Below are 129665 nucleotides of genomic sequence, written 5' to 3'. Positions count from 1 at the left end.
CTAGGGGGTTTGGTGAGCTCCAAAAGTATAGTAAAGGGGAAGATTGTAGTGGAGCCAATTTGGCCAGGAAAGGCCAGTTTGGCCCAGGAAGGCTATACCCAGTGTTGGGTGATGAGCTGCCCACTAGGAAGTCCAAGACTAGAGTGAACACGGACTAACAAGCGGGGTAGCTTGGTGAAGTGTTCAAGAGCTGGCTCTAGTTCCCCCGGGAGATCGACTGGCCGATGCTCCCAGTCCATGTGTGGGTGGCACTACCTACTTGGATACCTGGTGTGGCTCAACAGAACCTTGCTCTAAGCCCACGGCTAGAGTACCCAAAGGTGGAAGGCAGGGAGAGTACCCACAAGGCTTGCATAAGGCCACGATGTTTCGAAATGTTGCCCCAAGTGTAGCGCACCTGAATTTGGAGCTGAACTTCAAGCCCGTTGCGCTACGAAACGAGGGTTCGGTACAATCCCACAAGCACCAGCTCCCCGTATCCAGCACCTGCACGCAAAATGGTGTCAGAAAGAGTCTGGCACAATTTTGGCATACCGGTGGCCTAACACGAGAAGGAGGGTACTCCACCGACTAGAGCAGCATGGAGCTTGGGCTTAGACCCAAGCCAGACGCAGAACAAGGAGCGACACAGCCCAACGGAAGCCAAACTAATGTCTCAGGTGGTCGGACATGCATTTCAACCACTATCCCTACTATACATTTGGAACCTCCCATACCCCCCCCCCCCCCCCTTGAGGAACACACGCTTTGGGCTTTCACCCCAAGCCTCCCTTAGTACCAGGAGTTAGTCTCTAGTACAAGCTCGAAACTTACAAAATATGGAATGTCCTTAGATTGTCAATTTGGACATGGGACGAACACCATTGTGTTCAGGCTGATCTCTACATTCCATAGATATGCCAAATGAGCTCATCTAGACACTTTCCATAAATAGCATTTGGGACCGAAATAAGACCAACACAAAGGGCGTGATAACGAGGGTGTTTGGCAGACACGGTAAGCTATCATTCGGCGATATTAAGGGATTAGTCTCAATACGCGAGGGTTCTTGCCAAGCCAATGCAAGACAGAGCAAAAGAGAACTAACAAGCCAGGCCAAGTATGTTTGGCTAAATAGACACTTAGGAATTCCTTTCTTATGCTCATCCGGCCAAGTACAGATGCTAAGTCCAGTTTATTAACACTTGGACAAGAGGGGCCAATAAAGGGAACCAGCAGTACCGACCTCCTGCCATCATGGCAGTAAGGAAAGAGTGCCCATAAGGACTTATCGACAAGTATCTTTCGATACCTAAAGTCACATTTGCGACACTCTCCCCCCCTTGGGGAAGATCGACGTCCTCGTCGATGTATACCCGAGTCTAGCAAACCGTCAAGGAAACAACTCCGAAAGTTAACGGAAAGCACACTATGTGGGAAACACACCGACTTAAATGAGTTATGGAACAACCTCTCCTCTACGTCCAAAGACGTTAAGACTCAGACACCCTCCGGCCGTCACCAACAAGGAAATGACTAATAGAGTTAGCCACCCTTGCTGCTCCGAGTACCACTCGGCTTACAAAGGAATGATACATCCCTGCCCGCATAGGGAGAAGGCCAGAGGCCCAACTGCCCTTGAGCAAGAAATCAACCCCGTCGGGAAGATTTAGACAACTATTACAAACTGGCAGATTAAGTTGTTTACACGACCACGCCCCTTTTCAAAAATGAGTCATTGAGAGAGAGGCGGGGACTTGTGATCAGTCTATAATAGTTATCCCCATGGTTATGGATTGGACCCATGCACCAAAGTGCTGAAGTCAGCCTGCCAAAACTGACCCAAGTACGAATGAACGAGAGAAACGACATTTTGATTTATAGAAATATATTACTTTATTAATTTGCAAGATTGATTACAAGATTTACAAAAGCTAATCTTTATTACGATTCTTATACTCCGTGACAAGCTCACGAGCATGTGTAAGATTACTAAGAGGCTCCCAAGTTGATTCACAAGATGGGTAACCTTTCCACTTAACTAGATACTCTCGACGTTTGGCACGCTTAAGCCAGCGTGTACCCAAAATAGCTTTTACTTCATATTCAGGTTCACCATCCACAACTTCTGGTGGTGGACGAATCTCCGCTTGATGTGCATCATCCATAGTGTATGGAGCCAAGAGATTGGCATGAAATACATTATGAATACTGGACATCTCCACAGGAAGATCCAACAGATAGGATACATTACCAATGCGCCGCAACACCCGATAGGGTCCAACATATCTCGGCAAAAGCTTCCGAGACAAAGAAGTTCAAGTTCAAGTTCCGGGAAGACAGCCACACTTGATCTCCCACTTGATAGGATACATCCCGACGATGTTGATCCTTATCACGTCGATACCTACCCTGAGCTTTGCTCATCGCCTCAGTAGCTCTAGACCAACCTTGGCGTAGCTGCTCCGCATAAGTCTCAACGGCTGGGACCAACACTTCGGTCATTGGTTTCGGTACAACGATCTGTTGAGGAACCCCACGAGCCTTCCCTTGCAGCATCTCCCATGGAGAACAGCCTATAGCGCTGTGAAATGTGTTGTTATAACATATTTCTGCTGTATCCAAATGCTCAACCCAGTCGTGTTGGTCCGCCGCAACATAGTACCGCAGATAATCCTCAACTTGAGCATTCACGCGTTTGGTCTGCCCATCAGTTTGAGGATGATAAGCTGTACTAAACTTCAACTTGGTACTGAAAAACTGGAATAGTGTGCCCCAAAACTTCCCCGTAAACCTCGAATCTCTATCCGAGATCATCTCTTCAGGAAGACCACGAACTCGCACTACTTCATGGAAAAAGAGCTTTGCTGCTTGTTTCACATTCACTGTTCCCACAGTTGGAATGAAGTGTGCAATCTTCGATAACCGATCCACAACCACCATCAAAGTATCATAGCCCTTAGACTTCGGCAAGCAAGTGACGAAATCAAGTGTCACACTTTGAAATGGCCATGCCGGTGCTGGAATGCACTCTAACTTTCCAGCCTGCTTCTCAGCTTTGCGCTTACATTGCTGGCATATAGGGCAGGAACGGACATAGTCCGCTAGATCACCTTCCATACCAGACCAGAAAAATCCCTTTTTCAAAGAAGCCAGACTCTTTCGCTGTCCACCATGTCCCGCTGCTGGAACATCATGATGTTCCCGCAGAAATAACTGTTGAAGATCCTTAGAGGGAAGATACAACCTTCCTTGCTTATAGAATATAAGCCCATCCCGGACTGAGAAATGAAGCTTTGCATTAGTGCGACTAGCAACTTTTGCTGCTTCGCTACCAGGGCTTTGTTTCAACAACCCCGCACGGCATAAAATTGCCTTCGCCAATGGATCACTTCCATACGAAGCTCGAACGTCCTCCAACCAGTCTGAATTTATTGCCGATATTGCCCGGAGTTGAGCTTGACGACTCAACGCATCCGGAACAATATTGTCTTTACCAGGTGTAAGCGACTAAATTTTCCATTCTACTTTAGTCACTTAACCACACCTTTGACCACTTGGAGGAGTCTCATTCACAACCTCCATAAGTCCAATTCAGGACTTGGGGCTTGCTAGCCCCAGGAATGGCATCCATGCCACTCAACACTGGCACCTGGTCCAAGTGCTCTACGTGTCCGATCCCATGACCGACACTCAAAGGTACCACCGATATGGCAGCCCGTTACGCTAAGGCCATGCCCAATCACCTTTGCCACACTGTAGTCCAATACCACTTGCATCACAGTCTTGGCTCTCCAAGACTGGGCCAACCATCCGTGAGTGGTCATCTCAGATCCACTCCTTAGCATCCTTAGGATGCCCACCGACACGGGGAACAACCTTCCCCAATGTCCCTCTGTTAGTCCCCCCTAAGTCCCTTTCTGCCTCTGGCCGTGTTTGCCAACACTGCCACTGGATCGAGGCCCACAGGCCCGACCACTAAGTCCCACGGTCCTCTAGAACTTCCTCACCACACGACTGTGTCCTTGGTCACTACCCCAGAGGACTACTCCTCTTCCTTTCCACAGTCTGGGCCTTTGGGACAACATTTCGGAACACCGTGGCCTTACGCGAGCCACCTGGGTACTCTCCCCGCCTTCTACCCTTGGGTGCTCTAGCCATGGGCTTAGAGCGAGGTTCCGTTGAGCCACGCCTGGTATCCAAGTAGGTAGTGCCACCCACACTTGGACTGGGAGCATCGGCCAGTCGATCTCCCGGGGGAACTAGAGCCGGCTCTTGAACACTTCACCAAGCTACCCCGCTTGTCGGTCCGTGTTCACTCTAGTCTTGGACTTCCCAGTGGGCAGCTCATCACCCAACACTGGGTCCGGCCTTCCTGGGCCAAACTGGCCTTTCCTGGCCAAACTGGCTCCACTGCAGTCCTCCCCCTACTATACTTTTGGAGCTCACCAAACCCCCCAGGGTCTGGGAGACGAACGCTTTGGGCTTTCACCCTCTCAGGCTCCGGACTCGGACTCGGACTCGGACTCGGACTCGGATTCGGATTTGGACTCGGACTCGGGCTCGGGCTCGGTCTCGGCCTCGGCCTCGGTCTCAGTCTCGGTCCCGATCTCGGTCTCGGTCTCGGTCCCGGTCTCGGTCTCGACTTCGGACTCCATCTCGGACTCCATCTCGGACTCCATCTCGGACTCCATCTCGGGTCCATCTCGGGTCCATCTCGGGTCCATCTCGGACTCCATCTCGGACTCCATCTCGGGTCCATCTCGGACTCCATCTCGGACTCCATTTCGGGTCCATCTCGGACTCCATCTCGGACTCCATTTCGGGTCCATCTCGGGTCCATCTCGGACTCCATCTCGGACTCCATCTCGGGTCCATCTCGGACTCCATCTCGGACTCCATCTCGGGTCCATCTCGGGTCCATCTCGGACTCCATCTTGGACTCCATTTCGGGTCCATCTCGGGTCCATCTCGGACTCCACTTCGGACTCCAACTCGGGTCCACCTCGGACTCCACTTCGGACTCCATCTCGGACACTCCCACGTGTCATGTGTTGGTCCTTTTGGGTCCTTTTTTGGAGCCTCGCCGTTTGCCCGCTTCATGCTCGTTCCTCGAGCACTTCGTTGGGAGTTCCACTCCTGCTCTTGACTTTTCAAGTCGGAGCTTTTGGTCCAAACGTGTTACGCTCGTTTGGCTCTCGCTTCGGCCACTACCATGTGGCGCCCTTCCGGCTCCACTTTGGGGCCTAGGGATTTTGTGTCTCACAACTCCACCACCCATAGACGAAGTTCGATGTCCTCATCGAACGGTGAACCATTTTATAAAGTAACACCCGCATGTGTTACCATTTCCATCCTTGGCGCGTAGCCAATATTTGTCAATGGTGTGACATTGAAGGCTCACCATGCCTTCTCCATATTCGTCAATGGTTGGACATTGAAGGCTCACCATGCCTTTTGCATATCCTCTAAGGAGGGTAGTCTCTCCAACTTAGAGACTGATTGGACCACATATAGTGGTTCTCTCCTTTTATTGGTTTAGTTCTCGCTAAACCTCTTAGAGACCCTTCTCTAAGTCAATCCCACTACTCCTTCTCGAGTAGTTTCAATTTCCATCGATATAACCTTTGCACTTTGGAATTTTGAATTTTGACTTCTTGGAGTTAATTTCCTAGGTGTCTCCGACACCTTGCCTTGCACCTTTTGTGCAACTCCACTTCCCATCCTAGGAAGTTCTTTACTCGAGGGCACCATCATCCTCTCTTCTATTTCGTGCCAAAGTTCTAGTTATCATACTTTGTGCTAGGGCTGTTCATGGCCCTATCATTTGGCTACCTTACCGCTCCCTCCCTTGGAGCTTCCACTTTCGCCAAACCGGAGCATTTCGGAATCCCTCCTTGGAAACACACTTCCTTTCCCGCAACTTGTTAGCGTCCAACACATTAGTGTTCCTCGCCTAACTTTGTCACTTGGATTCCCCCCAAGGGATTCCACGGCCCTATCTTGGCCACTCATCTTTTGCTCCTATCCATTGTTTGTTGCACCAAGCAACATCGAATCTCTACCTCCCTCCTTGAGGTATTGTTTCGGTTCCATAGCAAAGACTCTTCTTTGCCAAGTCCGGAGGATGTTCACCCCTAGTACGTCTCTTTAGCATCTTCTGCTATGGGCTCTATCCACGGCCCAACTTCGTGACCCTCCCATGGGTCCTTTATAGAGACTACTTTCCTCGGACTCACTATGCCATCTCACGGACATAGTTTATTTCCCTTAGGTGCTCTTCCCACTTAGTCATCACGACCAAGCCACACCACCTTAAACAGTTCAATTTCAACATTTTGAACCAGGAACTTCATTCCTTAGCCAACCAAGGACCTTGTCCTTATCTGGCCATAAGATCACCTAGTGATCTCACCTTGGCACCTTAACAGAGTTGCCAAGAGGTATTTGGTCTTCTAGACCTCCAAGTTGTTGACTATAACCCTGGGGGCATCCCCCACACTTGGTGGTGCACCCAAGCCAGCCCTTACGGCCAAGGGTTCATAGCAACTGAGATTAGGTGTCCCTATCTCACTCACCACGACCTTGGTGCCACTTGCACCAAAGCGTTCAAGTTAGATATGCTGAGCTTTCACACTAAACAATCTAACCGTGCATCACGACTCCGAGGCATCCCTCGCTTGGCGGTGTGCCCAAACCAGTCTCCCCACTGAGAGTCCATGACCACCGAAATATGAGTGTCCTCATATTCCAAACCATCACCACGCCCTAGTGATTTGGGACTCGAACCCAAGCACTAGAGGGTCGGGACTCGAACCCAACCTCCGTATATGCATCTACGGACGGCATCACACAAGATGCCTGGCATGACTCCCCACGCCGGTGCACCAACTTATTTTTAAAGCGCGCTACAGATCACAGCTTAGGAACCTAGTTCCTCCACACTGCCAAGTCCTCTCACTTGACATGTCTGTGATCATGCATGGACTCCTCCATGCTCAACCCCATGGCCCACCCTTTTTGAAGTTATCACCTTCAACTAGGGTATTTGTTCCCCCGACGTGCCAATCTCGCTTGGCAAGTCCTCCGACCACTATAACATGGTTCCTGCATAAGCGTGAAAGTCCTTGACCATCGACTTTCATTCAAAGCCCTCTCTTTGAACACTCGGGAACTACTTCCCTAACCTTGATAGCCTTGCCTCATGGCAAGCTTCAAAACCACGCTTCTGCTGCGCCACTCTGATTTCGCGCGTTCCATGAACCATTTACACTTGGCCTTTCTAGGTACTAAGCTACCTAGAATCGTCTTTGGGAACCTTGAAGGAACTCTGTCCCTCAGCTTGCTAAGGCCTCCCTTTTTGCAAGCCTTCCAAATGCCACATAGTCTAACATGGACAATTCCATATTTTAGACTCTCCATGGCATCACGGTTGCTAGCAGCAACACCCTCGAGCCCCCACTTGATTCTCCACTCCCAGCTGGCATAACCAACCTTGGTTATGCCCTTTGATTTCTATGGTTCAGTTCCATCCCAATACTACTTGCCTTTTAGCCCCATATGTTTCCTTTGGTTATTCTCCTCCAGACCAGGAGGATAGCTTTGCACTTTCTATCATGCCTTAGCAAGTATTCTTAAGGATGAACCTACCCAATAGCCCAGGGAGTGGTTCCTCAATCCAGGTATGCTCACCTTATAATCCCACACACTGGGATTACATTGTTGCTTATGGGCCTTTACATGCCCATCACTAACCTTGCCAAAATTCCATTCTTGGCTTTGTCCAACTCGGGTAGACAGTCCTCTCCTATCTCCGCAACCTTGGACATTTGGATAGCACCTTCTATCCATCATTCGCTAGGGACTTAATCCCTTGGGCTTTATCCATTGCCCTCGCAACATCAAACACCACCTTCTGGTGTTCTAGAGTGTCCAGGTGTCCCAATGATGGCTTTCTTGACAATGAGTATTTCCTTTTATGACATTGACTTACTATATCGCAACACAAGCAACTTATCCCCCGTAAGGGTATATCCAACTTCCCTATGCTATTAAGAAGTCTTGGGTAGCTACCTTCTACCCGTTTAACCAGTTATATTGCACCTCTTGCTTAGTTGCCTCATAGTTGTCAAGTCCTACAACTCATTGTTTGGTGCTTTCACACCTCCATCATTATCTGGGTCACCACACTCCAATTGCATGCTCTGCAGCTTAGGCTATGCTATTCCCATTTCCATTGGGATTCCTTTGGCAAGGGGTTCTCATGAACCCACCAACATAGCCTCAAGGTATCACACCTTGGCACATTTGGTGTCTCCACACCATCGGCTCCACGAGCCTACCTCTATGACATTTCCCCTTCGTGTCTAAGTCTTTTGCCAAGACTAACACCGCTCTTTCTCATGCCAACCATCTGTTAGCACTGCACCATAGAGGTCACACACAACTTCATGTCAAAGTTATTTTCTTCTGGGAACACCTTTCTCATAACTTTAGCATGGCATATTTTGCCATCGATGAGATACCCTCTGTTCTCATCCTTGGATCTTATGATCCCCCCCCCCCCCATCCTTTGTGGGGTACAACACACCTCAGTCCAAATGCTTCCATCAGTCCTTTTAGGACCATCCGTTGACTCTACTTGAGTCATCCAGCAGTTTTGGACTTGGTTAATCCACAGACCCGTAAGGTCCTACTTGTGAGGCACTAGCTCACTGGAATACACTTCTTGCATTCCTATCCTACTCAAAAGGACTATTTTCACAAGTGTTACTCCGACACTTGATTTTGTTCTCTGGGGGCAACCTTTGCCCCTTAGGACTACTTGTCCATGTGATGAGAACACCAACTCATCCACTTAATACACCCCCCAACTCTTGGGGTTGTTCCAGCATTTATTAGAGGTAGCCCCGACTACCTTTTCAAGGACTTGAGTCCTCTTCCGTATTTGACCTCCCACGGTCATTACTTCTGGTCTCACATTCATGAGCACCAACCTCAACTATATGAGGAAAATCTTGTGACTCCTTTATTACTTTGGAGTCTTTATCTTTCCCGTGATCCCAACTGTAGTTGTTTACCACAACTACATTAGCCAGTTTACTAAGTCAAACGCTCATCTGGATCACATCCTCAACTCTTTGAAGAAAACCATATACAGTTCCCAAGATCCCAAAGTCGTTCCATTATTGGCCTTTTTCTATCCACCACCTCGTCTACAAGTTCACACATGAACTATAATGGAGAGCAATGTCTTCCCGACTTGCTACTCCTCAAGGATAGGCCCACTCCTCGGACCTTCCGATGCCAACACTAGTGGTGATATACTTGAGCACCAATAAAAGTCGGACTAAGGAACAGCTCCGATACCAAGTTGTAAGCGACTAAATTTTCCATTCTACTTTAGTCACTTAACCACACCTTTGACCACTTGGAGGAGTCTCATTCACAACCTCCATAAGTCCAATTCAGGACTTGGGGCTTGCTAGCCCCAGGAATGGCATCCATGCCACTCAACACTGGCACCTGGTCCAAGTGCTCTACGTGTCCGATCCCATGACCGACACTCAAAGGTACCACCGATATGGCAGCCCGTTACGCTAAGGCCATGCCCAATCACCTTTGCCACACTGTAGTCCAATACCACTTGCATCACAGTCTTGGCTCTCCAAGACTGGGCCAACCATCCGTGAGTGGTCATCTCAGATCCACTCCTTAGCATCCTTAGGATGCCCACCGACACGGGGAACAGCCTTCCCCAATGTCCCTCTGTCAATCCCCCCTAAGTCCCTTTCTGCCTCTGGCCGTGTTTGCCAACACTGCCACTGGATCGAGGCCCACAGGCCCGACCACTAAGTCCCACGGTCCTCTAGAACTTCCTCACCACACGACTGTGTCCTTGGTCACTACCCCAGAGGACTACTCCTCTTCCTTTCCACAGTCTGGGCCTTTGGGACAACATTTCGGAACACCGTGGCCTTACGCGAGCCACCTGGGTACTCTCCCCGCCTTCTGCCCTTGGGTGCTCTAGCCATGGGCTTAGAGCGAGGTTCCGTTGAGCCACGCCTGGTATCCAAGTAGGTAGTGCCACCCACACTTGGACTGGGAGCATCGGCCAGTCGATCTCCCGGGGGAACTAGAGCCGGCTCTTGAACACTTCACCAAGCTACCCCGCTTGTCGGTCCGTGTTCACTCTAGTCTTGGACTTCCCAGTGGGCAACTCATCACCCAACACTGGGTCTGGCCTTCCTGGGCCAAACTGGCCTTTCCTGGCCAAACTGGCTCCACTGCAGTCCTCCTCCTACTATACTTTTGGAGCTCACCAAACCCCCCAGGGTCTGGGAGACGAACGCTTTGGGCTTTCACCCTCTCAGGCTCCGGACTCGGACTCGGACTCGGACTCGGACTCGGATTCGGATTCGGACTCGGACTCGGGCTCGGGCTCGGTCTCGGCCTCGGCCTCGGTCTCAGTCTCGGTCCCGATCTCGGTCTCGGTCTCGGTCTCGGTCCCGGTCTCGGTCTCGACTTCGGACTCCATCTCGGACTCCATCTCGGACTCCATCTCGGACTCCATCTCGGGTCCATCTCGGGTCCATCTCGGACTCCATCTCGGACTCCATCTCGGGTCCATCTCGGACTCCATCTCGGACTCCATTTCGGGTCCATCTCGGACTCCATCTCGGACTCCATTTCGGGTCCATCTCGGGTCCATCTCGGACTCCATCTCGGACTCCATCTCGGGTCCATCTCGGACTCCATCTTGGACTCCATCTCGGACTCCATCTCGGGTCCATCTCGGGTCCATCTCGGACTCCATCTTGGACTCCATTTCGGGTCCATCTCGGGTCCATCTCGGACTCCACTTCGGACTCCAACTCGGGTCCACCTCGGACTCCACTTCGGACTCCATCTCGGACACTCCCACGTGTCATGTGTTGGTCCTTTTGGGTCCTTTTTTGGAGCCTCGCCGTTTGCTCGCTTCATGCTCGTTCCTCGAGCACTTCGTTGGGAGTTCCACTCCCGCTCTTGACTTTTCAAGTCGGAGCTTTTGGTCCAAACGTGTTACGCTCGTTTGGCTCTCGCTTCGGCCACTACCATGTGGCGCCCTTCCGGCTCCACTTTGGGGCCTAGGGATTTTGTGTCTCACACCAGGTTTATATATGATTTCAATATCATATCTAGCAAGCTTCTCTTGCCAATGAGCTTGCTTCGGCGTAAGCTTAGGCTGTGTAGCAAAGTAGCTTAGTGTGTTACTATCCGTAAAAACCTTGGTATGTCCACCCAAGTAGTGTCTCCAGTGTTCCAGGGCCGACACTATAGCAAACATCTCTTTCTCATGCGTTGGCCATCTTCGTTGGGTCTCATCCAATTTCTTGGAATAGAATGCAATGGGACAACCATGTCGCCTTAGTGTAACACCAACCGCTTTGTCACAATCTTGCTGCAACACGGCACCAATAGCATAGCCAGACGCATCACAATGCACTTCGAAGGGTTTATCAAGATCTGGGATCCTGAGAACAGGAACCGTAGTCAAGATCTCCTTCAACTGTACAAAAGCACACTGACAAGCTGGTGTCCAATGAAACGGAATACTACTCTTCGTCAACTCAGTCAACGGAAGAGCAATTCTTGCAAAATTGCAGACAAACTTGCGATAGTATCCCGCCAAACCGAGAAAAGAACAAACATCTGATACAGTGGTCGGGACTTCCCAGGACTTCACCGCTTCCACCTTCTTTGGATTGACTTCAATCACGCCACCACCAACTATATGTCCAAGAAAGTTTACATGCAATTGACCAAAAGCGCATTTACTTTCCTTAGCATACAGTTTGTGTTCGCGCAACTTCTGAAACACCAGATCCAAGTGTTTCAAATGATCCTCCAACGTTTTGCTGAAGACTAGAATATCGTCGATATATAGGACAACAAATGTGTCCAGATAATCTCCAAATATTCTATCCATCATAGTGCTGAACGTTGCCGGAGCATTGCATAACCCGAACGGCATGACAAGGAACTCATAAGATCCGTACCGAGTCTTAAAGGCTGTCTTCTCCACATCCTGATCCGCCACCCGTATCTGATGATACCCGGACCGCAAATCAAGTCGCGTAAAATACTTAGCCTTTAAGAGTTGGTCAAACAAGTCATCAATGCGAGGCAAAGGATAACTGTTTTTCACCGTGATCTTGTTGAGTGTCCGATAGTCAATACACATCCTCATGGTTCCATCCTTTTTCATAATGAAAAGGACTGGCGCTTCATAAGGTGACTTGCTTGGTTGGATATGACCTTTGTCAAGAAGCTCTGTGAGTTGCTTCTTGAGTTCAGCCATCTCCTTGATGTTCAACCGATATGGAGCTTTCGTAGGTGGTTTAGAACCCGGAATAACCTCAATCTGATGATCAACCTCACGGCTAGGTGGTAACCTTGGCGGTAAATCCTTCGAAAAGATATCTTGATTCCATGCCAACAACTCCAATATCTTCTTTAGTACAGGATCAACCCCGTCGCCAATTCGAACTGAGTCACCAATACCCTCAGCTTCCATCACTTGAACCCAAAAGGTCCGACATCCCTTCTTAGCTGCTTTTTGAGCGGCCCTCGCAGTCAAAAACTTAGCATCCCAATCCTTTGAGGAGTGCTTTTGCAACTAGAAGGATACATCAAGACGTCCTTCTGACTTCAATGTGATTTGACTTTGTCTAGCACCATAAATCCCTTTTATATACTTGTTGAAGAAATCCATACCAAACACCATATGAAAATCTGGTATCTTCAACACTACCAAGTCCACTCTTTCTTTCCACTTGGATATCTTTATTGGAACATCATTCACAAACTTTCTGGCTACTTGCCCACCTTCCGCAAACCAGAAGTGCATAGGCGACATTTGCTCAGCATTCAATCCTAACAACTTAACTAAGTCTTCGGATATCACGCTGTGCGTAGCCCCGTGTCAATCATCACTCGGATTCGGTGTCCACGGACAAAGCCTACCAGATACATCAACAGATCAGCTTGAGGAAAGCAACGATAGTTACTCACCTCTTCTTCCTCATAGTCTGCATTGACCAACTCGTCAACCCCTTCAGCTTCACCACCACCGTCTTCCCTCATGACATTAACTCGAGACCTTGTCTTATGCTTGTTGGGACATTCCGAGGACCTATATCCCGACTCTCCACAATGGAAGCAATGACCCACACTACTCGTTCCGCTAGGAGCAGGTTTTGCCAGTTGCTACTGCTTGTACCCACCAAGAGGAGGAACAGAGGGCCTTGGACCAGAAGAAGCTGGTGGTGGTCTCCAACCACCACCACCTTTGTTAACCGTTGCTTGTGAGCCTCCAGGGCAGAACCTACTTTCCACCCTCTGTTTCCGATCACCTTGTTTATTCCCAGAATTTTTATTCTTATCCGAGTTACCAGCATACGGTTGCTGATATTGTTCCATGAGCGAGTGACTAAAGGCAACTTGCTGCGCCGCCTCCTTACACTCCAGGTACGTCTTTGGCTTAAACTTCAAAATCTCATTACGAGAAAGTGAACTTAAACCCTCCAGGAAATAACTCCAAGCATCTTCGTCACTCATATTTGCAATCATAATGCACTTCTGAGAAAACCCATTAACGTAATGCATGAGATCCCCTTGCTGCTTTAACCGCCGCAACTCTGCACAAAGTCTCAGACCAAGATCATCCGGCAAGTATTCCTTACGGATGCGAGACCGCATCTTGGTCCAACTTCTAGTCTGCCCTTTTTCTACGGTTGCTAATATTGTTCCATGAGCGAGTGACTAAAGGCAACTTGCTGTGCCGCCTCCTTACACTTCAGGTACGTCTTTGGCTTAAACTTCAAAATCTCATTACGAGAAAGTGAACTTAAACCCTCCAGGAAATAACTCCGAGCATCTTCGTCACTCATATTTGCAATCATAATGCGCTTCTGAGCAAACGCATTAACGTAATGCATGAGATCCCCTCGCTGCTTTAACCGCCGCAGCTCCGCGCGAAGTCTCAGACCAAGATCATCCGGCAAGTATTCCTTATGGATACGAGACTGCATCTTGGTCCAACTTCTAGTTTGCCCTTTTTCAGCACACACCTGGCGCCACCAAGTTTTGGCATGATCAGTGAGAAAGGATTGCGCACACGCAACTTTCGTACGATCATCTACGTCTGCCGCTATGAAATAGTTTTCCATATCGTAGACCCAGTCCTCCAAAACCTGATAGTCCCGCATGCCTCTGAAGTTGAGTGGTTTCGGGGGCTTGAACTTTGAAACTCGTGCAACCGGGGGCGGCTGCAGAACTTCATCGTCCTCAGAACTCGAAGAGGAGTCTAGTTGCTTAGGCTTAGCTGGTTTAGCTGCCTCAGTCTCTTTCTTCCTCTTCTTGTTCTCCTTCTTCAATTTGCAAATCTCCTTTCGCAAATTCTCGATCTCAACTTCCTGAGCTGTTCGCTGCAGCGCTGCAGCATCCGGCTCTTCCTCTTCTGACTCAGCCTCAGCCTCTTCCGCAGCATCTCTAGCAGGAGTTTCCTCCTCTCGATCTGGCACAATTTTGGCATACCGGTGGCCTAACGCGAGAAGGAGGGTACTCCACTGACTAGAGCAGCATGGAGCTTGGGCTTAGACCCAAGCCGGATGCAGAACAAGGAGCGACACAGCCTAACGGAAGCCAAACTAATGTCTCAGGTGGTCGGACATGCATTCAAACCACTATCCCTACTATACATTTGGAACCCCCCATAGCCACCCCCCCACCCCCCCTTGAGGAACACACGCTTTGGGCTTTCACCCCAAGCCTCCCTTAGTACCAGGAGTTAGTCTCTGGGACAAGCTCGAAACTTATTAAATATGGAATGTCCTTAGATTGCGAATTTGGACATGGGACGAACACCATTGTGTTCAGGCCGATCTCTACATTCCGTAGATATGCCAAATGAGCTAATCTAGACACTTTCCATAAATAGCATTTGAGACCGAAATGAGACCAACACAAAGGGCGTGATAGCGAGGGTGTTTGGCAGACACGGTAAACTATCATCTGGCGATATTGAGGGACTAGTCTCAATACGTGAGGGTTCTTGCCAAACCAGTGCAAGACAGAGCAAAAAAAAAACTAACAAGCCGGGCCAAATATGCTTGGCTAAATAGACACTTAGGAATTCCTTCCTTATGCTCATCCGGCCAAGTACAGATGCTAAGTCCAGTTTACTAACACTTGGACAAGAGGGGCCAATAAAGGGAACTAGCAGTACCGACCTCCTGCCATCATGGCAATAAGGAAAGAGTGCCCGTAAGGACTGGTCGACAAGTATCTTTCGATACCCGAAGTCACATTTGCGACACCAAGGTCCCAGACTGTGAAAAGGAATAGGAGCCATCCTATAGTGTAGAGACCAAGGATACAGTCATGTGAGGAGGAAATCCCAGAGGACTGTGAGACTTAGTGGTCAGACCTGTGGGCCTTGATCAGAAAAGGACTTGGTGGGGACCAGAAAGGGGATATTGGGGAAGGCTATTCCCTATATCTATGGGCGTCCTAAGGATGCTAAGGAGTGGATCTGGGATGATCACTCATGGACGGATGGCCCAGTCTTTGAGAGATAGAACTGTGATGTAGGTGGTGTCAGACCACCGATGTGACCAAGGTGAATGGGCATGGCCTTAGTGTAATGGGCTGATATGTCAGTGGTACTTTGGGGTGTTGGTTATGGGATCGGACACGTGGAGCACTTGGACCAAGTGCAAAGGTTAAGTGGCAGGGATGCCATTCTCGGGGCTAGCAAGCCCAAGTCCAAAATAAGACTTATGGAGGTTGTGAGTGAGACTCCTTCAAGTGGTCAGAGGTGTGGTTAAGTGACTACAGTAGAATGGAAAAATTAGTCGCTTACACTCAGGTCCATCTCAGACTCCATCTCGGACTCCTCTCGGATCCATCTCGGACTCCATCTCGGACTCCATCTTGGACTCCATCTCGACTCCATCTCGGACTCCATCTCGGGTCTATCTCAGACTCCAACTTGGGTCCATCTCAGACTCCATCTCAGACTCTATATCGGGTCATCTCAGGTCTATCTTGGACTCCATCTCGGGTCCATCTTGGACTCTATCTCAGATCCATCTCGGACTCCATCTTGGACTTTATCTCGGGTCCGTTTCGGACTCCATCTCAGGTCCATCTCGAGTCCATCTTGGACTCCTCCACGTGTCATGTGTTAGTCCTCTTATGTCCTTTTTCTAGAGACTCACTTATTGCTTACTTTATGCTTGTTCCTCGAGCAATTCGTTAGGAGTTCCACTCCTGCTCTCGACCTTTTAAATTGGAGCTTTTAATCCAAATGTGTTACGCTCGTTTGGCTTTTGCTTCGGCCACTACCACATGGCACCCTTTTGGCTCCACTTTGGGGCCTAGGGATTTTGTGTCTCACAACTCCACCACCCATAGAGGAAGTTTAATGTCCTCATCGAATGATAAACTATTTTATAAAGTAATACCAACATGTATTACCCTTTCCATTCTTGACACTTCACCAATATTCGTCAATGGTTTGATACCAAAGGCTCACCATGCCTTGCCTATCCTCTAAGGAGGATAGTTTCTTCAACTTAAAGACTAATTAGACCACTTGTGGTGGTTTTCTCCTTTTATTGGTTTAGTTCTCGTTAAACTTGTTAGAGACACCGTCTCTATCTCAATCTCCTCAAATAGTCTCAGTTTCCATCAATATAACCTTTACACTTTGGAATTTTTACTTTTGACTTCTTGAAGTCAATTTTCTAAATGTTTCCGACACCTTGCATTGCACATATTGTGCAACTTTACTTCCCCATCCTAAGAAGTTCTCTATTTGAGAGCACTGTCATCCTCTCTTCTATTTCGTGCCACTTCGGGCACTAAGTTCCAGTTATCATAATTTGTGCTAAGGCTGTCTATGGCCTTATCATTTGGCTACCTTATCACACCTTCTCTTAGAGCTTTCACTTTCGCTAAATTGGAGCAATTAGGAATCTATCATTGGAAACACATTGTCTTTCCCACAATTCGTTAGCACCCAACACATTAGTGTTCTTGGCCTAACTTTGCCTTTTGGATTCTTTCCCATGATTCCCATGGCTCTTTTCTTAGCCACTAGTCTTTTGCTCCTATCTTTGATTGTTGCACCCAACAACATTAGATTGCTACCTCCATTCTTGAGGTATCCTTTCGGTTCCATAGCAAAGACTTTAGCTTTGCCAACGTCTCTTTAACATTTTCTACTATGGGCTCTATCCCTAGCCCAACTTTGTGACCCTCTTATGGGTCTATTATAGAGACTACTTTCTTTGGACTCACTATGCCATCGCATTGTCACAGATCATTTCCCTTAGGTGTTCTTCCCACTTGGTCACCTTAACCAAGCCACACCATCATCAATAGTTCAAATTAACACTTTGAACTAGAAACCCTATCCCTTAACCTCACAAGGACCTTGTTCTTGTTTTAGCTATAAGATCACCTAGTGATCTAACCTTGGCATCTTAACAAGTTTGCTAATAGGTACTAAATCCTCCAGATCTCTAAGTTGTTCACCATGACCCTGGGGGCATCCCCCACACTTGGCGGTGCACCCAACCCAGCCTTTCTAGCTAAGGGTCCATAGCAACTGAGACTGGGTGTCCTCATCTCATTCCCCATACCCTTAGTGCCACTCACACCAAAGTGTTCAAGTTAGATATACCGAGCCACACTAAGCAATCTAACCCTGCATCACAACTCTGGGGCATCCCCCGCTTGGCGGTGTACCCAAGCCAGTCTCCTTCCTGAGAGTCCATGACTACCGAAAAATGAGTGTCCTCATATTTCAAACTATCATTGTGTCCTAGTGAATTGGGACTCAAACCCAAGCACTAGAGGGTCGGGACTCGAACCTAACCTCCATATATGCATCTACAGAAAGCATCACCCAAGATGCCTGACCTGACTCCCCATGCCAATGCACCAACTTATAGTTAAAGCACGCTACAAATCACAGCTTAGGAACTTAGTTCCTCAACACTGCCAAGTCCTTTCACTTAACAAGTCTATGATCATGCATGAACTCCTCCATGCTTGGCCTCATGAGCCACCCTTTTTGAAGTAGCTGGTGGAGTACCCATATCTTTGCGTTATGCCACTAGTATGCTGAAATAACACTAAACTCCATTTTGCATGCTAGCCCTAGCATTGGGATGCTCGATACTTTAGAACTGTTCAAAGTCGTTCCGTGCTCCTATCCCTTTGCTCCTTGGGCTATATGCTCGAGAGTCATTCTATGCTCTAGTGCCATTGCTCCTTGGCTCCATACTTGAGAGTTTAGCTCTATTTCTTCGTTTAGTGCCCCAAGGCTTTGAAATTTGGGTTCTACACCACTATCCTGTAAACATGTGGCATGTGGCACGTGGCATATAACACATAGCACATGGAGGGTTTAGGTTTCACTTCCGTGGTTATCCTATGGTAAATCACTATAGGATAAAAGGTAAAAACCATGTATGCTACATTGACATGCCTTAGACAAGTTTGTTAATTTGTTGAGCTCGTAGGACATTGTGTAAGACAAGGAGAGTTTGAAATTCAGCTCCACAAGCTTCTTAATAGCATACTTTGCTAACTCCTCCTTAATAGTTTAATTTGCTAACTTACTTTATTTATTTGACCACCACTACTTTAACGTTAGTTAAATTCCCTTACCAAGATTTTTGTTTATTGTACCAGCTCTTGGTTGGTCTTATTTAGTTTCAACTATTCACTACACAAATAATAAAGTGTTACCCATCCATTCATAAATTCTTAAATTTTCTTTTAATCCCCTTCCTTGAGTTAGAATGGACTTAAGGAGTTAAACCTTGGCTACACTCTGTGCAGGCATAAACAGCCAAACATACCAAGCTTTCAGATTCCTAACATCCTTTGGTTGTTTTTATCATTGAACTACTACAATTGATTATAGTATTGCCAGGCTAAAAGAAAAGTTAGTCCCACAATGGCAAGGGTATAGCCTTGTTGATTTGGCAAAGGCTTAAGTTACTTCTCCTCTATTGAACAGGACAGCATAAAGCTTGCCCCATCACACTCATCAAAACAATGTTGACACCTTCATTTTTTTGGGCAGCTCACACAATCATAAGCTGAAAAATCCAAGTTTGAGCCTCCATGAGCCATCTAACAAGCCTCATTCACTACATCTTAGACCACCAACAAGCCTTACAAATTTACATAGGAAGAGAAACCATGTGGGAACGAAGTGAGAAGATTATGCCCATCCAATGGTGCTGATTGGCTAAATCTGGCTTTTACAAAGTTTGGCAACAGCTCCTTGGATGGATGATGCCATTCTTAAACTCTTGAAGAGACACATATAAGCTTCCCCAATAATAAGTATAAAATTTTGGCCTAGGGACGTCAAACTTTGATTTTATAAGGTTTTCTTTCCATATAAATCTGTTTCAGATCAAGGTATGGCTAAAGTAGGAAGGAATGCAACAGTACTCCCTTGATCAAAATTTTCTCATCTGACAAGTGCCGATCCTTGTAGAGCAGGATGTGTTGGTACTTCGTCAAGAAGAACCTCCAACTCGATGGGCTTTTGTCCACCCGCAACACAAACCTGTCCCTGTGTTACATGGAGACGATCCACAAAAGTACAGTGGAGTTGAGATCTGACGACAAGGACGAGCTCCCCAAGCATGTCTTGGAATCATAATCCATAGCATGCTGGTCATCAAACTTGAGAATTACATGGTAATGCCCTGACCTTTTCACTCTAATGATTGGTCGTACATTGAGCATTGATATCAATCCTGGGAAGAATTTTCCATACATTCGTGAGTGGATTTCCAACAGCTAGAGTAGTCGCCTCGCTGCCAGCCTCCTCCAGATCCTCCAGCCTCCCACACACAAGCCCCAGCGAGCATGCCAGGAGTCCCGCGGACCCACCCAAAAGGACTGATGAAGAAGCTTGCTCCGATTGTTGAGGAGAGCTTCCAGTGAAGGATACCAGCGCAAGCGGTGGCCAAATTGGAGCACAACCCATGGCTCCGAATCTCCAAACCATGGATCTCCGGCAGTTCTGCTAGCCACAGCTTCTCTCAGCTCCTGCGAGCGTGACAGGCGATGCCATTGCTAGCAGACGCCCCCGGCTTTGACGATAATATCTGCTGGCTTGAGGCGAGACAAGATGTCGAGCACCAGATCAGCGCCCAGATCATCAAACGCCCCCATGCTCTCGGAACAACAGACTCGCTGCCTCTTGGCTCCTTCCTCTTGTTCCAAGTATCTCTTCATTCACAGAGTGCCAATGGTGCGGAAAAAGGACCTGTCAACTGTGGGTATATTCGGAGACCTATTTCCGGTCCATTGGTATAGCTTGAACTATATGCTGGGTAAAAGTGTGCGAGAGGAGCGATCCAACCGGCCATAGCGAAATTAAAGAGCTTTTGGCTGCTTGATCGATCGAGAAGATTCGACTTAAAAAACCTCTTTGACCGTACGCCTGCTGGAGCAACCGCGTACGGACACTAAGTTTGGAAGAATCCCTGGGATAGAGGGGTTGCGTCGAATGCTCCCCAGTGGAATGTGGTGTCTCTCACAGCACTGGTAGCGGCTTACGGCCAAAACGGGCACCTAGATCTCCCGCGAGAGAAGCTAGCATCGAGTTCCAGGTGATGATGTTCCTCTCGGGCATCCAGCCTTTGGCGAGATGGAAGCCATCGTCTGGAAGAAGTGTTTTCGCTCATGCCCTCCTGGGACCTGGCATCGTATAACTCTCTCGTCCAGGCACACGCGGAGCGAGGTGATCTTCGACACAATGTCCAAGCGCGATTGGATGGCTTTCTCTAGAGCAGGAAAGGTTGACGAGGCTCGGAAACTCTTCGACGCTTCACCGGAGCCGCGGAACGCTGCCCTGTGGCACGATCATCGCCGTCCAAGTCACGCCGTCTCGAGTTTCCATGCCGTCGAAGATGCCCCTGGCCTCGCTAATCATCCTGCTGCTCGCGAAGGCTTCGATCATCACGTTCAGCACGACTGTGTCCCACTAAGGCATAGCGTGGAAGAAGAACTCCTGAGCGTCTGCGATGCGACAGCAGCGAGCGTAGGCCGAGACAAGGATCGTGAAGGCTGCTAAGTTTGGCTGTGCCATCGAGTCGAAGCTCCTCTTTACCTCGTCGAGATTTCCAGATTGACCATAACCTTCGAGCATGAGCGTGAACACGACCAAGCTCCGTTGTGGGATTTTCTGGAACAAGGAGATCCTTAGTACGTACTTGGAATAATATGGTACACGAAGTTCTAGAGAGTAGTTTAAGAAAGTCACAAATTCTATTTGTCAAAATTCTTGCGGTGGTTGAATCATCTCATTTATGTCAGCTCTTTTGCCCTCTCAGGGGAAGAGAAAATCTCTCAGGTTCACGCGTTTCTTCGCGATTTCACGAGCCGCTACGCATTTGGGCGCAAACGAGTTCTAGAGTTCGCTGATCCGGTGAGTGTCCTTTTTCTTTAGATTTCTGGCGATTTGTCGGTGATGAAGCCACACAAATCTCATCAGTCTCCGGCCGCAGGATGGCTGACAAAAGGAAAAAAATGCTGCCTGTGGAGGAAGTTCTACAAGGATCTGTCGTCTACACACGATCCAACCTTGAAGGTTTTGTACAAAAAATCTTTTTTTGGGTGGTTTTCTAGTCTCAAAGCTATGCTTCCAGGCCCAAGGCTCACTGGGTTTCCCTTAAAATTGTCCGTGTGGCTCATGGAGAGTAGGCTCTTTGGTGGGATTCTATACAAGCACTTGCTCAAGACCAATGGGGTGTCAAAGGTATCTTACAAATATATATTTCTTTTCCTTTATTTTTTTTCTTTCTTGGTTTCGTTTGGCAGGTATTTGATGGCATAGATATTCCAGATGGGCCAATGTTCCTTCCAGAGTACCCAGCTCCTGGTAAAAGCTAGCTGGAGTTTTTTCAGTTTGTCTCTAGCTTTATAACTTTCATTTTTGCAGCCGAGGAACCGTATACACAGACTTGTGAAAGTGATGATCCTCTGCTTCGTGTGGAACAAGCTTGGAAATGTGTCCCGGATCATACCAACACGGACTATGCGTTTAGATTTTGGAGCATAAGAGATTATGCCGAGGCTTATAGATCCAAGAAACTAACGCCAACTCAGGTGAGCTTTCATGGTTATAGCTCTTGACATTCTTTTACCATCTTCGGGATTGCTCCAGGTTGCCGAGAGGTTCATCAAAGCTGTGGATGACTCGCAACGTAGAAATCCACCAATGGCTTACTTCGTGTCAATGGACAAACAGGACTTACTCAAGCAAGCCGCTGCTTCCACGGAGAGGTTTGCAAATGGTGCGACTCGGTTTTCTTCTTTTCAACCAGTGTAGTAACTCCATCGTTTGGTGCAGGGAATCCCATCTCTATACTGGATGGAATTTTTATAGCGATCAAAGACGACATCGACTGCCTTCCTTACGAAACCAATGGTAACTCATTCTTCTCTACTGGAGACTTTAGTTTTCATCTAAAGAGCAACCACGCAGGAGCGTCGGTGTGGGTGAAAAAGATCCGAAAGACCAAGGATGATTCAGTCTGCGTTTCACGGCTGAGAAAATGCGGAGCCATCTTTCCTGGAAAAGCCAACATGCACGAGGCCGGCATGGGAACCACGGGAAACAATCCATTTTTCGGGTAAGCGGTTCGCAAGAGCTTTCTAGAATCCCCAAGCGTGGAAATTCCACCGTGTTGTTACTCTCAAGATTCGATCCATTTTTCACAGGACAGTGAGGAATCCATACGACGTTAAACGCTACACCGGAGGATCTTCGTCGGGAAGCAGCGCTCTCGTCGCTTCAGGGCTGTGTCCAGCAGCTCTTGGAACCGACGTCGGAGGTTTCGCAAACAATTTTCGTTCATAAAACTTCCATCGATGCGTTTTGTATTTTGTATTTTTTTTTTCCTTCTTGAAGGTTCTATCAGAATTCCTTCTTCCTTGTGTGGAATCGTCGGGCTCAAAACCACCACTGGTCGCACGACATGCCGCGGGTATGTCTTGATCTCTTTTCTACTGCTCTTCCTAAAGCTTTCATCTTGCTGGTTTTCCAGAGGATTAAAGGGGGGATGGAGCATGCTGTGCGTCGGTCCAATCGCGGCAAACATTGAGGATTTGATGATCGTGTAAGGAGCTTTTGCTTTTACAAAGATTGCGTATCACTGTATTGAATCTCATTGATGCAGCTATGCAGCTGTTCTTGGCAGTCATGAAAGCGATGTCCTCTACTCAAAACCTGTAAAACTCCTTAACACTTTGAATTTATTTTTCCTTACAGTGTATTCCTTTTGTGCAGCCGCCTCCCTGCTTTCCATTGCTTGAGAAAAATTCCATCCTAGGCAATCTAAAGTTTGGAAAATACTCCAAGGTACTTTACAGCACTTGAGATTTGGGAGTTCTGATCGAGAAGTCATGCCAGTGGTATTACGACGTGTTGGATCAAGAAATAACCAAGGCTTGCGACAGAACACTCGACGCGCTTAAAAGCGAGTTTGGCACTGAGGCAAGAACAAAAGAATTTCCTCTTCGTCTTTCTCAACTAGTTCTCGTCTATGCTCAAACTTCCACGCTGCAGACTGTCGAGATCGTGATTCCGGAGCTTGAGGAACTTCGCGCTGCGCACTTGGTAACTTGCGGATCAGAGATCATGACCTCCCTCAACCACGACTACAACTACGTGTAAGTTTTAAACTTCCCCTTCGAAGCTAACAAGGAAAGGTTCTTCAACGCTCTTTCTTGTGTCTCGGCAGTAGAAAGGATATAAGTTACGAGGTGAGAGGGACACTGGCGATTTTTAAGCATTTCAATGCGAGCTACTACATTGGTTCTCAATGTCTAAGGTGTTCTTTGTCTTGGCATTTCTTGCTAATCTCGATAGAAATCTCGACAGGCGGCGCAACATGTACTATTATATGGAGGCATTTAAAAAAGTCGACATTATCGTTGTACCAACGACACCGTAAGTGTAGAAAAACAAAGAAAAAACTTTTTTTTTTCAAATTAAATCTCATTTTTTTGTTTTCTTTACTTTTTAGATGTACAGCTCCAGTGATACCACAGGACTCGTTAAGCATAGGTGAATCAGACTTCGTAAAAGCTGGTAAGAACTTTTATTCCGGCTCTAAGTAAAAGAAGTATAAACTCTCTTGTCACAGGGACTTTGATGAGATTCATCGCGACTGGCAACTTGCTCGGCCTTCCCTGTCTTAGCGTCCCGGTCGGTACCAAAATCGATTTCATCTATTCTCTCGTCCAAATCTTTGACGAGCTTTTCCTTCGCAGGTTGGCTATGACGACCAAGGACTGCCAATTGGCCTTCAGCTCATCGGCCGTCCATGGCAAGAAGCAACGCTCCTCAGAGTAGGATTTGCAATCCAGGTAACGAATTCATCACCGTTTCTTTTCTTTCAATGCATTATCTCTCTCTGAGCTCGCGTTCTATCAACAACAGGAGCTTCACGCGGCTGCAAGGAAGGCCCCCAAAGTAATTTACGATCTTCTAGAGCCGACCATAGAAATGATTTAAGAAGAGATCGTACCATTTGATTCATTTCTTAAGACACTGTTCTGTTTGGGCCGAAGATTCGCAATCACCAGTTTGAATGAGATCCTGCAGCTCGTCTAACACTGCCGCATAGATAAAGTGGTACTGTGCCTGCAACGTCAAAACTAAGCTTAGTACATAATGATCTCGAATTCTTTTATAATTTCATTACCTTTGTCTGTACCATTCCATATCTGTGATCCCTCAAACGCATAACTGTATCTTGGAGATTGACAGCAGTCAAGTCACCTTTCAGTATCCTTCGCAAAGTTTGGTCGATTCCAATATATGCCCCACTCCGTCCAATCCCAGCACTAGATAGAATACGGCGCAGTTTAAAGAAAAGCCGTGATGGACATGGCGGAGTTTACCTGCAGTGGACGACAATGGGACCGGCATCGTCCGGTATCGTGCTTATGCATCGATAGAGCTCCCGAATTGGTCTTGTATACGCTGGAACTCCGTGGTCTGGCCAGTGAAGGTACTCCAAATGCAAAACGCACAAAGGAGGTTCTTGAGTGAGCTACGCAAGAGACACCTGCTAGTTTTTCAGAATCACAGATAAATCCAGGACCAACATACCTCGACAGGCTGGACTTCAAATACTCTCTTCGTAATCGAGTGACTACTGTGGCCAAGACCTTTGTTTGTCACTCTCAGACGACCATAAACTTGTTGCTCATTAGCTGCTGGTGGAAAATACGGTGCGCATTTATCCTGTTGTAGAAAGCGTGAGTAGAAGAAGCATGGAAGCATGGGATGGGATTTACCAGGCTACCATGCACCAAACTCGTCAGCATGATAATGGCGGGACACCTCTGCTGCATCACCATCTCCCAAAAATCCGCTATAGTTGTTTTCAAGGGCCCCTGTGTCGCAATAAACGAATGACCAAACGCGGGAGACTGTTGCAACACACAAAGTAAGCATCTCGTGAAGCCGCGTAGAATGCAAGTAAAGTAACCTCTACGAAATTCGCGTTGATGTAGTCAGAGTCGGATTCTTTAGTTTTTCGTAGTATCACACGCGTCTCATCAACTAGCAGCGAGAAAAAAAATCAAGGATCTACAGCCAACTTGGAAGAGAATGAAGGGACAGAAAAAAGGATACAAGGCAGCACGTCGCTGTATCTGTCTTTGTTGTAACATGCATTTGACGCGGCCGCTTTGAATTTCCCAATAAGTTCTCGTTTCGGTAACGAGCTAAGCTGCGAGAGATCGAAACAATTGAGTTTGTAGATAGCAATGAAGTGCACTGTAGAACAAGCAATCACAACTTTCCAGACCAAGATAAAGAAGAAAGACCAAAAGACAATCTATATGAAGAACACGAAGCAATCAAGCAAGAAAAAGAAAAATTCTAAAACAATACGAACCCTGAGGGAGGAGAATTCCCTGTAAATGCTCTCCGGCGTCTCCAGCTTCCAGTTAATCGCATCAAACGCCTCCTTGCAAGCAGCGATCTCCGCGGGAGTGAGCTCGGGCTTCCAGAAGCAATCGCTGTCCCCAGCTACCACTGCGCTGCTGGAAGTCAAGGAGAAATCCTTCCCCGCCGAAGAGCAAGGGATTCTTGGCATGGCTGAGACGCGCTGCGGGAGCGTAGGCGTGGCAGGAGAATTGGAAGTCATTCTCGGCCCGGAAAACGACCAGCACCAGGAGCTCAGATTACCCCGAAATCCCAGTGGCATCTATCTCCTACTCCCGAGATCTTGGAGAAGATCGAAAAGAAAATCAAACCTAGGAGCCGCGCCGCGCCGCGCCATGGATCGCAAGATCAAACATTCCGAGAAGGGAAAAACAAGCCGTTGGATCGCTGCATTACGATCCGGAAGTACTGCGCAATGATAGCCGTTAGAAGTATTACGTTGGGGAGATGCCAGCCGTTGGATCTAGACCCGATTTAACCTGTTGACTGGCTAGGCTTTATATATAAGCTTTTTTATTTACCGCATCCATTAACCGCGCCCTTTCCCACCGTGACTTTTACTTTTTATCCTGGGCTGTATACCCTGTTCCTTGTATGAGAGAAAGGCCTTTGACACTTCACATGGAAGTGGCTTCTCTGTGAATCGCTTAGAGAAGACCCTAGGTATTTCATTTGGGAGAGGAGTTCTTGAGCGATGCGCGTGTGAGGCGGGAGGGAGGGAGATTGTGAGAGAGAGATGGAGGCGGAGGAGGCAGCGGCCGGAGGAGGAGGGGGGGAGGATTTGGCGAGATCGAGCTTCGGCGAGGAGGAGGCGGCGGCGACAGCGGCGCCAGCGAACGGGGTCGCTGCTTCTCCAGGTTAGGTCTTTGCTCGCATTGCTGTGAGGGAATTTGCAAGATTTGAGGCTGGATCTGGCGCCCTGAGGCGAAATTTTTCTTGTCGGATCGATCGCAATGCGCCAGCCGAATGTAGATTTTGCCAGCTTCCTGGAGCTGCGCAAGAGAGAGTGATGCATTGCCTGCTAGATAGGTGGAGTCTCGACCCTAGAAGTCACAAGGAGAGAAAGAGAGAGAGGCGAGTGAGGTGGAGTTCTAGAGGCATAATTTTGCTCCAAATTGGACTTCTAGGACGGAGGATCTCATGGAATTTCTTTTTGCAGAAAACAATGCTGGTGAAACTACGACGAACTTGAGATTCCTGGTGACCAACACGGCTGCCGGATCAGTGATTGGCAAGGGAGGTTCCACCATTAGCGACTTTCAAGCTCAATCTGGAGCTCGAATTCAGTTGTCCCGGAACCATGAATACTTCCCCGGTACCTCAGATCGCGTCGCTGTATTGAGTGGGTCCCTAGCAGACGTCTTGACTGCGTTTCAGCTCATCATCTCAAAGATTATCAAAGATGTAAGGTCGGATCTCTATCCTTGAGTTTCAGCCCTGTCTTCTAGTTTCTTATTCGGGCCTGTTTGTGTTTTGTCTTTTTTTTTTTTTTCTCTCTTGGCAGGACAACCAAGATGATACAAAATCCATTCAGGTGAAGCTTTTGGTTCCCAAGACTGTCTGCGGGGCAATCATTGGAAAGGGAGGCTCCAACATCAAGTAAGCAAGTAGAGACTTATTTTTTTCTTTCTGCTTCCCAGCCAGCTTATGGCCGTTTCTGTTAGAAAATTCGTTGAGGACTCGCAAGCCAGTATCAAACTCTCATCGCAAGATCAGCTTCTCCCCGGCGTGATTGATCGCATCGTCACCATCGGAGGAAATGTCGACCAGATTATAAAAGCGGTCACGCTAATTCTTACAAAGCTGACGGAAGAATCGAGCTACACCGAGACCACAAGCACACCCCTCGTCTACCCAGGTACAAGGCCGACTTCTTTCATTGTCAGGTGTGTTTATCATGCGTCTCCAGGACTGCAAAATCTAAGAAGAAACGGCCCTGGCCCCCCAATGCCAGTTGCGTATGGTGCTCCAAGCATTTTGTCTGCGCGGGTAAGTTTCTAAAACTTCCAAAACTTGTACTCGTCTCTCAATTTCTTTTCTCGTCTCGCAGGGTATGATGGCGCCGGTGATCGCGTTGCAACCCCCTTATCAGATGGCACTACCAGTCGTTGAAGTGGGGGCACTCACATCTTCAGTTACAATTGGTATACCTGACGAGCACATCGGATTCATTCTAGGCCGGGCGGGCAAGACGCTTCAAGAACTCCAGCAGGTAACTCTTCCCTTCTTCCCATCTTTACGTTACAAATCAAACCAAAAAACCTCTGCAGTCTAGCGGCGCGAAGATCAAAGTTTCTGACCGAGGAGATTTTGTTACGGGCACAGAGTATAGGTAACTTGGCCAAGCTTCCCATCTAGTATTCATCTTTGCTTGCTTTCGTTTCAGGAAAGTAACCATGATAGGCAGCGGAGAAGCCATCCAAGCGGCTCAATTTTTGCTGACACAGAAGGTCCAACAGAGCTTGGCATCGGATTATGAGCGAGACAACACCAAGCAGCCCAACAACAACAGCCTCCAAAATCATCAAAACCAACAGCCATAGCCAAACCAAAAACAAAAATTTACACAGGAAAAACTAAGATACCGGATCAAGATCAAAGGTCACAATGTAAGCGTTGGAGAGAGAACCCTTGGGTGCTGTTTTTTCCTTTTTTTTTTCCTTCCACTATTCTTTGATTGATTCGTAACAGGTACATATTTATACACAAACACTCGTGTTAGTAAAGCTTTAGAGCGACGGCTAGGATAAGTTTTGCGTGGCGCGCATCCGACGGCTGTAGCAAGTTTGGCACCGACGGTGGGGATGGGCCCAACAAAAAGCAATTTTTATTTGTTTTTTCTTCCCTCTTTTTGCTGGGTTGGGCTTTGGCGCAGCAGGCGGGAAAGCGGCATCGAGGGTTTCCTCCACGCGCGCTTCTGGGGAGCGTCGCCGCCGGAGCCATGGGATTCATGTCCTTCGCCGGCCGCGTCTTCTTCTCCGCGATCTTCATCCTCTCCGCCTGGCAAAAGTGAGCGATTCCTCTCTCCTCTTGCCTCTTCTTTCGCGATTCCCATCGAAGTCTTTGCTGCTTTGCGGTTTCGTCGAGATCCCCTTGCAGATCTATTCGCTGTGCTCACGTGAGTGGGATTTTCTTTCCAGGATCAGCGAGTTTGGGTCCGATGGAGGACTGTCGCTCAAGACGCTGGAGCCGAAGTTCGCACTGTTCAAGCAGCATGTGTCATCCACGTTGCATTTCGAGATCCCAGGCGTGAATGTAAGAAAGAGCGGAGAGCTTCTTTCTTCTCTTTTACTTTTCTTTCTCCCCTTAAGTTTTAGTTTCGCAGCTCAAGTACTTGCTCATGGCTGCTATAGCGGCCGAAGGATTGGGGGCGATTCTCTTCACTTGTGGAAGCACCATAGGCGCTTATCTTCTGGTCTGTTTACTGTTTCCAAAAGTCTTGCTTGCGTTTGTATGAATGCTATATGAATGCTACTTGGGCTTTTCTATTCCTTCCTCTTGAATGCTCAAAGCTTGTCTTGGCAGATGATATTTATCGCCACCGTCACGCCGATTATGCACGACTTTTACAACTACGAGCTCTCCAATCCGGCGTATGTCCGAGAGTTCATGCAATTCCTCAAGGTACCTTCACTGTGTTGATGGAACTATGTTAAAACTTCTCTGTCTTTGCAGAACCTGTCCATCTTTGGAGCTCTCCTCTTCTACTTGGGCATGGTGAACTCGCAGAGGCTGAAGAAGAAGAGCATCAAATCCAAGACCAACTGAGGTAGAAGTCCATGATCATGCTTCAATTTTGTTTAGAGACTCCTCCTTAAGCATTTGTAGATTTTGTCCATTGATACGATCAAGTTGAATCTCAAGCTCAATCATCCATGAATGTTTTATATCTAAAGAATCGAGGGAACCTCCCATATGAACAACGAATCCTGGAGCGGAAAGAATGAACACAACGCCCTCTACACGACCGGCGGATCAATCACGCTCGTCTCCTTGTACTTGTAGCCTCTCGCGCAGCGCACATACCACAGCACGTTCACCACCGCTATCCCGGCCATGGTCGCGAAGTAGTAATCCAAGTGACCACGATTCAAGTTGTTTGAAATCCACCCGGGGCTGGAGCCGCTGCGCGTGATCTTGGTCACCACCGAGATCATCAGGCTGTTGGTGTAGTATCCCAGTCCGTAAGTCGTGAGCGCCAGGGCGGTCCCCAAGCTCCTCATGGAGTCCGGTGCCTGCTCGTAGAAGAACTCGAGCTGCCCGACGAACGTGAAAGTCTCGGCCATCCCGATGAGCGAGTACTGCGGCACTTGCCAGAAGATGGTCATTGGAACCGGGTTCACTGCGTCGTCTACCATCCCCAGCGTCGCGGCCATCTCCAAGCGCTTCCTCTCCACTAAACAGGCCGACACCATCGGGAAGATGGAGAGGAAGAGGCCGATTCCCATGCGCTGGAGGAGAGTGAAGCCGTGGTGGCGTCCCGAGTATCTCCTCACGAGCTTCACGATGACGCGGTCGTAGAGTGGAACCATGAGGAGCACCGTCCCCACCTCGAAGAGGGACATGCACGCTGGCGGGACGTAGAAGCCCCGGGCGAGGCGCCGCTCCATTCTCGTGCCTTGCTCCACGAAGAGGCTGTACATCTGCGCGAAGACGGTCGAGAAGAAGATGTTGCTGGCCCAGATCGGCATGATGCTCACGACTTGCTTCACGTCCTCCACCTCCGACACGGTGCATAAGTTCCACGGGCTTGGAGGCTGCTCCAGCATTCGATCGCGAGTAGTCACAGTGGCAGCCTTGTCGAGAAATCTAACGAAAGTTGTCGAGAGTTTTCTCTAGAAGAAAAAGAAACATGCAAGGCTTACTTGAATTCTTCCGTGTGCTCGATCTTCCTGCTTCCTTCGATGGCAGAGTTCTTGTCGTGGAAGCCATATAGAAAGGTTTCGTCGGAGGGGACTTCGACCATCCACTTGCGGCACGCCGCGACCAAAACCTGTGCAACTCTGGTGAGCGCGCTGCCAGCGGGCCTCTTGTGCCTGTAGTATCTCCCACCCGCGAGATAGCACGAGATGGCCAGGACCATTGCCAAGGCCGGGATGGCGTAACCGAGTGACCAGCTAATGTTGTCCTGGACGTAAACCAGCACGGTGCTAGCGATGAGCGCGCCCAGGTTTATGGACAAGTAGAACCAGTTGAAGAAGTGGCTCTTCTTCTTCTTCTCCGACTTGTGCTCGTCGTCGAACTGGTCCGCTCCAAACGCTGAGACGCACGGCTTTATGCCTCCCATTCCCAAGGCCACCAAGTAGAGCGCGGTGTAGAAAACACTTAGCTGCCCGAGCGATGCCTTTGGGCATTTATGGACGTCTGGTGGACAGTCGGGAGGCGTGAGCGATGGTAAAGACGACGACAAAGTCAGCAAAACCAGCCCCTGAAGTAAAAAACAAAAAAGAAACGTAAGAACAGGAGCTATGGCGAAAAAGCTATAGAGACGATAGAACTTACAACAACGTAGAGTGTCGAGAAGGCAGCAATAGTTTTGAATCGTCCCAGGAAAGAATCGGCGATGAAAGCGCCGATCAAAGGCGTGAGGTAGCCAGTGCCGGCCCAGACAGCCACATTCTTGGCAGCAGTAGCGTTGCCTTGGTGGAGCTCCTTGGTGAGATACATGACGAGGTTGGCATTGATCCCATAGAACGCCAGCCTCTCGCAGCACTCGGTTCCTTGGAACAAGAAAAGAAAGATCGTCTCCTTTGCTTCAGTGAGAAAAGAGCTTACCAAGAATAAAAGCTGAGGTTCTCCATCCCCCGGTCTTGGATCGCAGCGCAGGCTGCCCAAACAAGTCGATCGATCCGTCCTGCGTGTAATCCAAAGCATCGCTGATGCTGCTGCTACTGCTTCCAGGCTTGAGCGAAGAGAAATCAGACAAAAAGCCCTACTCACGCGAACCAACTCACCCGCGATTCCTCCTCGCCGAGCAAGCGCGCACCGAGATCGCTGCTGGAATGCGACGCCATCGGCACAGCACGATTGAAGCGCTGGATTCGATTGATCGATTGGCCGGGGAGGCACCACCATGGATCGCGCTCCCTCCCTCCCTAGTTTTCTAGAGACAACCGAACATAAAGACTGTCCGACGTGGCAGACGAGCATCTGACGTTGGCAGGACACGTCACTAAACGTCAAACCGATAAAACCTTAAAATTCGGCGGCGTTACTTTTTCCGTATAAAACCAAGAAAGCCTTTGAATTCTTGTGGATGGAAACCGATGACAAATGCATTGTTTCGCTCATCCTGTCAACTGGAAATTAGATCCAAAGTAAACTGGCAAAACTGTACAGCCCACCTGAAGACTGGCAAGCTCCAAAAAACAATTTTTTTGCGGATCCTAGTGTAGCAAATCAAACCTCTTCAAGAACTGCAACACTCCTGAAAGTTGGAGGTCAGTTGTGCAAAAAGGCGAAAAACTTCAATGGATCAGTAGCAGCAGGCACCTGAAACCGGACGGAGAATCAGATTCTGCCACTGCTCTCTCAGAGCACTGATTCTTTCCTCGTGTTTGGACCTCGTCTCTGTCCACGTTTGCATTTTCTCCCGTTCCTCCCACGCAACGCTAGCCTTCTCCCAGTCCCACACTTGTTTCCACTGCGTGCCACTGATGCCAAACTTCGAGTCGGCCACACTAGTGGGAGGAGTATCCTAACAACGAGCACTTGGATCTTAGAAAAACTCAAGAGGCGAAAAAGCAACCAGCCGAACATACCCGGAAAGCCAGCAGCCTTTGCGGTCGACGTGATCTCTTCTCAAAATCGCGAGAACCTTGGTTGCCGTATCTATCTCGTCCATAGTCATGGAATCTTTGGATTGGAAGGCCCTGGATTCAGTCGCACAAACTCTTGAGAAATCTCATGTCTGAACTGGTGAACTACCTCGTGAGCGAGAATCATAAAATGCTTCCAAAGTGGAGCCGCGTGTGAATAACCTGTGACTGTCACAAAAACGAAGGGATCAAACTTTGACAGCCTAGAAAACAAAGCCTTTACTTGGATGCATTCCACCAACAGGAGTGTTGTCGTCATATCCAATCCAGACCTGTCATCGCAACTCAAAGACGTGGATATCCTCAATATGAACCGGTTCCCTTACCACACAAGAAAGCTCGGGCGTAAAGCCAGCAAACCACGCGTCTCTGTAGCCATCAGAAGTTCCGGTTTTCCCAGCGCAAGGCCTTCCTATTCTTGCAGATTGTCCAGTTCCTTTCTCTACAACGGCCTGCCAAAACTAGGAGTTTAAAGAGCGCAGCGTTAAGATTTTATCTAGAAAACCTGCAGTAGCCTCCTGAGCTCAGACACTGCATACTCGTCCACAACTGCCTCTTCACTTGGTGCCGGCTGAGGAAAAGCACGACACCACTTCAGCTTTTAACAAAAAGATTGACATCACCACGTACCTGTTCCTGTAAAACTTCGCCTTGGGAATCCCGCACACAGGAAATCATGTATGGCTTTCGGTAGATTCCTCCGGAGGCAATAGTTGCATACACAGTAGCAAGTTGCAGTGGAGTCACCTGAACGAGTACACAGGTAGATCGTAAGCAGTGGCAATACAAATATTTACCTCACAGCCGCCAAGGGACAGAGACAGTTCGTAAGGAAGAAATGTATCAATGCCAAGCGCCGCTCCCATGGCACATACCTACATATACAGCTTATAGATAGAAACACAATGGTCTGTCAAAAACCTTGTCGACTCCGACTTCTGCACACAGTTTTACAGTTGGAACGTTCAGAGATCTCAGCAACGATTCTTCCACTGTAACCTGTTTCAAAACAGAAAGTTAAGTCCCATGAAGCTGGATAGCTTACTCTTCCTCTATATTTGCGGTCGTAGTTCTCCGGAGTAAAGCCACCAATCGTGTAAGGAGCGTCCACGATCGTACGGCTTGGATCACTAGCACAGACATAGCCTTAAAGAAGAGCATGAACATATGAAAAAAGCCCTGCACGATGTTCCTTACATTCCTTCGGCTAGAGCTGTAAGGTACACAACCGGTTTGAATGTCGAACCAGGTGATCGAAATGCCTGCGTACAAAACTTTCAATATTACAGAGTTGAAGCAAGATTCTCGAACCTGCGTGCATCGATTAAAACTGCTTTCATAGTAGTCCCTGCCACCGACAAGTACACGAACCGCACCACTTAAAGGATCGATACCAATCACTGCTCCTTCCATCCTATCGGCAACTATAAGGTGACTTGAAAAACACAATATCACACTTACTTTGCTACAGCTGCCTTCTTGCTTTCATCTTCATATTTTGCAAGAGATGCTTCTAATCTCTTTTCCCTGCATGTCCCAGTGGGAGCTGAAAATGTCAGGTGGAAGACAAATTCTACATACATCCAGTCGAATCGCAAACAAACAGCTGCTTTGGCTTTCTCCGCAGCAAGAGAAATGGCTTTATCTGTTTCCTCTCTGCAGTAAGACTTATGTAATTGCGATACACAACCTGGAAACCTGTACCTGAGCTTACTGACGTCCTTCATTTTTCGACGACGCTTCTTCGCATCCTTTTGGATCCTTCACAAAGTATGCTTCCTTAGCCAGAGGTTGTCAAAGTAAAAATATGAGTGAGATACCTTAACGTAACCGCGTTTACGGCTTTCAAAATTTCCTCGGCCCGAGTTTTTCCTAATTTTTGAATTTTCTCGCGGATCTTCCCGATCTCCTTATCCGCAAGAACCAACCTTTCATTATCAAATTCGGACAAAGCTTCCGTGATGGTCTTTTCAGCTATATCTTGTATGGACAAGTCCAGTGTAGTACGTATCTATGAAACACAATATGTTTCACCAAAGCTGTACACATTTCATATGAATACCTGTAATCCGCCGCGAAGAATGTGGTCTCTTCCATAAGTTTGCGTCAGCTCATACAGCACCTGAAGGGCCAATCTCAAGTCAGCCAAACATCTCCATAAAGACAAACCTCGCTGACAAAGTAAGGAGCACGCCATGGACCACAGGTTCCTTCCTGATACTCCAAAGAAAGAGAGAGAGGTTCATTAACCGCAGCAGCAGCACTGTCGGCATCCAGAAATCCAACCTCGACCATGCGCCGGAGTGTTCTAGCCTGAGGCTTTTTCCCTCTAATCGAGTGGTGTTAGTAAACAAGTCAGCCTCGTCTTTCATACCTGCTAGGATCTCTATATGGTGACAGAAGTTCGGGTGCAGGAATAATGCCTGCTAGCATTGCGCATTCTGCTAGCGTCAACAGTGATGGATGCTTTCCAAAGTAAAACGCTGCGGCGGCTTTCAAACCGTAGACACCGTGGCCCCAATAAATCTGCCAGAAAGTGGTCAGTCCAAAGCATTGCACAGCCAAAACGTCGAACACAATCACCTTGTCAAGGTAAAGACGTAAGATATCCCACTTGGACATACGTTTCTCCAAAAGAAGTGCTAGAATGATCTCCACAGCCTTGCGAGACCATTTTCGTTCGTTTGTTAGAAATAAGTTCTTCACCAGCTGCGCGAAAGAACAAAACAAACTTGATCCAGTGCAAGAAAAAGAAACAGGAAAACCCAAAGTACCTGTTGCGTGATCGTGCTTCCACCACCGCTAGAAGAAAGCGTAAGCACCGCACGAGAAATCCCTCTCGGATCAATTCCATGGTGCTCAAAGAAACGCCGATCCTCGGAAGCTACCACCGCCTGCCACATCGCCGAAGGAATGTCGCTCGGACGGAGAGGACCGGTCGAGGCCGAAGTTTTCAAAGGATCTCGCTTGCCAATGTATCCTCCAGGAACAAGAGTGGCAATCACCTCGCCGTGACAGTCATAAATCACAGTCTCGGGCTCTTCTCCTTGTCCAAACTTTGGATCAGCTCTCGGCTGCTCGCCCTCGAGTTTCCTCCATCTGTCTATGAAATCCGGAGGCAGAGCCGAGAGCAAGATCTTCACAACGCTGGCCACCCCGCTGAAAGCTAAAACTATCCCAAGAGCGCCAAGCACGGACTTGACCCATTTCTTCCTGCTTCCTGGCTGTTTACTTCCACTGCCAGAAAATCTCCACCCCGTCTTCTTCGCCCTGGAGGACACGCATTGCGCGCTGTTGAGCGCCCGAAACAGTTCTAGCTCTATCCTCGTCTTCCAATCGGCAAGTAGAGCCTCGCAATCTGGCTGGGAGCTGGAGATACCTATCGCCTCTCTCGTTGCTGCCGCTGCTATGGCCTCGGAATCGCACGCTCCTGGACAAAGCGATTGCTGCTTGCAAAATGCCAGACCTGGAGGGTGTCCTAGCAGCGCCATCCCCTCCCTGGAATGCATAAACCCTAATCCATTGTTTGATCAAAAGAATAAATCTTCCCGGGCTTTCAATTCATCTTTAGCTGCTAGCTCCCTCTTTTGCTTAAAAAAAAAAAAACAAACTTCTGTCATCCCGGAAATGAGGAGTCGGAGTTTCTCAACTAAAGAGTAAAGATGGAGAAAAAGCAAGATTTTTGTTGGGATGGCCGCGCTTCGTTCTTGCTCATGCTGTATTTGCTGCTGGCACCGCTGCTGTGAAATCCTCGTCATCAGTCTCATATTCCTGATCAGAGCAGTCTGTCTCGGTCTCATCAGCAGCCGCATCGACCACTCCATTTCGAATGGTCTCACGTAGTCGTCCATCTCTGTCCAGCACCTCTCGTTCGATTAAATGTGGGAAAGCTTGTGAATCTGGTCCCTTGACAATCCATTGCGGGAGAATTTGTGTACATACTTCTGTGTGTCAAAGCACCTCTCCGCAGCTGCATCGCGTAGAACAAAGAAAGAAAACGATGTTAGAGGAGCATTACGTTCAAAAAGTCAAAAAGCGATTTAAAAAAAAAAAATAAAATACTCACCACTGCTTGAAGAGGTTTGTATTCACTGCCATCTTCTTTAGCAATGCTGCACCCTCCCCCGGCCTCGTCCGAATTTGATGAGGAGCCACATTCTTGTCAAGAAAATACCTCAGTTCCTCGGACTCCGCCCCGCGGTCACAGTAGTCGACCATCTCCAACAAGCATGTCGTGTAGGATTCTCTATCGGGATAGAACTTGTGAGCCACCTTCTTGAAAGACCTTACCAATTCTGGCCGCTTCCATAAGAATTGCGTTTTTCGGGGGAAGAAAATGCGCTGCTACGTGGAAATCTCAAACATATTCCTGGTGTCAGATATTGAAATGCTGAAACAACTCAGCAATATTTGCCTTCGTGAGACAATTCTGGATTCGTTATCATGCTACAACCTAGAACTTGAGGACTGTAGTTAAAGTAGTTTACTTACCTTCCAAGACTTTCCCACCCCAGTCCAGCAGTGCAATCGAGGGTCTTGATACCATACCAGACCAGTTTCAAAATGGGAAGCATATCATCGATCATCTCCCAAAGTTCATCATTGTTGATGGCATTGCAGAACCTGACAGCCTTTGCGAGGTGGCACTGGTTGCTAAGGATCGCTCCCACCGTCCAAACTCCTCGCTGCTGACAACCTCTCTCAATACCTCACGGAATTCTTTTAGCGTCGCCCTGAATATACTAGCCAACATGGTTTCTGCTGGTTTCACTAGCTTACGTTTCAGCAAGTTTTGCTGCGAACAAGCGTTGGTGTGGTGGTGATAACCCGCACCATAAACTTGGTGTCAGCTACAATGTTGCTGAACCAAATGCATTTTCGTTTCCAGGCCGTCACCACCAAGTTCAGAGGGTGAGGTTGGAACCTCAACGACCATAGCCGGGAAAACCTCTCTTCAAAGAGCTTCCCTCCGAGCACGCAATTATCCATAATAATAACTGCAATTATGGCCTCGGGGACGATCTCTCGAAGAACTTCCTCAAGCTATCCAGCAATGGCCTCACCTCAGAAAACAGACACTGTAATAGAAAATGTTACGTACCTGTGATTCCCAATTCACGAACTTGAATGGTGTGGTCGTAAGTCTCGATGCGCACAGATATGAGCATGACGTTGTTTTTGTGTCCAGGGAGAGAATTCGCTGCGTGATTTTCCATCACCCTTGCCACCTTGCTCTTGCCATAAGCACGATCCAGCAGGATAGTGCGTAGAGCGTCTTCGGATGGTAACTCGAACCCTGGGCCAGCTCGTGCGATAGTGTCACCTGCCTCCTTCCAAGCTGGATGGGGTAGCGTATGCAAAGCCATAGGTGTTTGACACACGGCCCTACGATTTCCAAGAACAAATATGAAAAAGAAATGAAAAGGCAAAACTCTTAATTTACTGCAGTTTCGGTTGTGACCATGTCTTCAGTGTATCGTCGTGGATGCAGGCTCGCCACTAGTTGTTCGCTAGGTCGCGAGTAGCAGTAGCAGCATCAATTCAAAGGGGTCGAGGAGAACAAATAAAAACAATCAAATCCAACACACAAAAAAAACCATAGATAGTTCTAACCTGAAGGCATGCTCGCAGCAAATGGCCATGTTTGGCTTTGATCTTGATACCTCCTTTCAGGAGCCTCGCTGTCGTTGAACCTCCATTCTTCCTTCTTTTGCTTTTTCCTGCTGTTCTCCTGCTGTTGGCGCTGGGGTCAAGGCGGCCGCGCCGGCGGAGCAGCAGCACTTGCGGAGGGAGCCGCTGGCGCTTGTGGCAATGCCGATGCTGCTGGAGCTGGCCGCGTTGCTGGGTGGCGCGGAAGAGGACTGACGAGCATGTCATATAATTAATTTTTATAAATAAGCTTTCAAAATCTATACCACATTATTGTGTTTCTGCCCTAGGCCAATAATTTTCCTCCTACACTTATTTTTAGCCTCACTCTCTTGTCTTTAAGAATGAGTCTTCAATTGTTCCTTTGCTAGAAGAAGAGGAGACAAACACAATAGGAATTCTAAGTTGATGTTATTCACTTTTCTTGGCAATTGTGTCATTTATAACATTGCTCCCTTGCCAGAACTACTTGTTTTTCTAGGTAAATGACAATCACCTTTCTCGGTAATTGTATCATCTACCAAATCTGGTATAATAGGAATAATTTCATAATCTAACTTAAGACAGCCTTCTTTGCCTTCTACTTTGCCTATCCTTTTGCTAGTCCTTTTCTTATCAATCTGGCTGTGGCATCAACTGGAACACCATTGGCCAAGTGTTTGAGCTTAGGCTGAGAATGATTGATTGCTTTTTACTTCTATTGTAAGTGGGGCTCACAGCAAGTTAAATGATATGGTTTTAATTCATTGATAGTGTAGCTGAAATCATGCTATCTCACAGTTTTTATTAAAAAGATTAACCTTAAAACTTGACTACAATTTGACAAAAGCTTAAGACCAAAAAATCACAGTATTATATTATGCTTAGATATTCTTGGAGAGTCTATTACAATTGCAGCTTGTGATTATTTTGATTAAAATCTCAATATATAAAAATTACTTCAATGCCCACCAAACTGTATTAAGTGCATTTAACTTGTAAGATACTAAATTACAGTCATTTTGTAATATTATATATGTAAAAATAAAACAACGTTTTATTGAACAATATTTTTCTATGGACCATAAAAATTTTTGAAAATTACCACCATATAAAACTAAGTTACCATCATTTTGATTTATTAAAATACAGTTACCCTTATCATAAAAACTAGATGTTTCAAATATTATATTTAATTAGATTGTAAAAATAGCAAATTCTTTTTATTTTGTGATATTAAAAAATTACCTTTATATAATATTTGATAAATTGGAAAACTACTGTCAAGTGTAGTTAATGAAATATGACAATCTTTAAGTGAAGAAATGATAGTATTGAATTTACTTCTAGATAAATATGTACTTTTATTTTTCCAAATTATTACAGCATACTGTATTTCATATAAACGTGCAGTTATTTGTGCTGCATCTGCGCCTTGTATAATCATTAATTGGTGATGATTTTCAGTTAGCTCATTTATTTGGCGGCTTATAGTTGATCCTTTAATAGTTATATTTAAAAATTCTTCATCACAAAATCCCCCTAATCTTCTTATTGCCACACAAACTATACCTTGAGAAACTGTAATTAATTTAAAATCAACATATTTTGGTGAATATTTTTCAGTAAGAATTAATTTTCTAGTAAGTTCATAAATTCCTTTATTAATAATATCATTGATATCTTGTTCATTTAACTTACCTGTATTTCCCCATGTATATGAAACTTGATAACATGGTTGAATCAAGAAAAAGAAAATCATAGCTAACATATTTTAGTATTTTAAATTACTTTAATAAAGTATCATGAAAATTCTCATATAAATTTTAAAGATATTTCAATACTATAAAAAATAAATAAATAAATACTTTTGATAAAACTATTTCTGAATACTTTTATCTTCTAATGTGATATAATATTATTAGCTAGCTTCTTTTAGCAACAATATAGTGAACCTTCTTTAATGTTCCTTTAATGTTCCTATATCATATTTTTGATATATTTTTAAACATAAATTTACCTTCATACAACTGGCAATATTAAAAAATTTACTTATAAAATGTTTTTTTAATGTTTTTAGCTGACAAGTTTGCTAGAATTTGTTTTTTAATATTTAAATAAAATTATTTAAAATTGGCTGATATTATAATATGCTTTACCTATAATACATTTTTAATAAAACTAAAAGTTAATATATTATTAAATTTTATTTGATAGAATTCATATATATATATATATATATATATATATATATATATATATATATATATATTCACTATTCTTAAAATATAAAATAATTGTGAGTGCATGGAACATAGAAATGTGTATATTTGATTAGCCTAAAAATAGTAGCTTACATACAAGAGTGAGTAATCCAGATTGCAACAAATATAACAACTATCAAAATTCTATTATAATAATAATAGCATATAGCATCATAGACAAACATCCCTCTCAAATAGATAGAAAGCAATTAAAGTTTTTTTTCCTTTTGTTAATTGAAGGATGGAAGGTTGTTATGGTTTTTTCTCAGGATCTAGAGGAATATTAAGAGTCATTGAAGGATTTATAGGTAGTGTAATTTGTCCTTGATCTCTTTGTACATAACACTTTATAGCTACTCAATATATATATTTATGGAAGATTGATTTGTTGAATGTCATGTCAAAACTCATAAACTTGTAGTACCATAACATTTAATATAGTCCTTTTCACTCAGCCTCTTAGACAATTTACATATTATAGTATTGGAAAATGAAGTAATACTAAATCATACACTTTGTATTCCATTAGTGGATGATGATGAGAGTTATAATATTGTTGTTATTCACTTTTATGTAACTTAATTATTTAGTAAATTTTACTTGAATTAATGAAAGAATGTTTATCAAATATTAATCCTAGTACCTAATATCAGTAGCTTATGGCAAATGTGAATGTAAACTCAACTTCAATTAAGATTATGACAAAAGAAAAGCTTATTTAATAAAGCACTAATAGAATTTTACATCCTCACGATATATAAATATAGAAGTGTTGGAGTCAAAGTTATTAAGTGATTTCTATGTTGATATTTTTCTTTTAGCACCATTGAGAGTTAGAGATAATTTCTACTTCATCATCACTCTCTTCATCTTGGCTTTTAGATTTAGCCCTTCTTTGTTGTGCTCTAGTCATAATACAAATATTAAGTGGCTCTTCTGTATCTAACCATTTTACCTCAACGTATTTAACTATAGGTTGTATATCTTTAAGAGGCTTATCATTCTTGCTTGATGACTCAACTTGATTGTATGGCTTAAGATAGTGAATAGAAGTTTTAGCTTGATCATACTCTTTTGGCCTTTTATATTCTCTAAGCCTATTGTAACCTTTAGGCTCATTGTATTCTTTAAACTGATTATAGTCTTTATTCCTATTTTCTTCATAACTAGGTGGATAATTTTGAAAATTACCCCTAAGTGAATAATCCCAATAGTCATTTTGCCTTTCAATGCATGGGTATTCATATTTGCCACTTTGATTATAACTATAATCATAGTTTTGCCTATGTGTTATTTTATCAACTCGGGTTGCTTGTTTGCCTTTTAGTTGTTTAAATCAAGTTTTACATTCCTTAGTTGAATGCCCTTCTTTTTCACAAACTTAGCACTTGATCAGTTGAAATTTACATTCTTCTTTGCTATAGTCTTCATTTTTGCATTTGGTACACTAAATCCTTTGTTTGAGATTAGTTTGTAATTTGAGGATTTTTAGATAATTGGTTTATTTACCTATAGGAATCATCTTTTTGTTTAATTTTACTATATCTACCATGTCATATTGTTTGATGAGATTTTGGTAGGCAATCATGGCTTAAAATCTGTATGAGCTCTCTTTATCGCATGTTTGTAATAAATTTTCTTGAGGCCATGTATGTATAAGTGTAAGCACATTTTGTCTGACATTAAGTCTTTACAATATTTATTACACTTGTTGAATCAAGTTGTATATTCTTCGATTATCTCAAATTTTCTTTGATAAAGCTTTTACAACTCATTATAGTTTTTTTTATGGGATTGTTTCTATGGAGAAAGCTTTAAGAAAAAACTTTATTTACTCATCAAATGTGCTAAACTTTTTTATATAATTGTCATAGTACCAATCTTTAGCTTTGTTTTTAGTATATAAGGGAAAAGATTTTTTTCTTACCTAATTGAGCTTAATTACTTCTATGTATTGCTCAATATGTACTTGTGAGTCCTCTCCTTTAATTCTAGAAAAGGATGAATATGTGATGACAGTGTTTTTTTTCTTACAATTGCCATCATATTCATTGCAATTTGATAAAAAATTCTCTATTTTGCAACTAGTATAAACAAAATAGATGTTGGGTTTGTAAAGGAATCAAGATCACTATTAAAGGGTAAGGGTTGTAAATTTTGCTCTTCTTCCTTTTATGAAGAATCACTTCAATTGTTTTGTATTCCACTACTCTGAGTTAAAGCAAAGGCATTTTTTATGTACCAATACTATCAAGGAGAAGTATTCTAGATGACTATCAAAGTTATATTGGGATTTATGATTTTCTTTTCATTGAGGTGTACTTAATATACTTTCAACTCACTCTCTTTCAAACTTTTCTCTAACTTGATTGAGTAATGGTTTAGTCTACTTTGAAGGGAGGTTAAAATTGCAAATATCACGAACAAGTGCTTTGTAATCTCATTCTAGATCTTGTGAATATTTATTTTCAGATTGTCTTCCGCTCATCAGATTATGAAGGAAATGTTGTATATTTATTAGTTTATTTGGTATAAATAATGACACTTTTATGTATAAAGACTATATCCTCTAAAGCTTTATAGATAAGATCAATTGTTAGTCTATACTTATATATTTCAACTAATTTGAAAGGGGCATGAAAACCTTTTTAAAATTGTCCTGTGGAATCAATACAAGGATTAAATTGTTTAGCGTATGATACCCTATTCTAGATTAATTTGCTTGTGGAATGATGTTAAATAATTTTTCAAACATGTAATAGCTAATTTGTGGAAAATTTTTCTTTAGATCTAAACAAAAATTTCTTTTCAAGATAAATTTCTTTCTAGCCTCTTCACTAACGGGCGGTAATAGTCAATACAAGTCTTTGTTCAAGCTTATATGACAAATTTTTGAGCTTTAATTAATTTTTTAAAATGTACTAACTGTAAAGTGGTTTAAACGATTAGAGCAGTTTATAATAAGTATTTCTGAATTTTTGACTTATAAGTCTTATTAGAATCTTATAGGTTCTTGCAATATGCATAAGAGACTTAAACTCGAGACAAGTTTACTCTTAAATTGTGTCTAAGTAGTTGTTCAAGCTAAAAGATTTTGGATCTAAGCCTTGAGATAGTACAATATTTTAATTGTGATTTTACCTCTATTAAAGCTTTATAATATTTAGGTGAATAATTCCCCAATTTGCTATTCACTAAAGCTGAATTTAGCTCTCTTTAATCTGGAGTTGAAGACAAAAGTTATAAATGCTCAATTTTCTTGCTTGTGTATGTTTAAAAAAATTGTGACACGTTGCTGAAAAATATATCTTGTAAAAACCCAAGTAAGAACTTGCTTAGAAGGAAAAGATTGTAAAGTAGTTAATTATGTTTTATACATCAAACAAACTCCATTCCTTCTTCTTTTAGATTTTTCTCAAGAAATTACTAGTGAAATAATTTAAACTTGAGTTTCTTGGCAATGTATGCAAAATTCCAATTTTAAACTTATCTCATACTTTATGGATTATATAACAATTGTAAAACTATCTTTCTTACGTTGTTTAGACGCTAAGCCATTGCAATTGCAAAAAGAGCTCCTTCGTTTAATTTTATTTGGGCTAAAGGCCTCTATAATCATTAAAACATTTATCTATTTGTGATTCTTAATACTAGGCAAATTTGGAATTCACAAGCAATTTTTTCCCAGCTGGTTTTCATGCTAATAAGTGATGGCTTATCCCACCGTGGTCACCAAAAATGAATAAAACTTCTTCTACCTATACTTGTATTTTTGCCCCTACTTGCAAAATAGTGACAAACAAACAAAGACAAGAAGGTAGAAAAGAGTAGAAGAAGAATGAGAAAATAACTCAACCTCAAACCCTAAAGGCTTAAGTAAGGATAAACATATGTCACTCTTTCAATTCTACTTTGCACAAACAAGTATAAGCAGGAGAAAAGATGATTAATTAATATAAATGCATACAACAATAAGTGGGGGTTGTTTTCCAACATGTCTAAGTGCTACTTATATACTACATAATTTTATAACTATTCATAACTATTTCACACTTGTTTATAGCGAGTATTGCATAGATCAAATTTTTCTTCTTTAGATGCTTAAGCTTAGGTGTAACTCTATTTTGCATAAACTTTCTTTTTTTGCTCAGCTTGGGATGATACATAAGATAAAACATTTACCTCTTCATTAGACTAGCACACAAAATGGAGTTAAATGGAGTTTGGCACTATTTTAACATACTAGTGGCCTAATGTGATAATATGGGTACTCTACTAGCTAGCATGGTGCGGAATTTAGGCTTAGACCCAAGTTAGATGCAAAATAAAGATAGGCATGCAAGTGAGAGTTGAACTATGCCTTAGATTGGTCGGCCATATCTGACCTACCCACTATCCCTACTATACATTTAGGGGTGAGCTCTCTAACTAGGAAGATGCTAAATCACTCAAGCGTGTTAATGGCAATTGACATTGCCAAATCACAAGTCAATATAACGAGATTTGGGGTCTCATATAAGCTGCCCTAGACGAGATTCTAGAGAGGATTGTGGGGCCCCAATAACAACACTACCAGCCATCACTACCACTATATAAACTTTTAAGTTTAAACTTCCTAGAAGGTCACCTAGCTCAATATTATTCAAAGCCAAAGATGTTTACCCTCAAGTATCCCAAGACCTTTAACCAATTGGAAAAAAGGGTGCACGTTTTTTCATAGGCCATTTCCTTCTATATTTAAACCTTTATAGATCATCTTTTGAATCATTCCCTTTGGTTGTTTACATGCCACAAGGAAGAGAGGGTATAGTGTAAAAGAGGATTATATATCTCATGCATATGTTTTGGCATTGGGTAAGGTCATGATCTCCATGCACTCAAGAGCCTCGCCTTGAATAGTACTGAGTTGAATGACTTCTCAAGAAGTCCAAACTCATAAGTTTATACGGTAGTGGCAGTGGCTAGTAGTAGTGTTGCTAAGGCACCACAATCCTCTCCAAAATCTCATCTAGGGTAGCTTGTAGGAGACTTTAAACCTCACAGACAAGTTCCAAACAAAGTGGGGGTGATATTAGGAATTGAGTCTAGAGACACTTTCTAATTTAAGGTGGAAATGGCTTTGGTTAGCTTTCATTTGAAATACCATTTATCCATCCTAGACCTTTTGTTATATGTATTATTGTTTTGACGCATCAAGCAAACTACATTGATCCTTTCAAGCCTATACTAGACCAAGGAAAACAAGGTATATCTCCTTTTTAAATTGATCTTAGTGCTTTAATTTCATGGTCTTGCTTTAGCTAGAAAAGGCTAGGAAAGAGAATAGAACTCTTCTAAACTCCATACTCTCTAGCACAAGAGGAGTTTGAGTGAGCTTGAGCATTGTCGATGATCTTAAATATCGGGAATATGAGCAAATGTTTGTTTGTGCTTTTGAAGCTCTTGGTCCACAACATCCTATTCATGTTGTGGTTAAGAGAAAGTTGGTTACAAGACCATCTACATTTACTTGGAGCTCTCTAGTGTTGCTGCAATATATGTTCACTATAGGAGTATAATGCATTTCTTACTTAAAAGGTAATAAAATTGCTCATATTTCAATTGATTAACTAATTTACTCCATGAGAAGTGAAACTTTGTAAGTGTATCAAACCCTATTTCTCTCCCCTTAAGCCAACTAAAAAAGGGGCAATTGCTTGATGAGAAAGCCCTTAGTGGCTATTTTATCCCCATTTATCCTTTAAGGTTCTAAGGATCCATGGTGACAGTATATTTAAATCTTATCCCATGATTACATGCACTACACTCACTCCCCCTTTAGAGATGTCAATGTCCTTATTGACTATTGACTAATAACCCCTACTAAGCCAAGAGGAACCAGCACTAAATTTACCAATCCTTTTATTGTGTAGACATTGCACTTCTATGCGCTACAATAAGCATCCACAATTTAGCTTTGTTCATTAATATGAAGCCATACTATTTGTTGCAACATAAAAAACTACTTCAATTGCAATCTCGCTAACATTAACAATTTCCTCACTACTCACTAAGATCACTTTAAAGAACACTTTTAAACAGTGTTAAACACTTTAAAAAAGGGATGAGGCTTAACTTACTTCTCTTCCCACTAATTTCTTTTAGATTTTTGCTGTCTTTTAACACAAATTCTTCTCCCATGACTCCTAAAGGATATCTATGCATCTCTATATCACACCCTAGGTGCCACGTCAATCAAACACAATTATGATTGTTTGTAAGATAGTTGTACCACTCAGCATCTTAAGTGGTGGCAAGGATAACACAATAACTTTGTGCTATCCAAATAAATTTTTCCACCTTTATATTAAGTTTTTTCTTTATAAGAAGCATAATGGAGAGAAGAAATTAATAGAAGGGCACAAACCTTTAGATGATATAAAGATACATTTAAAAAAGTAGTGGCTTAGTATATGGTGCTTGGTGAAAAAATCAACAAAGAAACATGATGATACCTATATTAGAAAGAAGTAAGAAATTAAATGAATTTCTTCACAACATAAATAGGGTAGTAAGAGAGGACCATTTCTTATAGAGGAGAGCAGAATAAAAGTAGGTGTGAAGAAGGATGAGACTAGAATGTCTTTTGAAAGGAACCACCTTTTATGATTATTTGAGGGTTTTTTAGTAGCTTTTAAAGAGGTCCTTGATATTACCCTAAAACTTCCTAGCAATTTAGCTCCTGGTGTGATTACTATTGGTGATGTTGTTAAAGTTCCTCTTGAAAGTCCACTAAAAGTTAGATTAAATCCTCTTGCTACTACCTCTTGGCCCATTATTCCTCATTAATGTTTGCCCAAGTGCATACTCAAATCTCCTCCAAGAATCGTCTTTTTTCCCAGAGTCAAACTTCCCCCTACCATAGAGCAAACTACTCCTTCCCGAGAATCTTAGAGATTCTTTTACCATTTCTAAAAAAAGTTAACAAATTTCTCTATTTAGCCACTTTTTATATGACAAATGTTAATATATATATATTACTACCCTTTGATACCAAGGAAGAAGGAACAGTTGAACTCACCCTTATTGGCCTTTAACACTAATGGATATTCCGCCCTATGGCTTGTTATGTGGCGAGTTTTTCCAAAAATGTGAAAACATGAACAAAAGTAACAGAGATTTAAAGATTGTAAACAACCAAGAGGAATGACTCAAGAGATGATCTGTATAAGTTTAAATATGAGAAAAAGGGTTTATAAATAAAAGTGCATCCCTTTTTTCAATCGATTAAAGATTTTGGGATACTTGGGGTTAAATATCCTTAAGTTTGAATAATATTGGGTTCGGTGACCTCCTAAAAAATCCAAATTTAGGAGTTTACATTTCACTCAACCCAATAAGTCCAAATTCAGGAGCTTACATTTAGTATTAGAAAGGTCTTAAGTCCAGATCTATTAGTTGGTTAAAAGAACCACACTATGTGTTAAGATTGATATCTGGCAAATTTAGTTTACTTTGGGTAAAGGTAGGGTGTTAAAAGAGCAAGGCAGGTGTTCTTTTAGTTTATGAGAGCGTGAACTTATAAGGAAGTATAGTGGATTATAAACAATTAAAGAGAAAGTTTCTAAGGATAATCCATATGGGTTCAAATATAGAGAAAAAAGGCCCATGAATAAAAGTGCAACATTTTTTTTAATTAGTTAAAGGTTTTAGGATACTTAGGGTTAAGCATCCTTGTGTTTGAATAATATTAAGTTAAATGACCTTCTGGGAAGTCTAAATTCAGGAGTTCATGAAAACCCAATGAACCTGTCTCTATTAAAATTGAGGCCAGGAGGTGCTGTACCATATAGATTCTACTACACTACACCTAAGTGAGAATCTAGAGAGTTGCAAGAAAGACAAACAAAAATTACAAAATTGCTTAGGGACACTTTGTTGCTAATAGCCAACTATGAGCTATAAAGAAAGCTCTCTAAAACACTCTAAAGCTTATAAAAAACCAAATGCAATCTTATTAACACTTATAATCTCTTCATTGTTTATTAAAATAACTTTAAAGAACACTTTTAAATGTTGTTAAACACTTCAAAAAAAGAGTGAGGCCCAGCCTAATCTTTTCCTATTATTGCCCTTTTTTTTATAATTAGCTCTCCTGCTAATTTCCTCTAGTGTAGATTCTCCTCTCATGGCTCTTGAGGAATATTTGTGCATCTCCACATCACATCTTACGTCAATCAAACATAACTTCAATTGTTTTCAAGGTCTGAACAGTACAATTACATTGTCTAGGTTTTCTTTAGTTCAGCAAACACAATAGCAATCTCTGGTGCAATTTATACTCAGTTCCAAGGCTACATAGGCATAACAACAAGTATCAAGCTCACTAGATTGCATGGTAGCCACTCCCAACTCCTTAACTATCCAACCAGAGGGACAACAGGATTTGGGATTTCCATCGTGTGCAAGGGCACAATTTGGTGCCAAGGCTTTGACTCCAAGAAAGTGTTTAGGGTGGATCCAACACCAGGAAATAGTAGCATCTAGCAAGTGGGATCTCAAGCATTAGAAATGGTGGCAATTGGGTTTGGCCACTACCTTTGTGAACGAAGGTGAGGTATTGAAGCTCCAAGAGGGTGAATGGGTGAGTGTTGGCACTGGACCTGTGGTTCACAACGTCCTGGCCAACAGCCACCACCTTGAGCGCCATGGGATACTTTGTGTCTACCAAGATTTGGAGCTTGGGAGCTCGTTAACACATGGTATTTCATTGCCTTGTGTGGTGGCTAGGACTACATTGAGCCCTTTGGGGTGATTGGAGACAAACAGTGGGCTCTAACTATGCTATTTCATGCAAGGTGTATGATATTACTAGGTGAGACTGGATCACTATACATGTAGGTAAGGAGGAACTTGAGTTCCCACTGGTTGTGGCAACAAATGATGGATGCGTGTATCTGAAGAAAAATCAAGACTATGATATAGTGGAGATTCACAAAGCCTGGGTTGAATGGGACGGAAAGCTTCTTGTGGAGTGTGTGAAGGAGTGTCAAGTGTTTCTCAACAAGTTTCATAAATAGTATATTGTTTCATTCAAGAATAAAAAATAGGGATTGAAAATCTGGATGTATGCTATACAGACTTTGCCAATGAAAATACTATAGACCAATCTTTGAAAATGGCTGTTTCTGTTTTAACAGTTTAGTACCATTAAACATAATTTCTAGACCTGTAAGATTAACAATAGCAAGTAAATCTTCATGCAAGTCACTCTCCTGGATCCTGATGGAGGTGAGGGTCAAGTGCTTGTCAGCTTCAAGGTTTATGACTTTGATTTGCAAGCAACAAGAGCTCAGTAGCCAAAACTTGTCATGAACAACCATCTATCCATTTGCCATCATCAGCAGAAGACACACAAAAAAATTCCTGAAGCCTATGCTCTGGCTGTTGTTGGCTCTTGCAAACTGGAGTTATTGGGAAGGGTAGAAACCTTGCAATTTAATTCCGTGGCTAAAGTAGTAAAAGATTTTCACAATTTCAAGAATTATTTCCATGTTATATTCATATTAATAATTTTTTGTACTATGCAGTTGCTTTAATAAAAACGAAAAAAAAAGTGTTAGTAAGGTTGATAATGATTATTTGAGCTTGGTAAGTTCCTCTTTTAACCTGGAAATGGTGATCTTTCTTATTTCTTATTTATTTGATCTTTTATGTTATACATTAACCCTTTCTATTTCTTTACTATATTATATTAATGAAATAAATAAAACTATCAAAATTTGGTTAATTAAGTGCATAGTATAAGTGGTACGTTTAACATTTTCAATTTTATGCCTTTTCTTTCAGACATGATTGCTTTTTCCATGATACATTTTACTAAACGTATGTATTAGTATGTTATTTTTTTGGTGAAGTGAGAAAGTAATAATTATTTTTTATGATACCATTTGTTTTGTGAAGTCTGGTACATTCTTCTTATCAGCAAAACTGGAAGCTTCCTGAAGAGTGTGTATGTTGTTTGCTATGGCGCTCAATCATCCACTCTATTGCACTTCAGCTCCATCACTATGTTACTCCAAGAAGACAATCGTCCACTCTACATGCGCTATCGCTGCGTCACCATTTTCCTCCAAGAAGACAGAAGTACACGGCATCACCATTTTACTCCACGAAGACAGAAGTACACACGACGAATATGGTACCCGCCAAAAGAAGTCTACGACAAAGGTTCATGGCTGGAGGTTCGCCAAACGACTTGGAGACAACGTCACAAACCTTCGTTCTTGGGCTTCAGCAATTTAAAGGAGGGGCTGTAGAGACCTGGAAAGCAAACGAACCATGGAAGAGTTTAGAGAATGGTTTGCTAGAATAGTACCACTACTACTCGTAATCTCGCTCACAACGGCGAATTACTTGCCTCGACATCATGGAAGTGTGCTCCTCGAAAATGGCCTGGGAAGAACACCACCAATGGGGTAAGTAAGTTTCGATTAGGAATAAGAATTGCTCCATGGTGTACCTCAGGTGGAATGATTTCAACCATTTCCATAACAAGATCAATGAAACGATCGTTCGCGAGACGGGTATCTCCGCGTTAGAACGATCTCTTTTTTGTTTACCCCTTTACTTTGTGTAGCCGACGCTATCGTCTCAACTGGCCTGGCAGCGCTGGGTTACAACTACATCAACATTGGTAACGATATTAGAGATCAATCAGAGTGTCCTGGATTCTCTCATGAAAAAAAAACCTTGCAGATGATGAATGGGCCGAACAAAGTCGAGACAAAGAGGTCTGACCAGATCACTCGCAGGCAAACAAGCTAAAACTCTCCAAGAACTGCAGGGAAATCTTCAACCACGCAAGGACAGGTTTCCATCCGGGATAAAAAATCTTGCAGACTACGTGCACTCCAAGAACCTCAAGTTTGGAATTTACTCGGATGCGGGGTACATATGAGCTAAAGTCTCTCTCTTTTTCACTTATTTTTTGTTATCTTGTAGGCGATTCACCTGTGCAAAAACTCAACCTGGATCACTAAACTTTGAGAACCAAGATGCAAAGACTTTCGCAGCATGGGTATGCCAGATGCTCTCTAGAGTGATATGAGACCCAGGAAACCAAGAAAAAAAGAAAAAGAGAAGGAAGTGCTAATGGTTTTATCTATCTATCAGGGTGTAGACTTTCTAAAGTATGATAACTGTCACAACGATGGAGCCTCACCAAAAATCCGGTAACGTACCACAGTGTTGTTGTTTTGTTGCTCCTCAATCCTTGCACATCCAGGTACCCGAAAATGCAAAAAGCCCTCCTCGCAACCGGTCGACCAATTTTCTACGCTCTCTGTGAATGGTACGCAAAAATAAAATTAAAAAAATCTACAACCCATGAGAGTTTTCCAAAGAAATCACGCGATGGAACCTTTCAGGGGCTACGAAGATCCGGCGCTCTGGGCTCCCGGCGTGGGAAATAGCTGGAGAACAACGGGAGACATCAAAGACAATTGGAAATCGTAAGAAAGACCAGCACTAGAAATGCTGACCTCTGATAGATACCTTCAATCCCCAGGATGATCGTGCGCGCGGATCAGAACGACAAATGGGCGAAATACGCAGGGCCCGGCGGCTGGAATGGTAATAGATCGCGAAATTGTCACAAAGAGCAAGAGAAAAAAAAGAGAGGGAACCTGACATTGCGCGCTCGCATTTCTTGTTCTAGATCCCGACATGCTCGAGGTCGGCAATGGTGGCATGAGCTTGGAGGAGTACCGCACACACTTCAGCCTCTGGGCGCTCATGAAGGTCCCTATCGATCGATCGAGAATGCCACCAATTTCTAACTCTCGTTTTGTTCCAGGCCCCATTGATCATTGGCTGCGATGTGCGCAATCTAAAGCAAGAGTATCTCAACATTCTCATGAACAAGGAGGTCATTGCTATCAACCAAGGTCTGAGAACCAAGAAATTCCTTCTCTTCTCTCTTCCATCGCTTACCAATTTTTTTTTTTTTTTTGTTTCCAGATTCTATGGGAGTCCAAGGCAAAAGAGTCAGCAGGAAGGGCGCTCTAGAGGCAAGACTAGTAATGAAACTTCTATCGCGATTGTCTCAAAAGAATCGTCCAGGTATGGGGCGGACCTCTCTCGCAAGGTAAATTCGTGGCGCTGCTACTCAACCAAGGAGATTCCACCGCCAAGATCCGCGCGTACTGGGAACAAATCGGTGCAAAGCCCGGTTCGTCTGTCCAAGTGAGAGATGTTTGGGCGGTAAGTGGAAGATTTTCATCCTAGAGTCTCTGGACATTGATTTTTCTTCTTTCCAGCACAAGGATTTGGGAGTTTTCTCGCAAGGCTACATTGAAGAGGCTGTGGACGCGCACGCCATCAAAATGTACGTGGTGGTGCCAAAATCATAATATTTGAAAGGGATCGAATATACTCTGCATTTCCCGCCAACTTACATCAATTCGGCCAAATTTAAATTGGAAGCATATGCATTTAGGTCAGCTTCTAAATTCCAGGGTTTGCGAGGAAGCCCGACGGCATTCTCACCGCGATGGGCGCCGGGAAGAACAAGCTGGAGGAGCTGCTAGAATCGTCCGGCGGCTGCGCGGTTCTCGATGGCGGATTGGCGACGCAGCTCGAGCACTGTGGCGCGGATCTTAATGATCCACTGTGGAGCGCGCTGTGCTTGATCACAAGGCCACAGCTGATCCAGAAGGTCTGGTCTGTTAGGAATCGTCGTCTTTGCGTGAAATTTTTCTCTCGTTGTGTCCAGGTTCATTGGGATTACCTGGAGGCAGGAGCGGACATACTCGTGTCGTCGTCTTATCAGGTTTGAGATTGGAAAAATAGTGTTTTCTTCGTTTTTTATTCGCAAAAGAGTTCTTTTGCTCGCACAGGCAACAGTCCAGGGATTTGTTTCCAAGGGCCTCTCCGAAAAGGAAGGAGAGGAAATGCTCAAAAAAAGCGTGGCGATCGCTTGTCAAGTGCGTGACAAGTTCTGGGACAAAGTCAAGCAGAACAACAGCTCGGGAGAGATTCGCTACAATCGAGCCTTGGTGGCGGCTTCTATTGGGAGCTATGGAGCTTATCTCGCAGATGGCTCCGAGTACAGGTATCAAACCTGTCGAAGTAATTCTCTCGGTTTGATCAAACATTTTTTTGTTTCGCAGTGGACAGTATGGCCCGGAGATGATGAACGTAGCCAAGCTGAAAGGATTCCATCGCAGGCGCTTACAAATTCTCGCTTCTTCTGGAGCAGATTTGCTAGCAATCGAAACAATTCCATGCCAAGTCGAGGCCCAGGTTTGCCTGTTAGAGTGTTTTTTTTCTTGCCATAGCTCAGAAGTTTTTCCAGGCACTGGTGGAGCTTTTGGAAGAAGAAGATATCCAGATTCCCAGTTGGATATCTTTCAACTCTAAAGACGGTGCCAACGTCGTGAGCGGCGATCCATTAAGCGAATGCGTCGCTCTGGCAGCCAAGAGCGCCAAAGTGGCCGCCGTCGGTATAAACTGCACGCCTCCTCGATTCATACACGGCCTCGTCTCTACTGCTCGGAAGGTATTCCAACTCTTGAACTTCTATAAGCTTTCGATGCGATCAAACCAAACAGGTGACGGACAAACCGATAGTCGTCTATCCAAACAGTGGAGAAACGTTTGATCCCGACGCCAAGCAATGGATCGTAAGTTTTCCAGTTCTTCTCGCAGCTCTTTTGAACTCCTCTTTCGTCTTTCCAGCCGTCTACCGGAGTCTCGGACGTGGACTTTGTGTCATACGTCGGAGAGTGGAAAAAGGCCGGAGCTTCACTCATCGGAGGCTGCTGCCGGACAACTCCAGCGACAATCCGAGCCATCAAGAAGTCGCTGCAGAAGTAACCAGTTTTGAGAGGCTGAAAGAGAAAGGTAAGTGTGTGACGAATTAGTATTACACTGGCAACGTATGGCAACGTAACATCAAAGCCTATGAAGAAGCCCGGACCGTATATCTGTGTTTTGGAGCTGCCTCTATCAAAGCAGCAACGTTTATCACTTGGTGGCGGAGGAAAAAAAAGTGGGAAGAATACCTCGAACTATTTCCCGGGTGTGAGAAGAACCTCGGGCTTCTTCGGCTTGGAAGGCGTCGAATTCGTAGACGCCGAGGCAACCGCAGTGGCAGCAGCCAGCGACGCGGCTCTTGCAGCCTCGTCCAGCCGTAGCAAGCCCCGAGTTGGAAGAATCGCCTCGGGTATGATCTCGTGCGTGGCCCGCGCGTAGAGAGCTCGGGCGGCGGCGCCGGCGGAGTCTCTCGTCTCCGGGGACGAGCTCGGGCCCAACAGGCAGTGTCCCAGGATCTTTAGAATCGGCTGGAAGAGCTCCCACGGCAGCGGTATTCTCAAAGTTCGCTCTTTGTGATCGCCATCCTCGTCCTCGTCGTCGTCGAAGCTCTGGCGTGAGACGAAGATGCTGGTCGACGACGAAGGACCCACTGTGGTGACGTGCCCCGTGAGAGTCACGTCCGGCCCGGGAGCGATGGCCTGGAGCAGCGCGAGCTTGGCCACCTCGTCCACTCTCTCGGCCCAGGAGCAGCCCCGCATCGCCCACTCCCGGATCGCGCAGCAAAGCTCGAGCTTGGATCTGTCCGGCATCGCTGCGATCTTCCGGTGGAAGAGGTCCAGCGCCACCCCGACGATCGCAGCCCTCTTGGTCGTCTTGACGGCCTCTTGTGGCTGCAAGGACGGGGAATAGTACCCGGCCTTGATCTCGGTGGCCGAGCTGGAAGGAACTCTTGGCGTGTGATAGAGACTGGGCTGCGAGAGATTGGGAATCGTCACGAGAATTCCCTTCCCCTGGCGGATCTTGTGCTCGGACGAGTAGAGCGCGAGGAGCACGGCCTCGAATCCTGAGAGTGACTGTCCGGGCTTGCTGGCCGCGCGGGGGAGGTACGCGTTGCAAATCGCCGGCACGAAGCGCACCACCACGCTCTGGAGCTCCGGATCGCCCGAGTGGTATGTCTCGTACATCCACTGGCAGAGCTCATCGTCCCCTTTCCCTGCCCCCGGCGAAGATAGCTTGGAGATCACCACGTCCGCCACGGCCGAGTCGCCAAGAAGATCCCGCGCCGGGGTCTCCGAGGCCCGCAGCGGCTCCAGCGAAGGAAATCCGCCGAGAATGGCCGACAATGCGTCGATCCGAGCTCGAGCTTGAGTGATCTCGCTCCACCATGACTGAGATTCCTGCTGCTGCTGATGCTCTTGCATCTTCTTTACCTGAAATTTCGCGGCTAGCGCCTCGATCCGCTCGATCTCTCCTCCATCGTGCCGCGGGAGACGAAGAGAAATAAAAACCCTAATCTTCTGTTAAGCCCTAAATTCCCGGAAGACAAGAGCCCTAACTTGTTTTGCTCGATCCGATGCGCTACTGCTACGAATTGCAGCAGTCGGAGCTCGTATCGGTGCATAGGATCTCCCGGAGGCAATGCAAGGGATTTGCGAGCGAGGCGGCGCGGCTTCTTCCATGGCTGCTGCTCGTGATCTCTGCGGCATTTCACTTGGTGGTCGGTATTCCAGGGAGAAATTTTGAGAATGCTAGGCTTCTTCTCTTCATTCCAGGAATTGCATAGCCTTGCGCTGCTCCTTGCTACTTCTTCCACAGGATTGATCCTCCGGCGCCGGTTTCTCGTCACGGAAGGTATGAATTGGAATTGCTCGTTTGGATTGAATGTTTCCTCGCGTGAATTCCAGAGGCTGTGGTGCTCATGCCGACGCTGGGAATCCAGCTCCAAACGAAATACACAAGGTTTGCCACAAAGATTTCTCCTCCCCCTTCTCTTTGTTCTTAAGACCGCCACAGTGGGAAGACTCGCTATAGCTTCATACCAACGCAAAAGCTCTTGGCCGCGGTGATCAACGAGGCAGTGACGCCATTTTCGTGCTACTTCTACCTGGCATTGGTACTCCACCAGGAGCCCGCGCTCACGCTCGTCTTCGAGGTAGATTTTTCCACTCGTTTGATCTAGGCAGCGAGTGATCTTGGTTCTTGGTTGCTTTGATCCAAGCATTTCAGGCCTCCACTGGCGATGCTACGGCCCATCTGGAGTGATCTAACGCACGAAATCGAGCAATCTAAATCATGAAATGGTAGTGGGAATAATTAAATAACTTTTAGTGTCGTTAGATGGTCAAAATGGGTCAACGAATCTATGACCGCGTCAACATAGCTTTGGTTGGGAGGTTCTTTCCAGATAGGAGTGAGAGTGTAGGTAGAATGGCGGCATTGTAAGGAGCACAACGATGACTAGCTAGCTAACGAGACTTCTATACATATTCCCTCCATCCCATCCATCTCGATCCATTCCTCCAGTTCTAAGCTCTTTGGATCCATGGCGGAGGAGGACGAATGGTCGCGCAAGGCAGGGCGGGAGACTAGAGGCGGCTGGATCTGGTGGCTGGTGGCGATCGTCGTCGCGGCAATCGCCATTGGCTCCATCGTAGGGATCTTTGTTGCGCAGCATCGCAAGGCGGGCGGGCGCAATGGCGGCGGCAATGCCGCTCCGTCCTATCCGGCGTTGCAGCCGCTCGGATCCGTGGAGCGCTTCTCCAAACCCTTGGAGCTCGCCATGCGATTCTTGGATGCGCAGAAATGTGAGTAGCGCGATCCCTCTTTCCTTCTCGATTCTCTCGATTTTTCACTAGAATCTCCAAGATCGATCGATCTTGCTCCGATATTTCGAAAGATCTAGGCTCTCTTCCCTCTCCATCTAGATCTCCCCTGGATCTTGCTCCAATATGTCCAAGATCTAGGCTCCCAAGATCTAGCCGCTCATCAATGCTCGATATTTCGCAGCCGGGAAGCTCCCCAAGGACAATCCCATTCCATGGCGCGGCGATTCGGCGCTGCTCGACGGCAAGGACGTGGGCCTGGATCTCAGCAAGGGGATGTTCGATGCCGGAGACAACGTCAAGTTTGGATTCCCCATGGCCTTCACCGCCACGATCCTGGCATGGAGCATCCTCGAGTATCGATCCGGCTACAACGCCTCGGGCCAGCTCCAATCCGCGCTGGAATCCCTCCAGTGGCTCACGGACTACTTCGTCGCCGCGCATCCCTCCAAGAACGAGCTCTTCTTCCAGGTGGGCAGCCCCTCGAGCGATCACGTCTGCTGGGAGAAGCCCGAGACCATGGACACGCCGCGGCCGTGCCTGAGCGTCAACACCTCCAAGCCCGGCAGCGATGTGGCGGCTGAGACCTCGGCCGCCATGGCCGCCTCCTCGCTCGTCTTCCGGAGTGACAACTCTTCCTACGCAGACGAGCTGCTGGGCCACGCCAAGGATCTCTTCTCCTTCGCGGATGGCTTCCGGGGATCTTACACCCGGAGCTTCGTCAAGGATCAGCAGTTCTACAACTCCACCGGCTATGGGGACGAGCTTCTCTGGGCGGCGGCGTGGCTGTATCACGCCACTGGAGAGGAAGAGTTTCTGGAGTACGCTACTACGGGGAAAGAAGCTTCTCCCAATGCTGGATGGGGGAAAGCTCCTGCGTGGTTTAGCTGGGACGACAAGGTGGCTGGCTTGCAAGTAAGTGAAGACCAAAGGAATTGTTTTCTTCTTCTAGCACGTCCAAGTTCTTCTAAGTATCGTTTTCTTTTCGCAGGTGTTGTTGGCAAGGAAGCATATCTTCCAGCCGCAAGAAGCAAACACCAAAGTTGGCGCGGCGCTAGATAAGTACAAATCCACTGCTGACGAGCTCGTCTGTGCGCTGCTTCCGGATTCACCAACAACGAGTACCAACCGAACAAGAGGTACGACACTCTACCTCAGCATCGCTATCAGAGAGTTCTTTTTAGTTCTCTTGTTCACCGTTGTCTTGTTGTGGATGAATTCCAGCGGGAATGATCTGGGTGAGCCAGTGGAACTCGATTCAGCACGCTGTTAACTCGGCATTTCTGTCCTGCCTCTACGCCGATTACCTCTCCAGCGCTGGAATCACAACCTTGAGCTGCTCGGGGAAGATCTTCCAGGTGGAACATCTTCGCGAGCTCGCCGGCTTCCAGGTAAATCAATACATTCTATTGAGTTTGCCGACGTGGTTTATCTACAGGCCGACTATATTCTCGGCAAGAATCCAATGGGAATGAGCTACGTTGTTGGATATGGCAAGAAATACCCGCTGAGACTACACCACAGGGCAGCGTCCATACCTTCGACCTTGAGCGAGGTGGAGTGCAAGGAAGGTTTCCAATACTTGCACACCTCAACTCCGAATCCAAACATTGCCGAGGGAGCGCTCGTCGGTGGGCCTTTCCAGAACGATAGCTTCGTGGACGACAGGGACAACTCCATGCAAAACGAGGCCACGAGTTACAACTCTGCGGGTCTCGCAGCGCTCATGGCTTCTCTCTTCGCCGCTGCTCCAAAGCTTCCTTCGCAGCTCCTCATAGCACAGTGATGCAGGTATGCACGATCTCCTTGACGGTTCTGACGCTCGTTCGTTCCTTGCAGCGCGATCGAAAATTTTGGCTCGTTCACAATGATTTATAGGTACGTCTTTCGTTTGTATACCATATGATTCTTATGTATATATCTTATGGTTATTTAACGAGTTTCACGATCATGGCGAGGTGTTTGCCATCTTCGTATCAGACAGCTTGTTTAGCGCCGCCTGCCAGAGCTTCCCGAGGATTGGGATTTCCCCTTGTCAACAACGATCACCACCCTCCGTGACAAGGTCTGTATATCCTTCTCAATCTGGCCCAAATGCTCCTCGTACCTGATCCAACAGATCCATAGTAAATGGTCAAGTAAACTAGGATCATAGCTGGGTGGTGATGATAGGCACCTCTCCTTGCGTTTCTTCTTGGCCGGAGTGTCCAGCGAGAACGGTAACTTCTGGTATTCCTCGTTCACCTGTTGCCACTTCTCTTTGAGCAGTATGATCAGCTCGCGCTTCTCCGCCTCGTCCAGCCTGAAAGCGCCGAGATAGCTCGATCAAACCGACGCTTGAAACATCTGGGACGATGGAACTTACTTGCGGGAGTTTGGATGCAGGCCACCAAGTTGCTCCAGCCGGATAGCAGCTTGCATTTTCTCGCGCAGTTCCGCACTCGCGTTATTGAACTTGACGAGATACTCCGGAACTTTGCCATAGTCCGACTTGTCAACGTAGAACTTCACCGGTTTGGGCAGTTTCTTGGGTGCTAGAAGCATGGACTTGTAAAACTTGCTGCTAGTTGGCGAACTTACTAGAATGAATCATCTCCACAGCGTTGTCATGCACGTAATTCTTCCCACTGTTCAATCCCATTTTCTGCAAAGCGTGAAGAATATGATCTTGGATCGAAAAACAAACAAATCACACAGAAAAGTTGCCTTACGAGTTATGGTGAGACATGGAATCAAACCGGTTTTTCATGTGGAATGGGCGGCCTTTCCTTCGACTTGTAGCAGCAGGCTACTTTGGGTTCTGAAAAAAGAAGAAATTTTATTTTTAAGAAAAGAACAGAAAAAAGGCTCACTTTTCTTATAGTGTTGGCTGGAATGCTTCTTGAGAAACCTCTCCGTGTGAGGCTTGCGAGATCCCAGCGGTCGACCGAAAGTTGCCGCTGGTCTAATCTCATCGCGGTGCGTCAAGAAATTATCCGTATCCTCGTCATACTGAGAGAGGAGGCAAGACAAATCAAGGCCAGGATTGAATGAGAGAAAGGCTTACGTTTGCTTTAGGGATGGGTGGCCTCTGGCGCACTGGCACGATAGGTGGGATGAGCTTGTAAATGCTCTCCTGGTTCTCGATCATCTCCAGCAATCTCACACCCTAACTCACGAAATGTGTCTCTTAAGAAATTAGGGCTCCTGAGGTCAAAAAAAAGAAAAAGATCTGTTGACAGTGGGATTCGAACCCACGCCCTTGCGGACCAGAACCTTAATCTGGCGCCTTAGACCAACTCGGCCATGTCAACCACATTGGAACCTTACCAAGTTCCACCAATTCATGCGAATCTCTACACTTAAAACACTTAAAAACCGACAGCGGACTCGAAGAATTACCAATAATCTTGGCACGAGCATTTTCCATCGCTAAAGTGATGGAATCTACTCGCATCTCTCACGCTGATCCGCCGCCCCAATGCCTTGGATGCCAGCTTGATCGTGGAGTGGCAATCGGAGCACACCCTCAAATTCTTGACGATGGTGAGCGGCGCTCCAGGGCTCGTCCTCGCCACCCCAAGCGCCATGGCCAGCCGCTCGCTGTGGTGCGACAGGATCTTCACCTTGTCCCCCTCGGCCACGTCATGCATCACCTCCGCGATCTCCGGGGAATGTCCCCCGTGGTCCCTCAGCAGCCGACAGATCCTGTCCACCGCCGCCAAAACCTCCTCTCTATGTGGATGCTGCGAGAGATCCCCGGCCACGAATCTGTAAACCCGCCCATCGATCCGGATGGTGCTAGCGCCCGGCTGCTTGGTCAGCCCCTTCTCGGCCATGAGCTTGCGGATCCTGGCACTCTCTTCGAATCTCCCGGCCTTGGAGTGGAGATTGGCGAGGAGAACGTAGGCCGTGTAGTTCCCGGGGCTCTGCTCGATCGCCTGCGTCGCGATTCGAGTGCCCAATTCCAGATCCTGCTGGTTGCGGCACGCCGCGATCAAGCTCGCCCAGACGAGATCGTTGGGCAGGAATGGCATCGAGTTCGCGAGCTCCTCGGCATCGCCCAGCTTGCCAGTTCTTGCCATGATGTCGATCATACAGCAGTAGTGCTCTAGGATCGGGGAGATGCCGTGATCGGCAACCATAGCAAGGAAGAAGCTCCTCGCGATCTTGACGAGCCCGACGTGGCCGCACGCCCCGAGGACGCTGAGGAAGATGATCTCGTCCGGCATTGCGCTGCCGTCGAGGATCATCTCCTGGAAGAGCTCCAGCGCGAGCTCGCCATGGCCGCTGTGGGCGAATCCCGCGACGAGCGTCGTCCAGGTGACGAGGTTGCGATCCGCGGCGTGGAGGGAGCTGTGGAAGAGCTCCAGCGCCTGATCTACGAGGCCGCCGTGGGCGTAGGCCGCGAGCATCGCGTTTCCAGCCACCACGTCTCGCTGCGGCATTCGATGGAAGAGCGCCCCCGCGGATTTCACGTCGGAGTTGCCCGCGGATTGGGAGAAGGCGGCAAGCATCGTCGTCCAGGCCACCGCGTCGCGGCACGGCATGCGATCGAACACCTCCTTGGCGCGATCCAGTTCGCCGTGGAGAGCCAGCGCCTGGAGCATCGTCGTCCACGAGACGGTGTCGCGCGATTCCTCCGGCATGGCCGAGAAGAGCACCTCCGCCTCGTCGATCCGCCCGGCCTGCGCGTACACGCCCAGCATCGCCGTGCGCGATACGATCGTCGGCTCCGGCATTCGATCAAACAGGCGCTTGGACTGGACAGCGTCACCCCTCTCGGCGTTCATCACGATCATCGTGTTCCAGGACACGGCGGTGGCGGCGGGGATCCTCGCGAACAGGGCCTCGGCTTCGTGAAACACCCCGAGCAAAGCGAATCCACGAATCACGGTCGTCCATGTGATGACATCCCGGCCGTCCATCCTCAAGAACAGCTTCATAGCTTCGTTCATATCTCCTCTCTGGGCATACGCCGAGACCATCACGTTCCATATAAATCTATCGCGCTCTGGTACTAGATCAAACAACTCTCTAGCTTCTGCAACTCGGAGCCTTAATCCCAAGGCGCGTATCATCATCGCACACGGATTTGGATGCCACTGCGGCATCTTGAGAACGAGACTGTAACCTTGATCCAGATGCCCGATCTGGGCATGCGCCCCGACGATCGCATTCCAGGAGAAGAGATTTGGGTGATGAATGCCGCGGAAGACCCCGACTGCGCAATCCAGTGCGGTGCTGCTGCTGCTGCATTTTCCGTAGGCGTCGATGAGGTGATTGGCGAGAAAAGTGTCGCGCTGCAGGAGGTGTGCGTCGTGGGCGACAATGCTGGCGTGGATTTGCCTCACTTGGGCAGTGTCTTTCCCACAGGACTTGAGGGCCGATGCGATCCCCTGCCGGAAGCTCTCCCAGCTCATGCCCCCTTCTCCTATGCAAGCCTCATCAGAAAGAAATGTGATTCTTTACTAAGCTCACAGTTTTTCGGGAACCAAGTCCGTGCACCCCTGGTTTGTCTTGCTTGCAACCCAGACTGAAGATACTGATTGCCGTGACGCTATAAACAACTGCTAGGATCACCATGATGCCATGATGTAGGATAGTTTCGTACCTTTGAAGAGCCATCAGAAGGCTAAGTATTTATGTCTCTTTGGTGACACCAGACGATACAGAGAAGATTAGCATGGCCTCTGCACAAGAAATGGTCATCTATCTTGCTAGCTTTTTCTTTTCGTTTCGAAAGAAAAGTTTCAAAACCTGGAATGGATTAGAAGCGGAAACAGGGATGGTAAGAATTTGTTGCTGAATATTCCATCTGTGAATCGGGTAAAAGGTGTGAAGCTGGAATTGATGATATCATTGATGTGGTTCAGCCTTGAAGATAACCTTGATTTGTATTCCAGGAAGATCACCTCTTTTATTTTGTTATTTTTTTCATTTTTTTTTCTAAACTAACTAATAGAAGCACATTGACCACAAGCAGAACAAGATTTTTAGCATAACCACAATAGTTGAGTTTAGATAAACAAATCTTTAAACCAGTCATTTATTTGCCTTTTTTTTGTTAATTTGAGTTTATTGCATGATTTAATTCAATTTTGTAAAGTGTTTGATTTGAAAGATGAATTGAGCATTGTGAATTATTTATATTTTTCAAGTTTATTTTCTATTGAAAATGTAAAATTTCTTTTTACATTTTTTTCTGTTGGACTCAAAAAAATTGTTAAAAGTATTGTAGTTTTGTAAAATTTAAATTTATCAAATTATATTTATGTATATTAGTTTAACAATCAAACATCCATAAGAAAAATCACAGTGATAATTCTTTGGTACTAAACTCTTTAAGAAAAAAGTAAGACTCCAAATATTTAATTTTTATATTTAATATTTTTAACTATATATAATAAAAATTATTAGACTATTTTTGCCCAGGTAACAAATTCCACTGGGTAAATCTGACCAGAATGAGCTCACGTAACATAGTGTTGGGCCATTTCTTAAGCCACACCCAAAAAGTTCAAAATTTAAAATAATTTTTTGTATTGGACAAAAACTTTAATTTTTATTCTTCACTTTATCTTTTTTAAAATATAACCAAATATTTTTGTACAGAAGTATTATATGCTAAATAATCAATTGATTGAAGATTGTATATACTCATATTATCACCACTCCACACTTGTTTTGTAGGAAAATATTACATAATATAAAAAGCGTTTAGAGTAACTTCCAAAAAGAATTAAATATTATTTTATGTATGATAATAGTCCCATAATTGATTTTTATTATTATTTTTCCAGATTATTATTATAGAAGTTATAAAAATTTTAATCCATTTATTGCCATGACTTTCATTATATGTAATGTAATGTATAATAAAATAAAAATTAAATTAATCCATGGATGAAAAAACAAATTTTTTTAGGGTATACACTCTTTAAAAATACTCTTAATCCTTTAAAATATTTATAAGGGTATAAAATTTAGTTTTCTTAAGTATACTTATGATGATAGTAACAAATTCTATTTATATTATAAAAGTATAATTTTTTTGGCATTTTTGTTTCTTCAGGATTTTTTTTTTAGCATAAAATTTTCTTAAATTTGGGTTCAACTTTCAACTTGGATAAAATGGGGTAACTGACTTTGTCAATTTACATATTAACTTTTATACACATGTGTAAATCTATTTTGATCTGCAAGTATGATCCAGCATAATTAGTTTGTAAAGTCTAGCACAGCTGTCCAACTATACCTAGCTTGTTTTAAAATCATCATGTTATTGCTAGCTAGTGCGGCACAAGAAATAAAATACACTTATAAAGATTCATGACTCAAGAAAAAGACAAAAAGGCATTCTAAGTTCTTGCTAGCTTTTTCATGGGTTAGTCTACTTTTGAAACACAAATCTAAGCAATTGTATGCATGTAATTTCGTAAAAAATAGTGATATAATTTTTGTTATCACCTGAGGAAACCATGATAGTTCAACTACACAAACTGTAAAGAGCCCTGATAAGGTCGCAGCTTTAAATAAACCATTGTTCTATAGGTGAACACTCGGAACTAATCAACAAGTTGCCTCTTATCAGTAAATCGGCGAGAGGCTTTTAATCTTGCTCAGTTTACAGTGATTTTACTTTTCCTTCACTTTCAAGTATATGCTCGCCACAAGACCCTTGCCTAAACTCACGAGGTTCTCCGCGATAGAGTTCTCGTCGTTACGTTTTCTTTTAGTTCCAACAAACACCTGAGCAGCGTCGTAGGCATAAGCATCAAGACATACAGACATTCACACAATTGTACCTCCTGTTTTTGCAAGGTGAGTCCGATGACGTCGCTTCCCAAAACGTCGTACCACACGTCATAGTAGTCACCAAATTTTGCCTGTTTTTCCACAGACCATCCTCTTGCAAAGACCAAAAAGCCAATTTGTACCTTGATATCTTGCACAAACTCCACGACTGGATTGAAACCGACAAATAGCTGGTTTGTGCGGAACGCGAGATGGCTTCTAACATCCGGACAGACGAACGCAGCTGGTAAATAACACGGTCTTAGAAAGAAGATCATAAAACTGCTGTCAGCCTACCTTGGAGCTTCCCCAACTCAGGAGAGAAAAGCACACGGCCTGGGTGGGGTAAGCTTTTCCGTTGCAAGACAAGGACGGTATCGTAACAATTCAGTGGAGTTCGAAACAATGACTACAAGCAAGAAAACGTAGACAACTTAACGTCAACGAAAATTAAGTAGCAACAACAAACCTGCCATCTGTTGTCCATTCCAGTTATATTGCTCGTTAGCAGTGCCGCAGAGCTTTTGGCATACGCAACAAGCCTTTTCAGAGCCTGTAAAGCAAGAGAAAAGAAAATTGGCCAATACAAACAAACACAAAGAAAGACACTTACTGGCTTTAAAGGCGAACACCTTGTAGAAGTGACCGACTGCATGTCATACGATGTGGCAATAAACATAGCAGGTCCTTCTTTTGAACCCTCGTAGAAGTCGGCGTGTTCACCTCTTCTAGTAGCCTCGAAAAAAGCCTGGTACAAGGGAGGTCTTCAAACTAGGAAATTTAACTCCATGCAACTTACCACTACAGTCTCCCGATCTTTCGAAGACATATCTCCGTTGATGTCCACAATTAAAGGAGAAAGGTGCCAGTCATAGTTTGCGAGCAATCTAAGAAATCTGAAAAGCCGCAGATTAGTTAAATGAATAGCTCATTTAGGCACAAACGAGAAGGTTGCTCAGTTAACCGCATTCAGAAAACTGAAACTTCATCGAGATCAGTCATGTGGTATCATCATAGCAACCTCGAAATTTTTTGAAGATTTTAGTGTTACCTCAGAAAGCCAGTAATTCTCGTTGAAGGTGGAAACATTGGCTGTGGTCGAGTGAAAATGTAAGCGACCAGCAACTCAATAGCCTCCTCTGTAATGACGTCGGAGAAAAGATGGGCACCAATCCATCTCTTTGCAAGCCTATACATTATGTCAGAACTGATTATGAACACACGCCGTAAAATACCTGACAGTAGGACCATAAGCGGGACACCTTCCCTGCAAGCCATTTAATGTGCTGGAATGAACGCTATGAAATATAAGATCATCCTTGATACTGATATTACTGATAGCCGCCATGTCTGTGGACCATAACTGTTAGAAATATTCACACTAGTAACCTTACCCTTGTGTTTTATAAGCGTGGGATCCTTTTCGTAGGCTATAGAAATCCGAAATGCAAAGCCATTCATCAAAATGTCGACTGCATCTTCAGATACAACAGAATCTAGATGCCACTGCTTGTGCATGCTGAAGAAGCGAAGGAAATCAGCCATAAACCAATCCATGGAAAAGTTTCACCTATCCGCAATTTTCAAACAAAAGGCCGCTTTTGTTTTCTTGATTGCAATCACGTCGTTTGGCCATCGACCCGATCCCTCTAACTAAAAGAACATTAGATACAGTTCATTATGGAAGACAAATGAGTCAGACCTGTATCATTACTTCCAAAGGTTCTAAAAACACGCCTACAACACCTCCCTTGGTAGAATGCCTAGGCCGAGGTGTGTACACTGCAGCATGCCTGAAAGCTAAAATAACAATAAATAAACCATGATCAGTAAAGCATTAGGACTTACCAGCGCTAATAGGTTGTACAGAGGAAATTTTTAAAGGAAGAGCAAGCGCTTTGAGGCGCTTTGTAAACTCTTCCAGCGCTTGTAAAATCTTAGGTGTGCTTCCGATAGAATCTACAAAACCTCTTGTGACTACAGCAAGACTCGAGGATATAGAAAACGCGCACCTTGATTTTTGTCTAGTAAAGAAAAATCTAGTTGGTCAGAAACTGTTTCAACCGGTCCTGCGCCAGCAAAGTGCCTGATAAGGATGTATTCCGAAACTCGAGCTATGATAAGATGACGCTTCCATGGTTCACACTCCCACCCTGCGAAAATAAAAACAAGTGAGCATTTACAGCATCGATTAGCTCAGCTTACCAACTGCTTCTGCAATTGTTCCGTCCTTGAACCTACGAAGCTCGGCCTTTTTACCCCAAAAGGATCGAAATTTTGCTGACTACTACAGCATTGAGTTAGAAAGAGCGCAAAGCAAGTAAAATGTTTACCTCTTCTTTTTTGTCTGCGCTTGGCCCCACATCAACCATTCTGTAGGCGTTCTCTATGTCGTTCAGTATAGCTCCAATCTGGATTTTCGAGGGCAGGAACTTCGACAGACCCTGGCAAATCATAAATTTAAATACAGCTCGTCTAGATTCGGCCACCTTACCTTCTTTGGATTCCAGCCGCTCGCAATAGTTCTCCTGAGAACTCGCACTAGTTTTGTTCTATCTTTCAAAGCTTTACTTAGGACGTTCTCAGCCTTTCCTTCACTTCCTCTCCACGCCCCATCATTAGAGAAATCACATTTCGACGTGTCGTCGATTTCCAGCCTGAAAGTTAACGAGAATTAGATTCAGTGAAATGCTATGGAGCTGTTGGCTTTTGATAGAGCAGAAATTCATCTTGAATACTGCATGTATCTTCATGCAACACGTCAATATTGGCGATTTTCAGCGCTAAATGCACTATAAAATCAGCAGTGCACCAGTGACTCTAGTCCATCGCCAGTACCAAGAAAAAACACATACTCACCTGATTTGGCAATCAAAGTAAGATGCAAACTCAACTGCCGCAAGAAAGGACTCTTGAAAGCCACTGTCAGCGGTCATGGCCTCGAGGGTACGCTCCGCAAAAAGCTTAAGCTGAAACAGGAGAGTGTTAAAACGAAAAACGTCGATCATCTAGTACCTCTTTCAATGAGTTCTTTGTCATCCGAAACAAAAGATTCGTTCCATATGTATCAGGAAATAGAACTCGAGACTCGTCAACCTGTGGGTCACAAATAAAACATTGAGGAAAGAACATAATCACTTTACCATCAGAGCTGGTCTCCTTTCAGTCCCCTGAAGTTCTAGTCTGAAGCCTTTTCCCAACACATCATACTTCGCTGAGTAAGGGAAAAGTTATTACCAAGAGCATTGCAAGCACAAGGCAAGTCATTACCGATCATCTCTAAAGAAACGCGAAAATTTTGCAAGGCCGTCATGTGATTAGACAGCCGCTGACCACCGGCTACACTACTCAAATGGAGAATCATGATCGATAGGAGGAATCCATTCATAGTATCCGGCTGAGCATAAGAGCTCCTTTGCCGTAACCATACCTTCAAAAACATTAAAGAAACGTGAACTTGGGAGCTCAACAAGCAAAAAAAACGCACCTTCAAAAGCATCACAGCCTCTTGCAACCTTCCAGAATGGCATAACAAGTTCTTTTCCACAGTGCTGAGTTCTTCTACAAACATGTCCTCAAGGATGCTACCGTTATAGCTTGGTGTAGCCTGAAGCGGCTCTCCAGTCCCTTCATTATGCACATTACTTCTTCCGTCGTCAAGTTTCGAGATATCAAAAACGTTGCTAGAGATCGTAGGTATCACACGAAGGTCAAACATTCCTGAGGCTGACTGATACAGTGTTAGAAAGCTACATCAAAAGAAAAAGATCATTTACCTGTGTGAAGAACCAACACTGGCTTACGGGCATCATGGTGAAGAAATGCCCACTCGATGCTCTTAAAAAGCCCACATTTGGAAAGGATCTTGAAAACGTATGCCAAGTAAAGAGCGCGCTTAGCATGGTAACGATGGTTAAGGTAGTCCTTCTCGTAGAAACAAGCCTGGGAAGGAAGAAGAAAAACATTTCAGTCATAAAACAGCAAACACAAAAGCACAACCTTTGGAATACGCATCGCCAAATCCACGACTGTAGCAGGCCTTGCCATTGTTCGTGTTGAGTAGCTACCGACTAAAGTGAAAGATTCGGGTCTCTTAAACTCGAGCAAAGACTTGTCCTCAGGAACACCAAGGTCATCCAAGAATCCACTGGCGAGCGACCTTGGAACCTTCAAGAGAAAAAAAAAATGTTTTGAAAATCACATTGCGCTACAATGCGGTACCTTTTCCTCCGGGATTTTCATCAGAGCATCCTTGACCGCTCCGATCGCCGCATCCACTGCCGGCTCAAGATCGCCGTAATCGACACGGATCTCGGCGAGGAGCGCCTCGAGCTTGAGCTGCGCCAGCGCCGAATCCATTGGCGACTAAAGCCCTAACCCATAAACCCTAGCGCACATTCCGTCCCTATGCTAAACCCAGAGCATATGCCGTCAGAATATACGTTAGGTTTTTTAAATGTCGAGGAAGAACGCTTTTGCGTGAAGCGGCGGGCGATGCTGCACTGAGAAAGAGGAGCCGAGGTTTGGCGCAAATGCTCTATCGATGTCTAGCTTGCGATCGATCGCAATCTCTTCCTTTTCTTCTCCAGATCGATCATCCATGGCGTTCTTGAGCATCGGCCACTTGCAGCGCTCGCCCAGGCCCTCACTCACGCTGCTCAATCGCTTCCTCCACGAGCTCCATGGCGCGGTCTCCTCCACGGCGCGCATTGAGGACATTCCAGTCGGCACTGCGCCGCTGGACGCCTATCATCAGCTCGTCAAAGCTGGGACGATTCGGCACGACAATGGCCAGCTTGCAGCTCTCCAGCCTCTGGAGCGCTTGCATCGAGAGCTCCAAGGCTACGAGCCGGCGACCTCAGCTAATCTCACCTCCAAGTTCTTCAGTGCTTTTCGGCTCAAACCATCTCAAGAAGCGCCCAAAGGGTACCAATTTTTTTTCTTCTTCTTCTTCTTTGTGTTTTTCTTGTCTTTTGTCTTTGAACTTGCACTGGTGTGTTTGCAGGGTGTATATCTATGGAGGAGTCGGCACTGGAAAATCTCTCGTTCAAGATATCTTCTTTCACTGTAGTCCTGTGAGAAGTAAGAGACGAGTTCACTTTCACCAGTTCATGCTCGACGTCCACAAGAGGTACTTCAACATACATTGTTTTCCTTGAAGAAGAAAAGAACAAATTCTCTACTCTTGTGTGTGTAGATTGCATGAGAAGCGCTTGCAAGGACAAGGGAAGTCAGGCGACTTGATCGAATTAGTAGCTCGGGACTTGTTGGCGGCTGGTTGGCTGCTTTGCTTTGACGAGTTTCAAGTGCGTGAGCTTTCTCAGTGACGTTTGTTTTAAAGGGATCCTGATCTCGCTTCATTTTTTGTCAGGTGTGTACTGTAATTGATTGATTTTTCCAGTAGGAGTGGTCTCCATTTGTCCCTCACCACGTAAATAAGTTTTCTGTAAGAACCAAAGCTGCTTGGTCTGCGTGCTCTGGTTGTCCTTTCAAAATACTTTTGTTTCTAACTATTAACGCTCCTGTTCTCTTCTTGCAGGTCATAGATATCGCTGACGCTATGATACTGAGAAGGCTTTTGGAGAACCTTTTTCGATCAGGGGCAGTGATGGTAGCATCCTCGAATCGTGCACCTTCTGAAGTAAGGATTGAAAATTTCTTCTTTACGTGCTTACTTGCATATACAGCTCTACAAAAATGGTTTGCAAAGAGACCTCTTTCTACCTTGCATAGAGCTTATTAAGAGCCGCTGCGAGGTCCATGTTTTTCGTCCAAACTCTCCAGACTATCGTCTAATAGGTGCACGTCCCGATGGTTCCAGGTATTCTGTCTTTAGTTGCAATTTTTGCCGGCCTTTTTCTAATCTACGTGGTTTTTGGTAGTTCCCTGTCTGTCGTATGGCACATGCCTTTGAACGAAGAGACCTCTAAAGCCCTGGAGCGCTCTTTCCTCGAGCTTGCTGGCGATAGACCGATTTTTACGACTGTTTTGAAAGAGAGTAACAGGGCCATCTTTGGTATGTATCCAAGCAGCTTACTCAAACCTTGCAGCTAACGATCTTGACTCGTGCAGTACCAAGGGCCGCTGGTGGAATTGCATACTTCACCTTCTATGAACTTTGTGGAACTTTCAAAGGCGCAGCCGACTACATCGCCATAGCTGCGTCCTTCCATACCGTGTTTATCGCCGGCATTCCTAGAATGACACGCTCTCATGCTGAAATGGTAAACAACTTCCTCGCCACTCGTTTTCTGACCGACGCTTGTGCGCGTTACAGGCAAGGAGATTCATCACGCTTGTTGATGTATTTTACGAGCATGTAAGTTTGACTCTCAGCGGGTTGTTTGTTTATCTCACAGGAATCTCTTTTGCAGAAAGTTAAACTAATCGTTAGCGCGGACGCACAGCCTGGAGATCTATACCTCCCAAGGTTAGTACTTCTATGAAAAACATTGAAAACCACGACTCATTGTCTTTGCAGACTAGAGGACGACCAGCCAGTTGCTGGAGTCGTGAAGCCGAGAGAAGAAAAGGGCGGAACGACCGCATACGAAGAAAAAGACGAGGAATTTGCGTTTGCCAGGACCGTGTCGCGACTCAACCACATGCAGTCCGTGGATTATCTGTCCGCGTCTTGGGCAGCACCAGGCAAAGCATTTATATGTCATTTGCAGAGCACCAAATTGCAAGAGGGTGACTTGCGAAGGTCGGTTGTTTGTCTCTTCCCTTTTCTTTTCTCTTTTCTTCACATTCTTCCTGCTGCACAGGATCTGGGACCGCTACAACATAAACAAAGACACCAAGCTCAGCCGCGACGAGTTGCTTCTGATGATGGAGGATCTCACAGACATCAAGTGCGGCCATCGAAACGTCCCCGAGGTATGCTCAAAGTTTACTCCAAATCTCTCAAAAGTTTACGCAAATCTCTCATGTTCCATGATGAGAACCTTACGAGTTTTCTCGTTGGATTTGTGACAGGAACTCTTGGAAGACATGTATAAGAAGCTCGACGCCAACGGCGACGGGGACGTGGTGTGGGAAGAATTCCGGAATTACTTCCTCGAGTACGGCCTCGAGACTGAGTGCGTGTGATTTTATCGTTTTTGGTCCGTTGGATTAAACACGATCTAGCGGTTGAGAGTTTATGTTCTGGTCCGTCGGATTTTAATACGATCTAGCGGTTGAGATTGGTAGTAACTTCTTAAACAATGACCTAATTATCGCCCAGTACCTTTACGGCGCTCAACCTTTTTGGTGGGGGTTATTTAAAGAGGGCCATGGAATTAGGATTTTGCTAGAGCAAGGGCGCGAAGAACTTCTTGTCCCTAGAGGCCTAGGTTTCGCTGCGAGGAGGAAGAAGGAAGAGATGAAGGCGCTGATTCTTGTCGGAGGATTTGGCACCCGGCTGAGGCCGCTCACGCTCAGCCTGCCCAAGCCGCTGGTAGATTTCGCCAACAAGCCGATGATCTTCCACCAGGTGCGTTGAAATTTCAATCTAGGGGCTAGATCCAGCTCTCCCGCTGCCAGATCTCACTCTTGTGTGTTGTAGATCGAGGCGCTCAAGGCTGTGGGAGTCACGGAGGTAGTTCTGGCGATCAGTTACCAGCCAGAGGTAAGATTTGTCAAGGGAATTTGTAGGAAAAGGCTCACTCTCTTTGTCCTTGTAGGTGATGCTTAGCTTCCTAAAGGATTTCGAGGCGAAGCTGGGCGTGAAGATCACTTGCTCGCAGGAGCGAGAGCCGATGGGGACTGCGGGGCCTCTGGCTCTTGCTCGCGACAAGCTACTCGACGGCTCTGGGGAGCCATTCTTCGTCCTCAACAGTGATGTTATCTGCGAGTACCCGCTGGAGCAAATGATAGCTTTCCACAAGCAGCACAAAGGAGAGGCCTCGATCATGGTCACACAGGTAAGCTTCGCTTCCTCCTTTTCGTTGTTCCTTTTTTCCCTTTGCTCCAGATCTAACAGAGAATCCCTGTGAAGGTTGACGAGCCATCCAAGTATGGAGTCGTGGTGCTGGACGAAGACACTGGCCTGGTTCACAGATTCGTGGAGAAGCCACAAACGTTTGTCGGAAACAAGATCAACGCCGGGGTCTATCTCCTCAACCCGAGCGTCCTGGACCGGATCGAGCTGCGGCCAACGTCGATCGAGAAGGAGGTCTTCCCAGGCATCGCTCAGGAGAAGCAGCTCTTTGCCATGGTCCTGCCGGGATTCTGGATGGACATTGGACAGCCCAAGGACTACATCACAGGCCTGCAGCTCTACCTCGAGTCCCTGAGGAAGAAATCTCCAGAGAAACTCGCGAGCGGCTCCAACGTCGTCGACAACGTGATCATCGACGAGAGTGCCAGCATCGGACAAGGCTGTCTCTTGGGGCCGGATGTTTCGATCGGGCAGGGGTGCGTGATCGAGGATGGAGTCCGGCTCAAGCACTGCACGGTGATGAGGGGGGTCCGGATCAAGAAGCACGCGTGCGTTTCGTGGAGTATCATCGGCTGGCACTCCACAGTCGGGCAATGGGCTCGTGTGGAGAACATGACGGTCCTTGGCGAGGACGTGCATGTGTCGGACGAGATTTATAGCAATGGTGGTGTGGTTCTTCCACACAAGGAGATCAAGGCCAACATCATGAAGCCAGAGATTGTCATGTAAAGATTCGATTTGTATTCTACCAAAAAGGATCTGTCGCTTCTACGTTGATGTTTATACATTTCTTGTTGAGCAAGAGCTTGTGGAGATGACGTGCTTGTTAATGTATGCTTTAAGTTCTCAGGCTTTTATTCAAGCAAAAAATTCTTATATAAATTCCGTGGAGCTATCGATCAATGGTGGCTGCAAGGGAGAAAATAAATAGAGCCATGAAAGAATGGATAAACGAAGAACAAAACTAAAGAAATAAAACTAAAGCGAACCACAACACTAACGAAACAACGAGGAACACAAGTAAAGAAACACTAAGAACGCATTGGAACCAGAAGAACAGGAAAATGGCTGAGCTTACCAGTGAGTGAGCATTATAAGTTGTTAAGATCTTCCTTGGACAAAGTTCTCCGACTCTGCAGCCGCGAGCCGACCTTGAGCTGCATCATTGCGCTGGCGAGATGCTGTGCTCGGCCCAGTCCAGGACCCGCCGGTGGCAATCTCAGCGCATCACCCTCCAAGAGCAGCGGCGAGGATGCATGAAGATCCTCGAAGATGTTCTTGGACGGCGTCGGAGCGGGACTTTGCGGCGACTTCACTCCTGCACGGGTTTCGCTCACAAAATCAGAAGGAAAACAAACGAGACATGAAAGAAACAGAAGGAAGCTTTTCTTACCACGCCGCACGAAGTTGAGTGGCCACCGCGACACTCCTCGCGAGCCTCCTCCATTCGCAGCACCCGGCTTTGAATCAAACGGAAGAATGCTCGAGTACGACGCCTGCCTTCCACACCAGTGAAGTAGCACAACGAGAACCGCGGCCGCCGAAAAAAGCAGCAGCGTTGGCAGCAAGAAGGACGGGCTATAAAACCACCACCTCTGCTTCCTGTGTGAGCGTGAGCTCTTCTCCAGCACTCCGGCCTCGAGCAGGGCAGCGCCTTGTGTCCAAGTCACGTCCCCTGGCCCGACTGTTACTTGCTCGTCCCTCAAGTGAAGGCCCTCTCTAAGCAGCGCCACCACGTACGGTGCTCGGAAGCAGTAGCGGTCGATAAATCCCTGTGGATCGACGCTGTCCCTGGCAACCGGCCACGGCTTCCCACAAAACTCCTGTCCTTTGCTCAAGAGATCGTCCAGCGACGCCTTGGAGGACAGGCCGAAAAACTTGTACATGACAAAAAACCCAGCCACTGCGTAAAACTGTCCGATCGGCCGTGGCTGATACTTCCCCAGCGCGCAGTTACTCTGCTCGCAATCTACTGACCGCGTTGTAAATCTCGACGAGTTGATGACGGAACGAGCGAGCGCCTGGCATTTTCCCCAGTGAGGCTCTCCAACTAAAACTATAGGAACGCCACCTTCGCCTGCTCCCCGGTTAGTGGACGGAGGAGCCACGCAGTACGACGAGCAGGAGTAAGACTGCTGGTACTCGGAGTGCAAACACGGATGCCTCACTTCCAAAGTCCCGTTTCTCACGTTCGAGTTGTGCATGAGGAGCGCCACGGACTTGTCGAACGCATCGTTGAGGCCGAAACCAGAGTGGGAGTACGCATACACCCGATGCTCCTCCTGACCAAAGCTGAGATTCACACCGTAGTCTGGCCGTATCGGCTCGCCCGGCTCGAAAGTAACCTCCAGGGACGAGCCTCCCAGATCCAGAGAACCAACAGTCCCCAGCGTCATCTTCGTCTCGTCCTGTCCCAGCCTCTCGAGGATATAGTTCAACGCCACCCATCCATAGTAGGCCTCCTCCACCCCGTTGATGATCCTCAGCCAGCTCCGCCTACACTTGAACGGCGACTTCTCGATGATTCCCCACGCCTTGTCCAGCAGCCACTCCGAGTCTACAGTCGCCAGCTTCCGCAAGCCCGCCGTTCCCAGGAGAAGCAGCGGCGTCTCCCCGTGCAAGCGAGCCGGGATCTGCTGCTTGGCCCAGTCGAGCAGCGGCTGGACAGCAGCGCCAAGGCCACTCTCGTTGTGCAGCAGCTGGTGGAAGCCAGGCTCCGTTTCCATCCGGTGGTAAGCCTTCTTCACTCTCGCATTGGCGCTGCTGTGAGAAGGTGGCCGATACATAACCGGGATAGATCCTCCGTTGTGAACCCATCCATAGACGTAAACTCTCGTGCTGGTGCTGCCACAGTCCATCACAATCGCGAACTTGATCGGCTCCTCCTGGCTCCACAGACTCCTCCCCCAGAGAAATCCCAGGAACAAGAGCAGCAGCACCAGCGAGAGCACCAAAAGCCCAGCAGCAACTCGCCATCTGACCGGTCTATGGTACACTGGAAGGCTGAAACCCAAGCTCTTGGACGCTGTTCCACGGGGATCCTCTTGGAAACAGTCTAGCGAAGACGCGGCCTCGAGATCCGCTGGTGCCGAGATCGTCCGGAGGTCCTGGAGCGAGAGCGAGAGTGGGAAGCGCCGCAGTTTCCCCTCCATCTTTCCAGAAATCCAGTCTCACGGAAGGCATACGAAAAGGTCCAAATTCGCAATGTACATGCCCGCTATCCCTGTGCCCCCTCTTGATGATCCTACCTACATCCAAACCTCTTCCAGGCCAGGACAGGCGATCGCGGCGGCGGCGATCAATGCTGCTGCTCGGCGGGCGACGCCGGATTCGATCGACGTAGGGCTTGCGATCGCTTGCCACGCACGTACCTGTGGTAGCCGAGAGCGCGCGAGGCCGCTCGCTCCCCCCTCGCGCCCTAGGCTAGGGCTTGAAGCCTTCCAGCTCCCGCGTGCCCGGGGCTCGCTCCAACGCTTGGAACGCGCAAATGAAGAAATTAGACAATGCCACGTGTACGTGTCGGATTCGTGATGGTAAGAAGAGCCCTTTATCTTTATCACTATTAGTTGGAACTAAAGTAAAGGTGGACAAACTTTGCGCAATCTCTAGAGAAAACGAGCATCAACTTCAAGAACTTTAGAAAATACATACCAGCCCAGGAAGCCGGTCGATCAGTAGATTGATGGATCGATGGAAGGGATAAATAGATAGCTTGGAGCTTGGCTCAGCCTCCAAAGCATTCCTGCCCAGAGCTCACAATTGTTGTGGCTGCTGCTTTCACTCTCCTCCGGCTCCGGACCCACATGTTTAGGCAAGTGAAATATGTTGCTCTTGTATTGGCTGCCCTGGAGCAAGGTGCAACATACTTGGCACAAATAGCATTTACGGATAACATAATGGTCCTGCTGGGGGGTTATGTCTCTCAGCTCAAGGTCATTGCTTTCAGAAGGTCTGGAGCTGGAGGTCATGTTAGTCCAGAGCCGGGCTTGAGCTGAGAAACATAACCCCTCAGCAGGACCACTGTGGCATTCACGAAGGCTATTTGCGGCAAGTATGTTGCACCCTGCTCCAGGGTAGTGAATACAAGAGCAACATATTCACTTGCCTAAACAGACTCACATGTGTTGGATGAATCAAATCATATAGCCGAGTAGCGTGTCTGCCATAGAGCAGATTTTTCATGACCAACAAATCCATTTATGATCACCTAGCGTCGAAAGCAACAATGAAACCAGAAATGAGCTTTCCTAGTGAATGACCAAACCTTTACCTCATACATCCCGAGAATCTTAGCCAGACAGGTCGGGCTGCCAGAGTCTAGAGAATTGAAGAAGTACTCCGGTGCAAACTCCAGGAAAGAGAGAAGCTCCGTCCTCGTCACTTGCTTCACGATGAATCTGTCGTCCATCGACTTGGCAAAAAAGACGACGTTCTTTCCACCCTGTGCTTCCGATTTACGGCACCTGCTCAACGATAGCCAAAGCTTACCAGCGCAAAATTTCTTCCACAGCGCATCGAAATGCCTGACCCTTGCTGCTATAAAGGATCTTCAACCTTCCCATCTGAAGAAGCGCCTTTGGAACTCTCCTTGGTGAGGACGCCTCCTCAGATACTCTCTGTACGTTCCTTTTCTCTCCACTGAGCACAAAAGTGCAATTAAAACTATTAAGTTTTGCCATGTGGGTGTTAAAGGTGTTTCAATTTCATAGTTCATTTTCATTTTTGAACAAGAAGCATATTCCAACGTGGACAGCTGCTCTTCCCTCCGTGCAGGGTGTTTTCCGAACCACCCCTTCGTTACTGCACTTTTTGCATAGATGAATGTGATTGTGATTGTGATGATCTCATTCAACGAGTTTGATGCTGCAAGTTCGTCGAATGTACTTTTTCAACAATTTCAAAGAGCGAAGAACAGGTCTTACAAATTTTCGCAGGCGGCACAGTTCCACTTGTTACTCGTGAGAAATCTGAAGTGGCGGAAGTTGGGAAACAACAGCATATGGCATGCGAATCCATATACGAGGAACAAGGACTTTGTAGATTATGAAGATTCTGGATTGAAAACGAAAACATCATTTCAGAAGAGGCACAGGGTTTGGGTGATCTCAAGATTTCCTGCCACCTTCTAAACTCGCCTTATCAAAACGGAAGAAATAAAGGACGATGACAATTCACTCTATACAATATGCCGAGTAATGAATGAATACACCGACGACGGGGAAATGGCTCCCCAGCGAACTGGACAAAACTTTTTCTTACTTCTCATGCTTTTTAATCTGCTACGACGAAACCTTAACGCAAACTTCGCGGACAATCTCTGGAGAAAATGAGCATCAACTTCAAGAACTTTAGAAATACGTACCATTCCAGGAAGCCGGTCGATCGGTAGATCGATGGATGGATAGCCCGGAGCTCCGCTCAGCCTCCAAAGCTTTCACCGTACTCGTCCTGCCCGTTTGTGGTGGAGCTCCCATTGTTGTGGCTGCTGCTTCCACTCTCCTCCGGCCCCGGACAAGCGCTGATGACCGAGGGAGGAGTCCAGTGGTCGGGAACAGTAACGAAGTACGTCGACATGGCCTTGCGGAAGCGCTTCTTGTACTGCTTGGGAGAGATCACGGTCGGCGGCGCGTTCTTTGGGCCTCCGAGAATGCCCGAAGCCTTGACCCACGTCTCCAGATGCTTGTCCCATGTGTATTGCCGCATGAAGTCAATAATCCCGAGGACAAGCTCCCCTCGTTCTTCGTCAATCCCAACGAGTAGCGAGTAGTCCATGACATCTATGTTCTACAAAACCAGTATAAAAGTGTGAGCGCGAAGAAGAAAAAAAAGAGAGAAACCATTGCTTACCGCAAGGAATGAGGTGTCGTTCCATACCGCTCGCTCCAAAAGCCTCTTGGCTTTATTCCCGACAAAAATGGGTGCCGTTGGCATGGATTCCAACAGGTTCTGGTCCAACAAAACAGCGTTCTTTGCCGTGGAGTCTGAGTTGTAACGAGAGCGCACTGAGCCTTTCAAATCATATAGCCGAGTAACGTGTCTGCCATAGAGCAGATTCTCCATGACCATCAAATCCATGCGTACTTCCTTGCCTCCCTTGACTTGCTTTATGATCACCTAGCGTCAAAAGAAACAATGAAACAAGTTTTCAGGTGAATGACAAAAGTTTACCTGATACATCCCCAGAATCTTAGCCAGACAGGTCGGGCTGCCAGAGTTTATGGAATCGAAGAGATATTTGAAGTACTCCGGTGCAAACTCCAGGAAAGAGAGAAGCTCCGTCCTCGTCACTTGCTTCACGATGAATCTGTCGTCCATCGACTTGGCAAAAAAGACGTTGCTCTTTCCACCCTGTGCTCCCCATTTGCGGCACCTGCTCAACGACCGCACGAACTCCAAGTCACCAGCGCAGCATTTCTTCCGCAGCGCATCGAAGTGCTTGGCGTAGTAGGCGGTGACGATGTATTTCAGCTTCGCATCCGGACCTGTCTCAGAGTTCTCGATCTTCAAGTTCACCCCCTTTGTGCTCAATAAAGGATCCTCAACCTTCCCATTTGAAGAAGCGTCTTTGAAGCTGTTGGACCTCTCCTTCATGACCCCTTCTTCGAGAACTTGTGAGGACGCTTCCTCAGACACCACCGCACTTCCATTCTCTTTTTCTCCACTTTGTCCCTTCCCTTTCTCTCCACCGAGCTCGGTCACGTAGTATTGCGACAAAAGTGCATGAGCGATGATACTCGTAGGCTCGTCTTCGTAAACCGCATTCACGGTGCCATTCACACCAGGTGGCCAGAAAAGCCGTGCTCCACCTTGTAAAGCCTGCTGGGATATAAAAGAGGTTGACGGCGACTGACTTGAAGCCCCTCTACCCCTGTATAACGTCGAGTATGGTCCATCAATCCAGTTGCCGAGCTCGTCAAACTCCTTTTGCCGTGACGCTGTTAACTCTTCATCGGGTTGGCTTGTCGAGCTCGTAGGTGAGTGCTCCTTCTTACTTCCATTCTCTCCAGTAACTTCTGCCTCGGAGGCTTTGGCGCTTTCATGGTCTTCCGCATTGCATGGAACCTCTGTAGCTGCTTGTGTCTCGCCACTCCATGCAGCATCTAGCGTATGAGAGATATCGGCGACAACCGGACAACTGCCTTCAGAGAGTGTCCTCCTGAGGTCTACATCCAAACCAAGTGCCTCTGTAACCCCTTCGGTACCCTCTGGCTCGGCAGGAGCCACAGGCAAACAAGGAATGCCGTCCACCATATCCATGTTGCAAACCATATCATGTACCACGACTGTATCGTCTTTGACGGAAGTTGGTTTGTCCGCTTCTTCGTCGTGGACAAGCGAAGCAAATGGTTGCACATTCGTATTTGAGTATGTCTTCAATATTGGCTTCACAGACGCGTCCTTGCTCGGGACAGGCTGGTCAGGTAGCATCCCCGGATCTGAACCTGCTGACGTATACTTTCGCTGCTGAGAGGCAGCAAAGTAATGAAGACGTTTATCCCACTCCATGGCCCGGAGAGCAAGGTCCTTTCGCAGACGACAGAGCTCCAGAATGTCTGCGACTGGCTGTCCTGGATCAGTATGTGATGGAACAGCTTTCAACAGTGTCTTCTGCCAAACGAACCATGTTATGAGCATTGAATTGCCCGACACCCACCCACCTCAAACTCGGCCTTTTCTTTTTGGAAGAACGCTTCCAAGTACACAGCACGTTTTCTAGCTTCGGCGTTTCTTCCGCTTCCAGAAAAGGAGCCCGAGCTGGCAATATGTTCGCCAATAACACGTAAATGATCCAGTATTTCCGTGAAAACCAGCTCTCCCTTGTTGGCAATCTTAACGTCATATGTTAAAAGCCAAATCGTCTTTAAACAACAATGTACCTCATTAGCTTCGTCCCTGAGCCACTCCTGTTGGCTCGGATCGTTAAACTCCAACTTTGGAGGAGGAAGATGAATTGAATGCAAATGAACAGAAGCATAGCGAAAGCACGCTATCATATTGCCGAACCTGTATCAAAACAGTCGTTAGATCTACGAGATTTAAAAAGAGAACAAAATCGTAATCGAGAACCCTCACCCGTAAAATCGTAAACAATCTCTGTGAAGTTGGTGGCCACATACAGCGACTCTGCTAGCAGCTGCATGATTAGAGAAGCTCAGTTCCAAAAACTTTCCGAACGATAAACCCCAGGCGGCATCAGACATCACGATTCTACGAGTCACCGGCGGAAGATCGTCAGTCCGAGGACACTTTAAGCACCTATGCCACATCCATATTTTTCCATCTCTTTCACCAGGTAAAGTATGGTCGTCCATCCGTCGAACTGAGATCGTCAGACTACCCAAGCGATGGGTATAACAGCGAATGTGTGCGTCGGCGGGTTCATCACAATGTTGGCAGCGATTGTTCTGCATTAAAGCAGGATGAGAAGCGAAGAAAAATTGACGATAGCAACTTACGCCGTCGAACAAGGTGTCTCTCAAAAATCTTCCCAGTGGCTTGTCCGAGTTTCCGTAATACTTTATCCGAACTATGTTGGGCCGTTCACAAACAGATCCCTTGGTGAGACACCGTGTTGACAGCGATACGAGAATACTTTGGTGGTCGGAGGGCGTTGGAGGGAAATCGTCTTTTCCACTCTGTTCATCTGCGTCTGATCCTTCTCTATCACCTTCTTGCAAAAAAAATGACTCCGCATTTTCCTTTGGAGACCTGTCAGCAGATACGTTCCATTGTTCTGCATTGGTTCTCATTGCCTCCTCACCGAAGGCTCTTCTCAGAGAAACTGATAACCCGGAAAGACTTTCCCCAGTAAAATCTGATAAACTCGACTGCCAATCCCTTGTAAAGCCATTTAGACCTGCTGAGTGCATCAACGTATTATTCGTCTCCGCACCTTTGCTGGTGAGTGTAGAAGGAGAAACTGGAGGAACACGTTGACCTTCTGCGGTCGCTACTGAAAAACCGGGGATCGATGTGATCGACCGGTCGGAGCTGGATTGCTTGCTAGGCAGCGTGACGACTATAGGCGACCTGTGGTCGGGGAGAGAGGCACCTTCGTCGGCAAGAAATGATGTTTCCAAAGCCAAATGATAGGATGCAAAGACAGAGAGCTGAAGAACACGTTTAATTTTCTTCAGATCGTCTCCATTAGCGCCCCTCAGTAAAGCCTGTCAATGAAACTCACATTAGATATAAAGCTCAAACCATAGAGAATGCTTACAGTGCATCCGAGAGGTTTTGGACATCCTTCAAAGAACATCAGTGTCTTGGACAGTTGCTTGCCTGCTTGGCCAGCACTACCGAGCTCCTCTACAAACTTCTCAATGTGGAAAAGCTCGCAGTGACCAGCCTTTGGTGCCGCGAGATTATCTGGTGTGGATATGATTTGAGCACCAGTACATCTCGCAATCCTCTCCAGAAGAGGACGCTTAACATTCTGCACCAGCGATATTTCTTTCGCCAGTAAACGGTCTTGCGCAAAACGAGTTACTCCTTTCTCAACGAGCACGACATTGGGATGCTGAGCCTCGATCCTTGCCGCAGCCATGTTCAGGTAGTCCCTTTCCTATAGCAGAAGGTTAGACAATGCCGCACCTAGAGAGGCATACCTGTTGGAGTAGAGTGTCCATCGACGAAAACTGGTTCGAAACTCTCTGATACTCCAGCGCACCACCAATAATAAGCAGCCTCGGATTCTTAAACCGCGTAATCATCCTCTTATGTGCAAGGTTCTTTTTGCAAACAATACCTTTGATGATCATGCTGCAACAAGGAACATGTTGTTTCGTCAGCTTTACAGCATGCCAACGTACCTGTCGGACCGCCGACCAGATGCGATGCATTTCACCTTCACGTAGCCTCCCGGATCCATGCTACCTCCCCTGCTGCTATCTGGTTTGACGATGCTTGCTGCTTGCAAAGCCAATCCAGTGACGATGTCAAGCCAGCTATCCTTCTCATCTTCATCATCGACGGAAATGTTTTCACCGCGAAGGAGTTGTGCCACCAGAGCTCTGAAGTGACCGTCAACTACGGCTCGCATGGCCTTTCGATGTTCTTCCGAAGCAGCGCGTTCCCGGCTCCTATACTCAGTGCTGCTCATACTTCCGGACGACCGTGGAAGACCCCAGCCACCTTCATCGTCGTCGTCCTCGTCCTCGTATCCAGGTCCCGTTTCGTCCTCGTCTTCTTCCGGTGGTGGAGGGTACCAGACATGCTTGTTATTCTCAAAGTCCACCGACTTATCGACCTCCCGACACGCGGCCTCGTAGAGATGGTTCCGGAAATTGTTCTCGTCATCCAAGCTTTCAATATCATCGCACGAACGCCGGAACGACCTCTCGCTGGGCGGCCTGCTCTCGGACGTATCCCCCTTGTCATCGAAGCTCTCGGAGCTCTGCGAGTAGTAGCTAGCTTGGCTTTTGAGATGCGTATCCAGACCACCGTCTTGATTACCGCGAGATATATGGTTTTGTTGGCGTCCTTTCCTCCCTTCGTCTTCATCATCGCTCCTGTGAAGGTTTCCAACGTTGGCGAATCGCAAAAAAAAGGAAACTGGGGAAGCGAACAGACTTACCTCATGCTTAACGACAAATGTTTGCCATACTCTTCTTGCTTTAAGTCATCGCTCTCGTCACCTCGCCTCTCGGAAGAAGCCAGCGCCGCTCGAGGGGAAGCCATGGACGTGCTACCGCTGGTGTTACTGCTAATCAAACTACTCCTAGACGACGTTGGAGTGAGAGACGGGCTCGTCACCGCCGGCTCCAGAGAAGAAGAATCCCCTTTGCCCAGCTGCTGCTGCCTAAGCCTGTAGCAAAAATTACACACCCGGATGCGCTCGCAATCCTCCTCCGGCGCCTCTGGAGGCGCGAGATTGATCGACGAAGCCGAGATGGTATTGAGCGTGCACCTGCCGCAGAAGACTCTCCCGCAAACCCTGCAGTGATGGCGCCGGTTGAAGATCGTAAAATGCGATTCACACTCATAGCAGACACGGCAGCTCTGATCGGGCATCCAAAACTCGCGGGACATGCTAGAATCCCCGGCTCCAGCACCGCCGCCCGGAATCCATGCGCTCAGAGCTCCCACAATCCCATGCAGCACATTTTCGACTGCATCCATGGACCGGAATCCTCCCGCTCATGATGATTGCGCGCCTATACCCTAGCTGGAATCACAAGAATCCTGCAAGAACACTAGCGCGCTGCTACATAGCCCCCGATTCACGACCCCCGATTTGGCGTCGCCGCCGCCGACGCCTCGATTCCTGCGAATTCAGCTCATCGGTCGGGCATCGTCGACGAATTGCGAGGAGGCGCGCCTAGAATCCGCCATTCCTTGGTAGAATGCGCACCATCCCTAACCCTAAATTTCCCGGAGACGATGAGTTCTCTTTTTTTAGGCCATTAGGATCATTAAGCTCAAAGAAATTTCTTTCTTCCTTCATCCGCCGGTCCTGTGACCCTGGAAGAAGAAAAGCAAAACAAAAGCGCAAACAAAGAAGACTGTCAGTGCGAGAAGGGAAGGAAGAGAAAGCTATTCACGACTTAAGAACAAACAAGCCAAGGGGCAAAGATCATCTAAACATACCAATCATCTCCGGAATTTCACGGGAGGGAGAGAGAGGGAGAGAGAGAGAGAGAGAGAGAGAGAGAGAATGGAATTAGCGAATTTTTTTTTTTTCATCGCTTGGTGGCCCACGCTCGTCCGGGTTTGTGAACTCGAGGAACAAGGAGCACATTTTACGTGTAGATTAAAAAAGAAGAAAAAAACAAAAAGCCTAGGAGATAAAAAAAACTTGGAAAAATCTCGACAAATCTCAAACTATAACGCTTGCTTACCCGAGGATCAAGCAGCACACGTCTGCCAATGTCCAAGTTCAGTTTCTTTCTTGGCAGCTCAACGGCTGTGAATAGGGCGGCGGCTGCTCCTCTCACTCCCTTGTTGATAGCGAAAGTTTGAACACAGAGGAAACACGAGCGAGATTATTTTACTCTACGCTGCATGCACGGCAATGGCTTCTTGGAATACGCAAACGAAGGATGCTAGTTCCTTGATCCATGCATCCAGCTTGCTGGGATTCTTCTCGAGATTGCTGCCTTCGATCATTGACAGAGATATTTATGCCAAAAAATAAATTAAAAAATAAAAAACACAAAGAGTGTCAAAGTTCGTACTGAGGTTTGCATGGATCAATTGTCGGCGCAAGTATAACAGTGAGTGAGAGAGAGAGAGACAGAAGTGGAATTGCACAACAACGGGTGCCAAGTGGCGCCGGGCAAAGTCAGATGCGAGGGTGGACATGCGCACTGTGATCCAAAGCGCGTGGCGGCTCCTGGATCGGCTTGCCGCTCTTCGCAACAGCGAGGAATCGTAACTTTTCCGGAAGAGGTTTGATTCCTGCGCCGCATGTTTAGGGATTTAGAGACGGATTATTACAGATTTTTATGCAAGGAGACGAAACCTCCCTTCCTGGTTTCTGAGGTGACATGGAAAAATCAATGAATGGCGGTTGGAAGGCCGCTTTTGATGTTTACAACTTGTTTACGACTTTTAATCTGCTAAATAATTCAGTCTCGGAAGATAAGGTGTTCCGCCCCATCAACGACAAAATTCAAGCTAATCAAGTTTACAAACCCACTGCCATTCCTGTTTTTTTCCCCTTAGAAAAACATCTCTGTGCAATACCTTTTAGAGCCTCGAAACCGTATTTTATTCAAATCCGAATATTTGGATGGCCCCCCTTTGTCAACCTCTCACTATGTTCCTATTTGTTGCGTATTGCAGAGTTGTTTACAACCTACAAAAAGGCTATATTCTAAAACAGTGGTGCTAAAAGTTTAATAGGGCGCGGGCTGGAATAGATATAGTCAGCAAGATCATCTCCGAACAATGCCGTCAAACGTCCCATCTGAAAGCAGTGAAAAGGTCCAGGCTACAGTACCCAATTGACAATGTGGACTCGTCATCCTGTGCAGGCCCGACTACAAGGATGGCGAGAATGTGTTTTGTAGTTAATCTCAAGATCTTGGGGATCGTACTGACCGGGTGGCGAAGTATTATCTTCAAGCAGGCCACAGACAGGATGCTGATTTGGACCAATCGGTCGGGAATGAAAGGTTTCAGCGCAGCTTCCCTCAATCAGTGAGCCATTACCTTCGAAAACCATCTTACGTGGGAGAGATCGATTGTTGAATTATGGAAGAGAAAAAGAATCTTGGAAAATGCGAGCAAGCCCTAAACTTTTAGGGTAGGGCGAGAGGAGAAATCTCGTTTGAATCCTTGGATGGCGTCGCCGGCGGCGTGGCAACAGCTCCCAGGGCAAGGATCGCCGTCGCAGGGGCACTGGCAAGCAGGCCAAATGCAGCGCGCCGTGTTTCCAGGCTACCCAGCGCCACCGCTCCAGCCGTATCGAGCGCCAAACCAGCTCAATTCTACTCCTCCGGTAAGCCTCACAGTCTAGAAATTCTCACTGGAAAGGCGCGCGCTCTCGCGCAATCTCTCTCGCAGGGCGCCTCCTCGCCAAACCTTCCTCTCTATCAGCCTCCATCGCCATCTGGGCAAATGGGCTCCAGCCCCACGAATGGCACGGGCTACGCGCATGTAAGATGGGACGCTAGCGCTCCTCCGCCATCGATATTTGGAGCACGGCCAACGTCGCAGCCAGCGAGCTCTCCTTTGGTCCAGCCGCCGCCATATCCATCGAACCACCAGTGGATTCTTCCGGGACAACATCCCCAAAGGCCGTTTCTCTATCCACCGACTTTTTCTCTTCCATACCAGAGGCAAGAGCTCCATCCATCGTTCCGGCCAGTGGGCGATCCTTTCCAAGGTGGTGCTGCGTTTGGAGTGTGGGGTGGCAGTGGCATTGATATTTCTGGATCAGCAGCACACCATGAACTTCCAGACTTCCATGCTCACAAAATGCCGGCTGCTGCTGCTGCTACTGGCGAAGACAAAAGTCACACTGCTGTGAGTGATTCTAAATCGGAGAATGCTTTTCCATTTGAAGTGTCTGAGGAAGATGCTTGGGCTGCGCATAAAACAGAAGATGGAGTCATTTACTACTATAATTCTGTTACAGGGGATTCTACGTATGAGAAACCCGCGGGCTTCAAAGGAGAGGTAACTTGTTTTCTTCTTAGTTGTGTGTACTATGTTTGCTTTTACGTTCAGGCTGGCAACGTCACGTCCCAGCCAACTCCAGTGTCCTGGTAAGTTCATCATGAGTTGCATTTGGACCGCAATTCTTATGGGAAATTTTTATTATTTTTCACAGTGAGAAGCTGAGTGGCACGGATTGGTCTCTGGTGACTACAAATGACGGGAAAAAGTATTACTACAATCCTAAAACGCAGGTACTGGGCAATTTTCTTTGCAGCTTTTGCAAAGTCATGACATCTTTTTCTTTTCCTGTAAGGCAACGAGCTGGCAAATCCCTGCAGAGATTGTCGACAAAGGGAAGAAGGACGTGTCTAATGCTCCTGCGGCTTTGACTGGTGGGAGGGAAGCTAAAGGCACATCAAATACGCCGACAGCTCTTGATACAATAAAGAAGAAACTGCAGGAATACTCTGGCGGAATTGCGACAGTCTCAGAACCAGAGGTTGCGAAAGCCGGGGCAGATGATACGTCGAAGGACAAGTCAAAAGAAAACGCTGAAGCATCTACATCAGATTCATCATCAGATAGTGAAGAGGATGGTCCAACTGTAACAAAGGAAGAACGCGTCCGGCAGTTTAAGGTGCATTAATGTAGTACTCTTTGCTCTTTTCTGTTTTTGTTTTTTTTTTCTTGCTTTTTTGTATTCCTTGTAGCTAATTGTTTCCTGTTGTGTTCTGTAGGAAATGTTGAAAGAGAAAGGGGTCGCACCATTTTCGAAATGGGAGAAAGAACTGCCTAAGATTCTCTTTGATCCTCGCTTCAAGGTACGCTTGGACCTCGGTCTGCTTTCTGTTTATTTTGGTTCTGTAGGCTATTGCTGGCCACACTGAAAGGCGTTCAATATTTGAGCATTATGTTCGGACAAGGGCAGAGGAAGAGAGAAAGGAAAAGAGGGCTGCACAAAAGTTGGCTGTTGAAGGTTTCAAACAACTCCTGGACGAGGCAAACTCATCCAATGTAAGACTCCTTTTGCTTTCTTCGTTATTCTTTTTTTCTAATACCCAGGGGTTGCAGGAGTTTTCTGCTAGCACCACATATGAGAACTTTGCTAGCATTTGGAATCAGGATCCCCGTTTTGAAGCTTTGGATCGCAAAGAAAGGGAGACGCTACTCAATGAAAGGTAAACTGAGTACTGCATCAGTAAAGCTTTTGTTGTGTGGATGGTGCAGATGCTAATTTGCACAGTCTTAAGTCTTGATCAGCCAGAGAAAGCCATGGGTTTTTCCTTATGTAGGTGAAATGTGTTCCACTTGCGATCGGTGACAGCAGGTATACTTTGTTTCTGTAATGGAAATCGAGTGTTTGGCCGAAGCTTCTGCACCATCCACCTTTTCAATGATTACATTTCTAACTAGATGTTTCTGCAGGATCTTACCGCTGAAGAAAGCGGAGGAAGAACGTGCTAAAGCGGCCTATGCATCTGTATCCTCTGAGTTCCAGGCTATGCTGAAAGAGAGAAACGACATAACTTCTACTACTCGCTGGTCGAAGGTATTAATCTTGTATAAAAAGGTGTACATTCGCTCAACTTGTCGGTGCAGATCAAAGATCTCGTGAGACATGATCCGCGATGCAAAGCTGTAAGACACGAGGATAGAGAGAACATCTTCAACAGCTACATAGCAGAACTAAGGGCTGCTGAACAGGTAGTCGAGAGAGCTGCGAAAGAAAAACGTGATGAAGAGGTTAGCATGCACAGCTCGCAAGTTTTCGTCCTAAGTCTTACAAGTTTCAACTGTCAGAACAAACTGCGGGAAAGAGAACGAGTGATGCGAAAGCGAAAGGAAAGAACCGAGCAGGAACTCGACAGAGTTAGAGCCAAGGCTCGCCGGAAAGATGCAGTGACTGGTTATCAGGCTCTTCTCACGGAGAAAATCAAAGATGCCGAGGTATGCTCTTGAAAATGCCATGCATCTTATACTTTGATTGTTTTTGCCAGGCATCGTGGACAGAGAGCAAGCCAAAGCTAGAAAAAGACGCTCTTGGACGCGCTACAAACCCAGAGCTAGATGCTGCGGACCGGGAGAGATTATTCAGAGATCACGTCAAGGACCTGTACGAGGTAAACGCTTTTCTCATACTGTTTCAGCCCATTGACGGTTGTTCTACACAGCGGTGTGAGAAGGAATACCGAGCACTCCTGGCAGAGGCTATAACGCTAGACGCGGCCTCGAAGCTGGCGGAAGACGGCAAAGACATCCTGGGCGTGTGGAGCGACGCCAAAGACATGCTCAACTCGGACCATCGCTACAACAGGATGCCCCGGCGAGCTCGAGAAACGTGGTGGCACCGCCATGCTCAAGAGCTCCAGCGCCGGCTCAAACCAAACGACAGGGACAAAGAAAAAGACGATCCAAAAGCCAGAGCTTCTGGTTCTTCATCCAAACGACAGAGATAAGCTCCTGTCTATTATTCTTTCTTTTTTCCTTATTTGGTTAAAACTCTCTCTTTGTTTTTGATATAATTGGAAGAAAGACCCAACGTGTACACAATGTATAAATATCGAAAGCCGCGTTGCGTTCTAAATCTAAAGTTGACGCGAAGTCCTAAGTAAGCTTAAAGTTAGCAGGTAACAGCGGTATAGACCATTCGTCCGTCCGCGGCTTGCTGCAAGCAGTAGAGCTGGTCCCCGATGACAAACATGTTTTGCGGCACTGCTGGAGGAGGTAAAGGATAGTTCGTCGTCTGATCCTGTGCCGACGGCTCCTCGCTTGCAGGATCGAAGTTCTTCAGGGACGAAAAGTCGAAGAGATCGTCCGGGAAGTTGTCGAGCTCGCTGTTGTTGTTGGAGGTCGGATCCATGGCTGCAAAGTCGTGTTCTTCGCTGAAGAAGGGTGTGTTGGCGGCGGCGGCGGCGGCGGTGGAGGAGGAGCCATGATCGTCCAAGTTCGTGGGAGGTAGTCCAAAGTTGACGCTGTTTTGCAAGAGCTGATGGTGGTCGAAGCCCTGGTAGCCGATGAGCTGGTCCTCGTTTGGCGGGAGTGAAACCGAGAGGGGGATCGCTGCCAAGGCCGGTGGTGCGTCGAGAGCTTCGATCTTCGGGAGTTTGAAGCCTGTCTGTGGAAGCTCCAAGCCTCCTGGAAGCTTGAATTCGAGCTTTGGAGCCTTGAGTTTGAGCTTTGGAGCCTTTGATGGAACTTTGATGCCTCGCTCGAGCTTTGGAACCGCCCTGGACGCGGGCTTGAGAGCTTTGGCTTTGGAGCTTTGGAGAAGAGTCGAGCCTTTCTTTGGGGAGGAGGAATCCTTGGGCTTGGATTTGGAGTTGATGTGGTACCTGGGATTGGAGACGTAATCGTTGCGCTTCTCGGAGGCGTAGATGCGAGGCGTCCCTCCTTCTGGCTCCATCTCCAGCATGAGCTCGGCACCGCAAAGGATGTGGATCTCGTCCGCCTTCTTCATCAGGCCGCAAGAGCGCTTGCGAAAGGTTGCGTTGCGATTGCTCTTGACGGTGAGGTACTTGATCTCAATCTTGCAGCGTCCCATCTCTCCCCCTCCCCCGCCAAAAGCCCTCCAAAGTTTCCGGAAGAACCCTAAAAGCGAGGTCCAAATTTGGTGGCCGCCCGGCCTTTATACCGCGATTGTTTAGGGCTTTGGTATTTGCCCGCTTGCCCTAATTTTGCCCCAGCGTGGAAGAAGCAAAGAAAAAGCGTCGCTCTCTCCGATCGCGGGCAGGGCGTCATCGCGATCCATGTCTGGTTAGAAAATCCGGCACACTCGCAATGTAGCTGTAGCGTGCATTGCATTTCCAGGGATTGTAACAAGCAAGGAAGGAATCGATGAGCGCATTTAGGCTCCCTCCTCGAGCCGCGAGGCTTGTTCTCGTCAAATCCCACCGCTGTGTGAGAGATTTCCATCGTTTTCCGCCGCAGAGAATGACTGCCAGCCGCTTGTTCTGCTCGCTAAAACTTGGGAGAGTGAGTGAGCTGTGTAGTGGGAGTGGTAGTAGGCGTCCAAAGCATCATCGGCCTCCTCCTTCCTGGTCCTCACTCTTGTCAAGCTTTGCTTCAGGATGTAAAGACAAAGACTCGACCGGAGCGTCGCCCTCGGACATCGCCAGTGGCCTCAACGAGGTATTGGAGCTCTTTCTTTTCTTTGCTATCTATGCTCGTAAGTTTCATCTTCGCGTTGTAAGCTTCTTTTCCTTGTTCTTCCTATGAATATCTACGCTCGTAAGTTTCTTCTTCAATCCCTGTGTGTGTTGTAAGCTTCTTTCCTTGTTCTCCTTTGTCTATGTTCTTGATTTCCTTGTTCTTCTTATGAATCTATATCTATGCTCGTAAGTTTCTTAAGGTTCTTTTCCTAGTTCTCTTTCATGTTCTTACTGGTTGGCTCTTCATGTTCCAGGTGAAAATGATGACGCAGCTCGAGGAGGCACTGGGGACGCCTTTCGATGTCGGGCCTCAAGTTCCCGCACCAAAGCCTCTGGTAATTGTCATCAGTGGCCCAAGCGGTGTTGGCAAAGACTCTGTCATCAAGGTTTGTGGATTGTCTGGTTTCTCGGGCTGATTTCTCCATGGTTGTGTCTTGTGTAGAGGCTTCAAGAAGTGAGGAAGGAGATACATTTCGTGGTGACCGCCACTAGCAGGCAAAAGCGTCCCGGAGAAGTTCATGGTGTCGACTACTACTTCGTCAGCAAGGAAGAGTTTGAGGAGATGATTGACAAGAAAGAGCTCTTGGAGCATGCGCTGGTCTACGGAGATTATAAAGGGATTCCTAAGAAACAAGTAAGCTGGTCTATCTATCTCTCCTTCGGTTTTTCTAATTTCATGTAGGTGCGAGATTGCTTGGCCGAAGGGAAGGACGTCGTTTTGAGAGTTGACGTCCAAGGAGCTGCCACAGTTCGCTCGATACTCGGCTCCAACGCCGTTTTCATCTACATCGTCGCAGAGTCGGAGTTTGCTCTGGTGAAGAGACTGATAGAAAGAAAGACGGAGAGCATGGAGAAACTGGTGGTGAGAGTAGCAACCGCAAGAGACGAGCTCAAGAGACTGGAAGAGTTTGATTACGCGGTGGTTAACTCGGACGGGCAACTAGAGAGATCAGTGAACGCCATATGCGGGATCATCGACGCGGAAAAGTCTAGAGTGATTCAGAAGCTGGCAAGCATCTAATCGGCAAGTCATTTTCTTTTTTCGTTTTCTTTTCCTCTTATATTCGAAGGCCCCATGCATTTCGATACTTCTCTCGATCTCAAGGTTCGCTTTATGGAAAGTTTTCTTCTTGCCTTCGAAGCTGCTTGCTAACGTTTTCTTCAAGCACGAACGATTCCCGAGCCACCGAATAAAGGTAACAACAAACTTTCTCTTTTGTCACTTGAAGAAAATACCAACGCAGATCTCCTCTTGCATAGATATCCATGAAGAAATCAGTAGCAACAGCAAGTCTGTATTGCTTTCTGGTATCCGGTATGGCGCTGCTGTTCTTTCGCAACTCGAGTCCAGGAACTCGGGAGCAAACCTCTCAGGAACTTTCACTGGGAAAGAACAGCAGCGTAGACGGCTGCAAAGGCAAGAGGGTCTTCGTCTACGATCTCCCCAGTGAATTCAACTCGCAGCTGCTCGAGCGATGCAACTCGGGCATTGTCAACTGGCTCAACTTCTGCGATCACGTCTCCAACGACGGATTTGGACAGCCAGTGCCACAGGAGTTCGAGCCGCTGCTGGGAAAAGGGTGGTACAAGACCGACTCATACATGCTCGAGGTGATCTTCCACCGGAGAATGGCGAGCTACGAGTGCCTCACAGACGATCCAGCTCGAGCAAACGCGTTCTACGTCCCATACTACGCCGGGCTGGACGCCTTGCACTACCTCTACAACCCCGGCGCCAACAAGAGCTTGCATGGAGCCGGGGTGGCGGAGTGGCTCGAGAGGAACGCCGCGAGGAAGTTTTGGGATGAAGAACAGGGCGGCGGCGGTCGAGACCACTTCGTGGTGATGGGAAGAACAGCCTGGGACTTTGGAGCTGGATCAAACCCGGACCTTGATCGCTGGGGGACGCCGATCCTCGCGTCTCCAAAGTTCTCGAGCATGAGCGTGCTGTTCGTGGAGAAGAATCCGTGGGATCCTCGTCGCCGGCAACACGCGGTACCATACCCGACTGCGTTCCATCCGGGCTCTCGCGGCGAGCTGGGCGATTGGGTCGCGAGAGTCCGGGGCTCGCGGAGGAGCTACTTGTTCGCGTTTGCGGGGGCTCCCCGGCCATCGCAGGAAGCGAGCATCCGGAGCTTACTGCTGGATCAGTGCGTGGGCGAGGCGAGCGCGCGGTGCAAATTCGTCGACTGTGGTGAGCGACGCTGCGGACACGATCCGGCGCCCATCGCCGCGGCGTTCCTCAGCGCGGAATTTTGCCTCCAGCCGCGCGGCGATAGCGCCACTCGACGATCCGTGTTTGATGCCATCGTCGCCGGGTGTATCCCGGTGTTCTTCCACGAGGACTCGGCATATTCGCAGTACACGTGGCACCTTCCGGACGATCCGCGTGGCTACTCTGTGTTCGTCCGTGAGGAGGAGATCAAGGGCGGGAACGTGAGCATCTCCGAGGTTCTTGGGAGGTTCCCGCGCGAGGAGGTGGCCGCAATGAGAGCGCGCTTGCTGGAGATGGCGCCCAGATTGATCTACGCGCACGGGGGAGGGTCTGATCGGCTGGAGGGTGATGCGTTTGATGTTGCGATCCAGCGGGTTTTGGAGGAAGCAGCCCATGGGTCGATCGCTCGAGGCTGAAAATTGAAATTGATGAATGGAATCGAGAGAGTTTCTTTCCTCTTCCTCTCCTCTCGAATTGATGTGTTTGCCGCGAATAAGATGATCGAGAAGCACGGCAGGAGTGGAAGCGTCCATCCCGCGCTCGAGATCTTTCGCAAGTTGGGATCGCGAAGGGATTCCTTCAGCTGGGATCTGATGCTCGTGGCGGCGCTTCGCAGCGATCGACTCCAGTTGGCGCGGGAGCTCTTGGCAGCGATGCCGATCCTCACGCCCTGTTCGTGTTCCGCGATGATCACCGCATTGAGTGAGCGTGGGCATTTGCGAGAAGCCGAGCTCTTGTTTGATCGGTTTCCGGGAAGGAATCTTATTGTCTGGACCGCACTGCTGGGAGCGTTTGCACGAAATGGTGGCATTAGCCAGGCAGGGGCTCTGTTTGATTTGATGCCAATGCGAGATTTATATGCATGGAACACAATTCTCTTTGCAAATGCCAAAGGTGGGCATCTTACAAAATGTAGGGAGCTCTTTGAAGAGATCCCAGAAATTAGTATTATATCTTGCACAATAATTATTAGAGAGTTTACAGATCACTCTTTTTCTCTGGAATTCGTAGCTACAGTGTTTGATCAGATGGAATATAGAGATCAAGCTTGCTGGAACGCTATCATTTTTGCATATGCCGAAAGTGGTCAACTGTATACTGCTAGGAAACTGTTTGATTCTTGTCCCGGGCATGACTTAATCTCCTGGAACACGATTCTTGCGGCTTATGCTCGAGCAGGAAACCTTCTCGAAGCAAAAAGAATCTTTAATACGATGCCAGAGCGCAACACGGTGTCCTGGAATACAATGCTCTGGGCATATGCCGTGAAAGGGCATCTTGAGGAGTCTAAATCCGTGTACCAAAACATGCCGGTTCATAGCCTCCAGTCTTCCACCACAATGCTGGCCGCTCTAGCGAATAGTTCCAAACATTTGCGAGACGCAAGGAATATTTTTCATCAACTTCCATTTGTCGATCTTGTCTCGTGCAATGCAATGGTTGCAACTTTGGCCCGTACTGGAGCGCTCGAGGCAGCACGTCATCTTCAAGATTCCACACTCCCCGTCCAAGATTCCTTCTCCTGCACGGCCATGCTTGTAGCATATGCCACATCTGGGCATGTGGGAGAGTCATTACGAGTATTCCATGGAATCCCACTCAGGGACCTTGCCAGCTGGACCGCAATGCTGGTCGCATATGCCCAGGAAGGGCATCTCGATCTCGCTAGATCTATATTCGACAAAATGCCGGAGCGTAGCCTGGTTTCGTGTAGCGCGATGCTAAATGCCTACTCGCAAAACGGGCAGTTTACCATGGCACTGGAGCTTTTCTACGAGACCAATCTCATCGTAGATCATGACAATGCTTCATTCTCCCCAATCTTAATCTCTTCCAGCAGCAGTGGCGTCAACACCAGCAAGAGATTCTTCCTTTCCATGAAATTTGATCATAGCCTGGAACCCACAAAGCAGCACTACTCTTGCTTGTTAGGCATCCTTGCCAGGGCTGGGTATCTTGACGACGCAAGAGAACTCTTGACGACCATGGCATTTGCACCTGATTCCCTGGAATGGAGATGCCTTCTATCGAATTGCATTGCCCACAATGATCTTGCCATTGGATCCTTGGCGGCCGCACAGCTTGGTGGAGAAGATGTGACTGCCTACACACTCTTTGCAAATGCCCTAAACCATACATAGAGATAGAAAAATGTGGTCCCCGGGTTCGTTGTACAAGTTAGAATAGTTCCCAAGGTTATATATTCGATTTTTTTGTTATTGCTGGAACATCAATGTTCTAACCATGTGCTGCGTAAAGTTTGGTTAAAGTACGACATCAATGATGCAATGCTAGATCAACACAGCAATGCTGATTGTGATTTTTACTTCGCAGTGAAAAAAAATCACTCAAAAAGGTAAAAGGTGTGTTGTGAAAAACAGCTGGCCGGTAATTAACAAGAGACAATGACGCACCAGCCTATACGTTCCCTGGATTTACTTGTCTGGGCTGTGGGATAAGATGGGAAGTTATAGGCTGGTGTTCGTAAAGACTGCATGCTCTTCCATTCCTTTCCTCTATGAAAGTATGAAAGCCTCACACACAACCGACCCTTTCTCTCTGTAGTAGTGTTTATACTTCCTCGTTTAGGGCTTTGAATGGAGCAGCGGCATTTAAGAGAGCAGCGTGGCGCCTTGAATCGCGTCTCCAGCAATCGCAGCAGCGGTAGCGACGATCCATCAAGATCGATGGAGATCACAAGGCGCTCGTGCTCGTGTTCCCGGCCGCGAAATCTCTAGCGCCGGTAAGCTCGGATTTTACCTGTCGGAGATTTCGCTCTCTCTTCTTTCTCGGGGATTTCGAGCGATTTCTTATTCCTTTGATTGATCTCCAGGTTCCGGGCGAGATTTCTTAGCGGATAAGCGGAGATTATGGTGGATCGCCAGAGCAGCTGCGTGCCTTGTCCTTGCCCTGTCAGTGCCAGATTCCACCCTCATTCCTTCTTTGCCGTGGAATAGACCAGCTCGCTAACGCGACGGTGTGTCGGCAAGCCGCAGCTCTTCTGATCAGAGGCCCACAGGAACTGCGCTTTAACTCAATGCCGGATGGAAAGGTTATAGGGACAAAGCTATAGTCGCCACTCCCTCGGCGCGATTATGCTCCCTGTGGAACAGGCTATGGCGGACAGGTTACGGTGCTCAGTGAAGAGAGTCCTCTCCGGATCTTCGTCCGGGCAATGCAGATCTACCAAGATGAGATAGCGGGCTTGTAATGTAGGTGGCTCAAGTTTCTTTGGATCAAGGGAAGGGGAGTTCTTTAAAGAGGGAGCGTTATGGCGTGCATTTAGTTTCTTGAGGAGCAGACCACACAGGGTAACAGGAAAAGGCGGATTCAATGGCAATGGAGTCCAGGATGGATCAGTACGAGATTATGGAGCAGGTTGGGAGAGGGGCATTTGGTTCTGCGATACTCGTCAATCACAAAATCGAGAAGAAGAAGTGAGTGCTGAGAATTGGCTAAGATTTTTCTTCTTGGCTGATGAAGTGTGTTCTCTTGCAGATATGTGTTGAAGAAAATCAGGCTTGCGCGACAGACTGATAGGTGCAGGAGATCTGCTCATCAAGAGGTAAAGCCTTTTCCTTTCTGGATTCCTTTCACGAGACAGAATTTGTGTAAATTTCGAAGATGGCACTTATCGCTGGGATAACTCATCCGTACATTGTCGACCACAAGGAATCCTGGGTCGAAAAGGTGAGTGTTGCTCTTTGATCTGTTCAGCTTATGGACTATAACTGGATGTAACAGGGATGCTATGTTTGCATCGTTACTGGATATTGTGAAGGGGGTGATATGTAAGTCATTTGAACCGTAAGAGGGTGCTCCTTTACGTCTCTACAGAGCACTAAAATGAGTTTGACTTCTTGCCAGGGCCGAGATGATCAGAAGATCCAACGGAACGTTCTTTCCTGAAGAGGTTTTTATAGCTCTATCCATAGCAACAAGAAGCAATCACCGCTTTTGAAATTTTGCAGAAGCTGTGCAGGTGGTTTACGCAGCTTCTTCTAGCTGTGGAATACCTTCATTCGAATCACGTACTACATCGTGACTTGAAGGTAGGCACCGTTTTGAACGCTGACAGAATTTGGTTTCAAGCTCTTCTACTTTTCAGTGCTCGAACATATTTTTGACAAAAGATCAAGACATTCGACTTGGTATGCCAGTTTCAGTTCATTTTGCTTGCTACTTGCTGACGCATATTTTTTATATGAGCAGGAGATTTTGGCCTTGCCAAATTGCTTAAAGCAGATGATCTAGCTTCATCTGTAAGTTCTATTCTGTTTTGGCAGCGAATTTGACAGGAAGAAAACATTGCAGGTGGTTGGGACCCCAAATTATATGTGCCCGGAACTTCTTGCCGACATCCCATATGGCTTCAAATCAGATATATGGTCGTTAGGTATGCTGATGATGGTTCCAAGCTTGTCGCATTGATTTTCTTGATCTTTTGAAATGCTAGGATGTTGTATGTATGAGATGGCTGCTCACCGACCTGCTTTCAAAGCCTTCGTAAGTTATGTACCGAAGCTTTCCCAATGATTTACCAATTTATCTTGCAGGATATGCAAGGATTGATCAGTAAAATCAACAAGTCTACTGTAGGACCTCTACCCAACAACTATTCCAATACCTTGTAAGTCTTTATAAAGCGTAGCGGCCTCTTATTACTTACTGTTACTTGCCTGCAGAAAGTCCATAATCAGGAGCATGCTGAGGAAAAATCCAGAACATCGCCCAACGGTAGGTTGTAGGCATGTCTTATATTTGTTCTAATGGATTTATAAATCAATAGGCAGGAGATCTGCTTCGTCATCCACATCTGCAGGCACATGTTACACTATGCCAAACTCAAGTTAGCCTTCTCAAATCTTCTACACCGGATAGGCAGTCAAAACACCGACCTCAAAACGGAGATGCCAGTCGAATAAGCAACTCGAGCAGTGGCAAGGACAGCTATAACAGTGGAAAGAGCAGTCCTTGCAGAACTTTCGACTCTAGTGATTGTCGCTGGGGTGGTGCTCAAGATAACATGGTAGATTGCTCCAGTCCAATATGGAACGACGCTGCTTCTGGAAAAGAAACGTCGAGATCGTCCAGTCAGTACCTTTCGGCTAATGCCTTGCCACTGTCACCGACAGAAGATACGGATCTACAAGACGTAGCATGGGCCGAGGACAGCCGCATGGGAAAGCGGCACCACTGTGCTATTTCGAAGGGAACGGAAAACACCTCGACTGAAAAGGATGAGGGGGATGAGAAGTTTCCAATCAGCAGCTCACCGGCTAGAGTGACTCATGTTAGCCGTGCTATAGCTTCTCCGCCTTCCCGGACTCCTGAAAGATCGAGAATGAAAACAGACGTCGGGTACAAAGCAACTCAAATACCACTACCAAAGCACATAGTAAGCTTTGTTTGCTATTATTATGTTTCTTACTGGTGCTTACTTGTTCAGGCTAAAGTGAAAGCCGAGCTTGTTGCCACACCTGTCTTCGCTCTACAACCTGTCGAAGAAAAACTCCCAGCTGCAAAAGCCACACGTTCTCCGGCTTTTGGAAGTCCAGCTCAAAGGTCTACTCTGCCGAAGGCGTCCGCTGGAAGAAGAAGTTCCTCGCCACTAAGAAGTCGAATTCCGGCAGCGAGCAACTTCCAGAACGGAACGCCTGTGAGCAATACGTACAAGAATCGAATTTTTGAGGACGCCGCATGCGATGCTCCAGTCTCGACTGAGCCATCAAAACTCGCACCTTTCCATCCTCGGGTGGCGAATACTACCAAACGCGGTGAGTTTGTTGTCGACGAGCAGCTTTCTTCTGTTCAGTCCGATTCGGATCAGGTACTTGGCTCGGTCAGTGGGGAGTCTCCAGATGTTTCGATGAACGCACCAAGGCTGGATTTGATTCCAGAGTTCCCTCTCGCCAGAGCGGAAACTCTCTGTGGTGTTACCGAAGCAGTCGCCAGAGACTCGGCAGCAACTGACAGGTTTCAAGCTCCGGAACCATCAGTTGGGCAGTCTCACTTCAAAATGGAGTCTCCATGGCTGAGCTACAAGAAGATCGACTCTTCGCCAACTTTTCTAAGAATGAACGGGTTCCCGCCTCAGCCTCCATCTCCAGCACTCCCTGCGGTGATGCAACAAGAAAAGCCAAGCTACTCGTCGACGTGTGACTATGAAGAAGACAATCTCCGGGAAAGCACCAAATCAGTGACCAAGCTGCTGAATAGTTTCCAGAGGGTGGACGCCGAGGACAAGCCAGAGGAGAAAGAAGCGATCCTCCGTCCGGAAACGCCGTGTGCATGCTCCGAAGACCAGGACAAGCCTGCGGCGGCCATGATGGATCGAGAGTGCGAGTCGGAAGAGCTGGCGGACAGGTCGACGGAGAAGGAGACGGTCTCTTCCTCGTACAAGTCCTACGACTGCGAGAGCGAGCAAGGCGGCAGCAACAACAGGTCCCAGGAGAAAGGCACCATACAGGTCTACGACAAGTCCCCGGTCCAGGTCCGGCCAGCTTACAACGACGTGATTCACGTCATCCGCCACAGCACGTTTCGGATCGGATCGGGAGAGCAACAGCAGCAGCAGCAGTCGGATCATCCGCTCGACAGCAGCGAGTTGGAGCTGCCAGGCAAAGTTGACATTGGATGCTCGGTGATCGAGCTCCAGAGCTCGGACAAGGACGTCCTCTCGGTCTCTTCGTCGGGTACGACGGTGAGCAGCAGCCATCCATGCCCGCCAACGCCGGAGGTGTTAGTGTCACAGCAGCAAGCAAGCGAGGAGAACCGATCGAGCAGCAAAGGGATCGACGTGAAATCGTTCCGGCAGAGGGCGGAGGCGCTGGAGGGGCTGCTGGAGCTGTGCGCGCAGCTGCTGTCGCAGCACCGGCTGGACGAGCTGGCCATCGTGCTGAGGCCGTTTGGCAGCGACAAGGTCTCTCCGCGCGAGACGGCCATCTGGCTTACGCGCAGCCTCAAGGGAGTTTTGCAAGCGGAGGATCACAACATCCCAGATCATACATAGCTTTTTGTGAAAAAAAAAAAAAAAAACAGAAGATACGAATGCTTTGATATTGTTTTCATTCATAACCACACTCTCGCGCCAAATGAGGCCACAGACTTGTCGGAAGAGCTGAGCGTGAAGATCTTCACGGCGGACATCATCTATCACTTGTTTGACCAGTTCATCGCGTCCTTGGCGAACGCAAAGGAGGACGAGAGAAGGGATGCGGCCGAGGAGGCCGTATTCCCGTGCATTTGCCCAACTGCGTCTTCAACAAAATGGATTCGATCATTGTCGGGGTGGGCGTTGCAAAGGTTCATGCGCTCTGTCTTTGTTCTGATTCTGATGTTTTTTCTTCCCATGACCACGTTCCGGGGAAGGAGTTCGTCGATCTTGGCAGAATTCCGTCGCTGGAAATCAATCACAAGATGGTTGATGTTGCTGGGACGAGGTAGCAATGAAGGTAAGGTTTAGGGAGTTCTTCTGTGGACGAATTGTCTCAGATCATGGGTGAGAGGATGTCTGGAAGGGCCATATCACGCGGACATCGATCGATGTGTTGAAAGCCAACTACAAAGTACGTGTGCATGGTGGAACTCGCTGCATCTTAATGCTCATCTGTAGACTGAGCTTACAGGCGATGAGTGGAAGCTCGTTGTTCTTGCGAATCTTATTCATATTTGTCCAAAAACATTCGTTTACCGTACACATCGTAAGTACTTAGACACTTTAATGCCCTAAAAAAGGAAGTGGTAAGCAAGCGAGTTTGAGCTGAAATACTTCGAGTCTCCCACTTCTCTGGTACCTTCTTCTTCGCCGACCAACAAGCCCGAGACTGTAGCCTGGCGACCAAGGAGGGCCGGGCCGCCATCGCCACCACCTTCGAGTATAACGTGGAACCCAAGGCCGCTATCGCCACCACCTTCGACCATAACAAGGCCCCTTGGCTTGGGCACCTCTCCGCCTACTGCGTCGTCAGCACCATCTTCAGCAGCAGCAGCATTCGTGGCATCACCCGGTGTGCTCGCGGCAGGCATCGTCATGCTCCTGCTCGCGCTGGTAGCCATCGTCACTGGAGTCTGGATACTCTTGAAGAGGAGAAGGAACAAGGTGCACGACGACATCTTCGTGGAGTATGGCCATCAGCCTGGCAGTGGCAACAGCGGCAGCAGCAGCAGCCAGCAGGAGCACCTCATTAATATTCCCCCGACCAAAGTATATCATCGCAGTTGAATGCCGGTAGGCAGAAGGCGGATGCTGACCCCCTAATTCGCGAGCTCCTGAGGCCACCAAGGCGGCTGCCACCGTCTGCTCTTCCTGGTGCTCGCCACAAGTCTGCATCCGGAAACGATCAACTCTTTCGTGCTGCTGATCCAGTACATGGCCAGCAGGGAAGCCGGGAAAACGTCATGATGGAGGATCCTCTCGTCGTCTTTCCTGCGTATGAAGTTGACGAGAAGCCAAGGCTGTTCTCAGCCACTCCGGAGGATGATCCACTCTTCTCGACTGGTGGCTACTCTCATTATCCAGCAGGCGAGGCTCCAAACGAGCTCCCAGTGCGCCTATCATCTAGACACGACGGGGTTCCAGAGCAGTTTCATGGACGGGAAGAAGGACGAAAGGTGGCGGATCGTTCTGGCACCGTGTTCGATCCTGGAGATGTCGCAGCACTGGCAAAGAAGCGGGCTGAGATGGAGAAACAAATGCAGAAGTTCATCATGATGGACCCCCGCATCCGGCCTTTTTCCCACAGGTTAGTAGTCTCTGCACTTGAGCTGACAATATGGACTGATGAAGCTGAATCGATCAGGAAGCGCGATGTGGAGAACAGCCCCGAGATCACTAGCAACGAAAACCTCGTCCGGAAAGTGACAGCCAATGATCCCAAGCGGGTCAAGAGTAATTTGGAGCTGGAGCCATCTGCTCTGGGGCACGCTTCTCTGACAGGTGAAAACGCCGACCAGGTACGAGCCTTTCTGTATCCTGGTGAATTCTTCCACCTCTGAGAGACAGGGAATTTGACGAGGTACGTTTCTTCGAAGTCAATTTGTATAGATGTTACTCTTTGATTGCAGGCACTGCAACAGACAAAACCAAGTGAAAAACAAAAAGAATGAACGAAAGCTCGTCATTTATCTGGCTTTCGGCTTGAGTAAGTCTCAGAAGGTCCTCTTACCTTCCTCGCTTTTCATCAGGGTACAAAAGTTTAAGAAGAACCATCAATCATTAATATACAATTAGCCAGGATGATCACATATTTTTTTTTTTTTCAAATTTTAGAAATCTAAACTATAGATGCTTTAGTTGGTGATAATGTTATTGATTAGACAACACCAGAAATCCTACGGCCTCTCAGTTTGTTTTCATAATGTAACTCAAATCAAATTCCATGGTCCTTTTGGTCGCAGGCGCCCAGAATGGCCATTTTGGAGCGGTGTTTGTTATCGGCGATGTTCTCCCTCACATGCCTCCCAGATTGTGAGAAGAGCCAAAGGGACGTACATCAACCATGATTCCACCATCACAACCGGTTTGTTCTTGACATTCGTGGCTGTGTTCAAAGATGGGATGATGAAGGATATACGCTCTCTATGACATGATCCTAGGTGGCAATAGTGCCACCTCACTGATCCAGGTGAAGGCTAAAGGCATATCTCTTGATCATATATGACGATATATTTTAGCTATCCTTGAGCCATCCTTGTCCGTTCTAACTTGTGCAGATCTCTTCAATCTTTGATGAAGATTGCGGTAATTGGAGGCTCCGGAGCTTTTTGCATCGGGATATTCACAGATCAGGACTTACACGCTCATTCTTTTCAGCAATCTTACACTATCAAGTATTAACTCATCATGTCAAAATTGAACATATATCTCCAATGTCCCTCTTTTAGCTTTTACAAACTCAAAGTTCCATAGAACTTTGATGCTAATATACTACACGCTCCAGAGTTCTTATCTTCCATAGACTTGGTACGATTGCACACTGCAAGAAAAGTAGGTAAATGTTACATCGTCTCTTCTGACTGGCAGGCTCTTGACAATCTCTTGGGCAATCCAGCACGTCGATCAGGCATCAGCGACAGGAAAGTGATTATCAAGGTATTATAAGTTTAAAAGTATTTTATAAATACTTTTCTGTTAATTAAATCTTGTTAAAGTTACGCTTGTGCACAAACTAATGAACGAATTTGCTGTTCATCAAGACAATGGACGCCAAGGTGGACGCTTCCGGGCTCGTCTCCTAAATCCAGAGGAGTGTTTATGTTTCTTACTTTTCCTCTTCTTACTTGGGTGCAGTGTGCTGTCCTAGATCTTGAAAAACCGAGCTGTTGCAAGGCCACGCATGAACGTTGGAAGGCAAGCTTTCTCTGGAATCCTGCTTTTGCAGATTCGACATGAGCACGTAGAGCGCCGAGTCCCCTGGTTCCATCTCCAAGAGTTTCTTTGCGGCACGAGCTGCAGCATCGATGTTCTTGCCGCTTGCAAGCGCTGATCAAGCTCTTCCACGCGAGGACATGCGGCTGGAAGGGCATCACCAGCAGCAGACCTTCGGAATGCTGTTTACTAGGCCACCATAGATCGAAAGTAGTCGACTGCCACACGGCGATGGAGGGCGAGACCAGAAACGAGATAAGTTTCCAGGCGATTCTCCTGACTTGCAATCACGGTGGGAAGCTCCATGCTGCCAAAAAACTCAGCGGCTTTTCGCTCATGGCCATTCTGTGCGCAGCCATGGATCATCGCGTTCCACGCCACAATGCTCTGATCAGGCAACGTGGAGAAGATCTTCCCGGCCTGCAAGAGATTCCCTCGCGGCAATCCAGCTCGCTGTGTCTCTCAGCTCCCGCGCTTGGACGAGGGCAATTGCTCTGGATCTAAGCGTGTTTCACGCGACGCTATCGTGCTGTGGCATTTGGTCGAACAAGACGCTGGCATCGGTCAAGCTCCCGTGCAAAGCAATTGCCGCCACCATTGCCGTCTAAGCGACGAAATCGCACTGTGGCATGTGCAAACAGCTTTTTCGAGGTGGCCGTGGTTGGAGTAGGCCAAGATCATGTCAGTCCACACCACGTCGTCGTGATAGGGAGGTCGTTCGAAGAGAATGCGAGCTTCTTCGAGCTGGTTTCTCTCGGCCAGTGCTGTGATCATTGTCGACCACGATGCAACGTTCTTCTGTGGTATGGCATCAAACAGCTTCTTGCAGGCTGGATGTTGCTGCTAGCATTGCGTTCCACGAGATTAAGTCGCGGTGTGGCATTTTTCTGAAAAGCTTCTTGGCTTTTTCAATATGCCCAAGATGGGCATACGCAGTGACAAGAACAGTTCATCCCAGCTCGTTGGTTTCGGGGATCGTCATAAACAAAATTAGCACTTCTTTAACAGGAAATGTTCTTGCATACCCAGAAACCATAACAGTCCAAGAAACTATGTTGTGTTCTAGCATACCATCAAAGATCTGGCTCGCTTGATCCATATGCCATTTATGGACATATGCTTTAAGTAGAGAGTTCCAGAAATTTCCATCCCATTCTGGAACATGATCAACAATGCTTGGCATTCCTCCACGTTTCTATAGTTTTCACGAGCCGTAATAAAAGCCATCCAAGAAACAATATCCCTTTGTGGCATCTGATCAAACAGCACTTTTGCTTTCTCAAGATACCCATAAGCGCCAAGCATCAAGTTCCACGAGAATCTGTTGGGCTCGTGGATGCTGATAAACACCTGCCATTCTCGATCCGAGCGCTCGCACCTTCCATAGAGTTATGCAAGCTGTGAAGAATTGCGCGTAGCCGTCGCGGAGCGACGATGCCCGCTGCTCTAGATCTGTTCTAGAGGCTTGAATCGGTACGTCTGCGTGGTAGTGATTCCTGTCATCTTACCGGCGTTTTCCTGGAGACTGGCAAGATAGAGCTTTGATTTGTCAATGGCAAATAAGCGTTTCCAAAGACATGGGGCAATTTGTGCATGAGGTTGGTGCACTAAACGGTGGTCATTTCACCGACTTTATCCATAATCCGTTAACTTCATATCGCTCATATTTGCGCTTTCAAAGAACACGTAGCCAAAATTTGCAAAAACAATCCCTTACGATCACAGAGCGTACCAGCGCCGTCCTCGAGGGCATCGGTGGCAACTATCGGACTGGCAGAATTGGGCAGCAGCCTTTGCGATTCCTCCCACGCGCACTCCCATGGCCAGCATCAACAACATGGCGCGAAAACAACACCAGGCATGAAACTAAGAGTTCAACGAACTCTAGTATATTCGAGAGAAGTGATTTGATCTGTGAGGCCGCTCGTATTTATAGCTCGAGGCAGCACCTCTTTTGAAACTTAGTCGAGGAAGTCGTTTCCTGGGACATAGAACAACACACGAAATGAAGCTGTGAATCCAGATGAGTAAAGACAACATTTTAGTTATTTCACAGTTTTATAGATTTCACTGCCACTGAAAATAACAAAAGTCCAAATAAATATCTTTAGAAGAGAAGTGTCATTTTCGATTGTGTTTTATATACATGGTTGGTGTATATAATTGCTAGATTTTGTCTTGGGAAAGAGATCAGATTCGTTGAAAAATTTGTCTCCACTACTGCGTCATATTTCCATCTGGTTGCTTTTCCAAGTTCCACGTGGCAGAGTGTCCACAACTTTCATTGACAAAAATATATATGATTTTAGTTAATATTATATAAAATAATTTTAGATTGACTTGGCTTTCTTTTCAAGTTTCTTGACCAGTCTCAGGGCACCAAACACGTGAATAGACTCCAAAACATCTTCGTTGACTCTTATTCTATATATATATCGAGGCCCGAGCTTTGGCAATTCTTCTTCAACAGATGCAGCGGTTGCCATTCCAGCGCCACCCTCGATGGCAGCTGTTGTCATACCCGTACCAAATGCATTGCACGCAGCGAAATCCATTCCAGTACCAAGGGCTGCGCCATCGCCTTGGTGATGCCCCCGACCTCCGCTCCCACCGCTAGGTGTGCCTGGGCCTGGTTTTGATGCTCCAATCGAGTGTTATTGCTTGCCGATCATTGGAGCAATCGATTGGAAGTCGAGGGATTTGGAGAAGAGAGGAGAAGGACCGAGGACAGATTCAGACATTTTATATCAAGGCTTGGACAATTTATATTTTATTCCTGGAACTCATGCAATACTATGCAACATGGCACGATACAGAAAACACGTTATCATTGTCTTTATTCTTGTTTCCAGACCTTTGGCACTGCAGAACGATAAAATCAAAGGCAATTACGATGCTGATTCTTAACTTGGGCTTACCCCGTGAAACGAGAGGTTTCAGTTGCGCGAGCAGCGATTGTTGCGCCAGCTCCAACCCTTCTGGCAACGGTGGCAACCGTTGTCATACCAATACCACCCCGACTGGCAGCGCTGGGCAGCAGCCTTTGCGATTCCTCCCACGTCCACGCCCATGGCCAGCATCATCACAAATATGGCGAGCGCCAAAAACAACACGAAGAAAGCCTTGTTCTCCATGATTTGCTGCTAGAGAAGTAAGCTTGTTATATTAGAGAGAAGTGGTTTGATTTGGGCTCATATTTATAGCTCGAGCATGCTAGATGGGACGGAGTCCTTATCTACTTTGGTTCCGTGTTTGAGAGTTTCTTCTCTTTTTTATAATGCTGGGATCCACATACAATCTCTCCATGAGGATCATTAAGTTCCACAAAATCGCAAGTTCCGAAGAATCCCTGCATTTGCCACGTGTGTGCCATATCATCATTTAAATATGGGACGGTTCAGATCAATTTAGATCGACGGCTTTGATTTAAATATTACGACAGCCCAGATTGTATACAGTGGACGGCTCAGATTGTATGTAAAGGAACGGTTCAGAATGTTTTAAATGCACGGTCTAGATTGTGACTAGCTTTCCAGAATATACTATTCTTCTATTTATACGAAAAGGATATATTTACCATTCGTTTACCCAGCAGACAGTTTAATGCCCTAAAAAAGGCGCAGCAAACTTTAGCGCGAGTTTTCTCGTAAGCAGCGAGCTTGGCTGAAATACTGCGACTTTCTCTGGTAAGCTTCATCTCTGACTATGGCTCGCACGCCACCGCCCCCGCCTCCTCACCGGGAGCACGCGAGGAGGATGCCGCCGCCCAAACCATCGCCAAAGAGGGCGCCGACAACTTCATCTCCGCCCCCAAAGAGGTCTCCACCGGCGCCAGCCAAGAGGCACAGTCATTCACCACCAAAGCCCACAGAGGGACATCACTCACCAACAAAGCTACCTCCTGAGCATCATGGAGCTGTACATCCACCACCGAGCTCTTCCGAGCATCATGGAGCACCACCGAGGTTTCCCGAGCATCATGGAGCTGGACCTCCACCACCGAGCTCTCCGCCCACAAAGGAACATCCAGCAGCAGAGCCAAAGAGGCATCCTGGACATCGACGAGCTGGTGATGGAGCTGCTACAGGGCCGCCACCTTCTTCTTCGCCGCCCAACAAGGCCGACACTGTAACCTGGCGACCAAGGAGGGCCGGGCCGTCATCGCCACCACCTTCGAGCATAACGTGGAACCCAGGGCCATCGCCACCACCTTCGACCATAGCGTGGAACCCAAGGCCGCCATCGCCACCACCTTCGACCATAACGTGGCAACCAAGGCCCCTTGGCTTGGGCACCTCTCCGCCTACGGCGTCGTCAGCACCATCTTCAGCAGCAGCAGCAGCAGCATTCGTGGCATCACCTGGTGTCCTCGCGGCAGGCATCGTTCTGCTCCTGCTCGCACTGGTAGCCATCGGCACTGGAGTCTGGATACTCTTGAAGAGGAGAAGGAACAAGGTGCACGGTGACATCCACCACGCGACATCCTGGTGGAGTATGGCCATCAACCTAGCGGTGGCAACAGCGGCAGCAGCAGCAACCAGCGGGAGCACCTCATTACCAAAGTGGAGCCTCGACCATCATCGCAGTTGAATGCTGGCAGGAAGAAGCCGGCTGCTGACCACCGAATTCGCGAGCTCCTGAGGCCACCAAGGCGCCTGCCACCGTCTGCTCTTCCCGCTGGTGCTCGCCACAAGTCTGCATCCGGGAACGATCCACTCTTTCGTGCTGCTGATCCAGTGCATGGCCAGCAGGGAAGCCGGGAAAACGTCACGATGGAGGATCCTCTCGTCGTCTTTCCTGCGCATGAAGTTGGCGACAAGCCAAGGCTGTTCTCAGCCACTCCGGAGGATGATCCACTCTTCTCGACTGGTGGCTACTCTCATCATCCAGCAGGCGAGAAAATGGCTGCAAACGAGCTCCCAGTGCGCCTATCATCTCGACGCGACGGGGTTCCAGAGCAGTTTCATGGACGGGAACAAGGACGAAAGGTGGCGGATCGTTCTGGCACCGTGTTCGATCCTGGAGATGTCGCAGCACTGGCAAAGAAGCGGGCTGAGATGGAGAAACAAATGCAGAAGTTCATCATGATGGACCCCCGCATCCGGCCTTTTTCCCACGGGTTAGTAGTCTCTGCACTTGAGCTGACAATATGGACTGATGAAGCTGAATCGATCAGGAAGCGCGATGTGGAGAACAGCCCCGAGATCACTAGCGACGAGAACCTCGTCCGGAAGTTGACAGCCAATGATCCCGACCGGGTCAAGAGTGATTTGGAGGTGGAGCCATCTGCTCCGGGGCACACTTCTCTGACAGGTGAAAACGCCGACCAGGTACGAGCCTTTCTGTATCCTGGTGAATTCTTCCACCTCTGAGAGAGACAGGGAACTTGACGAGGTACGTTTCTTCGAAGTCAATTTGTATAGATGCTACTCTTTGATTGCAGGCGCTGCAAGAGAAAAACAAGTAGCATGAAGAGCGAAAGCTCGTCATTTATCTGTCAGTCCCTTCTATGGGCTTGAGTAAGTCACAGGAAGGTCCTGTTGCCTTCCTCGCTTTTCATCGGGGTACAAAAGTTTAGGAGGAACCATCAATCAATGGCCAGGATGATCACAAATTTATTTTGTTAATTTTTATTCTGTTTTTATGAAATCTAAACTATCGATGCTGCACTATTTAGTGTTAACGATCATGTCAAAATTGAACAAGCCGAAAATGTATCTATATCTCTGAAGTCCCTCTTCTAGCTCAAACTCAAAGCTCGATAGAACCAAGTCAGTGGTTGAAATAGAAGACAAGAACTCTGGAGCGTATATATTAGGAGTGTATACGCTGCAAGAAAAGTGGTAAATGCTACATCATCTCTTCTCACTGGGAGGCTGTTGACAATCTCTTGGGCAATCCAGCACCCAAACAGATTGATCACGCAGAGTGATCAGTGACGGGACCAGAAAGTGGTCTATGCTTCAGCCATCCAGCATGGGAGGTATTATGCGTTTAAAATTAATCAATTAATAATTATTTTCTGATATTAAGTCTTGTTAAAGTTATAAATATTTGCAGACTATGTAGATGCAACCGAAAATTGCTCACAATTCTTCCCAAACCTCTTTGCTGGTCACAAGCAAATTCATTTGAATGAATTTGGTTAGATCACATCAGGTTGGTCAAAATTTGTGTTTATGTTTCTTACTTTTCTCTCTTCTTCCTGCTGTCCCAGTTCGAGCTGTTCGAAGGTCACGCATGGAAGGCAAGCTTTCTCTGGAATCCTGCCTTTGCAGATTCGACATGAGCACGTAGAGCGCCGAGTCCCCTGGTTCCATCATGAAGATATTCTCTGTGGCTCGAGCTGCAGCATCGATGTTCTTGCCGCTGCCATGAACTTTGCAACTGCTGATCAAGCACGTGAGGAAAGGGCATCACTAGCAGCAGACCTTCGTGATGGAATGGGAAAAGCTACTATTGAATGCTTGTTGTATACAATCTTATATACTTGTTCATCTCCTTTAATCTTTCCTAGATTCCTGCCGCAGATTCCTGTGTCCTTGATGCCTTGATTCCTGCTCCAACACTCCCCCTTGATCTGATCCATCCTAGAGATCAGACCGTATCGCCTACTCCCCCTGGGTTGGTACGGTCCTAGCTTGTGGTGAACTGTTGTGTCCAGAGTTGCCTTCGCAAACAGCTTGCACTCGTAAGCATGGAGCATTGGAACCAGTATTGGCTCGTCTTGGAGTTCCAGCTGCTCCTTTTCATCGATTCTGAGCTCCACATTCACGCTCATGATTGCACAGCACGTACTAGTATGTGATCATGTTGTCAGTGGACTCCTCAGCTCTGCCAAGTTCGCCCCCATGATCACAATGCCTATCAGTAGCAAGTGTTGAGATCTTCATGAGAAAGTATTCATTCTTTCCAGGCAATCACCTGTGTTGTCATTCAGGGTTGTTTGCAATTCAAAACGTAGAGTGTTTCTTTAGCTGCCTTCCATAGCAACATTGCATGCTACACCAAAAACTCACTGCATTAGTAAATTAAAATAATGTACCTGGTTGTATCGTTTATTGTCAACGTTCAAAATCGCCGCTCGGGGATGGCAGCTATGTCGGCCCGGATCGTCTCCCTCATCTCCATGTCCTCCATGAAAGTGTCGACGAACATGCTGATCCCTGGCATTCCATCTGGGTAACAAGCTCCACAATCCTCAGCACACAGCTCTTGCATCAGCTTGCCGCTGCTGTCCTGGATTGAGTTGCTCTCCAAGAAGAACCTAGCAGTGTCCATGTACGACAGCCAGAAGGAGCACTCATCAAAATATATGACTTGAGAAACACGTTCTGGTAAAGCATCTCCTTTTTCTCCCCCTCAGAACGTGGTTTAGAAACACCTTAAGAAGTTTGCAATATACTTATGTTGTGAACACGTAGAACCCATGTATTAGAAGATACTACAAACTTCAAAATTACTGACCAAGACCTATCATTTTCTGGCTAGACCTGTAAAGTATCTGGACCTACACTTTCTAGGGTCAGTGCCATGTAGAATTGTACCTTTCTCTGAGTTGGAGGCTCTAGGAGCACTATGGCATTGTATTTTCCTCCAAGAGTGGCAAATCTGCTTAGTACTAATACAGCAGTATCCGGATAGCACTGTAACCTGCCACCTTTGGTTTAATGCCAGAAATAAGAAATACCTTGGTCTTGGTTGAGTAAGAGAACATTGTCCCTCCATAGCAATCCATCTTACAGATATCCTATACATTCAAAACACATGTAAATACAAAAGAGTAAGTGTTGTACCTGTCTGAAGACTGGTACATCATAGACTTCAGCGTTGCATAAGATGCATCTCATCATCTTCTTCTCCTTCCCACCATGCTTGTATGGTGCAGAAATCTGGAAGGAGATTCCAATGTGGGGCCAGAATTGTATGAAGTGCTGCCATCTTTGCTCTCCCCAATTTCGTCTTGACCATGGAGGGAGATCCAATGTGTGGCCAGAATTGTATGAAATTCTGCCGAGACAGCATCTTCATCTCCAAGACTTATGCTCACATGGAGATGAGACTAGAGCTCTTCGAAATTCTTCGAGAAAGAAATGAAAGAGTGGATCTGATCACAATGGATCGAGTCACAGTTCGCTCTGTTTAAGAAAACAAACAATGGAGTGACGGTTGAAGTCGTCTACTATTGCACCACAAATCATCTCCAAACATTGAAACTAAACTTGAATAATATTGAGGTACCTTAGTTTTCCAAAGAGCCTTCATTGTAGCTTCGTTCAACAGTCCTTGCATGTGTATCAGATCCTTTGGCCTTCCACAAGTAGTTGACGATGCCAAGCTGTAAGGTCAAACTATGAGAATAAAAAGATAGGAAAAGCCCTGCTTGGGTGTGACCAGCCATCATCAAGACAATCTCTGTGACAATCTGTGGTGAAGGTCTCCGGTTTGTTGTGCTGCAGCAAGACCTCAGTAGCATCCACTGGTGGTGTATCTCGCACAAGCTCAGCTTTGCCAAGAATCGCACGGCACAGCAAGACGTCAATATCCGTGCCTCTGCAACTCAGACGAGACAGACTCTCCGGACTAAGATATATCCCCACACCCTAGGTGGAGTCCAAAACCATATGACACTGAGAAGCTCGTTTGGAGAACACCCCTCCTGCTGCAAATTCACATCCCCACCTCGCGCTGAGCGTCTCAAACGCTTCTCGGCGAGCCAGGACAGTCGTAAAGAACTTTGTACACCGAAGTAACATCGGCCACTGCCGAGAGTCGCCCGAGCCCCGCTAGAAACGCTGCTTTGACGTCGACAAGTTTTGGATCGCCAACCTCGAGCTTCGCGAGCCTGCCGCCGCTGGAAACGACAAGATTGGAGAGCTTGTTGCGGCTAGAAGTCACGTCTTCCACTTCGCCACCCTCGTCTTCCACGGTGGAACAAGCCCCGGCCGTGTCGGTGGTAGAGCTCGAGCTTCCTTTTTCCACTGCCAAGGAGCGTCTCCACATCGTCGAGCGATCCAGGGCCCTCGAATGGCTGGATCGGGCTGAAAAAACCAGCGCTGTCAAACCAACCAATCGAGTTCCTGTATCCAGTCCCGGTGTTTAGCTGGATCATATGCGCGAAGAACACCGCCAGATGACAGCTCGCAAAGAAAGTCTCCGCAATTTCCCTGCCAGCGACGGTAGGCCTCGCACAGAGCAGCACTAATTTCCACGGGAAATCCTTCCAAATCCCTGCTGGTTGCTAAGTGGACTCCTTCACGAGGGACACCATCACCTGGACTCGGGGTATGTCCGCTTTTGCTCCAGGATGCGCCCATCACATCGCTGCCTCGCCCACACCTGTCGACATCTCAATCGACAGGTGTCAATCTTGACAGTGCCTCCAGCTCTTGCTCCACCAAATTCTGTTCAGCCTTATCCTGAACATTGCTCAAGATCTTGACTGCTGTGCACGACTTGCATGCAAATCCACACAAGACTGGAACACTGCTTGCCTGATCCTATCACTGTTCCATGCAGCTTGCTGCCGCCAGAGCTTTGCCTGTGATGGCTCTCATGATCTGCATTACGTTGCATCAAGCCCACTGCCCTGCTGAACAGAAAATTCTCTGATACCATGATGGAACGGGAAAAGCTACTGTTGAATGCTTGTTGTATACAGTCTTATATGCTCGTTCATCTTCTTTAATCTTTCCTAGATTCCTGCTGCAGATTCCTGTGTCCTTGACGCCTTGATTCCTGCTCCAACACTTCGGCCTCGGCAACCAGCCCGGTTCGTCCCAGCACATCTGCCATCGCCTGGAAGTGAATCACATGGAGAAATGCTGTACTCGGCCACCATAGATCGAAAGTAGTTGAGTGCCACTCGGAGCTTCCGCAAGTCAGGAGAATCGCCTGGAAACTTATCTCGTTTCTCGCCTCGCCCTCCATCGCCATGCTGTCAAAAACTCAGCGTGGCCATTCTGTGCGCAGCCATGGATCATCGCGTTCCACGGCACAATGCTCCGATCAGGCAACGTGGAGAAGATCTTCCCGGCCTGCAAGAGATTCCCCCTTTGAGTGCTCGCGGCAATCCAGCTCGCTGTGTCTCTCACCATCGTGGTCGCAAAGAGCTCCCGCGCTGGACGAGGGCAATTGCTCTGGATGTAAGCTCCCAGCATCGTGTTTCACGCGACGATATCATGCTGGGACATTTGGTCGAACAAGATGCCATCCATCAACCTCCCGTGCAAAGCAATTGCCGCCACCATTGCCGTCTAAGCAATGAGATCGCGCTGTGGCATCCGTGCAAACATCTTCATGGCTTCTTCGAGGTGGCCATGGTTGGAGTAGGCCAAGATCATGTCAGTCCACACCACGTCGTCGGGGAGGTGAATGCGAGCTTCTTCGAGCTGGTTTCTCTCGGCCAGTGCTGTGATATTGTCAACCGCGATGAAACGTTCTTATGTGGCATGGCATCAAATAGAGACCTTGCTTCTTAGGCTGGACATTACTGCTAGCGTTGAGTTCCACAAGATTTAAGTTGTGGTGTGGCATTTTACTGAAAAGCTCCTTGGCTTTTTTATTATGCTCAAGCTAAGAATATGTTTTTGATATTAGTCTTGGAAGTGTGTTAATACAAAAAAGCCCGAGTGTGTTTGGTTAGCGTCATCCCAATGCATATATAAGCCATATGTTACAATCAACAAAGGTAAACTACTCCACGATAGAGAAGGAGTGTTTAGCGACAGTTTGGGGTTTCAAGAAACTTCATGCCTATTTACATGGTTTTCGGATGTTATTTGAAGGTGACCATGCTGCCGTTACTTCATTATTGAAGCAGAAGAACCTGGTTAATCGTACTACTCAGTGGGCTTTAAAGTTTTAAATATATAATTTTGATGTTATTCATCGCCCAGGGAGTTTTATGGCTAATGCTGATGCCCTTTCTCGAGCTCCTTTTCCTTCTCCACTCTTTTATCATGTTTCTGATGAGCCTATTATTCCAGCATCTGTGGATTTTTTAGACCAGGATTCTATGCCATTGGCGATTGCTATACTTGATGTTTAGTGTCCACAAGGTGCAGAGCAAGATCTACCTTCTCTTGATGAGGTCCGTGAGGCTCAAAAGATTGAGCCATGGATTCGAAGGCTTCGAGATGCATTTGAGAATCTTGCATCATTTGTTGATGACTTGCCTTTTCGGCATTTACATTCTCAATATCATCTTGAAAATGGCCTTCTTTATTTTGTGGGGACGGATTCTGATAATCATTTATGGCTGGTGGTGCCTTCTATCTTTATTCCGCGATTTCTCCATGCCTACCATGATTCTTTTGTTCTAAGTGGGCATATGGGATATTGTCGTGTGGCCGAGAAGCTGCACAGGTCTTTCTATTGGCCGAAGATGCAACGTGATATTATCCGATATGTGTGTAGCTGCGTTTGGTGCCAAGCTCGTAATACTCCCCCTTGTGCTGCGGAAGGACGGTTAGAGTCAATTGCAGTCTCCCGTCCGTTTGAGTTGGTGGCATTTGATCTTATGGGACCTTTTCCACGGTCGACTGCTGGCAATGAGTATGTTATTATTGCTTCTGACTACTTGACTCGTTGGGTGGAAGTTTGTGCTCTTGCTAGCGCCTCGGCAACTGCTATTGGATACTTCCTCCTCAATCGAATGGTGTTCTAACATTCTTATGGCGCTTTCAAAGAACACGTTGTAGCCAAAATTTGCAAAACAATCCCCGAGAGGAAACTTAGAGGAGCTAGCTGCAGCGCTTTTGACGTCCACTCCCATGGCCAGCATCAGCAACATGGCGAGAACCGAAAACAACACCAAGCAAGCCTATGATCAACGAACTCTAGTATATTCGAGAGAAGTGATTTGATCTGTGAGGCCACTCGTATTTATAGCTCGAGGCAGCATACAATGCCAGAGTGGTGCCTCTTGGGAACTTTGTCCTTTGAAAGTTATTCGAGGAAGTCGTTCCGTATTTGTCAATTCCTTTTCTTTTCTATAATGCTGGGACATAGAACAACACACGAAATGAAGCTGTGAATCCAGATGAGTAAAGACATCATTCTAGTCTTTTCACCATTGCTATAGATTTCACTGCCACTGAAAAGAATAAAAATCCAATAAATAGTTGGATCTTGACGATCTCTGGAAGAGAAGTGTGTGTCATTTCATTTTCGATTGTGTTTTATATACGTGGTTGGTGTATGTAATTGCTAGACTTTGTCTTGGGAAAGAGATCAGATTCGTTGAAAAACTTGTCTCCACTACTGCTTCATATTTCCATCTGGTTGCTTTTCCAAGTTCCACGTCGAGACTAAGATGGCAGACTGTCCACAACTTTCATTGATAAAAATATATATGACTTTAGTTAATATTATATAATATAATTTTGAGCCCAGATAGATTGACTTGGCTTTCTTTCTATTTTATTTGTCATGTTCTAAATTATCCTGTCATTCTGGTTCAAGTTTTTTGACTGAGTATATCATGTTTCTATATATTAAAAGTCCATACATTGCGAACGTTACACTGCAACAACAACTGTCCAGAAAACGCACCATATTTATCATTGACAGTCCCAGACCCAGGGCATCAAAGACGAATAGACTCCAAAACATCTTCGTTCACTCTTATTCTACATATATCTCATCCAGGCTGTCAACCCAACTTTTCATGATTCGAGATTCGCTCCCGTGGTTCTTTGAGGCCCGAGGCTCGCGAACTTTGGCAATTCTTCAGCAGATGCAGCGGCTGCCATTCCAGCGCCACCCTCGATGGCAGTTGTTGTCATACCCGTACCAATTGCATTGCACGCAGCGAAATCCATTCCAGTACCAAGCGCTGCGCCATCGCCTTGGTGATGCCGCCGACCTCCACTCCTACCGCTAGGTGTGCCTGGGCCTGGATTTGATGCTCCAATCGAGTCTTATTGCTTGCCGATCATTGGAGCAATCGATTGGAAGTCGTGGGATTTGGAGAAGAGAGGAGAAGGACCAAGGACAGATTCAGACATTTTATATCAAGGCTTGGACAATTTATATTTTATTGCTGGAACTCATGCAATGCCATGCAGCATCGCACGATACAGAAAACACGTCATCAGTGTCTTTATTCTTGTTTCCAGACCCTTGGCACTGCAGAACGATAAAATCAAAGGCAATTACGATGCTGATTCTTAACTTGGGCTTACCCCGTGAAACGAGAGGTTTCAGTTGCGCGAGCAGCGATTGTTGCGCCAGCTCCAACCCTTCTGGCAACGGTGGCAACTGTTGTCATACCAATACCACCCCGACTGGCAGCGCTGGGCAGCAGCCTTTGCGAGTCCTCCCACGTCCACGCCCATGGCCAGCATCATCACAAATATGGCGAGCGCCAAAAACAACACGAAGAAAGCCTTGTTCTCCATGATTTGCTGCTAGAGAAGTAAGCTTGTTATATTAGAGAGAAGTGGTTTGATTTGTGAGGTGGGAGGGGCTTGTATTTATAGCTCGAGCCAGCACACAATGCTAGAGAGTTGTCGTGGGACGGAGTTCTTATCTATTTTGATTCCGTGTTTGAGAATTTCTTCTCTTTTCTATAATGCTGGGATCCACATAAAATCTCTACATGAGGATCATTAAGTTCCAGAAAATAGCCATTCCAAGTTCCGAAGAATCCCTGCATTTGCCACGTGTGTGCCATATCATCATTTAAATATGGGACGGTTCAGATCAATTTAGATCGACGGCTTTGATTTAAATATTACGACAGCCCAGATTGTATACAGTGGACGGCTCAGATTGTATGTAAAGGAACGGTTCAGAATGTTTTAAATGCACGGTCTAGATTGTGACTAGCTTTCCAGAATATACTATTCTTCTATTTATACGAAAAGGATATATTTACCATTCGTTTACCCAGTAGACAGTTTAATGCCCTAAAAAAGGCGCAGCAAACTTTAGCGCGAGTTTTCTCGTAAGCAGCGAGCTTGGCTGAAATACTGCGACTTTCTCTGGTAAGCTTCATCTCTGACTATGGCTCGCACGCCACCGCCCCCTCCGCCTCACCGGGAGCACGCGAGGAGGATGCTGCCGGCCAAACCATCGTCAAAGAGGACGCCGACAACTTCATCTCCCCCAAAGAGGTCTCCACCGGCGCCAGCCAAGGGGCACAGTCATTCACCACCAAAGCCCACAGAGGGACATCACTCACCAACAAAGCCAGAGCACCATGGAGCTGTACATCCACCATCTTCCTGCCGGCATTCAACTGCGATGATGGTCGAGGCTCCACTTTGGTAATGAGGTGCTCCTGGCTGCTGCTGCTGCCGCTGTTGCCACCGCCAGGCTGATGGCCATACTCCACCAGGATAATGTCGCCATGCACCTTGTTCCTTCTCCGTTTCAAGAGTATCCAGACTCCAGTGACGATGGCTACCAGTGCGAGCAGGAGCACAACGATGCCTGCCACGAGCACACCAGGTGATGCCACGAATGCAGCTGCTGCTGAAGATGGTGCTGACGGCGCAGTAGGCGGAGAGGTGCCCAAGCCAAGGGGCCTTGTTATGGTCGAAGGTGGTGGCGATGGCGGCCCGGCCCTCCTTGGTCGCCAGGTTACAGTGTCGGCCTTGTTGGGCGGCGAAGAAGAGGGTGGCGGCCCTGTAGCAGCTCCATCATCAGCTCGTCGATGTCCATGGTGCCTATTTGGCTCAGCTGCTGGATGTTCCTTGGTGGGCGGAGAGCTCGGTAGTGGATGTCCAGCTCCATGATGCTCAGGAGAGCTCGGTGGTGGCTTTGCTGGTGAGTGATGTCCCTCTGTGGGCTTTGCTGGTGACTGACTGTGCCTCTTGGCTGGTGCCGGTGGATACCTCTTTGGTGGCAGAGATGAAGTTGTCAGCGCCGTCTTTGGTGATGGTTTGGGCGGCGGCATCCTCTTTGTGTGCTTCGGTGAGGTGGCATGGGCGGGGGCGTGGAGATTTTGCGAGCCATAGTCAGAGATCAAGCTTACGAAAAAGTCGCAGTATTTCAGCTCAAGTTTGCTTGCTTACCATCGTGCTCAAGTTTGCTTGCTTACTTCCCCTTTTTTAGGGCATTAAAGTTCTGAAAGCTAAGAACGAAATCCTTTTCGTACAAATAGAAGAATAGTATATTCTTAAAATCTATAAGATCTGAGAACTTGAAATCTGGGCCGTCTATTGGACAGTCACATGTACAATCTAGACCGTGCATTTAAAACATTCTGGACCGTTTATTTATATACAATCTGAGCCGCCCACGGTGTACGTATTAATTAAATCAAAGCCGTCGATCTAACATGATCTGAACCGTCCCATATTTAACTGATGATATTGCACACACGCGGCTAATGCAAAGTGGTGTGTCTTACAAGAACATGTGTTGCTTTCATTGTTTTCATCTTTTCGAGCTAAACTCCATGGCTTTCTCTATCTGCAAGTTTGTAGTACGAACTTGTGAAGTTTTAGCAACGAATGATTCTCATTTGAAGGGTTGGAGAGATTTATGAGTATTATAGAAAGAGAAGAAATTTTCAAACACAGAACCAAAATAGATAACGACTAAGCAATGCCGTCCCACAACAACTCTCTAGCATTGTGTGCTGGCTCGAGCTATTAATACAAGCCCCTCCCACCTCACAAATCAAACCACTTCTCTCTAATATAACAAGCTTACTTCTCTAGCAGCAAATCATGGAGAACAAGGCTTTCTTCGTGTTGTTTTTGGCGCTCGCCATATTTGTGATGATGCTGGCCATGGGCGTGGACGTGGGAGGACTCGCAAAGGCTGCTGCCCAGCGCTGCCAGTCGGGGTGGTATTGGTATGACAACAGTTGCCACCGTTGCCAGAAGGGTTGGAGCTGGCGCAACAATCGCTGCTCGCGCAACTGAAACCTCTCGTTTCACGGGGTAAGCCCAAGTTAAGAATCAGCATCGTAATTGCCTTTGATTTTATCGTTCTGCAGTGCCAAGGGTCTGGAAACAAGAATAAAGACAATGATAACGTGTTTTCTGTATCGTGCGATGTTGCATAGTATTGCATGAGTTCCAGCAATAAAATATAAATTGTCCAAGCCTTGATAAAAAATGTCTGAATCTGTCCTTGGTCCTTCTCTCTTCTCCAAATCCCACGACTTCCAATCGATTGCTCCAATGATCGGCAAGCAATAAGACTCGACTGGAGCATCAAATCCAGGCCCAGGCACAACCAAGGCGATGGCGCAGCGCTTGGTACTGGAATGGATTTCGCTGCGTGCAATGCAATTGGTACGGGTATGACAACAACTGCCATCGAGGGTGGCGCTGGAATGGCAGCCGCTGCATCTGCTGAAGAATTGCCAAAGTTCGCGAGCCTCGGGCCTCAAAGAACCACGGGAGCGAATCTCGAATCATGAAAAGTTGGGTTGACAGCCTGGATGAGATATATGTAGAATAAGAGTGAACGAAGATGTTTTGGAGTCTATTCGTCTTTGATGCCCTGGGTCTGGGACTGTCAATGATAAATATGGTGCGTTTTCTGGAGAGTTGTTGTTGCAGTGTAACGTTCGCAATGTATGGACTTTTAATATATAGAAACATGATATACTCAGTCAAAAAACTTGAACCAGAATGACAGGATAATTTAGAACATGACAAATAAAATAGAAAGAAAGCCAAGTCAATCTATCTGGGCTCAAAATTATATTATATAATATTAACTAAAGTCATATATATTTTTATCAATGAAAGTTGTGGACAGTCTGCCATCTTAGTCTCGACGTGGAACTTAGAAAAGCAACCAGATGGAAATATGAAGCAGTAGTGGAGACAAGTTTTTCAACGAATCTGATCTCTTTCCCAAGACAAAGTCTAGCAATTACATACACCAACCACGTATATAAAACACAATCGAAAATGAAATGACACACACTTCTCTTCCAGAGATCGTCAAGATCCAACTATTTATTGGATTTTTATTCTTTTCAGTGGCAGTGAAATCTATAGCAATGGTGAAAAGACTAGAATGATGTCTTTACTCATCTGGATTCACAGCTTCATTTCGTGTGTTGTTCTATGTCCCAGCATTATAGAAAAGAAAAGGAATTGACAAATACGGAACGACTTCCTCGAATAACTTTCAAAGGACAAAGTTCCCAAGAGGCACCACTCTGGCATTGTATACTGCCTCGAGCTATAAATACGAGCGGCCTCACAGATCAAATCACTTCTCTCGAATATACTAGAGTTCGTTGATCATAGGCTTGCTTGGTGTTGTTTTCGGTTCTCGCCATGTTGCTGTGCTGGCCATGGGAGTGGACGTCAAAAGCGCTGCAGCTAGCTCCTCTAAGTTTCCTCTTGGGGATTGTTTTGCAAATTTTGGCTACAACGTGTTCTTTGAAAGCGCCTTTAAATAGGAGCGATATGAAGAAACAGTTAATAAAGTCGGTGAAATGACCACCGTTCAGTGCGCACTTCCTTGCGACAAATCAAAGCTCTATCTTCAGTCTCCAGGAAAACGTCGGTAAGATGGCAGGAATCACTACTTACCGATTCAAGCCTCTAGAACAGGCTGTGGACAATCTAGAGCAGCACACAGATCTAATAACAATTAATTTTAAATGGATAATACCTCCCAATGGCTGAGCTGATCCCTACTGCTGCGTGATCGATCGGGTGTGCTGGATTGCCCAAGAGATGTCAAGAGCCTACCAGTGAGAAGAGACAATGTAGCATTTACCACTTTTCTTGTAGTATATATAATCTTACTATATATGCTTCAGAGTTTTTGTCTTCCATTTTGACCACAGACTAGGTTCTATTGAACTTTGAGTTTGTAAAAGCTTTGGAAATAGATACATTTTCGGCTCTTTCAATTTTGACATGATCAATTGACACTCAATAGTGCAAGATTGCCAAAAATGGTGGAATGAGCGTGTAGGTCGAATACCCCGATGCAATCTGTAAACTCAGGTGCCTGCAATTACTGCAATCTTCACCAAAGATTGAAGAGATATGCAGCAGATACAACAGAAAAGGATGATTTAGGGATAGCTAGAATATCATAGCCAAATATACTGATCAAGAGACATGCCACACCTGGATCAGTGAGGTGGCACTATTGCAACCTAAGATCATGTCATATATAGAGCATATATACTCAAAAAAAATGCTGTCTTACCACACATGCTCATTGTTACCTGTTATTAAATACCATCTTATATCACTCTCTCCACTTACTTTGGTAATGACTTTGCATTTATTTGTGACTTTCTGGGGATTATTCAAGGCATCAAAACACCTACCTGTCTGCAGACTTAAATTTAATTGACCTAAATTTTTTTATGGTTTTTCCATGATCGATCATGGTGGAAACATATCAGTTTCCAGAAGAAAACAAATAACTTATCTTGATATTGATTATGTAGTTGATAAGTTGACAGTAAATACTTTTTATGCAATTTGTTAATATGTTGCATAATTAGAAAATTATCCTAACAAAAAGGTTCATTGGTTGATTTGTCCTTTCCCACAATTTGCATATGCTCATTATAAATTTAATTTGATGTAAAATCCTGCTAGATCATATGAATTTCTTCAATTGGATCAAGTTGACCATGACAAGAAATCCCATTTGTATCATAATGTTCTCTATGATCATAATTAGTATTTATAAAACATTTTGACCAAAACATTGCAGCTCCATTTGTTAAAACTTTGATCCAGTTTACTTAAGTGTAATAGATGTTTCATGAGCATTTTATTTTCCATATTCACACCAATACTTGTGTCAAAATATTTCTAATTATATTTTGTTATTAAATAAAATATCTGATTAATGATAAAAAACTTGTGTTTTTTTCTGGTTTTAAATCTCTATGATCCTGAATTTTGTTGGAAAACTGCTAAAATTTCACCTTATCACCCTTTCTCTCACCATCTAGAAATTTATTCAAATCTTTGTGTAATATATACATAATAGGAGCTATAATTTCATTTAATTTAGAAAAATCTGAATCTAAATCATTTGCACAAAAAAAATCCTCTTCATGGAACTCTTAGACCTCATAATAGATCTTAAATGACTTTCTTCAATAATAATACACAAAGTGTATGTAGTTGGAAGAGTGTACGTATTTAGAAGAACACAAATCCTAAGAAAGTATTTAGATGATAAATATTGTTTTACTATTGAGATTCAAATAACTTGGCAACTGCAAAAGATGGTAAAATTTGCAAATAATAATTTGTTTTGTCTTGATGCAACTTTTGGAACTAATCACTATAAGGTAAAGTTTTCATTTATTTTAAAGTGAAATCTTTAAATGTTTATAATTCTTATTGTAAATCACATTTGTTTTTAATGATCATAAAAATGGTCTTTCAGTTGTATGCAACATATGAAGAATTGGATGATAGTTTTTAAGAATTCAGTTTTAGACCATATGTCAGATTGAAAATCACATGCAATAATGATTGATGATTTAATATAATATAATATATTTAATTTTTTATATAGAGTTACATTTGATTGTTAAATTCTATTGTGCATTTACCACATAAGGAGGAACTAACTTAAATATATTATTTGTAAGGTGGAATCAGGGGATATTAGGATGTAAATATAGAAATATTTTAAAGATATTATGTACCATTTAATTCACACAGTTTTTTTATGATGATACTATTAAGTAAGCTAAGATTAAGCAACTTATCAAATATTTTAAAATTAATTTTCAAAATGAAGAAGAATTTAGATGGGTAGAATGATAAAGTTGGTAAGTGAATTAATATTTTGACTTTTATAATTTTTTTGTATTTGATAGATATGTAGGTTGTTGCTACTCAAAATTTCCCTCATGCTAATAAAAAGAAAAATGGTTCAATTAAGGTATTTCACACCAATATGAAATTTATATTCGTACAGAAAAACAAAACACTCAAAGGATAAATTAGGCAATTCATCAATTTACTATTAAAGTTCATATGAAGTATTGATTTACTACTTATTGCAAAAATTATAGTTTTATTTAAAATTATGAATACCGAAAATTAATCAAAGGTGTGATATTAACAACTCTCAAGTAAAATTTGATAAATAGAATGTTTACAAATCTTATGTATAATCATTTTCAAATCTAGCTATATGGTATCTCATCATCAAAGGTGAATGACACAGTAATTAAGTTTTTTCAACTTAGTGTAATTGTTTATGGGCAACTAAAAGACAATTTTGCAAACATTAAGTAAAATTTATTATGTTGAAGCAAAGAGAGCAAAATTTAGTAGATTAAAATTAATTATAAAACTTAACCATCACACTCATATGCAATCTCAAAACTTGGGCAAAATGGATTCTGGGGAAAATGAACTTGCAAGGGAGAACATCATTGATGACAAACACCACTCCAAAATGCCATTCTGGGGCCTGTGACCAAAACCACTTTGGAATTTGATTTGAGTTGCATGAGAAAAACCAAGTGAGAGGCAGTAGGATTTCTGGTGTTGTCTAATATCTATTAGTGCAATAATATAGCATAAAATAGCTTAAAAAAAGAATAGAAATTAACAAAATAAATATGTGATCATCCTTGCTAATTGTATATCGATGATTTGGTACGCCTATGAAAAGCATTTAAGGTAAGAGGACCTTAAGAAAGCCAGATTTCGCTCTCAATTCTATTTGTTTTTCACTTGTTCTTATGTTTTGTCTCTCGCAGTGCCTGCAATCAAGGAGTAGCATCTATACAAATTGACTTCGAAGAAATGTACCTCATCAGGTTCCCTGTCTCTCTCAAAGGTGGAAGAACTCACCTGTCAGAGAAGCGTGCCCCGGAGCAGATGGCTCCACCTCCAAATTACTCTTGACCCGCTTGGGATCATTGGCTGTCAACTTCCAGAGAAGGTTCTCGTCGCTCGTGATCTCGGGGCTGTTCTCCACATCGCGCTTCCTGGCTCAAGTGCAGAGACTACTAACCTGTGGGAAAAAGGCCGGATGCAGGGGTCCATCATGATGAACTTCTGCATTTGTTTCTCCATCTCAGCCCGCTTCTTTGCCAGTGCTACGACATCTCCAGGATCGAACACGGTGCCAGAACGATCCGCCACCTTTCGTCCTTGTTCCCGTCCATGAAACTGCTCTGGAACCCCGTCGTGTCTAGATGATAGGCGCACTGGAGCTCGTTTGCAGCCATTTTCTCGCCTGCTGGATGATGCGAGTAGCCACCAGTCGAGAAGAGTGGATCATCCTCCGGATCAGGACGACTGGCTGAAAACAGCCGTGGCTGCTCGTCAACTTCATTTGCAGGAAAGACGACAAGAGGATCCTCCATCATGACGTTTCCCTGGCTTCCCTGCTGGCCATGCACTGGATCAGCAGCACGAAAGAGTGGATCGTTTCCGGATGAAGACTTGTGGCGAGCACCAGTGGGAAGGTCGCCTTGGTGGCCTCAGGAGCTCACGAATTCGGGGGTCAGCAGCCGCCTTCTTCCTGCCGGCATTCAACTGCGATGATGGTCGAGGCTCCACTTTGGTAATGAGGTGCTCCTGGCTGCTGCTGCTACCGCTGTTGCCACCGCCTAGCTGATGGCCATACTCCACCAGGATGATGTCGCCGTGCACCTTGTTCCTTCTCCGCTTCAAGAGTATCCAGACTCCATTGACGATGGCTACCAGTGCGAGCAGGAGCATAACGATGCCTGCCACGAGCACACCAGGTGATGCCACGAATGCAGCTGCTGCCAAAGATGGTGCTGATGGCGCAGTAGGCGGAGAGGTGCCCAAGCCAAGGGGCCTTGTTATGGTCGAAGGTGGTGGCGATGGCGGCCCGGCCCTCCTTGGTCGCCAGGTTACAGTGTCGGCCTTGTTGGGCGGCGAAGAAGAAGGTGGCGGCCCTGTAGCAGCTCCATCATCAGCTCGTCGATGTCCATGGTGCCTCTTTGGCTCAGCTGCTGGATGTTCCTTGGTGGGCGGAGAGCTCGGTGGTGGATGTCCAGCTCCATGATGCTCAGGAGAACTCGGTGGTGGCTTTGCTGGTGAGTGATGTCCCTCTGTGGGCTTTGCTGGTGAATGACTGTGCCTCTTGGCTGGTGCCGGTGGATACCTCTTTGGTGGCGGAGATGAAGTTGTCAGGGTGATGGTTTGGGCGGCGGCGTCCTTTTTGTGTGCTTCGGTGAGGTGGCATGGGCGGGGGCGTGGAGATTTTGCAAGCCATAGTCAGAGATCAAGCTTACGAAAAAGTCGCCGTATTTCAGCTCAAGCTTGCTTGCTTACCATCGTGCTCAAGTTTGCTTGTTTACTTCCCCTTTTTTAGGGCATTAAAGTGTCTGAAAGCTAAGTACGGTAAACGAAATCCTTTTCATACAAATAGAAGAATAGTATATTCTTAAAATCTATAAGATCTGAGAACTTGAAATCTGGGCCGTCTATTGGACAGTCATTCATGTACAATCTAGACCGTGCATTTAAAACATTCTGGACCGTTTATTTATATACAATCTGAGCCGCCCACGGTGTAAAATCTCGTATTAACTAAATCAAAGCCGTCGATCTAACATGATCTGAACCGTCCCATATTTAACTGATGATATTGCACACACGCGGCTAATGCAAAGTGGTGTGTCTTACAAGAACATGTGTTGCTTTCAAACACTACTTAGGATTGTTTTCATCTTTTCGAGCTAAACTCCATGGCTTTCTCTATCTGCAAGTTTGTAGTACGAACTTGTGAAGTTTTAGCAACGAATGATTCTCATTTGAAGGGTTGGAGAGATTTATGAGTATTATAGAAAGAGAAAAAAAATTCAAACACAAAACCAAAATAGATAACGACTAAGCAATGCCGTCCCACAACAACTCTCTAGCATTGTGTGCTGGCTCGAGCTATAAATACAAGCCCCTCCCACCTCACAAATCAAACCACTTCTCTCTAATATAACAAGCCTACTTCTCTAGCAGCAAATCATGGAGAACAAGGCTTTCTTCGTGTTGTTTTTGGCGCTCGCAATATTTGTGATGATGCTGGCCATGGGCGTGGACGTGGGAGGACTCACAAAGGCTGCTGCCCAGCGCTGCCAGTCGGGGTGGTATTGGTATGACAACAGTTGCCACCGTTGCCAGAAGGGTTGGAGCTGGCGCAACAATCGCTGCTCGCGCAACTGAATCCCCTCGTTTCACGGGGTAAGCCCAAGTTAAGAATCAGCATCATAATTGCCTTTGATTTTATCATCCTGCAGTGCCAAGGGTCTGGAAACAAGAATAAAGACAATGATAACATGTTTTCTGTATCGTGCGATGTTGCATGGTATTGCTTGAGTTCCAGCAATAAAATTTAAATTGTCCAAGCCTTGATATAAAATGTCTGAATCTGTCCTTTCTCCTTCCTCCAAATCCCTCTACTTCCATTCGATTGCTCCAATGATTGGCAAGCAATAAGACTCGATTGGAGCATCAAAACCAGGCCCAGGCACACCTAGCGGTGGGGATGGAGGTCGGGGGGATCACCAAGGCGATGGCGCAGCGGTGCCGTGGAGGATTACCTACTGGAACGGATTTCGCTGCGTGCAATGCAATTGGTACGGGTATGACAACAGCTGCCATCGAGGGTGCGGAAGCGAATCGTGAATCATGAAAAGTTGGGTTGACAGCCTGGATGAGATATATGTAGAATAAGAGTGAACGAAGATGTTTTGGAGTCTTTACGTGTTTGATGCCCTGGGCCTGAGATAAATATGGTGCGCTTTCTGGGGAGTTGTTGTTGCAGTGTAACGTTTGCAATGTATGGACTTTTAATATATAGGGACTTCATATAGTCAGTCTTGAACCAGAATGACAGGATAATTTAGAACATGACAAATAAAAAAGAGAAAAAGCCAATCTATCTGGACTGAAAATTATATTATATCTATATATATATATATATAGGGGGATGCTTGCTGGCCGTTGGATCCCAGGCCGAGGTAGGCTCGGTTTGCATGGTCACACGCAAAATTTTCGTGATGTTATTCTTGGAGATCACCAGTGCTCATTGGCTTGAGTTAGGCAATAAAGGCATTTGACACGTGTCAGCAGTGTGTCTTGCCCCCAAAGCAATTGTGCCCGTTTAGCGTCTGGGCGACAGCCGTTGATTTGGCCCTGTGCTGTGGACATTTGAGACATGTTCATTTGGGTTTGTGGAAGCCATTAACGCGGCTGAAGTCCTTGTTTTTCCATGAAAGAGAACAAGCTCAAGGTGAGTTTTTGAAACCATAGCTTGCAAACCCCATCCACCTCTCACAGCCCAAGCGTCATTGTATTCTCAAAAACTTTAACAAGCTTCCCATCGAGCTCCTTGCCTTCGTCTTAGGCTGCCAGGCCTGAGCAAGCCTTGAAGCAGCAGTGTAGCTTGCATTGTCTACTACACAGCCACCTCCTTCATCCTCTGTCATGTTCAAAAACTCGAGAGCCAGATCTTCCTGCCCGACAAGTGCGATCGTCTCAAGTTATTGATCAGCAAACCAGGCTTATTTGCGCTTCAGCAGTGGTGGTGGTGGTCAAGACATAATGGAAAGCATGGGAGGCTTTTTGAGTGCTCACCACAGCTTGGAAAAGGTGTGCTAATCCTCTATCTAGGTTTGTTGGTTGCTAAATTAGCATTGGTGCAACTTCCCTTTTTTTTACAGCTCGTACAGATTGTGCTCCTACGCTACTAAAATAGTCTTCAATTTCTTTTTTCTGTATTTTTTTCAGTGTGAGAATGTGAGTTCTAGCTTTTACTTAGAATCTTTGAAAAATTTGAGATAAATGCTTTGATCTTCTTTTAAATTCATGCCTCAATAAATTTAAATTTGACTAGATAGTTTCATTTATCAAACACCAACTTCCTCCTTAGCAAAGTATGCATTGACTTTGTGAAGTATTAAGAGGTATATGTTAATAGTTGCCTCCAACTATTGACACTAGCACACATATTCATACTCATAACAACCTTAAATATGATAATTAATAAACTAATTTAGACCTTGAACATACTAATGCAAAAATTACTTCAAATCTTAATGATGTTAATATAAATATAGCACATGCTGATGAAGCTCATAAAAATATAGACTTTGAAAATGCTAATAAGACTAATAACAATGCATGTAATCATCACAATTATACCATTTATGAATTAGCACATTAAAAAAGTTACAATGATGTTTAATATTTGAAATATGTCATTCATATGTGTTTTTTACAGTGCACTATATTTTGAAAATAAGTCAAGATTAATGTGTTGCCAAAATGGAAAGATTTCCCTTCCCCAACTTTCATCTTTACCTACTGTATTGCATATGATTTTTAATGAAATAAAAACTTCAACTTCAAAATTAATATAAAAATTTCAATAGTGATTTGATTTTTGTATCAGGGGGTACTAATGTTGATAATTTAAGTGGGAAATGCCCATATTTCTTTAGAATACATGGTCAAATTTATTACAATATTGCTTCAGCATATCCTACTGCTAAAATGCTCCCATTATATAGATAACTTTACATGTTTGATGCATCTAAGACTATAAATATTGAAAAGCAAAACCCATTCAATACAAATTGTGATCCTAATTTGTTATTACAATTAAATCACCTGCTAATAACAATAAACCCATATGCACAAGCTTTTCAAATGATGTATGATATTGAATCACAAGAACAACATCATTCAATTAGCAATGGAACTCTAAAATATGGTGTTTACATGGTTGTTTAAAGTGAAAGTACTAATCTACATTGTTATAACTTGCCATGGACTAATGATGTTGTTGCTGTTTTTTTGCTATTGATG

At 46.3% G+C, this 129665-nt stretch overlaps 26 protein-coding genes, 3 long non-coding RNA genes and 1 other non-coding gene across 43 annotated transcripts; 17 read left to right on the top strand and 13 right to left on the bottom strand.

Moving 5' to 3' along the window:
• Positions 1–21338: 21338 nt before the first annotated feature.
• Positions 21339–24787, top strand: LOC9652522 (fatty acid amide hydrolase). Of its 2 annotated transcripts, none has more exons than XM_024671309.1 (21): positions 21339–21490; positions 21570–21652; positions 21711–21820; positions 21883–21943; positions 22004–22170; positions 22229–22358; positions 22415–22492; positions 22550–22697; positions 22786–22898; positions 22976–23051; positions 23112–23183; positions 23244–23295; positions 23354–23425; positions 23477–23560; positions 23633–23736; positions 23808–23897; positions 23948–24016; positions 24093–24157; positions 24213–24274; positions 24340–24435; positions 24509–24787. In XM_024671309.1, exons 2-21 carry the CDS (start codon positions 21571–21573, stop codon positions 24581–24583), a joined length of 1806 nt encoding a protein of 601 aa, XP_024527077.1. In that variant the 5' UTR covers positions 21339–21490; position 21570; the 3' UTR covers positions 24584–24787. The 2 variants fall into 2 exon arrangements, with proteins under 2 accessions (XP_024527077.1, XP_024527078.1); XM_024671310.1 differs by having other exon boundaries at positions 21557–21652.
• On the bottom strand, positions 24437–26409 carry LOC9634054 (protein-tyrosine-phosphatase PTP1). Its single transcript, XM_002966292.2, has 8 exons — positions 25977–26409; positions 25712–25808; positions 25566–25639; positions 25372–25506; positions 25184–25318; positions 24973–25124; positions 24774–24915; positions 24437–24712 (listed from the first exon to the last, which is right to left on the bottom strand). The coding sequence occupies exons 1-8, from the start codon at positions 26286–26288 to the stop codon at positions 24605–24607; spliced, it is 1155 nt and encodes a 384-aa protein (XP_002966338.2). The 5' UTR covers positions 26289–26409; the 3' UTR covers positions 24437–24604.
• Positions 26410–26604: 195 nt separating this feature from the next.
• On the top strand, positions 26605–28752 carry LOC9634053 (protein BTR1). Its single transcript, XM_024671583.1, has 8 exons — positions 26605–26883; positions 27186–27430; positions 27531–27625; positions 27691–27884; positions 27936–28015; positions 28077–28238; positions 28297–28358; positions 28413–28752. Exons 1-8 carry the CDS (start codon positions 26763–26765, stop codon positions 28567–28569), a joined length of 1116 nt encoding a protein of 371 aa, XP_024527351.1. The 5' UTR covers positions 26605–26762; the 3' UTR covers positions 28570–28752.
• Positions 28753–28879: 127 nt separating this feature from the next.
• Positions 28880–29902, top strand: LOC9652521. The gene is made up of 5 exons (XM_002966652.2): positions 28880–29035; positions 29167–29281; positions 29352–29441; positions 29552–29650; positions 29702–29902. The coding sequence occupies exons 1-5, from the start codon at positions 28968–28970 to the stop codon at positions 29792–29794; spliced, it is 465 nt and encodes a 154-aa protein (XP_002966698.1). The 5' UTR covers positions 28880–28967; the 3' UTR covers positions 29795–29902.
• LOC9652520 lies at positions 29886–32101 on the bottom strand. Its single transcript, XM_024671545.1, has 4 exons — positions 31529–32101; positions 31167–31454; positions 30892–31062; positions 29886–30835 (listed from the first exon to the last, which is right to left on the bottom strand). Exons 1-4 carry the CDS (start codon positions 32099–32101, stop codon positions 30002–30004), a joined length of 1866 nt encoding a protein of 621 aa, XP_024527313.1. The 3' UTR covers positions 29886–30001.
• A 98-nt stretch (positions 32102–32199) lies between these two features.
• Positions 32200–36354, bottom strand: LOC9634052 (penicillin-binding protein 1F). The gene is made up of 23 exons (XM_024671167.1): positions 35619–36354; positions 35428–35553; positions 35219–35370; positions 35014–35173; positions 34907–34966; positions 34665–34855; positions 34549–34605; positions 34426–34500; positions 34306–34371; positions 34156–34258; positions 34042–34106; positions 33890–33974; positions 33766–33843; positions 33642–33719; positions 33475–33591; positions 33350–33415; positions 33171–33296; positions 33068–33116; positions 32954–33012; positions 32788–32898; positions 32519–32723; positions 32371–32453; positions 32200–32318 (listed from the first exon to the last, which is right to left on the bottom strand). The coding sequence occupies exons 1-22, from the start codon at positions 36351–36353 to the stop codon at positions 32413–32415; spliced, it is 2805 nt and encodes a 934-aa protein (XP_024526935.1). The 5' UTR covers position 36354; the 3' UTR covers positions 32200–32318; positions 32371–32412.
• Positions 36355–51056: 14702 nt separating this feature from the next.
• On the top strand, positions 51057–52849 carry LOC9634051 (alpha-galactosidase; the record flags this gene model as incomplete). The annotated part of the gene is made up of 13 exons (XM_024671544.1): positions 51057–51193; positions 51243–51301; positions 51355–51411; positions 51474–51508; positions 51562–51665; positions 51720–51795; positions 51891–51949; positions 52003–52068; positions 52145–52228; positions 52285–52349; positions 52435–52517; positions 52573–52663; positions 52737–52849. Coding segments are annotated over exons 1-13 (1029 nt in total), but the record flags the coding sequence as incomplete, so codon positions are not given.
• On the top strand, positions 52850–53172 carry LOC112345070. The gene is made up of 2 exons (XR_002991937.1): positions 52850–52979; positions 53036–53172. It is a non-coding gene; the product is annotated as an uncharacterized LOC112345070 (long non-coding RNA).
• A 56-nt stretch (positions 53173–53228) lies between these two features.
• On the top strand, positions 53229–54787 carry LOC9652519 (homocysteine S-methyltransferase 2). Its single transcript, XM_002966650.2, has 7 exons — positions 53229–53433; positions 53491–53547; positions 53615–53829; positions 53888–54020; positions 54073–54276; positions 54329–54400; positions 54456–54787. Exons 1-7 carry the CDS (start codon positions 53269–53271, stop codon positions 54591–54593), a joined length of 984 nt encoding a protein of 327 aa, XP_002966696.1. The 5' UTR covers positions 53229–53268; the 3' UTR covers positions 54594–54787.
• On the bottom strand, positions 54614–56072 carry LOC9634050. Its single transcript, XM_002966289.2, has one exon. It carries the CDS (start codon positions 55952–55954, stop codon positions 54788–54790), a length of 1167 nt encoding a protein of 388 aa, XP_002966335.2. The 5' UTR covers positions 55955–56072; the 3' UTR covers positions 54614–54787.
• An 11-nt stretch (positions 56073–56083) lies between these two features.
• LOC112345068 (phosphatidylinositol N-acetylglucosaminyltransferase subunit H-like) lies at positions 56084–56867 on the top strand. Of its 2 annotated transcripts, none has more exons than XM_024670984.1 (5): positions 56084–56250; positions 56306–56384; positions 56438–56492; positions 56547–56685; positions 56760–56867. In XM_024670984.1, the coding sequence occupies exons 1-5, from the start codon at positions 56107–56109 to the stop codon at positions 56793–56795; spliced, it is 453 nt and encodes a 150-aa protein (XP_024526752.1). In that variant the 5' UTR covers positions 56084–56106; the 3' UTR covers positions 56796–56867. The 2 variants fall into 2 exon arrangements, with proteins under 2 accessions (XP_024526752.1, XP_024526751.1); XM_024670983.1 differs by having other exon boundaries at positions 56752–56867.
• Positions 56868–56934: 67 nt separating this feature from the next.
• On the top strand, positions 56935–59323 carry LOC9652518 (endoglucanase 24). The gene is made up of 6 exons (XM_002966649.2): positions 56935–57337; positions 57540–58270; positions 58347–58494; positions 58580–58746; positions 58794–59146; positions 59195–59323. Exons 1-5 carry the CDS (start codon positions 57076–57078, stop codon positions 59139–59141), a joined length of 1656 nt encoding a protein of 551 aa, XP_002966695.2. The 5' UTR covers positions 56935–57075; the 3' UTR covers positions 59142–59146; positions 59195–59323.
• On the bottom strand, positions 59241–60511 carry LOC112345069 (enkurin-like). 2 transcript variants are annotated; one of them, XM_024670986.1, is made up of 6 exons: positions 60402–60511; positions 60208–60346; positions 60067–60155; positions 59721–59999; positions 59532–59657; positions 59241–59462 (listed from the first exon to the last, which is right to left on the bottom strand). In XM_024670986.1, exons 4-6 carry the CDS (start codon positions 59897–59899, stop codon positions 59345–59347), a joined length of 423 nt encoding a protein of 140 aa, XP_024526754.1. In that variant the 5' UTR covers positions 59900–59999; positions 60067–60155; positions 60208–60346; positions 60402–60511; the 3' UTR covers positions 59241–59344. The 2 variants fall into 2 exon arrangements, with proteins under 2 accessions (XP_024526754.1, XP_024526753.1); XM_024670985.1 differs by having other exon boundaries at positions 59241–59657; positions 60402–60510.
• A 56-nt stretch (positions 60512–60567) lies between these two features.
• Positions 60568–60648, bottom strand: TRNAL-AAG. Its single transcript has one exon. It is a non-coding gene; the product is annotated as a tRNA-Leu (tRNA).
• Positions 60649–60691: 43 nt separating this feature from the next.
• LOC9652517 (pentatricopeptide repeat-containing protein At4g02750) lies at positions 60692–63059 on the bottom strand. Of its 3 annotated transcripts, none has more exons than XM_024670981.1 (2): positions 62816–63059; positions 60692–62768 (listed from the first exon to the last, which is right to left on the bottom strand). In XM_024670981.1, exon 2 carries the CDS (start codon positions 62755–62757, stop codon positions 60733–60735), a length of 2025 nt encoding a protein of 674 aa, XP_024526749.1. In that variant the 5' UTR covers positions 62758–62768; positions 62816–63059; the 3' UTR covers positions 60692–60732. The 3 variants fall into 3 exon arrangements, with proteins under 3 accessions (XP_024526749.1, XP_002966334.1, XP_024526748.1); XM_002966288.2 differs by having other exon boundaries at positions 60692–62762; XM_024670980.1 differs by having other exon boundaries at positions 60692–62894; positions 62949–63059.
• Positions 63060–64828: 1769 nt separating this feature from the next.
• On the bottom strand, positions 64829–69497 carry LOC9634049 (nucleolar protein 6). 2 transcript variants are annotated; one of them, XM_024671427.1, is made up of 25 exons: positions 69353–69497; positions 69131–69298; positions 68908–69073; positions 68619–68857; positions 68402–68561; positions 68275–68345; positions 68147–68227; positions 67991–68100; positions 67626–67788; positions 67465–67575; positions 67337–67415; positions 67144–67284; positions 66980–67090; positions 66834–66931; positions 66702–66784; positions 66526–66650; positions 66367–66481; positions 66183–66320; positions 65931–66027; positions 65745–65879; positions 65601–65684; positions 65429–65540; positions 65275–65375; positions 65143–65223; positions 64829–65086 (listed from the first exon to the last, which is right to left on the bottom strand). In XM_024671427.1, the coding sequence occupies exons 1-25, from the start codon at positions 69488–69490 to the stop codon at positions 64973–64975; spliced, it is 3021 nt and encodes a 1006-aa protein (XP_024527195.1). In that variant the 5' UTR covers positions 69491–69497; the 3' UTR covers positions 64829–64972. The 2 variants fall into 2 exon arrangements, with proteins under 2 accessions (XP_024527195.1, XP_024527197.1); XM_024671429.1 differs by lacking the exon at positions 69353–69497 and having other exon boundaries at positions 64865–65086; positions 68619–68861; positions 69131–69240.
• Positions 69498–69584: 87 nt separating this feature from the next.
• On the top strand, positions 69585–72324 carry LOC9634048 (AFG1-like ATPase). 2 transcript variants are annotated; one of them, XM_024671582.1, is made up of 13 exons: positions 69585–69652; positions 69721–70057; positions 70137–70262; positions 70329–70437; positions 70671–70772; positions 70819–70952; positions 71014–71147; positions 71204–71355; positions 71409–71450; positions 71506–71561; positions 71613–71837; positions 71899–72010; positions 72110–72223. In XM_024671582.1, the coding sequence occupies exons 2-13, from the start codon at positions 69732–69734 to the stop codon at positions 72221–72223; spliced, it is 1632 nt and encodes a 543-aa protein (XP_024527350.1). In that variant the 5' UTR covers positions 69585–69652; positions 69721–69731. The 2 variants fall into 2 exon arrangements, with proteins under 2 accessions (XP_024527350.1, XP_002966694.2); XM_002966648.2 differs by lacking the exon at positions 69585–69652 and having other exon boundaries at positions 69670–70057; positions 72110–72324.
• A 66-nt stretch (positions 72325–72390) lies between these two features.
• LOC9652516 (mannose-1-phosphate guanylyltransferase 1) lies at positions 72391–73868 on the top strand. The gene is made up of 4 exons (XM_002966647.2): positions 72391–72608; positions 72681–72743; positions 72799–73038; positions 73113–73868. The coding sequence occupies exons 1-4, from the start codon at positions 72498–72500 to the stop codon at positions 73782–73784; spliced, it is 1086 nt and encodes a 361-aa protein (XP_002966693.1). The 5' UTR covers positions 72391–72497; the 3' UTR covers positions 73785–73868.
• Positions 73865–76549, bottom strand: LOC9652515 (probable apyrase 7). 2 transcript variants are annotated; one of them, XM_024671265.1, is made up of 3 exons: positions 74449–76549; positions 74134–74373; positions 73865–73964 (listed from the first exon to the last, which is right to left on the bottom strand). In XM_024671265.1, the coding sequence occupies exons 1-2, from the start codon at positions 76205–76207 to the stop codon at positions 74147–74149; spliced, it is 1986 nt and encodes a 661-aa protein (XP_024527033.1). In that variant the 5' UTR covers positions 76208–76549; the 3' UTR covers positions 73865–73964; positions 74134–74146. The 2 variants fall into 2 exon arrangements, with proteins under 2 accessions (XP_024527033.1, XP_024527032.1); XM_024671264.1 differs by having other exon boundaries at positions 73890–74373.
• Positions 76550–77753: 1204 nt separating this feature from the next.
• Positions 77754–84442, bottom strand: LOC9634047 (1-phosphatidylinositol-3-phosphate 5-kinase FAB1B). 5 transcript variants are annotated; one of them, XR_002991931.1, is made up of 11 exons: positions 83632–84442; positions 82868–83566; positions 82664–82817; positions 82276–82620; positions 81512–82222; positions 81129–81460; positions 80714–81059; positions 79224–80663; positions 78903–79169; positions 78418–78839; positions 77754–78107 (listed from the first exon to the last, which is right to left on the bottom strand). XR_002991931.1 is itself a non-coding variant. In XM_024670949.1 (11 exons), the coding sequence occupies exons 1-11, from the start codon at positions 84174–84176 to the stop codon at positions 78474–78476; spliced, it is 5157 nt and encodes a 1718-aa protein (XP_024526717.1). In that variant the 5' UTR covers positions 84177–84442; the 3' UTR covers positions 78089–78473. The 5 variants fall into 5 exon arrangements, 2 of the variants coding, with proteins under 2 accessions (XP_024526717.1, XP_024526716.1); XR_002991929.1 differs by having other exon boundaries at positions 78089–78372; XR_002991930.1 differs by having other exon boundaries at positions 78089–78357.
• Positions 84443–86284: 1842 nt separating this feature from the next.
• Positions 86285–89762, top strand: LOC9652514 (pre-mRNA-processing protein 40C). The gene is made up of 13 exons (XM_024670950.1): positions 86285–86499; positions 86565–87179; positions 87231–87268; positions 87334–87412; positions 87475–87798; positions 87899–87982; positions 88029–88175; positions 88233–88339; positions 88587–88710; positions 88761–88904; positions 88962–89108; positions 89159–89281; positions 89333–89762. Exons 1-13 carry the CDS (start codon positions 86341–86343, stop codon positions 89615–89617), a joined length of 2376 nt encoding a protein of 791 aa, XP_024526718.1. The 5' UTR covers positions 86285–86340; the 3' UTR covers positions 89618–89762.
• A 19-nt stretch (positions 89763–89781) lies between these two features.
• Positions 89782–90702, bottom strand: LOC9634046 (developmental protein SEPALLATA 3). The gene has a single exon (XM_002966284.1). It carries the CDS (start codon positions 90700–90702, stop codon positions 89782–89784), a length of 921 nt encoding a protein of 306 aa, XP_002966330.1.
• A 123-nt stretch (positions 90703–90825) lies between these two features.
• LOC9634045 (guanylate kinase 2, chloroplastic/mitochondrial) lies at positions 90826–92397 on the top strand. 2 transcript variants are annotated; one of them, XM_024671438.1, is made up of 5 exons: positions 90826–90914; positions 91228–91289; positions 91564–91695; positions 91752–91943; positions 91992–92397. In XM_024671438.1, the coding sequence occupies exons 1-5, from the start codon at positions 90908–90910 to the stop codon at positions 92328–92330; spliced, it is 732 nt and encodes a 243-aa protein (XP_024527206.1). In that variant the 5' UTR covers positions 90826–90907; the 3' UTR covers positions 92331–92397. The 2 variants fall into 2 exon arrangements, with proteins under 2 accessions (XP_024527206.1, XP_002966691.2); XM_002966645.2 differs by having other exon boundaries at positions 90826–91289.
• Positions 92398–92429: 32 nt separating this feature from the next.
• LOC9634044 (probable xyloglucan galactosyltransferase GT11) lies at positions 92430–93983 on the top strand. The gene is made up of 2 exons (XM_002966644.2): positions 92430–92505; positions 92570–93983. Exon 2 carries the CDS (start codon positions 92576–92578, stop codon positions 93938–93940), a length of 1365 nt encoding a protein of 454 aa, XP_002966690.1. The 5' UTR covers positions 92430–92505; positions 92570–92575; the 3' UTR covers positions 93941–93983.
• Positions 93984–94021: 38 nt separating this feature from the next.
• Positions 94022–95665, top strand: LOC112345214 (pentatricopeptide repeat-containing protein At4g02750-like). The gene has a single exon (XM_024671543.1). It carries the CDS (start codon positions 94022–94024, stop codon positions 95663–95665), a length of 1644 nt encoding a protein of 547 aa, XP_024527311.1.
• Positions 95666–95979: 314 nt separating this feature from the next.
• Positions 95980–100638, top strand: LOC9634043 (serine/threonine-protein kinase Nek4). The gene is made up of 15 exons (XM_024671228.1): positions 95980–96267; positions 96358–96961; positions 97023–97089; positions 97149–97214; positions 97269–97315; positions 97392–97437; positions 97496–97576; positions 97633–97675; positions 97737–97786; positions 97839–97920; positions 97981–98030; positions 98081–98154; positions 98210–98261; positions 98314–98922; positions 98974–100638. The coding sequence occupies exons 2-15, from the start codon at positions 96858–96860 to the stop codon at positions 100534–100536; spliced, it is 2934 nt and encodes a 977-aa protein (XP_024526996.1). The 5' UTR covers positions 95980–96267; positions 96358–96857; the 3' UTR covers positions 100537–100638.
• Positions 100639–107598: 6960 nt separating this feature from the next.
• On the top strand, positions 107599–109265 carry LOC9652513 (proline-rich receptor-like protein kinase PERK9). The gene is made up of 2 exons (XM_024671542.1): positions 107599–108348; positions 108480–109265. The coding sequence occupies exons 1-2, from the start codon at positions 107599–107601 to the stop codon at positions 109263–109265; spliced, it is 1536 nt and encodes a 511-aa protein (XP_024527310.1).
• A 7648-nt stretch (positions 109266–116913) lies between these two features.
• Positions 116914–117321, bottom strand: LOC112345159. The gene is made up of 2 exons (XR_002991963.1): positions 117081–117321; positions 116914–117024 (listed from the first exon to the last, which is right to left on the bottom strand). It is a non-coding gene; the product is annotated as an uncharacterized LOC112345159 (long non-coding RNA).
• A 580-nt stretch (positions 117322–117901) lies between these two features.
• LOC9652512 (proline-rich receptor-like protein kinase PERK2) lies at positions 117902–118798 on the bottom strand. Its single transcript, XM_002966283.1, has one exon. It carries the CDS (start codon positions 118796–118798, stop codon positions 117902–117904), a length of 897 nt encoding a protein of 298 aa, XP_002966329.1.
• A 753-nt stretch (positions 118799–119551) lies between these two features.
• On the top strand, positions 119552–119956 carry LOC112345158. The gene is made up of 2 exons (XR_002991962.1): positions 119552–119792; positions 119849–119956. It is a non-coding gene; the product is annotated as an uncharacterized LOC112345158 (long non-coding RNA).
• The last annotated feature ends 9709 nt before the right edge of the window (positions 119957–129665 follow it).

This window comes from Selaginella moellendorffii, unplaced genomic scaffold (assembly GCF_000143415.4).
Source record: "Selaginella moellendorffii unplaced genomic scaffold, v1.0 SELMOscaffold_7, whole genome shotgun sequence".
In the NCBI taxonomy this organism is placed as follows: domain Eukaryota; kingdom Viridiplantae; phylum Streptophyta; class Lycopodiopsida; order Selaginellales; family Selaginellaceae; genus Selaginella; species Selaginella moellendorffii.
The sequence above is the reverse complement of the archived record's forward strand: the minus strand, read 5'-3'. Positions and strand labels throughout refer to the sequence as shown.

What these genes read in the sequence shown, in the direction of transcription:
- LOC9652522 (XM_024671309.1), top strand. Translation starts at nt 21,571, where the DNA reads ATGGCTGACAAAAGGAAAAAAATGCTGCCTGTGGAGGAAGTTCTACAA. An exon ending in ATCGTTGTACCAACGACACC is followed by an intron (nt 24,017 to 24,092) that starts GTAAGTGTAGAA and finishes TTTACTTTTTAG; the next exon opens with ATGTACAGCTCCAGTGATAC. An exon ending in GAGTAGGATTTGCAATCCAG is followed by an intron (nt 24,436 to 24,508) that starts GTAACGAATTCA and finishes TATCAACAACAG; the next exon opens with GAGCTTCACGCGGCTGCAAG.
- LOC9634054 (XM_002966292.2), bottom strand. Translation starts at nt 26,288, where the DNA reads ATGCCACTGGGATTTCGGGGTAATCTGAGCTCCTGGTGCTGGTCGTTT. An exon ending in GGGAATTCTCCTCCCTCAGG is followed by an intron (nt 25,809 to 25,976) that starts GTTCGTATTGTT and finishes GATCTCTCGCAG; the next exon opens with CTTAGCTCGTTACCGAAACG. An exon ending in TCAACGCGAATTTCGTAGAG is followed by an intron (nt 25,507 to 25,565) that starts GTTACTTTACTT and finishes GTGTTGCAACAG; the next exon opens with TCTCCCGCGTTTGGTCATTC.
- LOC9634053 (XM_024671583.1), top strand. Translation starts at nt 26,763, where the DNA reads ATGGAGGCGGAGGAGGCAGCGGCCGGAGGAGGAGGGGGGGAGGATTTG. An exon ending in AAGGGAGGCTCCAACATCAA is followed by an intron (nt 27,626 to 27,690) that starts GTAAGCAAGTAG and finishes CGTTTCTGTTAG; the next exon opens with AAAATTCGTTGAGGACTCGC. An exon ending in CAAGCATTTTGTCTGCGCGG is followed by an intron (nt 28,016 to 28,076) that starts GTAAGTTTCTAA and finishes CTCGTCTCGCAG; the next exon opens with GGTATGATGGCGCCGGTGAT.
- LOC9652521 (XM_002966652.2), top strand. Translation starts at nt 28,968, where the DNA reads ATGGGATTCATGTCCTTCGCCGGCCGCGTCTTCTTCTCCGCGATCTTC. An exon ending in TCGAGATCCCAGGCGTGAAT is followed by an intron (nt 29,282 to 29,351) that starts GTAAGAAAGAGC and finishes TTAGTTTCGCAG; the next exon opens with CTCAAGTACTTGCTCATGGC. An exon ending in CCATAGGCGCTTATCTTCTG is followed by an intron (nt 29,442 to 29,551) that starts GTCTGTTTACTG and finishes TTGTCTTGGCAG; the next exon opens with ATGATATTTATCGCCACCGT.
- LOC9652520 (XM_024671545.1), bottom strand. Translation starts at nt 32,101, where the DNA reads ATGGTGGTGCCTCCCCGGCCAATCGATCAATCGAATCCAGCGCTTCAA. An exon ending in TCATCGCTAGCACCGTGCTG is followed by an intron (nt 31,063 to 31,166) that starts GTTTACGTCCAG and finishes GAGATACTACAG; the next exon opens with GCACAAGAGGCCCGCTGGCA. An exon ending in GAGCACACGGAAGAATTCAA is followed by an intron (nt 30,836 to 30,891) that starts GTAAGCCTTGCA and finishes AACTTTCGTTAG; the next exon opens with ATTTCTCGACAAGGCTGCCA.
- LOC9634052 (XM_024671167.1), bottom strand. Translation starts at nt 36,353, where the DNA reads ATGCATTCCAGGGAGGGGATGGCGCTGCTAGGACACCCTCCAGGTCTG. An exon ending in ACCGCAAATATAGAGGAAGA is followed by an intron (nt 33,844 to 33,889) that starts GTAAGCTATCCA and finishes GTTTTGAAACAG; the next exon opens with GTTACAGTGGAAGAATCGTT. An exon ending in TGTTGGTGGAATGCATCCAA is followed by an intron (nt 33,013 to 33,067) that starts GTAAAGGCTTTG and finishes TTTTTGTGACAG; the next exon opens with TCACAGGTTATTCACACGCG.
- LOC9652519 (XM_002966650.2), top strand. Translation starts at nt 53,269, where the DNA reads ATGGGCGCCGGGAAGAACAAGCTGGAGGAGCTGCTAGAATCGTCCGGC. An exon ending in GGCCACAGCTGATCCAGAAG is followed by an intron (nt 53,434 to 53,490) that starts GTCTGGTCTGTT and finishes CGTTGTGTCCAG; the next exon opens with GTTCATTGGGATTACCTGGA. An exon ending in TCGTGTCGTCGTCTTATCAG is followed by an intron (nt 53,548 to 53,614) that starts GTTTGAGATTGG and finishes TTGCTCGCACAG; the next exon opens with GCAACAGTCCAGGGATTTGT.
- LOC9634050 (XM_002966289.2), bottom strand. Translation starts at nt 55,954, where the DNA reads ATGCAAGAGCATCAGCAGCAGCAGGAATCTCAGTCATGGTGGAGCGAG.
- LOC112345068 (XM_024670983.1), top strand. Translation starts at nt 56,107, where the DNA reads ATGCGCTACTGCTACGAATTGCAGCAGTCGGAGCTCGTATCGGTGCAT. An exon ending in CCGGTTTCTCGTCACGGAAG is followed by an intron (nt 56,385 to 56,437) that starts GTATGAATTGGA and finishes CGTGAATTCCAG; the next exon opens with AGGCTGTGGTGCTCATGCCG. An exon ending in CGCTCACGCTCGTCTTCGAG is followed by an intron (nt 56,686 to 56,751) that starts GTAGATTTTTCC and finishes CTTTGATCCAAG; the next exon opens with CATTTCAGGCCTCCACTGGC.
- LOC9652518 (XM_002966649.2), top strand. Translation starts at nt 57,076, where the DNA reads ATGGCGGAGGAGGACGAATGGTCGCGCAAGGCAGGGCGGGAGACTAGA. An exon ending in GAGTACCAACCGAACAAGAG is followed by an intron (nt 58,495 to 58,579) that starts GTACGACACTCT and finishes GATGAATTCCAG; the next exon opens with CGGGAATGATCTGGGTGAGC. An exon ending in GCGAGCTCGCCGGCTTCCAG is followed by an intron (nt 58,747 to 58,793) that starts GTAAATCAATAC and finishes GTTTATCTACAG; the next exon opens with GCCGACTATATTCTCGGCAA.
- LOC112345069 (XM_024670985.1), bottom strand. Translation starts at nt 59,899, where the DNA reads ATGCTTCTAGCACCCAAGAAACTGCCCAAACCGGTGAAGTTCTACGTT. An exon ending in CTGCATCCAAACTCCCGCAA is followed by an intron (nt 59,658 to 59,720) that starts GTAAGTTCCATC and finishes CGGCGCTTTCAG; the next exon opens with GCTGGACGAGGCGGAGAAGC.
- LOC9652517 (XM_024670981.1), bottom strand. Translation starts at nt 62,757, where the DNA reads ATGAGCTGGGAGAGCTTCCGGCAGGGGATCGCATCGGCCCTCAAGTCC.
- LOC9634049 (XM_024671427.1), bottom strand. Translation starts at nt 69,490, where the DNA reads ATGGATTCGGCGCTGGCGCAGCTCAAGCTCGAGGCGCTCCTCGCCGAG. An exon ending in GGTGTTCGCCTTTAAAGCCA is followed by an intron (nt 65,685 to 65,744) that starts GTAAGTGTCTTT and finishes CTTGCTTTACAG; the next exon opens with GCTCTGAAAAGGCTTGTTGC. An exon ending in TGAGTTGGGGAAGCTCCAAG is followed by an intron (nt 65,376 to 65,428) that starts GTAGGCTGACAG and finishes GTTATTTACCAG; the next exon opens with CTGCGTTCGTCTGTCCGGAT.
- LOC9634048 (XM_002966648.2), top strand. Translation starts at nt 69,675, where the DNA reads ATGTCTAGCTTGCGATCGATCGCAATCTCTTCCTTTTCTTCTCCAGAT. An exon ending in GGAGATCTATACCTCCCAAG is followed by an intron (nt 71,562 to 71,612) that starts GTTAGTACTTCT and finishes TTGTCTTTGCAG; the next exon opens with ACTAGAGGACGACCAGCCAG. An exon ending in CAAGAGGGTGACTTGCGAAG is followed by an intron (nt 71,838 to 71,898) that starts GTCGGTTGTTTG and finishes CCTGCTGCACAG; the next exon opens with GATCTGGGACCGCTACAACA.
- LOC9652516 (XM_002966647.2), top strand. Translation starts at nt 72,498, where the DNA reads ATGAAGGCGCTGATTCTTGTCGGAGGATTTGGCACCCGGCTGAGGCCG. An exon ending in AGCCGATGATCTTCCACCAG is followed by an intron (nt 72,609 to 72,680) that starts GTGCGTTGAAAT and finishes TGTGTGTTGTAG; the next exon opens with ATCGAGGCGCTCAAGGCTGT. An exon ending in CCTCGATCATGGTCACACAG is followed by an intron (nt 73,039 to 73,112) that starts GTAAGCTTCGCT and finishes ATCCCTGTGAAG; the next exon opens with GTTGACGAGCCATCCAAGTA.
- LOC9652515 (XM_024671265.1), bottom strand. Translation starts at nt 76,207, where the DNA reads ATGGAGGGGAAACTGCGGCGCTTCCCACTCTCGCTCTCGCTCCAGGAC. An exon ending in ACTCAACTTCGTGCGGCGTG is followed by an intron (nt 74,374 to 74,448) that starts GTAAGAAAAGCT and finishes AAACCCGTGCAG; the next exon opens with GAGTGAAGTCGCCGCAAAGT.
- LOC9634047 (XM_024670948.1), bottom strand. Translation starts at nt 84,176, where the DNA reads ATGGATGCAGTCGAAAATGTGCTGCATGGGATTGTGGGAGCTCTGAGC. An exon ending in CAAAACCTCTCGGATGCACT is followed by an intron (nt 82,223 to 82,275) that starts GTAAGCATTCTC and finishes TTTCATTGACAG; the next exon opens with GCTTTACTGAGGGGCGCTAA. An exon ending in AAGAAAAGGCCGAGTTTGAG is followed by an intron (nt 80,664 to 80,713) that starts GTGGGTGGGTGT and finishes TTCGTTTGGCAG; the next exon opens with AAGACACTGTTGAAAGCTGT.
- LOC9652514 (XM_024670950.1), top strand. Translation starts at nt 86,341, where the DNA reads ATGGCGTCGCCGGCGGCGTGGCAACAGCTCCCAGGGCAAGGATCGCCG. An exon ending in AACGCGTCCGGCAGTTTAAG is followed by an intron (nt 87,799 to 87,898) that starts GTGCATTAATGT and finishes TGTGTTCTGTAG; the next exon opens with GAAATGTTGAAAGAGAAAGG. An exon ending in ACGAGGCAAACTCATCCAAT is followed by an intron (nt 88,176 to 88,232) that starts GTAAGACTCCTT and finishes CAGGGGTTGCAG; the next exon opens with GAGTTTTCTGCTAGCACCAC.
- LOC9634046 (XM_002966284.1), bottom strand. Translation starts at nt 90,702, where the DNA reads ATGGGACGCTGCAAGATTGAGATCAAGTACCTCACCGTCAAGAGCAAT.
- LOC9634045 (XM_002966645.2), top strand. Translation starts at nt 90,996, where the DNA reads ATGAGCGCATTTAGGCTCCCTCCTCGAGCCGCGAGGCTTGTTCTCGTC. An exon ending in TCGCCAGTGGCCTCAACGAG is followed by an intron (nt 91,290 to 91,563) that starts GTATTGGAGCTC and finishes TTCATGTTCCAG; the next exon opens with GTGAAAATGATGACGCAGCT. An exon ending in AAGGGATTCCTAAGAAACAA is followed by an intron (nt 91,944 to 91,991) that starts GTAAGCTGGTCT and finishes AATTTCATGTAG; the next exon opens with GTGCGAGATTGCTTGGCCGA.
- LOC9634044 (XM_002966644.2), top strand. Translation starts at nt 92,576, where the DNA reads ATGAAGAAATCAGTAGCAACAGCAAGTCTGTATTGCTTTCTGGTATCC.
- LOC112345214 (XM_024671543.1), top strand. Translation starts at nt 94,022, where the DNA reads ATGATCGAGAAGCACGGCAGGAGTGGAAGCGTCCATCCCGCGCTCGAG.
- LOC9634043 (XM_024671228.1), top strand. Translation starts at nt 96,858, where the DNA reads ATGGCAATGGAGTCCAGGATGGATCAGTACGAGATTATGGAGCAGGTT. An exon ending in TACTACATCGTGACTTGAAG is followed by an intron (nt 97,577 to 97,632) that starts GTAGGCACCGTT and finishes TCTACTTTTCAG; the next exon opens with TGCTCGAACATATTTTTGAC. An exon ending in CAGATGATCTAGCTTCATCT is followed by an intron (nt 97,787 to 97,838) that starts GTAAGTTCTATT and finishes AAAACATTGCAG; the next exon opens with GTGGTTGGGACCCCAAATTA.
- LOC9652513 (XM_024671542.1), top strand. Translation starts at nt 107,599, where the DNA reads ATGGCTCGCACGCCACCGCCCCCGCCTCCTCACCGGGAGCACGCGAGG. An exon ending in TGAAGAGGAGAAGGAACAAG is followed by an intron (nt 108,349 to 108,479) that starts GTGCACGGTGAC and finishes CCATCATCGCAG; the next exon opens with TTGAATGCTGGCAGGAAGAA.
- LOC9652512 (XM_002966283.1), bottom strand. Translation starts at nt 118,798, where the DNA reads ATGCCGCCGCCCAAACCATCACCAAAGACGGCGCTGACAACTTCATCT.